Source organism: Megalobrama amblycephala, linkage group LG20 (assembly GCF_018812025.1).
Source record: "Megalobrama amblycephala isolate DHTTF-2021 linkage group LG20, ASM1881202v1, whole genome shotgun sequence".
Taxonomy (NCBI): domain Eukaryota; kingdom Metazoa; phylum Chordata; class Actinopteri; order Cypriniformes; family Xenocyprididae; genus Megalobrama; species Megalobrama amblycephala.
In genome coordinates this window covers 9,141,988-9,286,166 of record NC_063063.1, presented here as the reverse complement: position 1 = coordinate 9,286,166, position 144,179 = coordinate 9,141,988, and the positions used below count along the sequence as shown (strand labels likewise).

At 37.1% G+C, this 144,179-nt stretch overlaps 5 protein-coding genes across 9 annotated transcripts in view; 2 read left to right on the top strand and 3 right to left on the bottom strand.

The window, feature by feature from the left end:
• Nucleotides 1-29,123: 29,123 nt before the first annotated feature.
• top2a (DNA topoisomerase II alpha) lies at nucleotides 29,124-58,794 on the bottom strand. Its single transcript, XM_048170375.1, has 35 exons — nucleotides 58,554-58,794; nucleotides 56,842-56,988; nucleotides 56,437-56,527; nucleotides 53,445-53,508; nucleotides 53,221-53,366; nucleotides 53,041-53,138; nucleotides 50,764-50,976; nucleotides 50,487-50,660; nucleotides 49,441-49,542; nucleotides 49,221-49,358; nucleotides 47,698-47,836; nucleotides 47,461-47,618; nucleotides 46,462-46,587; nucleotides 46,270-46,380; nucleotides 46,068-46,173; nucleotides 44,457-44,566; nucleotides 44,233-44,325; nucleotides 44,017-44,131; nucleotides 42,436-42,557; nucleotides 41,922-42,070; nucleotides 41,455-41,686; nucleotides 41,197-41,331; nucleotides 36,561-36,757; nucleotides 36,268-36,467; nucleotides 35,657-35,748; nucleotides 35,419-35,565; nucleotides 35,239-35,322; nucleotides 34,847-35,032; nucleotides 33,573-33,699; nucleotides 32,928-33,071; nucleotides 30,922-31,087; nucleotides 30,743-30,810; nucleotides 30,510-30,626; nucleotides 30,129-30,373; nucleotides 29,124-29,323 (listed from the first exon to the last, which is right to left on the bottom strand). Exons 1-35 carry the CDS (start codon nucleotides 58,578-58,580, stop codon nucleotides 29,186-29,188), a joined length of 4,707 nt encoding a protein of 1,568 aa, XP_048026332.1. The 5' UTR covers nucleotides 58,581-58,794; the 3' UTR covers nucleotides 29,124-29,185.
• A 369-nt stretch (nucleotides 58,795-59,163) lies between these two features.
• samd14 (sterile alpha motif domain containing 14) lies at nucleotides 59,164-79,833 on the top strand. Of its 4 annotated transcripts, none has more exons than XM_048170372.1 (11): nucleotides 59,164-59,531; nucleotides 59,650-59,693; nucleotides 60,013-60,115; nucleotides 62,695-62,744; nucleotides 67,248-67,405; nucleotides 69,365-69,722; nucleotides 72,685-72,772; nucleotides 73,176-73,244; nucleotides 73,366-73,501; nucleotides 73,864-73,977; nucleotides 79,247-79,833. In XM_048170372.1, the coding sequence occupies exons 4-11, from the start codon at nucleotides 62,702-62,704 to the stop codon at nucleotides 79,406-79,408; spliced, it is 1,128 nt and encodes a 375-aa protein (XP_048026329.1). In that variant the 5' UTR covers nucleotides 59,164-59,531; nucleotides 59,650-59,693; nucleotides 60,013-60,115; nucleotides 62,695-62,701; the 3' UTR covers nucleotides 79,409-79,833. The 4 variants fall into 4 exon arrangements, with proteins under 4 accessions (XP_048026329.1, XP_048026331.1, XP_048026330.1 ...); XM_048170374.1 differs by lacking the exons at nucleotides 59,164-59,531; nucleotides 59,650-59,693 and adding exons at nucleotides 59,716-59,892; nucleotides 60,197-60,232; XM_048170373.1 differs by lacking the exons at nucleotides 59,164-59,531; nucleotides 59,650-59,693 and adding an exon at nucleotides 60,197-60,232 and having other exon boundaries at nucleotides 59,716-60,115.
• Nucleotides 79,834-82,590: 2,757 nt separating this feature from the next.
• Nucleotides 82,591-107,927, top strand: med24 (mediator complex subunit 24). Its single transcript, XM_048170637.1, has 26 exons — nucleotides 82,591-82,751; nucleotides 82,962-83,108; nucleotides 84,945-85,027; nucleotides 85,283-85,321; nucleotides 85,411-85,484; nucleotides 85,579-85,802; nucleotides 87,641-87,752; nucleotides 88,995-89,145; nucleotides 89,232-89,345; nucleotides 91,350-91,403; nucleotides 91,569-91,651; nucleotides 91,994-92,080; nucleotides 92,212-92,323; nucleotides 95,002-95,144; nucleotides 95,290-95,327; nucleotides 95,995-96,077; nucleotides 96,262-96,440; nucleotides 96,778-96,877; nucleotides 97,044-97,219; nucleotides 100,910-101,174; nucleotides 101,270-101,451; nucleotides 102,626-102,719; nucleotides 103,619-103,718; nucleotides 104,567-104,647; nucleotides 104,816-104,964; nucleotides 107,355-107,927. The coding sequence occupies exons 1-26, from the start codon at nucleotides 82,619-82,621 to the stop codon at nucleotides 107,469-107,471; spliced, it is 3,120 nt and encodes a 1,039-aa protein (XP_048026594.1). The 5' UTR covers nucleotides 82,591-82,618; the 3' UTR covers nucleotides 107,472-107,927.
• Nucleotides 107,928-120,372: 12,445 nt separating this feature from the next.
• csf3a (colony stimulating factor 3 (granulocyte) a) lies at nucleotides 120,373-125,042 on the bottom strand. 2 transcript variants are annotated; one of them, XM_048171094.1, is made up of 5 exons: nucleotides 124,924-125,042; nucleotides 124,479-124,636; nucleotides 123,847-123,948; nucleotides 122,898-123,044; nucleotides 120,373-122,448 (listed from the first exon to the last, which is right to left on the bottom strand). In XM_048171094.1, exons 1-5 carry the CDS (start codon nucleotides 125,003-125,005, stop codon nucleotides 122,206-122,208), a joined length of 732 nt encoding a protein of 243 aa, XP_048027051.1. In that variant the 5' UTR covers nucleotides 125,006-125,042; the 3' UTR covers nucleotides 120,373-122,205. The 2 variants fall into 2 exon arrangements, with proteins under 2 accessions (XP_048027051.1, XP_048027052.1); XM_048171095.1 differs by having other exon boundaries at nucleotides 124,479-124,633; nucleotides 124,924-125,029.
• A 12,267-nt stretch (nucleotides 125,043-137,309) lies between these two features.
• lrrc3ca (leucine rich repeat containing 3Ca) overlaps nucleotides 137,310-144,179 on the bottom strand; it is a 13,254-nt gene continuing 6,384 nt past the window's right edge. The window contains exon 2 of the mRNA XM_048171469.1: nucleotides 137,310-140,386. Within this exon, the coding sequence (XP_048027426.1) occupies nucleotides 139,490-140,290 (801 nt within the window). The 5' untranslated portion in view covers nucleotides 140,291-140,386 and the 3' untranslated portion in view covers nucleotides 137,310-139,489. The remainder of the gene's footprint in view (nucleotides 140,387-144,179) is intronic.

Below are 144,179 nucleotides of genomic sequence, written 5' to 3'. Positions count from 1 at the left end.
CTGGAACTTCAAACAGGACCAGCTTCTATGGTCAGATGAAATTTAAAAAAAAAAAAGAGATGTTTGGCAGCAAACCCACCAGATGGGTTTGGTGCACACAGGGATAAAAAGTACCCCAAGCCCACGGTTAAATATACTGCTGGATCTTTAATGTTGTGGGCCTATTTTTCTGCTGGAGATCCTGGACATCTTGTTTATAGACATGGCATCATGGATTCTTTCAAATACCAACAGATAAAAAAAATCAAAACCTGACTGCTTCTGCTAGAAATCCAATAATGGGCTGTGGTTGGATCGTCCATCAGGACAATGATCCAAAACAAACATCAAAACCAACACAAAAATGTGTCACTGAGCACAAAATGAAGCTTCTGCCATGGTCTTCCCAGTCCCCTGACCTGAACCCTATAGAAAATGAGTGGAGTGAACTGAAGAGAAGAAGCACCAACATGGAGCTGGGAATCTGAAGGATCTGAAGAGAATCTGCATGAAGGAATGGTCTCTGATCTCTTGTCAGGTGTTCTCCAAACTCATCATTATAGGTGAAGACTCAGAGCTGTTATCTTGGCAAAAGGAGGTTGCAAAAAGTATTGAATAAAAAGGTGCCAATAATTGTGGCCAACGTGTTTTGGAGAAAAACATTTATTTCATAATGTGATTTTCTTCCCCCACTTTCAATTCATTTCCTTCAATGAAAGGTTAGATTTTCGCTAATTTTATGAATTAAAAATAAAAAGGATAAACATTGCAGATTTTTTTTTACAGTCATCTTTGATCAAGGGTGCCAATAATTCTGACCACCACTGTACATGTATATTAAATGAAAGTATATTATACTATATTATATAGTACTTTTAAAATGGAAATATGGAGTGGAGGGCTGAGTGAGAACACTGTTGAGAATTTTTTTCAAAAATTCAAGGCAATAATATCTCGAGAGGCTTGAATTTCTGCAAAACGTCCAAAGTGTGTGTGTGTGTGTGTGTGTGAGAGAGAGAGAGAGAGAGAGAAACAAGGGAGAAAAGGGCAGAAATAATGTTAAAATATAAGGGGAAAACTAATAAATGTAGACAAGAGGACAGTTGGCAAACTATGAACAGTTGATGTTGAAACTTTTCTAAATACCCCACTGATCAGTCTCTCAGTTATACTGTAAATAATCAGGCCAGTCAGTGGGACATGGGGTCGGTATTTTAATGCTTTTGAGAGAAGTCTCATATGCTCACAAAAGCTAAATGTTTTTTAAATATATTTTAAAATGTAGTTTATTCCTGTAATGTCAAAGATGAATTTCAGCAGCCATTACTCAAGTATTCAGTGTCACATTATCTTTCAGAAATCATTCTAATATGATGAGTTGGCCCTCAAGAAACATTTCTTTGTCAATGTTGAAAACAGTTGTACTGCTACCTATTTGGTTACACTATTTCAGTGGTCCACTTTAGACATTCTACTAACTCAGGGGTGTCTAAAGTGGGTCCTGGAAGGCCACTGTCCTGCAAAGTTTAACTCCAACCCCAATTAAACACAACTAACTCTCATTTAGAGTGTTAGTATACTGTTAGGTTAGGGCTAGGTTTTAGGTTTTGATTAGTAGAATAAGTTGGTAATGTACTTTCAAAGTTACTTATCGTCAGTAGAATGTCTTAGTTAATTGACATGTAGTTTCAAAGTTACTTCGAAATAAAATTACCATAAATAAAGTGTTACCTAATATTTTTATGGAAAACAATTATGTGATTTAGAACAGTGTTAATTTGAAATAGAAATCTTTTGTAACTGTTACGGATCCCTTGTTTCCCTGGACTCCATATCCCAAGATCCTCCTGTTCTCCTCACCTGCACTCACTTCCCTTGTCAGTTCCTCATCATCACGGATCACCTGCACCTGACTCTATTGTCAGCACTCCTATATATTGCACTCACTCCCTGCACTCCTGGTCCGTTCTCTGTTGTGTTAACGTGTATGTTTGGTGTTCCTGCCTTGGTTTATTCTAGTAAAAGTATATGTATTGTGGAAATCCGTATCTGCCTCGTCTCTCTACACCAGTACCGTAACAGAAGAACGGACCAAAGAACGACCGGATTTCCACAGAAAAAAAAAAAAAAAAAAAAAGAAAAAAAATGGAGACTTTCACCGGCTCCCTGGATTCAGCTCCTCCAACGCCTCTCACCCTGACAGCCAGCGAACGCCTTATCGGGCTCCTGCAGGTAGGTCGTTCGCTGGAGAGGTATGTGGAGGAGTTCGTAGAGCTCGCTTATGTGTCTGACTGGCCTGAAGCAGTTTTGATCTCCCTGTTTCTGGATGGACTAGATGATGACACCATCCGTTTTAGTGAACCCGATTATCGTTTCTCCTTAAGCGAAACCATAAATTCCATTTTATGGTTAAATGATTCCAAATTTATCGTGGATTGGGTTCAGGATGGGTGTCTGTCTCTAGTCCATCCAGAGACACGGTTGGCCGGGCCAGTCAGTCAACCTCCGGCTTCCTCCGCATACCTTTCCAGCGAACTCCCTGCCTGCCCCATGCTGGACCCACAGCCTCTACTGGCCCGGAGGAGGAGGAAGAAAGCGGCTCCAGTATCTCCAGAGCCCGCTCCAGTATCTCCAGAGCCCGCTCCAGATCTCCAGAGCCCGCTCCAGTGTCTCCAGAGCCCGCTCCAGTTCTCCAGAGCCCGCTCCAGTGTCTCCAGAGCCCGCTCCAGTGTCTCCAGAGCCCGCTCCAGTATCTCCAGAGCCCGCTCCAGTGTCTCCAGAGCCCGCTCCAGTTGTCTCCAGAGCCCGCTCTCAGTGTCTCCAGAGCCCGCTCCAGTGTCTCCAGAGCCCGCTCCAGTGTCTCCAGAGCCCGCTCCACTATCTCCAGAGCCCGCTCCAGTGTCTCCAGAGCCCGCTCCAGTCTCCAGAGCCCGCCCCTTCTCCAGAGCCCGCTCCAGTCTCTCCAGAGCCCGCTCCAGTCTCTCCAGAGCCCGCTCCAGTCTCTCCAGAGCCCGCTCCAGTCTCTCCAGAGGTCCAGTCCAAGCTCCAGCTCTCTCCAGAGCCCGCTCCAGTCTCCTCCAGAGCCCGCTCCAGTCCCCACAGAGCCAACTCCAGTGCCTGTGGGGATTTTAATTGTATTTGAGGGGATGAACGAGCCCTCTGCTCCAGCCGCCGCCGCCTACGAGCCTGCCGCTCTACGAGCCAGCCGCCGCCTACGAGCCTGCCGCTCCAGCCGCCGCCGCCTACGAGCCTGCCGCTCCAGCCGCCGCCGCCTACGAGCCTGCCGCTCCAGCCGCCGCCGCCTACGAGCCTGCCGCTCCAGCCGCCGCCGCCTACGAGCCTGCCGCTCCAGCCGCCGCCGCCTACGAGCCTGCCGCTCCACTAGCCGCCGCCGCCGAGCCTGCCGCTCCAGCCGCCGCCGCCGAACCAGCCCCTATTATGAACTTTGTGGTTGAAACTACATACAGCCCTAAGACTGTTTACCCTCCCTGCCTCCCTCTCCCACCTCCATCCATTTGTGTTTACACTGAACCTCCACCTCAAGCCCCCTCGCCCAGATCTCCACCTCGGACCTCTGGGCGATTACCTACACCCCGGCTCCAACCTCCCTCTGCTCCACCGTTGTCCAGCAGTCCACCAGTGTCACCAGTCTCCATCCTGCCCCCGTTCACACCTTGTTCCTTCGTCGGCCTGCCCTCACTTCTGGACTGCACTCCTCCGTCTTGGCTCCGTCACTCCGTCCCTCAGCTCCAGTTGGCCTCCTCACTCTCCCCAGTGTTCACTTTGTTGTATGTCGTCTGTCTTACACTGCGGCCTTCTGGAGCCCCGGCTGCGCTTCGGTCGGCGGAGCCGCTGGTTCCGCCATCTCCCGCCGGTCCTTCTGCGCCGCCTGGGCACTACGGCATGAAGCCTTCGGTCCCTGACCCGCTATGGCGGCCCGCTGCACCTGACCCGCCATGTCTGCCCGCTGCACCTGACCCGCCATGTCTGCCCGCTACATGTCTGCCCGCTGCACCTGACCCGCCATGGCTGCCCGCTGCACCGGACCTGCCATGGCTGCCCACGGTTCCTGACCCGCCATGGCTGCCCACGGTTCCTTCCTGATCCGCCATGGCTGCCCACGGCTCCTGACCCGCCATGGCTGCCCACGGCTCCTGATGGTGTTTGAGCCTGCCCTGGAGACCTCCACTCCAGTCTACTCCTCCCCTTGCTCCGGTTTGAGGTCTCCAGGGCGCCCGCCCCCCTCCCGGTTGTTACATTTACGGCGCGAGGACGCGCCTACCGGGAGGGGGAGGTACTGTTACGGATCCCTTGTTTCCCTGGACTCCATATCCCAAGATCCTCCTGTTCTCCTCACCTGCACTCACTTCCCTTGTCAGTTCCTCATCATCACGGATCACCTGCACCTGGACTCTATTGTCAGCACTCCTATATATTGCACTCACTCCCTGCACTCCTGGTCCGTTCTCTGTTGTGTTAACGTGTATGTTTGGTGTTCCTGCCTTGGTTTATTCTAGTAAAAGTATATGTATTGTGGAAATCCGTATCTGCCTCGTCTCTCTACACCAGTACCGTAACAGTAACAATATGAAAGTCTTTACTGTCCATTTTGATTAATTTAATGCATCCTTGCTGAATAAAAGACAAAATGGTAACACTTTATTTTACAGTGTCCTTGTTACAAGTTACATGTATAATTACTATAGTAATAACTATAAATTATGCATAATTACATGCAATTAACCCACCTAAACCAATCCCTAAATATAAAAAATAAAGTATACTTGAATGCAATAAAAAATACTTAAATACAAGCAAGTACATTTGTAGTACATTCTTATTTTTTGTACTAAATAAAATTGTAAAAGTTATACACTATAAATACACTAATTAAAATTAGTACTTCAGTGCACTTGAAATACCTAATACCAAAAGGGTGCTTTGAAATAAGTTCAACCTTAGTACTTTTATATAGTAAACCTAAATTTAAATTAAATGGATTTTATTAAAAATATATTACTAATGTACTAGTTATAAGTAAATTTTTCTAACTGTGGTACTTAAGTACACTTAATATAAAAGCAGTAATTAGCACTAACACTTAAATTGATTTTAAGTGTAGTCAGATAAAATAAACCAAATATACAGAAGTGTTTTATAAGTGCATTACTTAAAAGTGTGCTATAAATGCTTTACATAAAATTTTAGTGGATTTTCATGAAAAATACAGTAATGTATTAATTACAAGCAAAAAAAACATTAAAGGGTTAGTTCACCCAAAAATGAAAATTCTGTCATTTATTTCTCACCCTCATGTTGTTCCACACCCGTCAGACCTTCGTTCATCTTTGGAACACAAATTAAGATATTTTTGATAAAATCCAATGGCTCAGTGAGGCTGGCATTGCCAGCAAAATAACACTTTCAATGCCCAGAAAGCTACTAAAGACATTTAAAACAGTTCATGTGACTACAGTCGTTCAGTCTTAATGTTATGAAGTGACAATATCTAGTGATGGGCGATTTCAAAACACTGCTTCATGAAGCTTCAAAGCTTTTGTTTCGAATCAGTGATTCAGAGCGTGTATCAAATCTGCCAAAGTCACGCCCCCCAATGGTGAACCATTGAAATTTCTAAACACTTATGATGTAACGAAGTCTTGTTTACTGAGATTGCATGACTTTGGCAGTTTGACACACGCTCCGAACCACTGATTCGAAACAAAAGATTCGTAAAGCATATCTGAAGCAGACTGATATTGTCTTGGTCTGGAGCGAGGTTTACGCGAGGTAATGTTAAGTGGAAATAAGTGGGGCAGCCAGAAATCTGCACCAATTGCTCTCTATGAGAGCACGCTGCAGTTCCATTTTTCACCACAGATTTACATTGGAAATTTGTGGGGTGCTGTCAGGGGCGTAGTTTGTGGGGGGGGATGGGGGGAGGTAACCCCCCCAATATTCAAATCCATCAGTTACAACCCCCCCAATACAATACAACCATACCAACATTCAAACCCCCCAAAGTTGAAACCAAATCTACACCCTTGGGTGCTGTAGAGCGAGGGCTCTGAGACCAGCTGCCCCGCTTATATCATGATTCATGCCTGCCGAATCCATGCGCTTCATTTATCCTGCTCACTTTACGACTTAAAATAGTCTAGAAAATCAGAAAAATATTTGTTGCAGAATGCTGAACATATTTATAATTTATTATTAATTCAGTGTATATAGAGGTTTATGTTTGGATGAATATTTTGGTGAGGCTCTGCCCCACCTGCCCATACAGACGAGCCGCAGCTGCATAGGCCTACATTTTGCAGAGTAAGAAAATGCACATACACTGTCTGTACTCTCCTCTCTGAAGACCCCTAAAGGTCCACTGATCTACTTTCCCCTACCTGCCTGGACATGAATACTCTATCTCTCTGTCTCTGGAGGGCTGTCTGGCTTTCTAGGATGTTCTGTCAGACACTAATAGACTCTTTTCTTCCTTTGTCTGAGCTTAACCAGAGCTTTAACATTGATGCTGCTTTCCAGTGGCTACAAAAGCAAATCTGAAATGATGGTTGATGTCACTTATAAAAATCGGTAACACTCAGTCCACCTGTCAGTCAAATCCATGACACAGGCTACAGACATAAACTAGATAAAAAAGTTTGTCGAGACAAACTTTAAGTTGGCTTAAGTTGGCCGGTCCAGAAAGTTTGAAGTAGTTTTAAAAGTTTTCAGTTTGAAAGTTTTCAGTTTGAAAGTTTAAGTTTTAGTTTAGTAGTTTTGATAGATAGATAGATAGATAGATAGATAGATAGATAGATAGATAGATAGATAGATAGATAGATAGATAGATAGATAGATAGATAGATAGATAGATAGATAGATAGATAGATAGATAGATAGAGTGAGTCAGGGTACTTAAGGTGGTTGCTAGGATTTTACTATGCGGTTGCTAAGGTACTTAGGATGGTTGCTAGGCCTGTTGCTATGTGGTTGCTAGTGTACACAGGGTGGTTGCTAAGGTGTTGCTATATCGTTGCTAGGGTACTCGGAGTGGTTGCTAGGGTGTTGCTATACGGTTGCTAGGGTACACGGAGTGGTTGATAAGGTGTTGCTATGCGGTTGCTATGGTAATCAGGGTGGTTGCTAAGCAGTTGCTATGGTAACCTGGGTGGTTGCTAAGGTGTTGCTAGGCAGTTGCTAGGGTGTTCTGGGTGGTTGCTAGGCGGTTGCTATGGTAACCTGGGTGGTTGCTATGATGTTGCTAGGTGGTTGGTAGTTGTCACAGAGTTATTAGCAAGTTCTTAGCCCACTTTAGCACTTAGCTAATCACTATTAGCATGTAGCTATTCACTGCTAGCATGTGTAGCATGTTGGAAGTCCAGATTGCTAGCATGAGTCAAAAGAGCCAACCGCCATGTCTCTACGATGTTCTGATGCAGAGATATAGATCTTGCAAAACAGTTGCTAGGGTACTCTGTTTGGTTGCTAGTGAGTGGCTTGGCAGCTACCAATGATGATACTCCAAAGGCTGCTTGACAATATAAACCAACCCCCATGTCTGTACGATGTTCTGATGCAGAGATATAGATCTTGCAGAACGGTTGCTAGGGTACTCTATTTGGTTGCTAGGGAGTGGCTTGGCAGCTACCAATGATGATACTCCAAAGGCTGCTTGACAGTATGAATGATATAAACCAACCCCCATGCCTCTATGATATTCAGATTTGAAGATATCCCTCTATGCTTTCGGTTGCTAGGGTATTTCTAGATAGATAGATAGATAGGTAGATTAGTTTGAATGAGTTTCAATGGATTAGAAATAGTACATAGAATGGCACTTGAGTCTAATTGAGTTTTTGAGTCTAATGGGCTTCCATAGTTTAATTTTTAATTTTGACAGTTGGAATTTGAAAGTCTTGGCTCATTTGAACATTCCGTCAATGAAAGTCAATGGGATTTTTTCGAGCTTTAATAGTCATTTTTAGGAAAAGCGTAAGTCAGATCAGTTAGAAGAGATATAGCAATTCAAGTCAGAACAGTTTGAAGGTCTGACCTGAGTTTGGAGTTTGTAGAGTTAAAGATCTAGGAGGAATTAGAGGCTAAAATTTTAGTCTCAGAAAAAAATAGCATAACAGTAAGTTGGCTTTTTCAAGCCAACTTAATGATGCCATTACTTCAATCATATACTTACCTGGAGAATAAGGAAAGGCCTAGGACTTATTTAGAGACCATAATATCATAAAGACTTGAAGGTAGGCTGTTTTGACTTGGTCCAGTAAGCCAACACCTAGTTACCACTCAGAACAACTAGCAACCACTAGAAATGCCTCAAAATATTTTGTTGTCTCTGATGCATGTACTGAAGTTTATTTATATCATCTCTCTGGTACCTAAGGGCAAGATTAAATAATGTCTTTCCCTCATTCACCTGATTTATTTATTTATTTTGTCTTCCCTCTCTCTTTCCTCCATGTCACATCACATTTGGTGGTGCTCTCAGGGAAAAGGGCAGCGTGGCTGCAGATGAGTCAAAGCTCCAGGCTGACAGGCAGACCTGCGGTAAAGGTTACCTAGGGAGGGGGGCTTGTGGCTGGGCCATCACACAGCGCTCAGCAGTCGTCCCCCTGAGAACCTGCCGTCAGTCCTGCATTCATCACAAACTCACCTGCTTATGCACCAAGAAACTCGTCTTGGAATAGCTAGGGGCACAGAAACATACTTTAATACATAGGAAAATCATGCACACACATATGTTGCTATGAACCTTTCTGCTGTTTATATTTTCATAGAACACCAATGGAGGTTTTATGAAGAATCTTCTTAATGCAGTACATCATACGATTTGTGTGAGAAACAGATGTAAATTTAAGCCACTATTCATTGACATTCTTCCCCTTCACTGCAGCTTTAAAATGTTATTCTCAAATGTTATTAGAACTGGTGCACTGAGTTTGGTTTTTATACAAACAAGAACCAATGGGATTTTGCCATCCAAAACCAAATTCATTGCTGAATCTCAATGCAGAAAAAAAAGAAAAAAAGAGCAGCAGAGAAGATTATCAGAGGATAACAGATAAAATTTGTATCTTCTCCTCAAAGCTATCACATGGAAAACTCTGAAGACTTCAAATATAATGCATAAGATGTATTGACTACATTTATGGTGCTTTTATGATACTTTTATGAAATATTACTGAACTTAATGTTGCTTGGCAGACAAAGTCACCATGAATTATTGCTGTAAACACCAAAAAGGTATACTCCATATTTGAAGCGTCAAAGTTTCAATTGCATAGACTGTCTATGGAGGGACAGAAAGCTCTCAGATTTCGTCAAAAAGATCTTCATTTGGGTTCTGAAGATTAACGAAAGTCTTACAGGTTTGGAATGACATGATGGTAAGTGCTTAATAACAGAATATTCATTTTTGGGTGAACTATCCCTTGATAGTGAAACCTGAATATCATATTGAGATGTCTGACTTTTGTTTGGTGATTTTGGTATCTTGGCATATCTAAGCACAGTTTGAAATCTCTTCTGAAACTTTAGAGGAGACGTGAGATTTTTGTGAACTTTTTCTCATGAATAACATCTTAGAAACAGGTGATGTAAGCAAAATTCAATTAAAAATAATAAGAGACCTCCTTTTTCTTTCGCATGGGAAACACACACACATACACTATATTGCCAAAAGTATTGGGACACCCCTCCAAATCATTGAATTCAGGTGTTTCAATCACTTCCATGGCCACAGGTGTATAAAATCAAGTACCTAGGCATGCAGACTACTACTACAAACATTTGTGAAAGAATGGGTCGCTCTCAGGAGCTCAGTGAATTCAAGCGTGGTACCGTGATAGGTTGCTACCTGTGCAATAAGTCCATTCGTAAAATTTCCTCACTACTAAATATTCCACGGTCAACTGTTAGTGGTATCATAAAGTGGAAGCAATTGGGAACAACAGCAACTCAGCCATGAAGTGGTAGGCCACGTAAAATTGTTATGGTGTGGGGTTGTTTTTCAGGGGTTGGGCTTGGCCCCTTAGTTCCAGTGGAAGGAACTCTTAATGCTTCAGCATACAAAGACATTTTGGACAATATCATACTCCCAACTTTGGGGGAACAGTTTGGGGATTGCCCCTTCCTGTTCCAACATGACTGCGCATCAGTGCACAAAGCAAGGTCCATAAAGACATGGATGAGCGAGTTTGGTGTGGATTCATCATTTTATAGTATCTTATTACTTTGGTCTTGAGCTTGACTTCATCTTCTAAAACCATTCTAGATAGATAGATAGAAAGATAGATAGATGCTGTTCGTACAGCAGTCTTTGGCTTGTCACATTGAGTTAGAGTTGCATTCTAATAACACAATGCAAAAGACAGGACAGAACACACACTCTTTCTCCCAAACAAGAGATAGACGGATGGTAATCAGGCTCGATTAAACGGATAAACACACTGACCCCAAAAGAGGAAGGAAATGACCCAGAAAGAGGATGTTTGAGGTCCATGTCAGAGAATTTCTCCAATCATAGAGCAGAATATTTCTGTTGTCACCAAAACTTCTCCCACCGTAACTACGTCAGTTTACCCTGTTTACATCACACGAAGCCATTCCCAGGCCTGTTGGCGGCACGAGAGGGTCACAGAGTCCATGTGCCTGCTGGAGACGTACTGTATTCTCTAAAAGCCTCTGTACATGAAACATGATGTCCTCGGGGAGTCAGAGGAAGATTACTGCGGGAGGATGAAACAGGGAAAGCATGGTGGGAAAACTAGAGAAAGACAATACTCCTCTCCAGTTCCTTTCATATCAACAACTCTCATAAGCTTCCAGTACTGACTTGGGCTTCTGTACATTCTAAAAAAGATAGTTATTATTTATTTAGGCAGCTGGCATCTAGCTATAAACATGAAGATAATTTAAGTAACTTTAACTATGTTTTCTGTATAAAGAGCTGTCCGCATCCAGACAAATATTTGGTTCTGTGCAATAAAAATTGAATTTGAATGACCAGCTTTAATGTCTATTAAGTCAATGAGACAGAATTTTTTATGGAGTGGAGTTCTAATCTCTTTTCCATCACACTGCAAAGAAAACTGGCCAACCAGATTTGCACTTTTGGTCACATGTGTAGGGGAATTACAGCTAGACCCCATAATGAGACCAATAAGCTCAATGAAGACCAGGAGATGAAGTTCAATCAGTCGACAGAGTTTACTAAAGACAAAGTTCTCCACACTTCCAAAGAGTGTAGAAAATGAATAAGAGAATCCAGCCTCAAAATCACTTAGGATGAAGTAACATTAGTAGTCATATGGATAATCAGTTGACATCATTTCTACAGGTTTGGATATGTTAACATTACAGATAATTTTAGCTGCATCCAAAAATGGTATTCTGTTCTTTACACAAATTAAGTCATTTAAAGACATTATCTTGGACACACGTTGATCTATATACGTAAGAACCTTTGGTAAGTGTCACAGGTGAGTCATAAATTCCAGAAGGACTATTCTCATCTGGGATGCTGTTAAACTCTCCTGGAGACTATTCCCTTGGCATGGTCACATGCCTCTAAAAATTATAAACAACCCTTGCAAGCACAATTAGATAAAACATTGGCAATATATTTTCCCTTCAAGGCTGAGTTTTGTAAGGACTTCACTGGAACAGAACATGAAAACTACATCCACAGAGCAATGATACAACTTCTACATGACTCACTGTCATAGTTTAATATATAATAATCTCAGACGTCACACCCACAGACCGTTGGCTGAACGTCTGATGCATATGGCACACTTAACTGGAAATGCTTCAGGATTTTCAAAGTCGTCATCTGGTTGGTTGAATTCTACAGGATGTTCGGGAGACGTGTGTATTGTGTTCTTTAACAGTCAAACAAATGAAGAAGAACGCCGTCGTGTTTACAACTGTGAGAATGAGCACTTACCAGGATCAACTAAATGCTGGATTTTCAAACGTATGTGAAGTTTGTGGCTCCATTGGTGCAGTAAGCTTGCACAACGTCCTTGAATGAATAATTATTAAATTATGTCGGTCTGTTATTGTAGGCATGACCTAAACATGACGCGAAACAAAACGAATTGTGATTGGTTGCATTACGTACATGTCAGTCAAACGTCCTTTTGGGCGGTCCTTGGCCAATGAAACCTGCAATAGAGTCCAGACCTTCTGTCGTCAGTCAGACTAAATATATAGTGACCAATGGTAATATAAATCCTAAAAATAATTACACATGATAAGTATGCATATGAGTTAGTGGATACATTATTGACCTTCATGACCTTACACACCATTGTCTTACATGTCTTACATGAGAAGAGCAGAAATAAGTTCAAACTGACAATTCTCTTTCTACAAAAGATTAATTTGGTTGTATGAGCAAAACACTGTTACTCCATTCCTGACATGGGTCAGACTCTCAGATACCAAATACAGACATTGCCTGTAACATAAATACCAGAACAGAAACACTGGTGTTAAGAAAACTATGATTACCAATTCATTATATAATACAAGAAGAGGGGTAGTAAATCCACCCCCTTCACATGCCTAGAGCCGCTGCTGTTACATAAAACTACAGCTGTGTTCCGATTGACAAGATCCCAAAACGGGGTACAGTATCTGTTAAAGTTCAATTTACTTGACAAAACGCATTCATTTGAAATGTGGACGACACTTGAAACACACATATATAGTGTGTTTGAAACACGTAAATACCGTTTCACTTTCTATATTTTCTGTGACAAGCAAAATTGAATGTTACATAGAACTTTGTGTCCTGGAGTAGTCTCACATAGCCAGACCTTCAGACTGAAGGCAGAAGGTCTGGACTCCGTGGGAGCTTTCATTGGCCAAGGACCAGAGGTAGACAAACTCCATTACTTGAGTGAAAGTATAGATACTACTGGTCAAATATTACTCCGTTAAAAGTGAAAGTTGTAAAGATAGATTTTACTTAAGTAAAAGTACAGAAGTATTGCTTTTAAAAGTACTTAAAGGTGCCATCTAACATTTTTTTACAAGATGTAATATAAGTCTAAGGTGTCCCCTGAATGTGTCTGTGAAGTTTCAGCTCAGAATACCCCATAGTTTTTTTTTATTAATTTTTTTAACTGCCTATTTTGGGGCATAATTAGAAATGCGCCGATTCAGGCTGCGTCCCCTTTAATTTGCTCGCGCTCTCCGCCCCCTCCCGAGCACGCGACTCTATCATTGCATAAACAAAGTTTATGCTTTGACCGTTCTCTGTAGATCCAGCCTTCTCGCAAGCCACGACTGGTCGATTATGTATAATGCACGCTATTGGTAAAATAATTTTTTAATCATTAGGCTACCTTCCGCAAATATGAAACCAAAACCAAAATTACATTTTATGCAACTTAGAAATCCTGGACAGGACGTGTCCTGGGAAAATGGCACAAATGGTCATCCTAGCTAATATAACCCTCAAAATGGATCTTTACAAAGTGTTCGTCATGCATGCTGCATGCATATGTTGGATTATGTGAGTATTACATTCATTTGGATGTTTACATTTGATTCTGAATGAGTTTGAGGCTATGCTCCGTGGTTAACGGCTAATGCTACACTGTTGGAGAGATTTATAAAGAATGAAGTTGTGTTTATGCATTATACAGACTGCAAGTGTTTAATAATGAAAATAGCGATGGCTCTCTTGTCTCCGTGAATACAGTAATAAACGATGGTAACTTTAACCACATTTAATAGTACATTAGCAACATGCTAACGAAACATTTAGAAAGACAGTTTACAAATATCACTAAAAATATCATGTTATCATACATCATGTCAGTTATTATTGCTCCATCTGCCATTTTTCGCTATTGTCCTTGCTTGCTTACCTAATCTTATGATTCAGCTGTGCACAAATCCAGACGTTAATACTGGCTGCCCTTGTGTAATGCCTTGAACATGAGCTGGCATATGCAAATATTGGGGGCGTACATATTAATGAGCCTGACTGTTACGTAACAGTTGGTGTTATGTTGAGATTCGCCTGGTCTTTTAAACAAATGAGATTTATATAAGAAGGAGGAAACAATGGAGTTTGAGACTCACTGTATGTCATTTCCATGTACTGAACTCTTGTTATTTAACTATGCCAAGGTAAATTCAATTTTTAATTCTAGGGCACCTTTAAGAATCAAGAGTGAAACCCTACCAGAAAAAAAATTAATGCTCAAGTAAAGATACTCAAAAAGTGTACTTAAGTACAGTTCTCAAGTAAATGTATTGTACTTCGTTACTGTCCACTGCCAAGGACTGCCCAAGAAGACGTCTGACCAACATGTAAAGCAACCACTCACCACTTATTTTTGTTCAGCGTGCTGTCCTGTTGAAATCAACAAATCAAATGATGACTTCCCATTTTTTGTGCCTTATGCATCAGACATTTAGCCGGTGGTCTATGGGCATGACTTCTGAGAATGAGAATAGTCCTGGTGTATTTCTGCTTTTCTATAGGCACCACCTACAGCCAGATATTGAATTTGCATTTCAAAATGGTCATCTGCCATTTTTACATGCACTGGTCTAGCAGAAAAATTATGTGAAAATTAGACTGAAAATTGATTGTGTGAATGGGTCTTTAGTCTTATAAGCCCAAAGTTTGACTAATTGACATTATTCTGATATTCAACCCTAAAAAGGGCAAGGCCATAAAGAGACACCAGAAAATGTATTTATTGCTATTTTCCATCTTCTTAAAGGTTCTCTAAGTGATCCTGAGCAGAGTAACTTCCTGTTGACGTTCGAAGTGTTGTCAAACAAAACAGAGGCTAGCTAGACCCTCCCATCCGTGCTTCCTGAAACAGTCATGAACGCGCATTTAAAATCATTCTTGTCGGTTATTGGCTGGAGCGTGTTTATTATGATTCGTGGTCCAGGCTGCACCAGTTTGTTTTTATTGCCATTTTTGGAGCTTATGGCGACTACAGAGACCGCATTTTTTTACAGTGTGTTCAGGGGACAGGCAGCTAGCGGATAGTGAGGAGATGTTTGCTGTATGTGACAAAAAATGTTTTGGCCTAAAAAGGCGTGACATTGCTTAGAGCAGTGTTTCTCAACCCTGGTCCTGAAGGACCCCCAACACTGCAGGTTTTGTCTTTCTCCCTAATTAAACACACCTGATTCAACTCATCAGCTCATTAGAAAAAACTCCACTACCTGAAATGAGTGTGTCAGACAGAGGAGACTTTCAAAATGTGCAGTGTTGGGGGTCCTCCAGGACCAGGGTTGAGAAACACTGGCTTAGAGGACCTTTAAGACACAAATAATACAATTCCATGATTTTTTTTTAAAAACATGACGTTTATTTTTGATAAATGCTTGTATCACCCATGTCACGTTGCCCGTTTAGGGGTATAAATCCATTGAAAACAGAATGAATGGTTGGCAATGCATGTTACAACATTTTAGCCACATTTTTAAAACCATTTATTCTCTCATAACTTAAACTAAACATTCTTTGTAAAATTCTGTTGAACAATAAGTAGAATGCCTATTTATTGAATATATTGTATAATGCTGTATAATATTTAATACGCAGATTTCTAGAGCCTATAAATATACAATATGACCTAAACTTTGCTGAAAAACCTGTTGTACACAATCTACTTCATGTCTTCTGTCCTCTGATTGATAATTCATACTTCTTTTTTTTTTTATTAAGTAAAGTCTTTTTTGCTCAGAAATCCTTAATTATTTTTATAAAGTAAATGTAAGATAATCATTTACTCTACTGAAGCAATTCAGGTTTACTTGATTATTCATACACCATTTTTTAATGTTAAAAGTTAAAAATTCTTTTGACATTTTTTTCATGTTAATGTAAATGTCAAATATGACACCAGACTTTTGGGGAAAACACACACACACACACACACACACACACACACACACACACACACACACACACACACACACACACACACACACACACACACACACACACACACACACGGGGACTTTTATGGCATATATATGCAATTCATTGCAAATCAATAATAATTGGGAGATGGACAAATAAGTGTTCCCCAAAAGTCTGTTGTGTCATATTTCACATTTACATTGACATGAAAAAAATGTCAAAAGAATTTTTAATATTTAACTAATATTTTAAATATTTTTAAATATTTAAATAATGTATGAATAATCAAATATTTTATAAAAAAAAAAAAAATCTTCACCAAAGAATTGTAAGCAATGGATCAAATCACTTTTTAATAAGTTATTGGAGCGGAAAAAATCAAAGAATGAAAATACAATACAAATGATTGATTTCTAATCATTAATATAAAAAAATGCATAAAACAAAAACAAAAAAATATTGGTAGAAACTTTTTCACTTTATTCCAATTTATTTTAAAATACAATAATGTCATTTGTAATGCATCATGGTGGGAGTCACTGCTGAGCTATTTTGTTATGATTCCTATTTCCATGGAAACAGTAACATTGCTGACTGGAACAAAATTCTTACATCTTTAAAACATTCAATGTAGTAAACATCACAATCTTTGGCAAAACCAGCAACTACTTTTTTTTTTGCATATTGTAGCAGCCCTGTGCCTTGCAAACAGACCATTATCAAACAAATATAGGCTCTATATTAGTTCTGTCAATATTAATATTAATCAGCAATTTGAGTAAATGAAAACAAATATTAATCAGTTAATCTCATGTTTTTTTTGTTTTTGTTTTTTTGGACTTAATGTACATTTCAATTTGCTGAAATCTGCCTCTCTTTCTATACCCACATATGTATGCAAAGAAGGGGAGTACCGGCACCTATATTTCCCACTGCTCCTCTCTGTTCCTTTTCTCCATGCAGAGAATTACTCGTTGAGTGAGTTGACCTAAATACAGGCACAGCTCCACACCGCACACAAGCCTGCCGGGCTTCAGAGAGGGAGAGAGGAAAACACTGAGAGTAAAGCAGAATAAAGTTTGAGACGTTAATCTTTTTTCCCTCTTTGGGCAGGAGAACAGTTACGTAAAAGCCATCTATAATTCCCTTCATGCGGATCAAAGGAATACAAGAACCCAATCTGCATACATGCGGCTACACACCCGCAGGCACAGACACACGTGTGTGTGTGTGTGTGTGTGTGTGTGTGTGTGTGTGTGTGTGTGTGTGTGTGTGTGTGTGTGTGTGTGTGAGTGTGTGTGAAAGGAGAGTTTCTTCTTTTCTTTAAGCAATCTATAAACCCACAGGCCTAATAAACAATAAACTGGTCGATACAAAAAACGTATGATACTAATCCACTACAGGGCTTAACCCCAAGATATCAATGTTCTGAACTTTTTAACCCGGGTTAGAGAAGCGTTTTACACTTGTAATTTGGAAGGGGGTGATCATTGCTTTTTACCAGCCACATCCAGTGCAGACCAGACAGAATCACTGATTATAATGGGTTCTGTTTGCTTTTGTTGCGCCACTCACATCTGCTGTAGACACATTGTTATGGTAGTTGTGACTTTTTAAGTAGATTCATCATCTGCTCTATGTTTACCTGGCACTGGCAGTGCTTTCACAAACTTGTCCATGCTTAGTGCATAACCATGCATCATTCATTTATATTTTTACACGGCTCCCTGCAATACTTAATTCTGATTCTTCAGTCAGGCCATCTAGCGGTCTGTTGTCCATTCGAGTAGATTTGGGCCCTGGACTTGGGCCGTCTCACATGGAACCCTAGGCCCTCGCGATCTTCCCCCGAGTCCATATTTTCGTGACATAATGCCGCTTTGACTAAAGAGTATAGAAGCCAAGAGGCAAAACTCTGATGCTTTTTTGGTAACAGCCACTAGGTTGCGCTTCGTTAGCACAGCCGCCATTCTGGGGTGAAAATGCCAACTGGACAACAGCATAGATACACAGAAACAGACAGAATGACAATGAAAGAGTAGTCAAAGTGAAATAAAAGAACGCAACGTTCGGCAATCCAATGCAAAAACTATCAGTGTGACAGTACAAATCTTGCCTTTCATCGTTTTCCCAAAGACCCTGACAGGTAATTATTCACAAAAGTGTAGAAAATCGGCGAATCTCAGAAGCGCAATAGAATATTTCTCAAATTAAGTCATCAGTAAATTTTATGACACCTACAGTAAAGGTTGTATTGTCTTATGTATGTTTTATGTTATCAGTTGTGCATTCCAACCATTAAATACACATTTGAGTACATTTCCATTTTATGCAACTTTACAAATTTACTATTACTCTTTATGATAGCAACCTGATTCGTAACAAAGCACTGTTCGCCAGAGGAGAACTGGCCCCCTGACTAAGCCTGGTTTCTCCCAAGGTTATTTTCTCCATTTTAACACCTATTTGCCACTTGTTTGCCACCTGATGTCACCTGTTGGAGTTTGGGTTCCTTGCCGCTGTCGCCTTTGGCTTGCTTAGTTGGGGACACTTGACATTTGACTTGACATTTGGTATTCAACAGTATTCTTGACATTTATTCAACAGTGCTTTGATCTGCCTTCATTGACACTATTCTTTAAGAGCTGCTGTGCAGCAAAAATGATGTACCAGTTATCAATGTAAAGCTGCTTTGACACAATCTGCATTGTAAAAAGCGCTATATAAATAAAGGTGACTTGACTTGACTATTCAGATTTGTATCTACATATTCAGACTAGGTCTGAAATATATATTGTACATTTTTAATCCCCTGGATCACGATACAAACTACTCACTTTTGGACACAGTGGCTTTTTTTTATTTATTTTTTTTTATACATAATCTTGCTTTATATTTAAATATTATATTGTATTATATTGTTATATTGAAATATAACAATACTGCAAAAACAGTTTACTGTCAAGCTGTTATAATCCTGGTATATATTTATTGTCCAACTAGGCCTATAATTTTTCTGATGCATGCATGTATTAATTCAGTGTTTATAATGCTAATACTTGAACTTCAAAGAATTTCAACCCAAACTGACATGGTTTATATCTAGAGATCAAAGGTTTTCGTGAGAAAAAAAAAAAAGGTGGAAGACTCAAACACAAAGTCTGTAAATAAACCTTTAAAATTATTTAGTCTAGTCTAGTGATTGTATTTTACTCTGTGTTGTCATCATACAGGTTTTCAGCTAATTTCAGCTTTAATGTACTTTTTTTTTTTTTAATAAAGCAGCTGATATTGCCATAGCGACAGCAAGAAGCTAGTGGACTGCCGAGTTGCTTTCACCCCAAAATGGTGGAAACGTAGGGCTGCTGCTGGTATTGCAATAGAACGTTCAATTGATTCACTTCTTGTCAGTACAAGTTCTTTGATTTGACTGTCGAGTAGAAGTCTGCTGTGGAGCTTGCGGGCTGGGTGTATTGCACATCGAGAGCACATATTGACAGCAAAGGATGCGTTTGCGAGCACACTTCTGAAAGCTACAATGACAAATGGGACACCCTATACAGATTTAAATGACATGCACGCGACGGCCATTTTAAGTCCACAAGAGCACATGAAGTGTGTTATTTGGGACAGGGGCTTGGATGTCCAAAATAGCTGCCCGAAGGCCTTTGCTCATATCACATGTTTGTACAGTCACAGAAACCCCACGTTTTGTAAAACAGCCAAGGAGATTTATGTGGTGACCTTCTTTTTTGCTGATGCAAAAGTGCGAGACAAGCCGCTATTTAAACCAGCTGCGCTCTGTATTTATCCAGTGGTTGTTGAAACAGTTTAAAGTGGTTTAAAATGAAAACTGCAATTGTCTTTTCTTCTCTATTGTGATATGTATCAGAGTAAAATGGCTTTTTGAATGAGAAAAAAAATGCAGGACGGGACTTGATTTTGTCTACTGGGAATTAATTGGATTGATCTCATGTGAGCGACGGGTTGCTGGAAGAGAGGGATTATTGTCCAGCCCTTCAACCGAGGGGGACCCAAATACCAAATCCACCACAACACCCCCGACCAAAAAAAGAGTTTTCATTTGAGGAGGATTCACTTCACCAACCAGGCACCCGCCATCCGGGAACACAATTTCAACCGAGGAAGGCCCAAAGCAACAACCTGCACTGGGGCCCTAGCTACAGCTCTGGATGGGTGGGACATGTCCCCACCACTTTTTAAAACATCTCAAGGCCAGAACACACCAAGCCGACGCCGACGAACTAGTTGCGATGAAAGCAGACTGCGGGGTTGGCTCATGTCGGCAGCGTCTGTGTCCAAAGTTGCCCTGCCACACCAAACCGACGCTAAACAGCCAACGGCCAAGCAGCACATCAGTTCTGCGCCTGCGTGAGATGAAATGCCTTTCCGAAACAGCAGGCGGCAGTAGCTGAACAGCCAATCAGAATGATCAGATGGCCTGACGGACCGACGAGGTCCAACGCCGATTCAACATGTCGAATCGGCTGAAACAAAGCCGATGAGGACCAACTTCAGCCGACGGTGCGGAACACACCGAGGAAACTTAGTTGGCCGATGGAAAAAAACTGCCCGACGGCCGTCCGTCGGCTTGGTGTGTTCCTGCCTTCATGGCACGGATGTATCTAATACAAAGGAGGCATCTCCAGTTTATTAGTTAGTTTGTGTTAATTAAGAGGCTATCTGGCATTGGAATGTGTTGTTTTTGAAATAATGCTGAGTGTTTGTTGCCACTGTTATCAGTGGTGGAAGGCAACAATGCTCTCTAGGGGCTCGTTCACACACTTCAGAGTGTTCACACAGATGAGCATTTCAATCTATGGCTTTAATGCTGTTCTGGTAAAATCACAAAACAAAACAAGCGTGTCCCTGCTCTTGATATACAATCACTGATTAACATCTTTGGTTTTAATGAGGAAAAAAAAAAAGTATATATATATATATATATATATATATATATATACACACACACACACACACACACACACACACACACACACAGTGGGTACGGAAAGTATTCAGACCCCCTTAAATTTTTCACTCTTTGTTATATTGCAGCCATTTGCTAAAATCATTTAAGTTCATTTTTTTCCTCATTAATGTACACACAGCACCCCATATTGACAGAAAAACACAGAATTGTTGACATTTTTGCAGATTTATTAAAAAAGAAAAACTGAAATATCACATGGTCCTAAGTATTCAGACCCTTTGGTCAGTATTTAGTAGAAGCACCCTTTTGATCTAATAGAGACATAAGTCTTTTTGGGAAAGATGCAACAAGTTTTTCACACCTGGATTTGGGGATCCTCTGCCATTCCTTCTTGCAGATCCTCTCCAGTTCTGTCAGGTTGGATGGTAAACGTTGGTGGACAGCCATTTTTATGTCTCTTCAGAGATGCTCAATTGGGTTTAAGTCAGGGCTCTGGCTGGGCCATTCAAGAACAGTCACAGAGTTGTTGTGAAGCCACTCCTTCGTTATTTTAGCTGTGTGCTTAGGGTCATTGTCTTTTTGGAAGGTAAACCTTCGGCCCAGTCTGAGGTCCTGAGCATTCTGGAGAACGTTTTCATCCAGGATATCCCTGTACTTGGCCGCACTCATCTTTCCCTCGATTGCAACCAGTCATCCTGTCCCTGCAGCTGAAAAACACCCCCACAGCATGATGCTGCCACCACCATGCTTCACTGCTGGGACTGTATTGGACAGGTGATGAGCAGTGCCTGGTTTTCTCCACACATACCGCTTAGAATTAAGGCCAAAAAGTTCTATCTTGGTCTCATCAGACCAGAGAATCTTATTTCTCACCATCTTGGCAAACTCCATGCGGGCTTTCATGTGTCTTGCACCGAGGAGAGGCTTCCGTCGGGCCACTCTGCCATAAAACCCCGACTGGTGGAGGGCTGCAGTGATGGTTGACTTTCTACAACTTTCTCCCATTTCCCGACTGCATCTCTGGAGCTCAGCAACAGTGATCTTTGGGTTCTTCTTTACCTCTCTCACCAAAGCTCTTCTCCCCCAATACCTCAGTTTGGCCGGACGGACAGCTCTAGGAAGGGTTCTGGTCGTCCCAAACGTCTTCCATTTAAGGATTATGGAGGCCAATGTGCTCTTAGGAACCTTAAGTGCAGCAGAATTTTTTTTGTAACCTTGGCCAGATCTGTGCCTTGCCACAATCCTGTCTCTGAGCTCTTCAGGCAGTTCCTTTGACCTCATGATTCTCATTTGCTCTGACATGCACTGTGAGCTGTAAGGTCTTATATAGACAGGTGTGTGGCTTTCCTAATCAAGTCCAATCAGTATAATCAAACACAGCTGGACTCAAATGAAGGTGTAAAACCATCTCAAGGATGATCAGAAGAAATGGACAGCACCTGAGTTAAATATATGAGTGTCACAGCAAAGGGTCTGAATACTTAGGACCATGTGGTATTTCAGTTTTTCTTTTTTAATAAATCTGCAAAAATGTCAACAATTCTGTGTTTTTCTTTCAATATGGGGTGCTGTGTGTACATTAATGAGGAAAAAAATGAACTTAAATGATTTTAGCAAATGGCTGTAATATAACAAAGAGTGAAAAATTTAAGGGGGTCTGAATACTTTCCGTACCCACTGTATATATATGTGTGTGTATATATATTAAAAACATACATAAAACATATATACATACATACATACATACATGAGGGCAGATTAGAACACTGAACCTCTTGCATGCTTAGCAAAGATTCTCCTACCAGACCATACAAACATTGAACGCAGGTTGACATTTATTCACTGACGTAATGATGAAACTATCACATCAAACACATTAAAAGTTCTGTCAATAAATTAAACTCTATTGTAACTGATATTATAATGTTATTTTTTGGCAATTTGTTATTGTACATTTCTGTACAATAACAACCCCCACCCCCCTGTCCCACCCACTTTTTAAACAAAGTTACACCAATGACTGAAAGAACATTTGTTCTTAAAGGGATAGTTCACCCAAAAATGAAAATTCTGTCATTATTTATTCAACTTTAAGTTGTTCTAAACCTGTATGAATTTCTTTCTTCTGCTGAACACAAAAGAAGATATTTTGAAGAATATGGGTAACCAAACAGTTGATTTATTCAAAGTTCTGTGAACATTCGGCTGGGTTACTCTATGCAAATTGTGTGTTAGAAGCTCATTGCTATACTAACACTTGTTTTGTTAATAAAAATAAATGTTATTTTAGGCCTATTTGTGTATTGGTGTGTTCAAGTCCTCCAGGAAAGTTATCATTTACAAGTTGGGAAGTCGTGTATACAACGTCAAATGCGTTTAAGTCACTTTTGTCAGAGCAAGATGGCGTTGTAACTTCCCTTAATTAACTATGCAAAAATATAGCAAGGATTTTAAACTCTACTTCTAGAAAATGAAGAACAAAGAATGTGCATCAGGTGCTTTTTGCTTTATTTTTAATTAATTTAAAAGGCACAATAAACTTTGTTAATATTATATTGTTATTACAATGCTAGTATATTTTGTGCAGGCAATTAGCTTATTTTGTTTCAAAAAAAAAAAAAAAGCTTGATAATGACACTGCTAAAAAAATGTTTTGTGGTATTCAGCCACGTTTCTCACTGACACGCCCCCAACTCGTAAACTTGGGGCTTAAAGAAAATCTCAAGCTTCCCACTCATATTTATGTCTTTGTGGTGGCGTTCATGTGCATTCAACATGTAAATATGATCTGAATGATCTAATGATGAATTGAACACACCATATGTGTGGTCAGAGGGTTTCATCAGCATACTGTGGCACAGGTCCCCCATTTAAAGTGTCCAGTAGAGTCATTCAAAATCTGCACAATAAAGGTCTTTTTCCATCACTGACAAATGATAAAACTCATTAGCAAGTTTTCGACAATAGCACTTCATCCTGAGGTGCAAATGAATCTAACTAAATTCAGACCTTTTTTTTTTTTAATTTTGCAAACCTGTTTTATCAGTTAGATCAAAAGAGTATATACATTAGCAAATCTGGCATCGCTATGATGCTTTATGCTGAACGCCACGTGAACAAACAAAACTGGTCTCATTGCATTCGCTTGTCAGAGAAAGTGTTAACGGCAGTACGAACTGATGGCAATATCTATGAACTTTTAAGGTAATTAGCTAAGCTAGCTAATTCTTTTTTATTGTTTGTGTTTTATTTGATTTAAATATCTAAATTTTTGTAAGAATAAGAAAAAGAAAAAACTTTTAGATATCAATCTACGTATGCAATGAACATCGGTTATGCTCATCTTTGCTCGCACCTTTGAAGGTATCTTGCGTAAAATGGCTCTATATTTAAAGAAGCACATACAAAAGACCTGAACCGGAAGTGATGTAACCTGTTTGTTGCGCATAACCCCCATAGACCTTTTCACAGCAGCGCCATCTTTGAATTTTAACGAGAATGACAGCAAGGTTGTGAGGGGATGGACATACATCCAGGGCCTAAAACTAACTTTTTGCCACACCTTGCAATGGCCTGTGACTTAAGAAAATTTACCAGCCATAAATATTTTTTACTGGCCATGATTTTTTTTTTTTTTTTTTTTTTGCAAAAACAGGCAGTTATGACACCAACATTTTAGATACCAGTGAAAATTCACAATTCTCTATTCCAATTTCAATACCACAGCTAAACTACTACCCTAATATAAATGTAAAACATTATTAAAGACAAGTAAAGTAAGTAATAGCACAAAAATACAACAGAACAAAGATACAAATGAAATAAACTGTACTTTTCAGGTACGTTTTTCAGGTAGGTCTAATAGTAATCAAATGTTAAACAATCACTGCATCTTCACTGTATAAATTAAACATTAATCCTCATTAAAGGTGCTCTAAGCGGTCCTGGGCGGAGTAACTTCCTGTTGACGTTCAAAGTGTTGTCAAACAAAACAGAGGCTAGCTAGACCCTCCCTCCTCCTCCTCCTCCCCCTCCCCTCCGTGCTTCCCGAAACAGTCACGCGCATTTAAAATCGTTCTTGTCGGTTATTGGCTGGAGTATGTTTATTATGATTCGTGGTCCAGGCTGCACCAGTTTGTTTTTATTGCCGTTTTTGGAGCTTGTGGCGACTAGAGACCACGTTTTTTTTACAGTGTGTTCAGGGGACAGGCAGCTGGCGGATAGTGAAGAGATGTTTGCTGTATGTGACAAAAAATGTTTTGGCCTAAAAATGCATGACATCGCTTAGAGCACCTTTAAATAAAAAAAAAAAAGTTATTCAGACAAGAGCAGTGAGTGATTTTCTATTTGTCTTTTGTTGTTTGATTAACATTAACAACAGACAGCAGCAGGATTATTAGGCTGTGTAAAGTATATTAATTATTAATGTGTATTAATATAGTGTACACTGATACTGTACACATGCATTTTCTTTCTCAACTATTTACATTAAGACATAGCTGACTATGTTTACTAGGATACTTTGTGTGAATTCGCTTTGGATGTTTGCGCACAGAAAACTTCACAACAGCATGCTATAAACTAATTGAGTTCCCTTTTGCGTCTTGCGCTTTAATATTTAAATGGAGTGCCTTGTTGGCAAACACTATTTACACTAGCTCCGCCCACCAATGTCTGGTAGTTTTAAAAAAAGACACAGGATTCAATGTCTTTAGTGGCGCAGAAGTATCAAGTAAGGCTCACAGACCTGGCTTTTAACGCGGTCGACACGGGTTTGAATCCGCCTTTTTCTTAGCTCGCATTTATTTTCAATAAAAATTAAAATAATGTTCTAAAAGTGGAAATAAACTGCAAACGAGTGTTTAATAATATTAAAAGTGTTTATTGGGTAGGGTTAGGGGAAGGTGTAGGGAGGGTTTTTTTTCTCCCAATAAGGCAGCATCCATTTAATAATTTTAATAATCATTTACACTATGATATTTTTGCATCCTGTTAATGTACAAAAATACTGAGGTGCAAATAGTATCTGCCATTATAAAGTACAGACAGCATCTAATTGCTATTTAATTTTATTGTGTAATAAAATAATTAAATAATTATAAATAATAATAATAAAATAATTTTATTTTATTTTATAAGTGTAAAACAGCATATCGCTAAGAAAATGCTGCTATTGTCCCTTAGTGTAAATAGAATATATTGCAATTTTTACTTAGTGTAAATAGCTGCTGCCATATTTAAATGTGCAAGGTTTAAACTTTCGTGACAATGCAGCACTGACCCGAGCCAAACTGTTTAGAGCGTCCTTCACCTTTATTCAAGTTCATGTTCTCACAACATTACATTTGAATTTATAAAAATGTTACCGTCTAACTGGTGATTCACACCATTTCATACTTGCTAAATCCTGTTTTTACTTGCATTTGGCACTTGGCGAGTGTTAATTAAGGCCCAGTGGGTTGTACTGTTATTTAATGTTTTGGGATTCCAAGAAATTTCAGTAGACAAACAAACTCCAGAAAACATGAGCTATGGAAAATTATAGGCTATGTGATCTAGGAACTTTATACAGCGGGTGCCATTGAAAACACGCACTTTCATACCTGTCATGGCACTGCTCTGAATAAAGTCTATTGTTGAAATATTATCTATGCTGTAATATCAGACAAGGATTTATCAGTAATATTTCACTGGGACACAGAAGTATTTCATTGGGGCAGTTGAAAAAGTCGTTTTATTTACTTTTTTACTAAATACAAAACTAAATATAAAAGAAACGACTCTTTAATATAAAAAAAAATGTAATTTTTTTTTACAAGATCAAAAACACTAGCCTAATTGAGAAATTTCTGGAATGTCTGATAAGAGTGTATTTTTAAATTTTACTTTTAGGGTTAAATTCGCATTGTTGAACAAAGTTACGCAATTGTCTCAGTAGCAGAGAAGAGCAAAAGACAAAAGGTAGAAAGACAGAGTTGTGAGAAAATGAAACAATTCTACCATCTCCTGTCTGCAGAGAGGTATTGCAAATGAACATCTTTGTCTTGTAACAAGAGCATATGTAATGGTAATGTCCTGCTTATTACAGTTTAAAATATTGGATTGTTGAGGGTGACTGTTGGATATTAGAGAGGACTGTAGCTAAAATCAACTGCTATGGAAAATTTGACAACTGTCAGTAATTTAGGTCATTGTACAAAAATATTAGACTGTAGAATAGCACAACTGACCAGTCACAGAACAAAAATTATTAACATGTAATTGATCATGTTTGGGTACTTGTAAAAACTGTTTAAAATATATGTTATCTTAGGTTCTGTAGACTTTAAATTTAGTAAATATGATATAGCGTATATATATCAGAACAATTATACTGTTAATTTTATGTGTACACACACACACATATATATGTGTACATATACAATAATATACCTCAACAGCATGAAAGTTTCATGTCATGCATTTTAGTCAACATGAAATCAAAATGGACCATTTTCTTAGTTATTGAAATATTCCAATATTTATTATAAATGATTTGAGCACATTTATGTGCCCTCAATAATCCTTTAACTTCCCCCTCCCTCTAGCAGCATCATTTCTTCTCTGATGACGTCTTCTGGTATGAGGGCGGGACAACCTGTCAATCACGAGATCCATCCAATTCCAGATGGACAAAATCAAGTCCCGCCCTACATGTTTTTTTGTTCAAGAAGCCATTTCTCTTGGATATACGTCACAATAGGGAAGAAAAGTCCATCACAACATTCATTTCATGCAGACTTTAACATCACGTTTTTAACAGTACAAATTATAACAAGGCATCTTCCATTTATTGCCAGTTCAGGAGTCAAATCCAACAATTTAAATAAATTCAGTTCTTCAGTACATAAACTCACTGTTGTTTTTAATGACTTCAGATTAGAGTGGTGATCAGAATGAGAACATGTAGTTTGGTACTATGGATGCCACAGTGTACGCTATTAAAAAAATAATAAAATAAATAAATAAAAATGTGTACACCAGGGGTGCCCAATCATGTTCCTGGAGATCTACCTTCCTGCAAATTCCAACCCTAATCAAACACACCTGAACCCGCTAATTAAGAACTTCAGTAACACCAAAGAATATAGGCTACACTAACAAGCAGCAACACTTAATAGAAAGTTCCACTGAAACAGGATTCTATGGTCCAGTTAGTATTTTCAGCACATAATGGCAGCCGCACTGCTGGAGCGCCATCTAGTGGCTGTTACCCAAAAAGTATCAAAGTGTTACCTCTTGGGTTCTATACTCTTTGGTAACACTTGATAATTACAGACAGGTGCGTTGGAGCAGGGATGGAACTGAAGTCTGCAGGAAGGCAGATCTCCAGAAATGGGATTGGGCACCTGTGATGTATGATGCATTGCATCCAACAAACAGTTGGATACTTTTCCAAAGTAATAACTTGTGTTACTTATTTGAAAAAGTAACTTATTTTATTGTAAATTTAAAAGTAATGTGTTACTTTACTAGGTAAGAGAAAAAAAACCTTCAACCTTTAGCCAAAAAAAGCATAACAGCTAAAGCTAATGCTCCGCCCCCCGCGGTACGCAGGGAACGAGACCAGAGGCTGTTTTTTTGAATGGAAGTCAATGGACGAGAGGCTTCACTATGCTGATTAAACAGCTTTTGTGGGGAAATAGCTAAACATTTAATTAATCCACAGCCTGTTTGCCAATCTTCTGAATGTTTTACACTAAACAATACTTTCGTTGGGAACTATATGTAGATTTTAGCTTGATAAAAATGTATTTTTTTTAAGAGAAGGCAGACTAGGGAATGTTGCGACTGACGTCACTGCCATCACACGATAGGCTGAGAGGTGCCACAAGTGATTAAGTTAGCCGTTACGCTTTCTCCAATGGTAAGAGATACAGACCCTCTTATCTCCCCATTATATATACAATCTCTGCTAATAGTAATAATGACTAACTGCAGAGTCAATATCAGTCTAAATAAACAGTCAAACCTCACTGGAAAAATTTATTACAAGCTTTGAAAAGACAAGAACATATAAAATATTTACAAGACAAGACAACATGTAAATAAGCAACAATGAACAAGGTGAGAAACTAAGAACACAGGTCAAATACACGTGGCTAGTTAGTCTGTTGGTCTCTTTAAAAAAAGAGCCAATATAAAATAGGCTTTTTGCATTACAGTTAAAACTAACTTATTTTAAAGGTTTATTTTCTTTAAAATTTTTTTTTTTTTTTAACAAAAAAAAAAAAAAAACAAAAAAAATCTAACAGCTCTTTGAATATAATGAATACAGGCTTATTTCAGAAGATTTAATAGTCATCAGACTCTGAATCAAGAGCATAGGTCACAGGTTTGGTGGTGCGTGCAGCGCGGCTCCTGGGAGCTGCAGATGTCACTACCTTCTCTTCTAGCTGAAAGCTATCGTCATCATCCCAGCTCTTCGCTTTCTGAAATGGGAAATGAAATCATGATTAAACTCGCTAGCTTTCAAATAAATTCTTAACTAGAAAATACTTTAAGTACTTTATTACCAGTTTATTTGCACTGTTTTTGCATGCTACATGCAATTGTTTAAATTTGCCAAATTTAAATCAGAATATTTGTTTTCGCTGTGGTTAAGAATTATATATAGCAGATATTAGCAGACTACTTAAAATACATATTGATTTCAGCTGTCACTATAACACCATCTACACTGGATGCGACCATTGCAAATCTATTTATTCCTTGTGTCAGAAGTAACACGAGCACTTCGAGTACATCAGAAATGGAACTGGCCATCAGTAAACCGTCGTGGGATTTGTCGGGTCGTGTTGCATCCAGTGTAGACAGCATCACTGATTTTAATGGGTTCTATTTGCTTTTGTCACATCTGGTATAGACACGGTTTAACTAACAATATGTCAAAGTAAGATAAGATATTTAAAACGTTAAGTCAAGCAAGTGTTCATCTTGAAATATTACCAACAAAATAAAGTTTACTCTTACATTTACTTTACAAAAATCAGTAAAACTTTCACAGCAAAAGAGAGATATGTGAGCCACAACCTGAAATGGGGATGTTTTTAGAATACTAAAGTGCCTTTTACTAGCTAAAAATATAAAAACCAACCAACCCAGATGACAAGGCATGTAGTACCAGTTATTATATTGATCATTAAGAGGCCTTAGAAATTTGCTTATCAAATATAATACAGCTGGCTTTATCAAGTTAAAATGCAAATTTTGCTCAATAGTAAAGTGCTAAACTACCTTTCCAGCAGTGCTTTTGCCCTTAAGGCGAGCCATGAGATTGCCACTATCAGAATCCGAGCCATCTGATTGGTCACTGCTCAGAGCGGTCTTCCTCTTCTTGGCTGGTTTCTTCTCAACTACAGCAGGGGCTGCGCTTTCCGAGTCGGTGGAAGATAGTTTGACAGCAGTAAGCTTCTTGGTGGCTTTGGGTTTTTTAGGACTTTTCTTGGAGAGCACATCAAGGATTGAGGGCTGTTTTGTGTCTACAATGATGAAACCATTAATGTTAAGAAAATTGTAATACTGAATATCAGTATAGATAAAGTACATGCCATTTTATTACTGAGACCATGTATTTAACTTCTATCATTCTCCGAGAAGGTTACAGCATTCTAGTACCTGTTGCTTTTTTCTTCGAAGCAGCACTTGTCTTTTTTGCGGCAGGTTTCTTGGCGGCTCCTTCAGCTGATTTCTTCACAGGTTTAGGAGCTGGCTCTTGGCTGGTCTCAGAAAGAGCTAATTTAACAAGCACAGCGAACAAATAAATCAGCTGCCAGGTGATGTTACAGATACAATAAATGACAAAGCTAAAGAAGTGATCTGTGATGGGCAGAGAGTTGTGCAGTACTTACTGCTGGATTTGCTGCTGGTTTCTGGTTTCTCTGTCTTCGGTTTGCTGGTTTTCGCTGGTGCTTTTTTCCTGAAAAAATAATGGAGAGTTTTGGAAGTAGTAATAGAAAACAGTCAAGATATTGTGAGACAAAAAAAAAAAAAAAAAAAAAAAAAAAAAAGCAAGTCATGTCAGTCTTACACAACAGGTGCGGGAGGAGGGGAGTCCATGTCACTGTCAGGTGCACCACTGGGTTCAGGGTTGAAAGACTCATCATCAACAACAGCACGCTTCTGTTTACTGCTCTTCGTCCAGTCATCAAATTCATCCTCACTGCTTGACAGACTGTACTTCTTTTCAGCTGCAGCTGCAATGACATGCAAGACTTATTAGCTTTGAGTTCTCAAACTCATTTTTAATATTTTCTGAATTACTTAATTTAATTTATTTTATTTTTAAATTTATTTAGCTAACAGATATCCCACATCTTTTGACATTTCTATGATTTGCATACTGGATGCGCTTCATTACTGGATAACTTCTATAACCTTATGAGAGAAAGGTGCAATTTCTATATTTCGGTTAAACTTGTATATAAATAATAAACACAAAGCTAGTAATATTTACTAGAGTTGTCAAAAGTATTTTAAAAATGTGACGCTTTGAGAGCTGTTGAGAGGATTCGTAAACACCTGATTGGCCGCTCATTGGATGCGTCTGTTATTGGCTACAACGATCAATGCAAGGCAGCATTTGAAAGCTTTTAAATGCTCCCGTGTGTATCTGTGTAAGTGCTTGGTGAAAATTTCAGTACCGACTATTACCGAAGCCGGTACTTTTGACAACTAATATTTACTATGGCCTAAATCTACCCATCACAAACGTGTGCAAAACACTAGATTAAGTGTATATTTACGCCACAACGATGTACTAAAAACAAAAGTTTTCCCTTTCCCCCCCCTGTATAAATGACAACGTTGTCAAAGCCATTCACACGGATCGGTGAAAACATGCCAATGTCACTTTGTAAAGAAACACTACAGGCCTATAGACTGAACACAATACGCATGCGCATAGCATCACAGTTCACACAAACTCAAGTTTTTGTAGTTTACACAGAGATAACAGTATAGTTAATTAAAAAACAACACTGGTCATGTAAATTACTGGCCAAAATGTGTAAATGAGTCATGTAAACAGACCCTTAGATAAAAACATGTTTTGGCCATTTATAAACCTTTTTCACTGGTAAGAACCAGTAAAATGTCCCTACTAGTCGTATCATAATGAACTTGAAAGAAAAAATTCTTTAAAAGTTCAGTGGCCTAAATGGAGTGAAAATATGCAATTTTTGCAGTTGTGATATTTATATGGAAAAAAGCAACAATTCTGATTCTATATAGTCATTCTATATCTCCCAATATGTCTAATGCTTAGTTTTAGGATTAAAGATGTGAAGTTTACCATCACAACCTGTACGAGACACTTTAGAATTATACTATAAAGGGCCTTTAAAGGATTAGTTCAATTTACCAGAGGAGGAATAAGGGTCTTATCTAGCGAAACGATCAGTCATTTTTGAAAAAACAAAACAAAAACAAAACAACTACTGTTCTTCAAAAAAAAGCTAACGCTTTATGTCCTACGCCTTCCCTATTCTACTTATGGAAAAAACTGAACCGTCATTCCCCAAGTTGAATAGGGAAGACGTAGGACATACAACGTAAGCTTTTTGAAGAATACGGAAAGCAGAAGCACGTGCAAGCCGATCGTGTGTTTATAAAGCATATACTGTTGTATTTTTTTCAAAAATGACTGATCGTTTCGCTAGAAAAGACCCTTATTCCTCATCTGGTATCGTTTAAAGCCCGTTGAAGCTGCACTGAAACTGTAATTTTGACCTTCAACCATTTGGAGGCCATTGAAGTCCACTATATGGAGAATAATCCTGGAATGTTTATCAAAAACATTAATTTCTTTTCGACTGAAGAAAGAAAGACATGAACATCTTGGATGACATGGGGGTGAGTAAATTATCAGGAAAATTTTATTTGAAAGTGGACTAATCCTTTAACAAGTTAAAAAAAAAAAAAAAAAAAAAAAAAAGTTGAACATTTTGTACCATTACAATATAAGGCATATGACATCCTTCAATATGCAAATTTCTATATCATATCTATAATGTGTGTGTGTAAAAAGACCCTCACCCCTGCGTTCTCTCTTTTGCCTTGGAGCCACATCCTCAGGTATGAACTCTATTTCAGACTCTGATTCTTCCTCCTCAGAAGACCAGGGGTTCTTCTTCTGGACCGGTTTAAAGGCGAGGGTGGTCTGCTTGCCTGACTTTGCGTCTGACACAGAATCAAGATGAAACCTTAGGATCAGAATTTTATGGCACTACACACATACACCTGGTAAGTCCCTATGAATTTGTATGATCTGCTTACACTGCACTGAGGATTAGATTTAGGGGTGGACCTTTATGCTTCAAGTCTTCCTAATAATGATACAGTTTAATTACCCGATTTGCACCCATATGCCATATAGTGTTTGCCAAATAAATATGAAAATCTGGGCTTCTGTTTGATGTTGCAGATGCTTATACTGTCTGTGCTACGAGTTTAAAAAAAAAAAAAAAAAAAAAAAAAAAAAAAAAAAAGGCAGAAAGAGTGGCAAAGACAGACATCCAATGTCACTGCACACAAAGGTGAGTGGAAGCTCATGTGTTGCATACTGTTAGTTGAGTTTAACCAGTCTGTCACAGGACAGATCATAGCACTAGGGGCAAGAAAAGCAGCAGTCCACAGACAATTTCCTCCAGTTTCATACAGTACATGTCTGTGTGCTCTTACTTTTTTCTTTGGCTGGCTCCTTCTTGATCTTCTTAGTGACTCTAGCAGTCAGTCCAGTCTCAGAGCCATCCGCTGCTGTGTCTGCCTCCTCATCAAACTCCATTTTCATCACCACACCAGCCTCTTTCTATAAATGCACAGTATTCTGAGTATTCTCTCAGGATCAGCTAAACTTATAAAAGGTCTGGTTATGAGAAACCACTGACACTGTAAAACAATCCTAGACAAATGAGCATATTAGAATGATTTCTGAAGGATCGTGTGACACTGAAGACCTGAATAATGGCTGCTGAATGTTAGGGGGGGGGGGTCAACGCTGCACAGGCCACAGGAATTCACGAAGTCACCAAAGAAGTGTGTTTTTGGTTGTCAGGGCAAGACAACCCTGTTCAGCTTCCAAAAGAACCCAGCGTTAAGGGAACAGTGGATGGAGACTATTTCCTGGGGCAGCAACGGAGTTGTGCAAGTGTCTTTGTTCCCTGCATTTCGGCAATGTTTTTTTTATAAACAAGACCTAGGTTTTGCAGATCGTCTAAAGCTGATAAACCAGCGATAAAAGTTTGCGGTCATGAGTTGGAACCGCAGGCGGGGAGTAAAACTGCTTCAAATCAATGTCTGTGTTTTGTTGGCTATCGATGCGTAAGTGCACATGAAGTAAACAACATGAATTTATAGTTAATTAAGTGATCATGCGATGTATGTGTTTAAATACATTTGTTTAGCTGACCACTATAGGTGTCTGTTTGTTTATTGTAAACCACTCAAAACAATACACAGAGTGGGAAAATATGCTTAAATTAATTATTTCAGTAAACCTAAGGGCTGTTCACACAGAACGCACTTCTCCATTCCAATGCGTTACTTTTCCATTGCTTTTCTATGTAAACACACTAGTCTGACATGCAAAACCATCCCACTTGCATCCTTTGCAGTGTCTCGCGCATGATGTGGCTTTCTAAAAACCCACATAACGCCCCTCCAGGCGCTCGGCTGTTTTCGGAAAGACTCGGTACAGTGTATGTATATTTTATAAATATGATAAAACTAAAGACTTTTCGGCAATATGAAAGATGCAATACTCTGCCAATATGAGACTTACAGAAACTGTGTGTGATGCCCCCCATTTTAAGCCATCACAGGAATACATTTCTCTATTTTTATACATGTAAATAATTTAATTGTAATATTAGAATATTACTGGATTGTTGATACTGTATTTGTGATAGTGACCATTCAGATATGTATTCTAACAAAAGCCATTTAGTATGACATACCTTCGCAGTTTTGCCTCGCTCCTTCTTAACGGCCTGGACCTTCATAGTGCTGGTGATACGGGGGATGACACGGCGGCCCTGCGGGGTGGGCATCGTCTCGTTCTTCACCTTAACCACTTTTGATTTGCCCACTTTGCCTTTCACCTGAGGCATCACAGTCTGTGCCTCCTCCTTCTGTTCTACACGCTATATACAAAAAACACAGATAACCACTGATGACTGCAGAAATCACTAATAAATAGGATATACATTGAAATACTCATTTTGAAAACATGAATGCCTGATTTTCATGAAAAGACTTAAATTTGTCTTTTCTACACACAAAGCAGAAGCATCAGTTTAAATAAAAGAGCCATCAAATGCAAAAAACAAATTGATATCATCTCATTTACCTCCAGCTCCTCAGTAAAAGCTGCCAAATCTTCTTTCCACAGATCAGAGGGTGCCTTCATCTTGAGCGTGTTCAACTCGGTCATCTGCAGAACAAAAGTGTGAAAACCTTTTTAAGCTCCACTGCTATACCAAGTCACTAACTAAATCGCTGTGTTTCCATTCACCACAGACTCAGTCACCTTAGCATCTCTTTGTCTGCACAGCTCATCTTTCTTTTCTTTGGTCAGGAACCACATGGGCATGCTAAGAAGATAGTTATAATCAGGGCCAGACGTCTCCTCCTCTTTCTCCTCCTCATCCTCCCCCCCAGCGTCCTCCTCAGCATCCTACCAAACACAATGAAAATGATACTGATGCAGGTAACCAAGGAAGAAAACAAAAGCATTTCACTTGATATGAGGCCGTTGTGGGGTGTACCTTCTCCTGAGCCTGTTTCCATGCCTTAACAGGGTCGGAGTCATAGCCCATCTGCTGAAGCATGCGGATCAGCTCCTTCTTGGGTTTATTTTCTAAAAATAAGATGAGAAGCGTTATATCAAAGACTTAAAGGCCCATTCTAAAAATAAAAAGACATTAGTTTTAAATATGCTAGTTAAATGAGATCAAGTTACCTTGGAATCTCCGTTTACTTCAATTACATCCAGTGATTCACAATTAGTATCAATTCTTATGCGATTTTGGACATTTAATTGGGCAAACTCATTTCTCTATTTTTTACATTAAGATCTCACAATGAGTATTCATGTTCTCATGCACACTGCATTTAAAGTCATTCAGCCTTACTACTTCTGTACTTTTGTACTAAAAGGCTTTTGTGTTGATGAATAGGTTTATATTGCACTTTCAACATGTTTTCAGTTCAGTGTATAGAACGAAGCAAAAATGGGCTTAGCACCAAAACATTACTAATTGCTGCATCTATGATTCTGGTAACACACAGCACTGATCCGAGTGTAGTGAGAATGCTCTAGTCTGTTAATATTTTTTGCGAAAGCAATGAGAAAAAGCAAAAACGAAGCACATCTCACCAATGACCAGAGTGCCCTGGATCTTCTCCAGAATGAATCGAGCCTGGTTGGAGAGTCTGGCACTTTCAGCTCCCAGCATTCCTAGCAGCCAGTCTTTCCTGAGGACATAATACTTCATTCTGAGCTCAAAGAAATCCTTCAAGATGTCCTGAACGGACTCATACTTCTTCAGACTGCCCACATGATCAAACAACACCTGCATGAGGATGAGATGGACAGATGATTATAGTAGGATTAGGTGAAAAACAAATGCATATTGCGAGGTGTAAAATGTGGTGTGCGTTGTTCACCATGAGTTACAGGTGAGCAGGTTCTGTAGCTTGAAGACTTTGTGTAGTCCAGCTGCCTCCGCCTCTCTCAGGCGCTCTTCTGTCATCTTAATGACAAAACGCACTGTGGTGTCCGTATGATACTCCTTATAGTCTGTGATCAGAGGAGGAACCTTCTCCGAGCCGTTCAGCATCACCTCCAACACATTTTCCTTATAGGCCTGAGAGATGTTGTGTTATTAATAATTTATTATAAAGAAAAAGTTGTCAATTTTAGTTGCTGAACTGACTGGAATCATTTTCTGCTCAATATTCTGTATCACCCAGCTTTACATCACATTTGAGAGGTTAAACGCAATGCTAATTTGTTTTATAAACTGAATGAAACATGAATTTGCAGTGGCTGACACTGCTAAGAGCTTAAAGGGATAGTTTATTAATTTTTGCCCTTTGTCATTTATATTCCTCAGGTTGTTCCAAACCCATAAGACTCATTCATCTTCGAAACACAAATCAATATATTTTAATGAAACCTGGGAAATTAATGTCCTTCCACTGAAAGACCATTTGTGTTTTGAAGATGAATGAAATGGGGATTTTCAAATATTCGATTAGTAGATTTAATTATAGAATATATTGAATAGGTTGTGCGATTATAGTCTTAAAAATATTCCCCATGTTTTCGGTGCTGATGCGGTGGTGACACGTTCATGTAACCAGAGGGTGGCGTGCGCTGCCAATAATGCACCTAAAAGATGTCAATTAACTCCCAGACATCCTCACACGCACACTAGACTTGCGTGGCATACAGCAGAGACATTAAAAGTGCTGTTATTCAGGCTGTTAACAATGTGTTGTAACATGTTTAGGCAGCCTAAATCATTATGGCTTAAGGTAGGCTTGCTGCGATAGTCGGTATCAACAATTGTCCACCACAGCACCACCCCCCACCGTCGTTTTGATTTTTTTTTTTATAGTAATAAAAATAATTTTGTTCAGTTAGAGAACAGACACTACAATTAAAAACTAAACGTATCTGCTCAATTCAGCGTGAGGTGTGAGAGGAGCAAGAGTTGCAGCACAGATCAGCAGCAAAAGTCAGATTTCACCTCACTTCGCCCATTCCGCCTCACTCTTGACTGACAAGACGACGACGGAAGATTTGGTTTCAAAGCGAAATGTAAAAGCATCCATTTGTCATTGTACTGCTTTGTTGTTGTGTTTTTCATTAAGAATAACAATGAACCCACCATTCAAACAATCGCAGCTCCTGAATTGGCACTAATTTGAAAGTGAAAATAAAATGCTCACAGCCGTATGGGCATTTATAATAGTGCAGAGCGAGCATTTTCAGTTAACTCATATGGAAGCTCAACTTCTATATATTGAAAACACTCGTTCTGCACTGTTATGAATGAGGTGAAAAAAGACTGAATATGTGAATGGTCTCTCTCCATTTATATATGTAACCTACATGCGTGTATGCTTGCGGGGGAGGGGTGCGATTTTCAAATTATAAATTGAATAATTCCCAGCGATCATCGAATATTATTTTTGCTTGAAATGCCCATTCCTACAATGAAAGTCTTGTTTTGTGGAAAGACACGAAAGTGAGTAAATGACGATTTTCGCTAATACTTTTACAGTGTCCTTTTTACATGTAGTTACGGTTGTAATAACTATAAATTTTGCATAATTACATGCAACTAACCCTAAACCAAACACTAATCCTAGCCCTAAAGTAAGTAATAGCTATTCTTGCTATAAATAACGTTGTTGCCCAAAGTTTAGATAGCATTGAAATTTACCAATTATAGACAGGGTTCCTACACATTTTCCATTTCAAAATTCCATACTTTTCCATACTCAAATTTCCAGACCTCCTTCCAAACGATTTCTGCCATTGGTGAGCCTCGGTCTCCTTTTCTATGTTTTTTGGCGCACCAAAAATATTCTCGCCGCTTTATAATATTAATATTGAACCACTGTACTCACATGAACTGTTTAATGGATCTTGAGAGAGGAAATGTCACTGCTTCATGTTTGTAGTCCGGGTCCTACAGTCTTTTAGTGATTTTTAAATTAGTGTTTGATTGTTGAAATAAAGTTTTGTATTTAGTATTCATGTCTAGGCCCTTCTCTTCTTAAAAACCACGTACCTGTGTGACTTTTGTTGGGGATAAAATCTACAAGTACTAATATATTCCGTTTAACAAGTTGGCATGACTTAGTTTGTTTCCCTTTCCGACCATACCACTCGCTACATAGGCGTAAATATTTAATTTGTCTATTAATTCGATACATTTCTTTTATAGAGATCCTTCTGTGATTTATCCATCTGCTCTGTGTTTGCTCTGTTCTCAACATTGGTTGTTTGCATCAAAGTATTTTTATAGAGTAGCCTAAGAGTATGAGTAGCACAAGCGAAGTATGACAGTTTCCGTAATATTTTATTTAATTCCTAACTGTATAAACATATTTGCAAAGTGAAGAGAGGTGAAAAAGGTGATGTGTAGAAAGTAGATATTGTAGGGGGGTCTGGGGGCATCCTCCCCCAGGAGAAGATTTTTGTGATTTTAACATGTAAAAAAAGCATTCTGGTGCACTCTGGAAAGAACATAAATGGAAAAAACAACATTTGCTTCAAGTAAAAAATAAAATAAAATAAAAATAAAACATTTTGGCACCGGGGCTGAGCATTGAAAAATTTCACAATTGAATGCGATTTTGATTCAGAAGCTTGCGATTTGATTTTGATTTGATTACCTTGATTTGATTCAGTATTGATTAATTTGGGCCTATCAGGTACAGTACATGGAAAATTTCCTCAAAGAAAAAAATCTCTTAACTAATGCTGTAAACTATACAGGGAACCACAGCTGGTACATCATTATAATATTAGGTTAAATTGATTGTAAGTTACTTACATTTAGGCTAACTTACACACAAGGAAGTTTTTATAATAACGTTATAATAAAAGTGACAATTATTTTTCTACTCTTTTTTTTTTTTTTTTTTTTAATGTAGGCCTAAACATTTAAATGGTGGCTGTCATAAAACAGATTTATGTATTCAATATCGAAGCACATGTTGAGTACAAATACAATGAATATGTAATAGCCTATAGAGCATATATTTAGCAAAATGCTCCTCTCAAAGTTCATGTTTTGTAGCTGAATGATGAGTCTTTGGACATTGAAAGGCTTTTCTGAGGTAGGCTAAATGTGACATTTTTACAAGCTGTTTTATTGACGCCTTTTTGCGGTTGAAACGCTCATTGATCGATTGCATGTGACATGACAGATTTTGGTAAGTTGTACTGTATCTTTCAACATACCTTCAGATGTTCAATCATTTTGTGTTGTAACTAGTAAAGCCGAAGAGATGGCTGGTTCACGAGCGCTACAGCGATCTATCACGCCACAGAGCGCCAAGAAAGATCGTGACTCACTCCAGTCTATGGGAAAGTAGCCCATTTGCAATTCTTATGAGAATCTTGTGTCACACTCACTCACCCCGAAAAAAAAAAGAACTCTTCGGATCTAAACGATTCACATAAATGATGTATTTTGATTCAAAACTAACAAATTTCGCCACAAAGTGACTAATTTGCAGGTACAAAAAAAATTAGAAAACTGAATAGAGGCAATAGTCTGGAAACACAAATATTTTTCCATACTCTGATTTCTTTTTTCCATACTTTTCCAGACCTGGAAAATACTCAAATCAAATTCCATACTTTTCCAAACCGCGTAGGAACCCTGTATAGAAAACATCTGTCAGAACTGCGTGAGAATGGAACTGAAATACTTTCCATGTCTTGTGCATTGTGCAGATTAAACCCTGCGGCTCGTAATGACACATTGATGTCCTAAGACACGAAATGATCAGTTTGTGAAACAGTATTTATATCATTTTTTTTACCTTTAAAACACCACTATGTCCAACTGCGTTCAGCATCCGGTTAGTGAGGTCAAAATCGCATTCTGATGATGGAACTGATGTCTCGCGATTTGCTTCAATGAGTGCGAGACATCACTTCCATTGTCAGAGCGTGTTCAGACCTCACTAACCGAATGTGGAGGGCAGTTGGACATAGTGGTGTTTTAGAGGTTAAAAAAAAAAATGATATAAATACTGTTTGGTTTCTCGCACAAACCGATCGCTTCGTGTCTTAGGACATCAATGTGACATCATGAGCCGCAGGATTTAATTTAGATTTGTCGTCTTTTTTTTTTGTTTTTTTTTTCCCTCTTATAGATGGAGTTCCCATGCCATGCATTATTTGGCTGACAGACGGCAACAGTTGGAGTTAAAAATCATTTGTCACCTACATCTTGGATGCGTTGGGGGTAAGCAGATAGACATCAAATTCAAATTTTTGGGTGAACTATCCCTTTAAAACATGAAAATTATACACTTCCATGACAACGCAACTCTGCACCATTATGTGAGTGTAACAGTGACATGATAACCCAAAGTTTATCAGTTGTCAAATTTTTACCAGTGTGTCAACCTGAATATTGCCCACCCCTACTTGTCACATAACAAATGAGGGTAAACAACATTTGAGTCCTGTGAGGAAGCATGTATAAGATTTGATATAGCTTTAATGCATACAGCCAGTCCTAAAGCAAGTACAAGAACAGACTTCACATACCTGTGTCCAGGTTTTGATTGGCAGCTCAGTAATCTCAATGGTGGTGGAGTCAATGATGGCCACCTCTCCATTATTAACATACTGATTCTTTGCCAGTTCATCAATGGTGCCCTTGAACCCCTTATAGCTGGGCAGCTATACGTAATAGGAGTAGGCATAAGAGGAGTGTAATGTTAATCAGTGCTGATTTGGAACACAATATGGATTATTAAAATCACTATACATTTATGGTAGTAAGACGTTAATTTTTATTTTTACCATGGGAAGTGGCTCTTCTCCATTGAGCAGGCGGTGAATATTGTTGATGATCTCTCGCAGATCATAATTGGGGATGCGGCTGGCCCATCCTGTGCCAATGCCCTCACCTCCATTAGCCAGCACCAGAGGGATGATAGGAATGTACCACTCTGGCTCCACTCGCAAATTGTCATCGTAGTTATACTTCAACAGGTTATCATCCACAGAAGGAAACAGTAGACGAGCAAGCGGACTGAGAAAAGATATTTACTTTACTAGTAATGCAATTAATGTGTTAGCATTATTACAAATAAATCATATTCAATGGCAATTGTGACAAAATGTACAGATTAAATTGGACGTGCTTAAAAAAAAAAATAAAGCCGCCATATATTGCATAACTGTTTTAGTGCAGCGTAACATAGCAGCTCCCCATGTAGTCAGTTGACAGCAAGACAGCTCACTGGGTTCACAGGCTGTGTGTGTACCTGAGCATGGTAAAGATGTATCTGGGGCTGGCAGAGTCTTTGCCTCCATGCAGACGTGTGCCAAACTGACCCAGAGGCTGAAGCAGGTTCAAATTATTACTGCCCACAAAGTTCTGGGCAAGACCCACAATGGTCATCATCAGAGAGACCTGAGGAAGAGAAAACCATTTAAATAAGAGGGAGAAAAAAAAAAAGTTAGCATGGCCTCAAGTTATTGGAGTATGGGCCTATTGGAGTATTGTATTGACAAATTCTGTGGACTGTTGGATCATTTGAAAAAATTACCATAACTGGCTTAACATCATGGCATCAGTTTGACAGAACATTTTGCTATGTTTCAATAATCTAACATGATCATGTATTTTTCAAGTCTTAGCACAATTCTTCTGAATGCGTTATCAGATTTATTATGGTTGCAAAGTCTTACTCAAAACCAAACGCAACGCAAAAAGTCTTCATCTTCATATTCAGATTGCACAATGAATCAAGCGAGTGGAACAAAATAAGTCCTCACCTCTCCATGGTGGTATGCTGACATCTCAGCTACTGATCCAGCCAACTGGGCCACTTTCACCTCTCTCTTATCATTCCTCTTAAAACAGCAGAAAATCACTTTCCTCTGACCTGGTTTCAACCCTGAAACACACACACACGCACACACAAATTACTTCTCTGCTTGCCTGTTCAAAAGTTACTATATTCTCTCAAACCTATAGAAAAATAAATTCTTGTCCTGCATCTTAGAGTTGGTCACAAGATCTACATGACATGCCTCACAAAGCAAAGTTAGTTTATCGAGAAAAAAAAAAGATTTGAAAAAAAATGAAAAAGAACTTCACTGTGAGTGTATCGAGGCCTTTACAAAAATAAGTAGACAGAAGGGAGTCATATTACAAGAAGATTAAGTTATAACATTCTGATTAAAATGGTCAAAAAAAACATTCTCACAACAAGACCAGTAACAGATTAAGAAAATAAATGGGTAAAATTTTGCTTTCATGCTGACTTTAAAAGAGTGAGATACCATTGACAAATCTATCTTATAAAGGCTGCATAATTGTATTAGGGCTACGGTAGTATCGCAATACTAAATCTTTAAAATACTGGTGATGCCACTATTTTTTTTTTTTTAACTGTAGTACCGTCAATAAGGTAGTACCTTTAATTTTGTTGTAACTGCAGCAGTTACACTATTTAAAAAGTTAATTTGGATACTTATGGTTGCAAAAACATTTGCAAAAGTCTTTTTGAGTGCCGTTGCCTTGTGTCCATGTGTAGTAAATGCGGTGTAGAATTCATGGCTTAATTTGGTCCATTTTGTAGATTTGAATATGAATACTGCACAGTATCACAATACTATTACGTATTATGATACTTCAGCTTGTATAGTATCCTATTATGCTTTTTATGATATCGTGAAAACCCTCAATTGTACTGCCTAACCTTTGGAATAGCCTTTACAACTACATAGAAATAAAGCAACAGTAAATACAGGGATGCAAACAGGTAAGGGGGAAAAAGGTGAGAACGCTGCATGGAGCGGGGTGGGAGCATGCTGTGCACAGAATTTTTTGCTTTACATGCTCATTTGTAGTTACTTTAAGGGATTTTTCTTCATTTATTTATTATGTCCAATTTTTTTTTTTTTAACCACAAAAAAAATTGGTAACTTTATTTTAGGGTCTTTTAACTAGTTGCTTATTAGCATGCATATTACTAGAATATTGGCTGTTTATTAGTAATTATTAAGCACATATTAATGCCTTATTCTGCGTGACCTTATTCTACATTCTTAATCCTACCCCATACCCAAGCTTAACTAACTATTAATAAGCAGTAAATTAGGAGTTTTTTTTTAAGAGAAAAGGATATTTAAGACAATATTGGCTGATTAGACAGCAATACTGTTTGCCACATCTCAGACCCCTCAAATACATAATATATTAATATAAAACACCTTCTCATTGGATCTATGCAAATGCAATTTTGATCTCAAAAAGGCAAGTTCTCTCTGAAAGGTGAGGAGTTTGCATCTATGTGAATATTGAAATGACTGCGATGCATATGTAATGTTGGAAAATGTAGAGTTTCTCACCATCCACTAAGCAAGGAAGTGATCTCTCATTGTCAGAGTTGGAAAACTGCACAAGCTCTTTATTAATGAAGTCATGGTAGGTGAGGGACGTAGTTGCCTGTCCGTACAGATACTCCTGTGAAAAGCAGAAACAAGATGATGCTTCCTGGTGGAACACAAACCTTATCTCTATTTCTAAAAAGCAAATCTCTAGATTGATTTTCAGGGTGGTGGCACCTCAGGCAGGTTGTGTTCTCTGCGTTGACGTCTATTGATCATGAAGCTTGTCAGCCACTCCTTCCTCTCCTCTACCATCTTCTTACTAAAGGCCTGCAAATAAAGCAACAAACATCTTCAGTAAGCTTAATTTTGAAGCCCTTTTTATGAGGTCACTGTGACACTGCAGTTTTTTGTAAATTCAGTCAAAAAATACAATGTACTACAACGGAAAAATAGTTTACCAGGGTGATAGCCTCATCATCGGCTGGCCCGGAGTACTTAAAGGGGATTCGATGTCTCGTCATATCCGAAAAATACTCTTTGGCCTCCTTAGATGTGCTGGTACCCAAACCTGGAGAAAGGCATATGGAAAACTACATGTGAGATATTTACAAACAACCACGTACACATGCACATTTTAGAACCACTTTAAAATGTTATTGTAAACACTAGGATTGGGCGATATGACCAAAATCTTATTTCACGATATGAGTAATTGTTTTACGATAACATATTAAGATCATTTCTTATTTTTAGTCATTAAAAATAAGAACAAAGCAAACTACAAAAAAAACAGGACAAATACAATAGAATAAAGAAATGAATTGAATTATTTTTCAGGTACAATAGATTTAACATGCAAGAAATACTACATAAATTGAATAATCAAATTTAAAACAAATACTGCAGTCTTTACTGTATAAAGTAAATAGGGTTGGGCATTGAGAACCGGTACTAAATTTCCAAGAACCAAGACGTGCACTTCGATTCCACTTAACGATTCCTGTATTCGAATTTTAATGCGATTTTAAACCATTTAAGTGCAATACAACATGAAAGAACTCGTGCACTGTTTTGCGTGCTATGCAGTCGCGCACATCTCAAGTGCAGTTGACTTCTCTTTTGAGTTTCCTTGTGCTTGAACGGAATATGCACAAAATTACAACAACAAATCCTCATGAACACAGTCGGATTTGTCTTATGTGAACGTAAACAGATGTGAAAGAAAATGCATGTGTAACAGTATTTAAGCTGTGTGTTCGATCTTAAAGTGACCACAGCTTAATAAACATAACTGTTTACTTTAACCATTTAATGTTTGAAATTTATATCAGTCTAGTTTTTGCTGTGGTATTTTTGTTCATTTCCTCTTGTAGGCCTAAGCGTTCTGTAGGCTGCTGATTGTTCTTCATGTTATTCAGCTGCAACAGATTATTTTCAAAAAGACAAATAAGCATTTGATTTCTAAATGTTTGACTTCATTTTTTTTTTTTTTTTTTTTTTTTCCTTAGAATCAAAACTAGGAATCGATAAAATTCAAACAACATCCAACCCTGGAAGTACATAAATTGATTTTTTTAAGTTTTTTAAAGCACATTCAGTTTTTTACCTTCTCATTCACGCATGTTTCTTCATCACTAAAGCAGTGGTTCTCAACTAGGGGGCCGTGACCCACTAGGGAGCCCCAGCTGACTCCTATGAAGGTCTTAAGATAACTTCAAATATTTGAAAAAAAAAAAAAAAAAAAATGTTTAGGTGAGGGGTGGCCTTCAAATATTTTTTCTTTAACCATGGGGTCTTGGAGTGAAAAAGGTTAAGAACCACTGCTCAAGTGTCAATAACTAAGTAGTGCTGTGCTAAGGACATATTTGCGAACCACAAATAAACGATATAGCAAAATCTCTAACGACAGGCACTTTATATTGCCGCCACAATATGTTATCATACTACCCAGGCCTAGTAAACACCCAGTGTACAGGTGACCCAGTCTGTGACCCCTTCACTTGTACAGAGACTGAGTAAAAACATTGCTTACGTTTGCCAGTGGACTACCACAGGTGTTTGAGACAAACCTTTGTAGTATTTGATCTTCCAGGATTTGATGTTACTTTGTTTCTCCTTCCACTCCGTGAACTCTGGAATACTGTAGAAAGAAAGCTCCTGCTTCTTATTGGATGCCTAAAAAACAAACAAAAACAACACCGATAGTCAACAAGATGTTTCCACAACAAACATTTTTAGGCACTATTGATGACAAGAGCAGTTGGCATCTACTTTGATGATAGGGGTGATGAACTCTTCAAGGAAGCTGTGGCGCAGCAGTGACGGCCAGTTATGATGGATGAAGTTGATGAGAAGACCTTTAATGTGAGATCCGTCTTGATCCTGCAGAAATCACCCAACATTACACACAAAAACAACAACTGTACCATATCCTGTAACGGACACACTGTAGTTGAGTCTGACCTGATCTGTCATGATCATGAGCCTGCCGTAGCGCAGGCTTTTGAGTGATTCAGGGTCACTGTAGTTCTTCTTGTACTGCAGACCCAGGATTTTTATGATGTTGTTGATCTCAGCATTCTCCATGATCTACAAAAAAAGAAAAGTCTCAAATGATATAGAATGTAAAACTATTGTTCCTACACTTTATCTGAAAAATAAATGATTCTAAACCCATTTTTGTTTCTTGTGTGAAGAACAGGAGAATGTCTTTGTGTGTACAAAGTAAGTAAATGGGGATTTGAGACAGTTGTGGTCACCATTCACTTTCATTATATGGAAAAGAGAAACTTAAAATGGCAAATTGCACATTTCTCAATTAACATGCTATTTAATTAGCCATTAAGCTAACATACATTACACAAGTACTCACATTTCAGACATTGCTCATATCATATATATTATATAAAAGTGGATAACTACTTTGCAGACACAGTCAACTGGGTTGAGTGTTCACAGACCAGCTTTGACCATTTTAATATGGCAGATGGCTTATATATATCAGCCCATAGGATATCTAGGTAACACTTTACCTTACAGTGTCATTGTTACACGTTACATGTAGTTACTTTAGTAATAACTATAAATGAATCATAATTACATGCAATTAACCCTACACCAAACACTCATCCTAACCCTAAAGCAAGAACATGTTTATTATTAGACAGTACTTAAATGGATAATTCCACTTTAACATGGACAACTTAAAGTGTAATAGTGGTATCTATGGATACTAATAATCAATACAAATTCCCTTAGATTTACATGACAACTGTGAATCTTCACATTAGCTTTGTAGCCAAGAAAATCTAAATGAAAGGAAACACGACAAAGCTAATAGACAACCATTTATATATAAAAAAAAAAAAAAAAAAAAAAAAAACACACAACACTTTTCTTTTGTGGAGTCTGTAATTGAAATGACCCAAGTGGTAAATAAAAGCCTTAGGTTTTTTTATTGACCTGTTTGTGTGACGCCTCTCGCACGTTGAGGATTTTACCACGCAGAGGAAAGACACCATAGCGATCACGTCCCACCACACCAAGACCCGACACAGCCAGAGTTTTGGCTGAGTCTCCTTCAGTCAGGATCAGAGTGCAGCTAGTGGAATTCTTCCCACCTGAAACAAACAAACCATCCTGAAAACATCCAGGCAGAACAATCCTAAGATCATAAGAGCACAACAAACCTCTTGTTACCTGCATCGTTGGCATCATCCAGCTTGGGTACTCCTTTAATCTTAGTGTGTTTAACAGCAGAGCATTTCTTATTGAGCTGAGCCTGGGCTTTAAACTTCACCCAGTTCATAATGCTCTCCACAATTCCACAGCCATTAGCCTAGAGACAAGACACAGAGGTCAATTAACTCAGGAGTTTCACAGCCAGGGTTCATAGACATTTTCGCATTTTTTTACATTTACACATTTCCATGACTTTCTTGACCTAATATTCCAATTAAAGTCTACATATACACGTAAAAGAATAAATATCCATATCATTTATCATAGCATATATTAACTAAAATGAATGACTATTAATGCTTTTTGTTTGCCTGTTATTTGGCTTGAGCCCCTGCCCCTATAATTGCTAATAGTAAAGTGCCCTTTCGGTCATATTGCAGTGCCTCATGGAATGCGATTTCAACCGAGGGTGCATTTCCCATACAACAATGTAACTTGCTGCTTCACTACCATAGTACGATGCATCGTTGAACAAAATCAACTAGCTAGTCATGACTGTTTCCCGAAAACCGCATTGTCGCAAACCTGTCCTTCAGCCATGTTTGTGAATGATGTCAAGCAGGTGGTGGAGTAATAACTTCTTTAAATGAATCCATTTAAGATCAACTTAATGCTATATTTGTTTTATAATTTACGGACATGGCATCTGATGACTAATTCTCAGTTATTTTGCTTTATTTCCAGATTCAATCATAGGCTTGTTCTTACTAGAGCACGCGCTCTTTAAAAAACGGTGCTTAAAATCTCGACACTAAAATATATAAACGACGATTTTGAAATAAATTATATATATATATTTATTTTCATTCATTCATTCAAAAATCGCAATTATGGTAAGGGGAGTTACATTTCAGACACAAGCTTGAGGTGTTTGGCCAATCACAACGCACTGTGTCAGCTGGCGAGTCAGAGTGCACTGAGCTTTTCGGAAGGAGGGGCTTTGTAGAAATCAGTGCGTTTCAGGAAAACTGGGACTAGAGAAGTTGCAATAATGTACAGTATGTCAAAAGTAATGTGTTTTTGGAACATTAAAGCATGTTAGCCTATTCTATTACTCCCAATAAGCACAATAAACTTAAAATAGCATGAGACCCATTTCAGGGAGCTCACACAAATAGGCATGGAAATGTTTAAAAGCTGCCACCTATTTGTGGGGACCGAATTGAGATGGTAACTCGGTACTACAGAAAGGCTGGTATGGTTACATTTTTAAAACTTCAGAATGGACTTGGTATCAAAGTATTTGAACTTTTGACAACACTATTACCTGCAAACCAGTTTAACCTTTAACTGTATGTGCTGCCAGTATATATACACCATGCATACTAAAATTCGACTGTTGTTTCCTATTGATCATGGCAGCAATAATTGTCAAATGCTGGAGAGGAGCATTACATGAAGCACTATTACTACTATTATCCTATGATTTCATTCAGTATGGCTCGATTCAAAATGAATGATTAAAGTGTCACATTTCTTACCTGTTTAATGAACTTGTCACTTAGAGAGCAGGTCGAACCGAAACTCTTCTGCTGTAAGGTCATGTTCTCTTTGGTCTGAGAGTCAAAGCTGGGGTTCTCAATCAGACAGTTCACAAACAACCACATGTGATTCTTCACCTGCACACACAGAGTTTAACCAGGTCAACCAGAGAGCCATAATCTTTGAGTTTTATCAGGTTTGCTCATAATCTGGATGTACCTGGAAAGGTTTGACAGCCACTCCAGCCTTGTTCTTCTTTTTCACCACTTCAATCAGTTTGGACACAATCTGGTCTGCAACATAGTCGGTGTGTCTGCCACCCTGAAACAAAAAAACACTGTATTGAAAGGACCTCCCTCTGACAGATTAGGAAGGATGGGGGGAAAAAAAGCATTGATCTCTTTCCTCTGTGCTGTTATGGTTGTATTTGTGCCGTGGACTCTGCTAGGGCTGCCCCCTAATAGTTGACGAGAAGGGGCTTAGTAGAGCAAATTTTAATTGGTCAGTAAAAAAAATTAATATTTTAATTTAAATGAATGGCTGTTAATGCATCCGTTCAGACAGACACAAACAGTCACATACCATCAACGTGATTCACTTTAAATCTATTTTATTGCCATCGCAGCGCAAAGAACTAGCTTTTGGTAATGTGCACAGGGCCACTGCTGTTAAATAACTTTGTAGCACTCACAAACAGACCATCTTGCTTGGTGGATATGGAACGTTGAATGACAGTCTTTTTAGAGCTGCTTCACAGCTGAAATTGAATGATAACTGAATTTTTCAACATTAAAATAATGCTATTTTAGTGTTTATTACTCTGAAGCTGCTTTGAAACAGTCTGTATTGTATAAAGCACTATATTAAATGTGACTTGATTTCAGTCTTGTCACATAGGCATATCAGATTCCGTAAGAGTTAAACGAAACTGACGGGGTTTGTTCTTATGTCAAGCAAGTACAGTTGAGCATCCAATTACCATATTTGTTGTGCATTAATGTTCAAATGAGAATAAATCCCTCAATTAAATCTGTCAATCAATCATGCCTCTTCAGTAGACTTGGATTAAATGGCTAGATTTTCATAGATTATTATTACTACTATTACTACATTTATGAATTTGAAGCATCTAAGCTTTGGGTAAACAAACTTAATGGAGGGACAAAAATGAGGTTTCACTGCAAATATTGTCAAAATCAAGCAGTTTAGCAAAATCAAAAGTTATGCCAACCACAATGCCATGTTGTAAACCTGAACACATTTACCTTAGTCGTGGCGATGCCGTTAACAAAGCTGACTTGCTGGAACCCTTTATCACTAAGGGTAAGACACACCTCCCAGCGTTCATTTACACTCTCATGGACTATCGTCAGGGGAGAACCAATCTCATCCACCTTATCCTTCAGATACAGGTCCACGTAACTACGGAAACCATTCACCTGAAAAATAAAGAAACTTAAAGTTGGATGGAAAAATACAGTGATATAAACAAACAACTGAAAAATTAATGGGGTCAAGAGCAAAACCCAATCATCTACTCACTGGCAGTTTCTTGCCGTTGAGAAAGACACGGACGCCCTTAGTGGATCCAGCGATGTCATATGCTCGTCGAGTTAGCAGTGCGACAGTGTCTTTATCTAAAGCCTGCATCTTAAACTTTGCCAGGTCCGGCTGGAATGTGATGCAGGTGTAGTCATCACCATCGAAGGGTTTGATCTTAGACTCGCCTGCTCGGCCCATGTTATCAAACCATGTCTTTGGGGAAAAGATTAAAACTTTTACCACTTTTATTTCAAGATAAGGCACATCACATTCTGATCAATGGTTGACACTATTAAGTCACATTTGGCTGTATTATAGCTAAAGTATGACAATCACTGATCTCCAAATAACACTTGATTGCCAGCAGGCAGTGAAGCCATTTAAGTGTTCGAGCTGCCGTACTGATATCCCCATAACCAGAGGGTGTCAACTACTAAATGCAGATACCTTGACCTGAAATAACCTGGTTAGAAACGTTTATTGAGATTAGTTTTAAGGATATAGGTATAGAAATTGTTACTGTGAACATCTAATGTTTATGGTTATTTTATGCAGGACATAAAATATAGAAACAGGGTTTTTCCTGGGTCAAAAATGGTCTTCAGCGGTGGTGGACAAACACGGACATTCACACACCCAGTACAAAATATCCTTCCCATGTGAACATGGGATCCAAGTACTGACAATAAATCCAAAATACATGCAAAGAAACAGTTTTTAATATTAACTTATCCTATTTATTCATGAACTAAAATATAAATCACTGTCAGCACTAGGGATGTAACGATGCATCCTGAACCGGTTGAAAATCGATTAAAACGTGACGATTCAAGTCGGTTGAGATGACAAATGAATCACGATACATTTGGGGGCGGGGGTTAATATGAATGTATAGCTGAGGGGAACTGACTGTGTTTAGAAAAGTTTTGATGGCATTTTCTTTTCATCTTCCTTCCGTACAATGCATTTTAAAGTAGTTTTTATAAGCGTGCAGCACTGCTTTGTTTGCAGCGGTAACCATGGAAGCGCTGCATTGCCGCTGTTCCATAAGAAACCACTGTTTTTTGTTTTTTTTTCCCCTAAGGCACGTTTATAAAAGCTACTTGAATGCCCTAATTGAACTAAGGCTTAATTCTGACTTAATCTAAGCCCTGTCTGTGAAACCGGGTCTTTTTGTTATGTAATATGACAGTCCCAATCATAGTCATTATTAGTTGTGCATTGCTGTTTGAGCTGCATGTGCTGAAGCTGATCACCTACACGCTTTACTACGGAGTTAATTCTTAACCAACCTATATGAGACAAATCAAATATAGATAGGCCTACACAAAATAAACAATGTTAACACTTACATTTGCACAAAACAAAAGGCTGCGAAAGCACACGCAAACTTTTAGTCACGATGAAGGTGTAACTTGAGCTTTAAAATGGTACCAAACATAACTCCAGTGCGCTCGCTTAATTTTTACTCATGTCTGCTTTACATGTTTCGCGGTTGAGCAGCATGCTCCTGCATGAACCTGCTTAAGTGACGCTCAATACGTTTTATCGATTAAATATATAATTGACAATCTATCGTCAATTAACATCCCTATTTCACCCGTTTACCAGATATGTCTGAATGGCTACAAAGCTCAAAATTCTGCAAAAACACGTAAATAGAAACCTTTCATGCTCTTCACTGACCACTTTCAAACACTCACAGGGGCATTTTAAAGCAGCCAGCTATCAGCGGATACAGGTATTGCAGAACGTTAGGTATAGTTTTATTAGATTATCAAATAAATCTTTGGCAGCACAAAGATTCAATGTGGCAGCTACCAAAATATTTTCAATGCAGGAAAAACCCTGTTCAGATATAAAATCCTGACTCGTTAGGAAATGTTCACTATTGCAATCAGATGATTTCCTATTTGTTCAAAAGGATGTGTGGGAATCCCAATATGGCAGCATGGGGGTGTCATGTTATAAGCAAATCAGTTGTTTGTTATAGATCAATGATCATAATACAAATAAGCATACCATACCTCGTATTGTTTTGGATTAATAATTCAAATATTCAAAACAATACTGTATACTTGTATTATTAATAAATAGATATAATATTCAATCATCATAAAATGATATATATATATATATATATATATATATATATATATATATATATATATATATATATATATATATATATATATATATATATATAAAAAACATAGGTTATAAAAAAAACATTTGTGAGAATTCAACATGCTTTGAGTAGTCAGGTATCAGGCTTACCTGTTTGAAACACTGTTTAGACTCTCGGCAGGCGGTCTCTACAGTAAACTTAATGCTGAAGATGTTACATAACTTCGCACCATATCCATTACGGCCACCTGATGACAATACAAATGATTACACATCTCCATTAAGTCTAGAGCTTTCAAATGAATCCAATCACTTCCAGTGCAACCTCACCTGTGACCTTCTTCTCGTCATCATCATAGTTACTGGAGGTCAAGAGCTGGCCGAAGATCAGGGCAGGAACATACACCTTTTCCACTTTGTGCTCGACAACAGGAATACCCTTCCCGTTGTTCCACACACTGATGGTGTTATTCTCTCTGCACACACGGACACAAATCACTTAGCCATCCTCTCGATCTACACCACTGAACAACCAGAGTATGAGCAGTACTTACGGGTCAATGTTGACCTTGATGCAGTTCATAGCCTTGTCCCTCTGTTTGTTATCAGCAGCATTCACTATGAAACAAAGAATATTACACTCAAGAAGTAGTCATCTGAGCATGTCTTCTTTATAAGGCTAATACTGAGTCAACGTTCAAACATGCTCGCTTTTACAATATTTGATTTACTTGAATAAAAACCTCAATTAAATCTCTTTATTATATAAAGTGAGTGTGTCTCTTCGGAAGACTTGAAGTGCTTGATTCATATGGATTAATGTTAACATGTTTTTATGATTGTTAAAGTTTTGTTTGCATTGACTTTCAATGGAGAGACAGATATCAGTCAGGTTCCAATAAAAACGTTCATGTTTGTGTAACAAAAGTCTTACGAGTTTGAAATGACATGAGGGCAAGAAAATGACAATTCTAATTTTTGGATGAACTATCCCTTTAACAATTTAAAACTCAAATTTCTTAAACTTAATTCAAAAGGGAAGCCTATGTACTACAAGAAGAAGAAAAAAAAAAAAGAAAGTATACTAAAAATGCTGTCAGAGTCTTGCATGTAATTTGTGTTGTGTGTATTTTGTTCCTATATAATATATAAAAAGAAAATATGTACTTGAGTAGGGCTTGGTATCGTTTGAATTTTAGAGATTACGATTCTGCTTATCGATTCCTAGTTTTGATGCCAATATAGGCAAGATAGATATTGACAAGGGGAAATTTTAATTTTATAACAAGTATCTGATTCCTGACCTTAAGTATCCAATTCCAGAATTGGAATAGATTTTCGATTCCCAACCCTACACTTGTTGGATGTATAACAGTATTTCTGTGCCAAAAATACTCTTCAGATTGCTCACAAACTTCATACATTTTTTTTTTCTGAGTATGGGTAGTATTACATAATAAAGGGCAGAATTCCTTGTATGGGCACTTCTCCCGGAAGAGCGCGTGCACACATTGACCAGAGCGAGAGAGCAAGAACAAGCCCATCAACATGCTTCGTTCGGCTTTATGGAAGTTGTCGGCAGCCCTTCACAGGACAGATTTGTCACTTTGTTTTTAGACCACAAAATCAACAATGTCACGAAAGAAGTGTGTTTTTGGTTGTGAGGGAAAGTTAACCTTGCTTCCCAAAGAACCCAGTGTTAAGTGGAGCTGAGAGATTTGTGCTCACGCATTACATCAATGCACTCTTGATATTTGTTATTAAAATAATAGCCATAGAAACTGATAGTTGCAATTAATTTTTTATTGGTTAAAATGAATGGAGAATATCTCGTGTTTTTCCATGGCTGCTCGATCCCTCAGGATCGGCGCTTATGGTTTTATAAACAAGGCCCAGTTCTACGCTGGATTTACAGATCGTTTGAAACTGAAAGATGGAGCGGTCACAGCAGTAATGATCCCGGTTAGTGTTGTCAAAAGTACCGACTTCGGTACCTATCAGTACTGAAATTTTAAAAACGTGACGCTGTTGAGCGGATTCATAAACATCTCTGATTGGCCATTGTGTTGGTGCGCTCATCGGATATGCCTGTGATTGGCTACAATGATCAACGCGTGGGAGCATTTGAAAGCACACGGAAGTGTTTGAATTTGAAAGCGTTTTGAAAGTGGGAGCGCGAGCGATTGAAAGCAGGCGTCTAACAGTGGACCGATCCGCGATAGACGCCTGCTTTCAAACGCTCCCGTGTGTATCTGTGTAAGCGCTTAGTGAAGAGATTAATTGATGACTATTTACAACGTTTTTACAGCGTTGATCATTGAAGCTTATCACAGACATATCCGATGAGCCGTGAAAACAACGGCCAATCAGAGATGTTTACGAATCCACTCAACAGCGCTCAAAGCGTCACGTTTTTAAAATTTCAGTACCGACTAGGTACCGAAGTCGGTACTTTTGACAACACTAATCCCGGTCATGAGTCGGAACCGCAGGTGGTGAGTAAAACTGCTTCAAATGTCTGTTTTGTTTGCAATAGGCGCCTAAGTGCATATAATGTAAACAACAGGAACGTAGTGAATTCATAAATTCATTAATTATCATTCACTATATGCTATATTCATTATAGTGATTTAAAAGTTAACCATGGATAATGCGATGGTGTATTGTGTGCGTTTAAATACATTTGTTTAGCTGACCATTGATAGCTTGCAAACGATCGCTACACAAAAGCTGCACATGCTTGTCACTCTTTAGCTCCGCTCACACAGCATGCCTCCAGGTGCTCGGCTGTTTTCGGAAAGACTCGGTACAGCGTATGTATCCTTTATAAATATGATAAAACTAAAGACGTTTCGGAGATATGAAGGATTCACTACTACTCTATAGGTACTAGGGCTGGACGATTATGGCCTAAAATCAAAACCTTAATTAATTAAACATGTTACCTCGATTATGATTAATGAACGATTATTTTGTTTCTGTTGATATAATAATACACATCCGATCATCTAATCGCTTGAATATCCAAACCGTAAAACATACAACTGACACAACTCCGCCGTTTCTGTGTGTTGACTCGGCATTCACCTCCGTGTTGCTTCCATGCCATTGACTGGACGGGGCGGAGTCACGTGGCTACACACGCGGTAGTATGTTTTTAATGGGTAAGTATTAACCGGATTAAAAAAAAAAAAAAAAAACAGACATGGGAATTTCAGTTTTGATTACTTTTTCGAATAACCGTCCAGCCCTAATAGGTACTCAAGATTAACACGAGATTGACAGAAACTGTGTGTGATACACACACCCCCCCCCCCCCCCCCTTTAAGCAAAGGTCATTATATTCAAAGATAGTTTCATCTTGTCTTTAATCTTAGCACATGCCTAATACAATAAAAACTCAATTGTATAATAAAAGCTATTAATCATAACAATGACCTCTAGAATACTCGATTAATCGTTCTTATAATGGTAAGACTAGTACATTAGTAAAAACGGTTAGCTGCAGACTACTTGACATTCACTATACCAAAAGACAAAACTCACCCAGAATCTCATCAAAGATCTTGTAGAGTCCTGGAACATATGTGATGTCTCTGCAGTTCATCCCTGCATCCTCATCAAACACCCACATTTGCTAAACACAAAAGAGAAAGTGAAGAAATGTTGGGTCAATGACTTAAACTTAAAATAAAATTGAATGAAATGTGTTGAAAGTCTGATTTAGGAAATATGAGCTGGTCTTCACAGATTAAGCAGATTCAGTGTTTTAATTTGATTAATATACACATGACATTTACAGTACAGATTAGCAAGACTTCTTGCTTAAGTAAAGTGAGAGACCACAATATTAATGAAACATCATGGGGCAGTATGCGCTATTCATAAACAATGGGTGAAGGTGGTCCTGATAAACATTATGACCTCTCAGCACAAATGGATGGTCCCTACCTGAGTGACAGGCTCCACAGAGCCAATGTAGGTGTCTGGCCGGAGCAGGATATGCTCCAGCTGGGTCTTCTTCTGATAGATCCGCTCCACAGACAGCCGCTTCTCATCTTTCTTGGGCTTACTGAGTGCCTTATTCTCAAACAAACTCTAAAAGACACACAAAAAGTTACAGCAATTATGATGCATGGTAAGATTGATAGAAGGAAGTTGTATTAGAATATATGTACGAGATATAGAGGATGTGGGGCAAAAGACAATAGGTTACATCACAGCAAACGGTCCAGTAATTTTTTGCGTTACATTATGTTGCAGGTTCATTTGACCCATTTTGATTTTTGACTTGACGGAAATACTTGAGTGGATGGTATTCTTGAAATTTTGTGACCTTCTCATTTACGGTCATGAAAACGCCTGCAAAGTGTCGAAACTGTGGAACGTGTATACAAAATTTCTATTACGATTATGAGCATAATACATTTCATTGTTAAAGGCAGTTGCACAGAGTTGAAATAAAACATTTTTTATGTATTTTATGCCAGTTTCTCAACTACCCTGACTGGGTATTTACATGTATGCATTTGGCAGATGCTTTTCTTAGAAGAAATTTACATTGCAGGTGTAAATTATCATCAGTTCATTCAAGTTCAGTAATGGGAATTGAACCCATGATCTTCAGGAAGGCACACAGAAGAAATGCTTTTCCACACTTTTTTTTTTTAAGTTCAAAAAGGGGTATAATATTATTTATAAAATTCAACTTATGAACACAGTTAAGTACAATCCTAAAAAAAAAAAAAAAAAAAAAAAAAAAAAAAGTTTAAAATGTTAAAAGACATTATTATTATTATTTTTTTTAATAGTGTGATTTTTGGTGAATTGCATTTAATCCAATTAGTGTCAATACTCCATTAAAAATCATACCAAAATACCAAATTCTGAACATAATACAAAGGTTAAGGAATGAGGGACTTATTCCAGAAAGTATTTTGAACAAAAAAATGGATAGAGTACAGTGTCATCAATTTTGTGGACCATTTACTAGTCAAAGGAGAATGACTGTAAAGTTTAAGATGCACCTCAAACATCTTCAAAAAGTTTCTGGCCAGCATTAAGGAGTAACTTACACGGTTTAGCCTCAAAGCTAACAGGCATGGGAGACCACCAGCCACAGAAAAAAGGGGGGAGGGTAGTGAAGGGATATTTTAGTTTTCTTTTTACCTTTTCGGTGACTAGGATAGCCAGTTTACAGTTTACTGTAACAACAGTAATGTAGCGGAAACTGTAATTACTATGGCAACGTTCTTGTAAGGGTCTAACGTTACTCATCAGGCATCCATTTGAATGAATTCGACTCATCAAACGAGTCAGTATAAAACGCAATGCAGAAACGTACCATAAAATACAGAACAACGCAATGTGCAACCCAAGGAAAAACAAAACGCTCGCTAATGTAGTGAAAAAAAAAAAACATAACAGCTAAACTCTAGCAAAGCACGACCCATATGATGACAGTCGTCGAACGCTATACTGGAGTAAAAAAAAAAAAAACTTTGATGAGTAACGTTACTTGAACAAAACCACCATATCAAACTGTATCGTGCAGATTTACAGGCCGCTCATCGATAATTTCAAGTATTCTTTCATCTTATTTTTCTTTATTAAAATACATATGAATGTCATAGACATCATAACATAAGGATAAATTAATTTACCTTCAGGGGTCCTTCTGTTCCTGCCATTTTCACTGTTCACCTCTAGAACGAAACTGTACGAATTCAACCGTAATCTATACAGACTTGTCTTCTACTGCTGTCAAATCACTAGCCCTGCTCAATTACAGATGATTCCTCAAAGTATCTAGATTAAAGTTGTGGCTGAGCGCCTGAACTAACCCACTACCACACGCGCGACTATAACAACGAACCTCACTAACTGCTTTTCAAATTTCAAATCACATATATCTCCTCCTCCCGCCAAAGTCACTGGCCAATCACTGTCCGGTAGAGTTGGGTTTTTGCATCCTTAACCAATGGCGTTGCAGTTTTCTAAACAGGGACCGGCCTCCTTTCACAGGTCCAATCAGAGTCCAATAACAAAAGAGATTTTTGTTCCGGACTTCCGGTCTCTTTCACGGTCAAAATAGACATCATAATTATAATGTCAAACGATCAAAACGTTGACGTTTTTGTCAACGCGTAGAAAAATACTTGCATTGTTGTCTCTGTATAATTTGAATGGCATAAAATATATTGAGAAATATATTCGAACGTTTAGTCTATGATATTATAATAATTACTAAAGAACAATAATATTCAAAGTATATTATAGTCTTTTCTTATCTATTGTGATGCATGTATATTCAAATTATACGGCTTTTAGAACAAGAAAAACATTTAGGGCGGGACGTTGTACATCGGGAATTGATTGGCTCGTTGGGTTGTTGATCTCATATGATTGACAGGTTGTCCCGCCCTCGCACCAGTAAACACGTCTTCGGAGAAGAGAATGATGTTGCAAGGAGGGAGGGGAAATTATATTTTTATTTATAAGTTAATTTGAATTATTAACGATTACTAGGGCACATGAATTAAATATTATTATGTGTCAGATTATGAATCATTTATAATAAATGCTGCAATATTCCATAAAATATTTTCGCAAATATGCTTACACACTGTTGTCATATATCTGTGAGTGTAAAAAAAACGCGATTTAAATGTATTGTAAAAATACGTTTTATTATTAATAATATGCATATGAAAACCACACTTTATATGTTTTTGAAGTTGTGTGATTGCATTTTTAAAGATGATAATCCACATATAGGAAGATTTACCATACAAACCCTACACGTAAGTACCTTTTATTTAAATGTATTTGTAAGTGAAATGGAAGCAGACTCACACAGATAGATTTCCTCTGTGACGGGGTATAAAAGCTGATTGGTTGTTGGAGTGGTAATAACATTGATTCATGATGCACATGTGCCTCTACCTCCCTCCCCTCTCTCTCCCTCTTTCTCAGCCTCCTTCATTTCATCACTGTCCTTGGGTGTGTATAGCAGTGTCTGACATTCTGTTGCTGAGGGCTCTCTCCCTCTGTGTGTGTGTGTGTGTGGGTGTGTGTACATGCAGAGTAGCCCAATGACGTTGTAAATTTGTGCTCATCCAGGAACAGAAGTCCTCCAGCAGCATCCTGTGAGCAGAGCAGAGGAGCAGTATGACAGCCCATCCCAGCAGCTGAGCTTTGCTGTGGGATACGCAACTACATAGAGGTGAGTCTGTTTATCCATCTTTCTCTTCCATCCTGTCCCCCTTCCATCCATGTGTCATAATGAAATATTCATGATTTGCAGCCTCTGTTTGTCCTGATTGTCATCTGTATAGCAGAGGTGAGCTATATTCATGCTTTCTATGAAGACTGTACTTCTTTCACACGTTTGTATTAATCAGGCTTTTTACTGCATAGAAGGATGTACATCACTACGTAGCTAAGGAAATGTTGATGAGCATGTACCTTTTTTATTTTTTTAGCCCTGCAGTGAAAGTAAGCTTTTATTTGCTGATATGTGCACACAGGTCAGATTCGTCCCCTCCCATCTCCATATCGATTTGTTTGCTATTGCCATTCCCTGCCTGTCAGCTACTTAGCAGCCCTACCCCCCCTAATTCTTATAGATGGGATAATGTGTGTGCGGGGGCAGTTTTATGGCCATTAGCGTTATATCTCCATCACAGTGAGATGACTTGTGAAAGTGAGGCCCTTATAGTGATACAGACAATCAGCCTACACTGATTTCATAACAAGAACCAAAAGTTAGATGTTTGCGATCAAACTGTAGTGCTGTCTTGTTTATTTGTATTTAGTAACTGTTTAGCTCTAGAAGAAGCTAAGTTAATGGATCAGGTGTTTGAACTTAACCACAGGGGAGATGAACCTTTCAACCACCTCCCCTAATCACAATCCTTCTCTACTCGCTTTTCCATTACGATAAAAATATGTAAAATCCTACGGTAAATACCGGTTACCGTACTCTATACGGTTAAAAATGCTAATAGATCAGGGGGGGAAACAATCTATTGGTCATTTCATATAATTTTACAGTAAACCACTGCAGTTAAATATAGTTTTTGGAAGTGAAAAAGAATGTCAACTTATAATTTACAGTGAAAAACTGTCAATTGGCACAGAATTCTATGTGTGACAGCTCACAATGGTTTTTCATTGATATAACGGTTTGTTCTTAGTTTATTCATGTACATTAGGGTTTTATGTTACATCTTATGTTGTCAAATTAATGTTTATTGCTTTATTTTAGTGTGTATTTGTGTGTATGACACTGTGCACTCTATATATTTTAGTATTTACTTCAACTTGTGTAAAGTATTTGATGAATTTGATGAACGTAATTAATCAAGTGGCTTTCTCTTTGCCATCTGCTTTTTAAGGTGGTTGTCAATATAAGTAAAACATATCTAAGTAATTTGTTATATTAACTGAATATATTTTTAACTGTGGATTTAAGTTGCAAACAAGATAGACAAACAGACAGACAGATAGATAGATAGATAGATAGATAGATAGATAGATAGATAGACAGATAGATAGACAGATAGATAGATGTTATGAATGTTTATGGTAGGGGCACTGACCGTTCTGAAGGTGCTGGGCAGCAGATGGCACAGCGGCCTGTTGCCTGGACACTGTGCATGTGGCAGCCAAATCTAACCTGGCCAACTGGTCAGTGCTGTATATGTGTGTATTTGTGTGTGCCCCTACTAAGAGACTTTGTTCTTATGTGAATTTAACAATTTATATGTAAATTTAAATTTAAATTTATAAGAAAAAAAAGTCACAGGTTTGGATCAACATGATTTTTTGGATCAACAACTCTTTTAAACAGCACAGGGAAGCTTGTCTTCCTCTAAAATTCAATCAAAATAAATATGAAATTTAAAGGGTTAGTTCACCCAAAAATGAAAATTCTGTCATTTATTACTCACCCTCATGCCGTTCCACACCTGTAAGACCTTCGTTAATCTTCAGAACACAAATTAAGATATTTTAGTTGAAATCCGATGGCTCTGTGAGGCCTCCATAGGGAGTCATGGCCGATTTCAAAACAATGCTTCAGGAAGCTTCGGAGCATAAATTAATCAGTGTATCGAATCAGCTGTTCGAAGTGCCAAAGATTCGATATCATGAATCATGATTCGATACACTGATTCATTTGTGCTCCGAATCTTCCTGAAGCAGTGTTTTGAAATCAGCCATCACTAAATAAGTTGTTATTTTGTTTTCTTTTTTTGGCGCACCAACAATATTCATGTCTCTTTATAATATTAATATTGAACCACTGTACTCACATGAACTGATTTAAATATGTTTTTAGTACATTAATGGATCTTGAGAGAGGAAGTGTCATTGCTCCCTATGCAAGCCTCACGGAGTCATCGGATTTCAACTAAAATATCTTAATTTGTGTTCCAAAGATTACCGAAGGTTTTACGGGTGTGGAACGGCATGAGCGTGAGTAATAAATTAGATAATTTTCATTTTTGGGTGAACTAACCCTTTAAAACATAGCTGTAAATGTTCAGAAATGGTAACATTCATAATGTTGGTAATTTCCATATTGTGTCTTCATATAGTTCTGAGCTTGGTCAATTATTTTCAATTAATGTCATTGCTTAGTGGTAGTTTAAGAAGCAGAAAAAAAAAATCTTAGTACTTTGCAATTGATAAATGGTATCTGTGCTTCCCCACGTGGAAGTACCGGCCGCCACCGCTCTACATGTGGTCAGGATAGAAATGTTCTCTTGTCAGTTAAATTTGAAAGTTTCACTTTTTCAGATTGAAGATGTCCTCCACTCCGCTGGCCGAGGCAGAAGAGGATGTGTTTGGTGAGTGACCTCTCCTGTCTGCCAAACCCTTCCCCCCTCCATTAATGTCCAGATCTTCATTTCCACACTCCCAATACACTGAGCGCATTACAGGAGAGAGCAGCTACAGTCTGGCCTCTAAAAGCACCAGGGGCTACGATTCTCTCTGTGGATGTGCATTGGTTTGTTTTAGGGTTGTAAATATTTTATTAAACATTTTTTGTGAATTTTTAGATGCCATTTATCATGGTTGAGGAATTAATGGTAGATGTAATGGGCACATTCAAGAGGCTGGCTTCGTAGGATTTTAGTACAGGCTTTGAAGGTGCAGCCTTGCTGAGTCAGTGTCTACGTCACCGCAGGAATTAGTGCTGAGATCTGAAAACTAGTTTGGAGAATAGAATGGAGTAGAACCGTGTGGCAGGGTGGTTCCTAAAAATACGAAATATTGCATGCATGCCCCCACTCCCCCAGACCCAATATGCAGCCTACTACATAGAGTGCATTAGTGCTGGCCACTTTTTCAGCATCATAGGTTCCGGAGGGTTTTTTTTTTTCCCATTCATTTTTCACATAGGGATTTGTTAAAGTGTTATCAGCCATGATGAACCAAGCCAACCAGATACAAAGTGAATCACAACATTACAAAATTCAATTTGAAGCAAAAAAAAGTATTTATAAATCGGACAAAAAGATAAAGTTCCAAGACTGTGTACTTAACAGCTTTAGTGAGGGAAAGAAATACAATCCTGTTAATCCGATATATACACAAAAGAAAATATTTTAAAGAATGTTGGGATTCAAACAGTTGACGGTAGCCATTTACTTGTGTAGTAGGAAAAAAATACTATGAAAGTCAATGGCTACCGTCAACTGTCTGGTTACCAGCATTCTTTAAAATATCTTATTTTGTGTACAATAGAAGAAAGAAACTCATACATGTTTGAAACAACATGAGGGTGAGTAAATGATGACAGAATGTCCATTTTTGGGTGAACTATCCCTTTAATTTTCTTATAATACACATTGCACATCGCCTCATTTTTCAGAGGCTGCATCCAAAATCGCATACTTCCCTACTGTATAGTAGGCGAAAAATAGTAGGTGACAAAAGAAGTATGTCTGAATTCACAGTACTCATAAAAGGGTAGGCAGAAAGTACCCTGATGACCTACTGCTTCCAGCAAGTTTCTGAAGTGTGCACACAATGGACACTTTACTGTCCCATGAGGCCACGGAAGAGGATTTGTGAATGGCAGTCAAGCAACGCAACTAACGCTGTATGTCACATGACAATGACAACATAGCAGATGTAGTACGTCCAAATTACATTCATACTACACACATTCATACTATTTAGAACATGCTTTTTTAGTACTCGTTAAATGGTCAGTTCACCAAAAAATGAAAATAATGTCATTTATTACTCACCTTCATGCCGTTCCACACCCGTAAGACCTTTGTTAATCTTCGGAACGCAAATTAAGATATTTTTTTAAATCCGATGGCAAAACACTGCTTCAGGAAGCTTCGGAGCGTTATGAATCAGCGTATCAAATCATGATTCGGATCGCTTGTCAAACCGCCAAACTGCTGAAATCACGTGACTTTGGCGCTCTGAACCGCTGATTCGACACGCTGATTCATTATGCTCCGAAGCTTCCTGAAGCAGTGTTTTGGAATCGGCCATCACTATATAAGTCGTTACTTTGTTTTTTGTTTTTTTGGAGCACCAAAAATATTCTCGTCGCTTTATAATATTAATATTGAACCACTGTACTCACATGAACTGATTTAAATATGTTTTTAGTCCTTTTATGGATCTTGAGAGAGGAAATGTCATTGCTGGCTATGACGGCCTCACTGAGCCATCGGATTTCATCAAAAATATCTTAATTTGCGTCCTGAAGATTAACAAAGGTCTTACAGGTGTGGAACGGCATGAGCGTGAGTAATAAATGACAGAATTTTCATTTTTGGGTGAACTAACCCTTTTAAAGGTGATAGAGAGGATTTTTTCGTCGACTGAGAATCCAAAGACTGTTACTGAGTTTTTGAAATGAGCGCATGCGTAAGATCAACCCCCCTCCTTCACAGCTCATTTCAAAGGAACGCCTCCCAAAGGCGCAGCCACGCTCGTCTCTCACAAGGAACGTCATGGCAGTGATTGACAAGCCAGAGAGCCAATCCGCGCACGTCTCTCACAAGGAACGTCACGGCAGTGATTGACAAGCCAGAGGGCCAATCGTTTACGCGATGATCGTATCGTATGATGACGATTGGCTGATGTTTTTAAGGCCCTACCTCGTGCACAGATGATGTATATTAATATTATTACTTTCAGTGCACCTAATAAATAGTCTTTTATCAGTTAGTAAAGACAGTTTCAAGTAATATTGCAAAAATGTATAAAACAAAACATCCTCTTTAGCACCCTTAAGTAATAACTTACTCAAAATAAGTACCAACTCAAGAGAGTATGCCATTTCGGACACCAACCAATGTCTGAAAACGGTTAGTTTAAACATTCAGTCTCTCTAAAGCCCTCCTTTCCACTAGCCTACTCTGCTCTGATTGGTAAGATGTCTCAATCTGTTGTGATCAGCTACAACTACAGTGTTTGAGGGTGGGTCAAATATCAGGGTAAAAAAATAATGAAGCATATGTTTTTCACTACTTAAAGAGGGTCTGGGGTCATATTGGCCCTTTCCCAAACGGATGACCTCGCCGCCTTCTTCCATCCACACTTTTGTAACGTAATGCCGCATTGACTGTCAGGTAGAGGTCTGCACTGGAGCTCGGCCTGGGAAAAGTGCACACTGAGTGCACATATTGGCCGCAAAGAGGGTGTTTCCGATCATTCTTCTGAAATGGGACACTGTACATCAGGGGTTCTCAACTCTAGCCCTCGAGGTCCACTTTCCTGTAGTTTTGCTCTAACCCTAATAAAACAGAGTGAAACAAGTTAATCAAGGTCTTCAGGATTACTAGAATGCTACAGGCAGATGAGTTTGATCAAGGTTGGAGTTAAACTCTGCAGGAAAGTGTAGTAGTGGAGATTACCTTATTTACAGTAGTGCAGTACCTTATTTACCCCTAAACGGAGCATATGAGTGTCTTAAAGGTACGTATTATTACCAAGTGTGCTGCACAAGTCCTGAAAAGTGAAGCCAAAGCATTTTGATCGCCCCCTGGTGGCTGGCAGCAGTATAGGTCTTAAAGCCCGCCCTCTCCATGTAATCAAATCAGACTCGAGGCAAACTAAAAATCCTATTACACTTCAAATCATTTCTTCCCAAAGATCGTTTCTGTCATTTTAGGTAGTTATCACACAGACAAATGTTCAAGTGTTTGTTTTTCCAGTAAGTATGGTTTTAGTTAGTTGTCATGATTGTAACATTCCTAACATCATGATTGACAGCTGTGCGATTGAGTCTACAGGTGCGGGAGTGTGGGCGGGACCTTAATATTGTGGCTCCACCTCTGAATCACTACTGTGCAGATTCGGGCTTTGAACAATGTCAAAAATTACTGGGATATTTTGGCTTAATTTTTCTAAAGTGGAAGGAAGCGGAGATGCGCTGTCCATCTTTTCCTTTTTTCTTTTTTTTTCACTCTATGATTATTACCTAAGTGTACAGTACCTAAATAGTGTACATTAGTACCTTTTGAAAGTGTACCACCCCAGTGACAGTTTTTCTACAGCAACGCTTTTGTACCATTTTTTTCATGCAATGCTGTATATCCCACAATGCAATGCTCTTCATTCGACCTTGATTTTATTTCCAAGATGCTAACTGGATGCAACTCGCCACTCATAATAAAAAATTCATTGTGATGAGGTCATGTCACAAACATAGTGATGTCATGTGACAACAATTTTTTTTTTTATTATTATTATTTTGCACAAAATTTGTTAAACAATAGTTCTTTAATAGTATGCAGTAAACAATGTAAAGAAGTAAAATAAATCCTTGGTAAACAAAAACTGCCGAATTTAACCACAGTATAGTCATTTTATTTATTTATGAATATAATTATGTGAAGCTGTGCAGTTTGGTTTTAACTAACATGTTCATTTTCTAAACACAAAATACTCAAATATGAATATGTAATCTGTAGCTCTAAGTTTCTGTTTTGCACAAGTATACACACTGCCCAGTGTCATTCTTTCACTTTTGTGTATTTGTCAGTGTGTGTTTGTGTACTTCCTGTTTCATTGACCCTCACACACCCCCAGGGCGCACATGAGGAATGACCGGCCATCATTCATATAAGTAATCTAGGCCGTTGACAGCTTAATAGAGCTTCAGGCCTGCTTTACGGTGTCACTGCATTTTATGGATTGTAACGAGAACGCTAATATGTGCACGAGTGTGTGTTAAGACCAACGCAGCAGTCTTTTATCATGATTTTCATTTGCAATGTTAGTTTGTGTGTCTTTGTTGACATATTTGCCTCCAAATACTCAATATCAAAAAACTAATTACATATGTTTACTGTATGTGTTTTATACCACATCAGATCTGACGGAGGTGGTTCCTGAGACAGAACGACTTGACAGCAGCCTACAAAAAGCCAAAGCACAACTGTCAATCAAAACCAGGAGGCATCGGCCATCCCGAACCCGCCTGAGAGATAGTGTGAGCTCGATAGATGGGGATGACAGCATTGATAGAATGGTGTGTATACGCTGTAGATTTCATGCATCTGACTGGAGGAGTAGTTCACCCAAAAATGACAACTCTGTTATGTGTCATGTTATTTACTCACACTCATGTCATTCCAAACTTGTTCACTGTTATAAGGGCCATCATTATACAACTGTTTCTCACTTAATGCCCCATCCACCTTATTTTGCAACTGGAAGTAAGCTCTTTTCTGTGAATGTGCAAGTGCAAGAAACATTTCTTCTTTTTATTATTATTATTATTATTATTATTATTATTATTCTCTCAAAGCTATTAAAAAAACATTCTTCCAGTAACATTAATAGAATGTTCGTTCAAAGTTATCTGGCCTTTAAAGGAATAGTTCACCCAAAAAAATAAAAATTCTGTCATTATTTACTCCCCCTAAAGTTGTTCCAAACCTGTCTACATTTCTTCGTTCTGCTGTACACAAAGGGAGATATTTGGAAGAATGTTTGTAACCATGCAGATCTCGCCCCTGTTGACTACTATAGTAGGAAAAAAATACTATGGTAGTCAATGTGGGGCGAGATCTGCTTGGTTACAAACGTTCTTTGGAACAACTTGAAGGTGTGTAAATGATGACAACATTTTCATTTTTGGGTGAACTATCCCTTTAATATTGTTATCAAAACGTTAGCAGAAAAACATTATTTATACATTGTTCATGTAAGGTTTTATTCTGAAATGTTTTGGTTGATATTCGTTTTTTATTTTTTTATTTTTTTATTTATTTTTTTATAAATATTACTACTTGTATCACCACATTCAAAATTAATGTTTCCATGTTTGAAAAAAGATAAAATGGAATGTTTCCTTAACATTTGCAGGGAAAAAAATCACTTCAGAGAACATTCAGAAATGGCATTTTCATAACTTAAAGGGTTAGTTCACCCAAAAATGAAAATTCTGTCATTTATTACTTACCCTCATGCCGTTCAACACCCGTAAGACCTTCATTAATCTTCAGAACACAAATTAAGATATTTTAGTTGAAATCCGATAGCTCCGTGAGGCCTCTATAGGGAGCAATGACACTTCCTCTCTCAATATCCATTAATGTACTAAAAACATATTTAAATTGGTTCATGTGAGTACAGTGGTTCAATATTAATGTTATAAAGTGACAAGAATATTTTTGGAGCACCAAAAAAACAAAATAACGACTTATTTAGTGATGGCCGATTTCAAAACACTGCTTCATGAAGCATCGGAGCATAAATGAATCAGTGTGTCGAATCATGATTCAGATCGTGTGTCAAACTGCCAATGGCTGAAATCACGGGACTTTGGCGCTCCGAAAAGCAGATTCGACACACTGATTCATCTGTGCTCCGATGCTTCCTGAAGCATTGTTTTGAAATCGGCCATCGCTAAATAAGTCGTTATTTATTTATTTTTTGACGCTTGAAAAATATTCTCGTCGCTTTATAATATTAATATTGAACCACTGTACTCACATGAACCGATTTAAATATGTTTTTAGTACCTTTATGGATCTCGAGAGAGGAAGTGTCCATTGCTCCCTATGGAGGCCTCACGGAGCCATCGGATTTCAACTAAAATATCTTAATTTGTGTTCTGAAGATTAACGAAGGTCTTACGAGTGTGGAACGGCATGAGGGTAAGTAATAAATGACAAATAAATAAATTTCAATTTTGGGTGAACTAACCCTTTAATATGAACATTAGCCAAATGTTCTCAAAACATATTTTTGTTAGCCGAGTCCTCGCTGAATAAAAGTATTCATTTCTTTCAAAATTTCTTTATAAATTAAAAAAAAAATAAATCTTACTGACCCCAGACCTCTGAATTATTGTGAACCCTCACATCAAGCCAGATTTGAGGTCATTGACACTAATCATCACGGTTCAGTCTTGTATCATAACTGAACGTGATACGCCAGTTCATAAATATTGTGTATGTTTTTGTGTGTGTCTACGGTTTAGAGTTATGGCGGCTCCATGCAGACCTCCTCTTCTCCTCTCCAACCTTCCTTTCGTTGCTCCTCCCCCTCCTCTGACCTGCTTCTCTCCTCTCCTTCCTCACGGAGAGACCAATCCTTCACCTTTGACCCCTACACTGTGGTTGGAGAAAAGGAGGTACAAGATGAAAGACGGAGCTACAGACACCTCCTGAACACCTCCTCTCAGGAGGCTTTGCCCTTCACCCGTTCTAAATCCCCCTGCAGACCCTGCGTCCATTCAGAGACATCTTCCCCTGCCCATCTTTGCCAGACGGACCACCTAAAGTCACGCGAGAGCAGCCAACCCCTCCTACACTATGGAGATTTCTCACAGAGTGAAGGTTTGAACTGTATAAGTACATCTTATCTCACCGCCCACTTTATTAGGTACACCTGTTCAACTGCTCGTTAACGCAAATATCTAATCAGCCAATCACGTCAGCAACTCAATTCATTTAGGTGTGTAGACAGGGGCTGCATCCAAAAACTTAAAGGGATAGTTCACCCAAATGAAATGAAAATTTGATGTTTATCTGCTTACCCCCAGCGCATCCAAGGTGTAGGTGACTTTGTTTCTTCAGTAGAACACAAATGATGATTTTTAACTCCAACCGTTGCCGTCTGTCACTCAAATAATGCTAGTGGATGGGAACTTCTACTATAAGAGTAAATAAAACTTGCATAGACAAGTCCAAATTAAACCCTGCGGCTCGTGACGACACATTGATGTCCTAAGACACGAAACGATCGGTTTGTGCGAGAAACCGAACAGTATTTATATCATTTTTTAACTCTAATACACCACTATGTCCAACTGCATTCATCACTCGATTCGTTTGGTCTGATCGCGCTCTGACAGTGGCAGTGATGTCTCGCGCATATACTTCAATGAGAGCGAGACATCACTTCCGCTGTCAGAGCGCGAGTTTTATTTACTCTTATAGTAGAAGTTCCCATCCACTAGCATTATTTGACTGACAGACGGCAACGGTTGGAGTTAAAAATCATCATTTGTGTTCTACTGAAGGAACAAAGTCACCTACATCTTGGATGCGCTGGGGGTAAGCAGATAAACATCAAATTTTCATTTTTGGGTGAACTATCCCTTTAAAAATGCTGCCTTTGGAGGCTGCATTCCAAGGTAGGCAAGGCATGTCCGAATCCAATGTTAGCTTCACTTCCTGTCCCCTGAGATACCTTCATCTGATCGATGTATACTTCACTGCCTTTGATATCCCACAATCCTGTGCTTTCCATTCTTTGATAGTTGATCTAAAAAAATCTGCCAACAAATCTGCAACAATTGAATAATGCAATCATGTTATATGGACCAAAATCTCTTAGGAATGTTTCCATCACCTTGTTGAATCTATGCCATGAAGAGTTAAAGGATTAGTTCACTTTCAAATGAAAATTACCCCAAGCTTTACTCACCCTCATCCTAGGTATATATGACTTTCTTCTTTCTGATGAACACAATCGGATAAATATTAATAAATATCCTGACGCATCCAAGCATTATAATGGCAGTGAGCGGGACCAACGAGTAAGAAACTGAAGAAAATGTCTCCATCCACATCCATCCTTCATAAACATATTCCACGCGGCTCCACACGGGGAGGCGAAGTGATGCATTTTTGTAAAAAAAAAAAAACCCATCCATATTTAACAAGTTATGAAGTAAAATATCTCGCTTCGGCAAGACCACCTTCCGTATTCAAATTACGAAAAAAATAAACTGGCGTCGCATCAAGTTTTTTTTCCGTAAGTTGAATAGGGAAGGTGTAGGACGTAGTGTAAGCTTTTGAACTGCGAGAGTTTTACACTTTTTCCGTAAGCAGAATACGGAAGACGGTCTGGCGGAAGCTAGATATTTTACTTCATAACATGTTAAATATGGATTTTTTTTTATTTTTTTTTACACAAACGCATCGCTTCGCTTCAGAAGGACTTTATTAACCCCCCGGAGCCATGTGGAGTATGTTTATGATGGATGGATGAGGATGGAGAAACTTTCTTCAGCTCATACTCATGACCCCTGTTCACTGCCATTATAAAGCTTGGACAATAAATGTGAATTCTAATCCTGAATTTATTTTCATTCTAAAAGTGATTCTGACTCTCACTCTGGTTCTTACCTGGATTACTGTAGATTCTAATTTTGACTCTCCTTCTATTCTGAATCAGATATGGACAAATTATGATTCTGAATTGGATTCTTATCCTGGGCCCAGTTTTTCAGAAATAATTTGCTTGGATATCGGATTTTTCTCTTGACAAATCCTCAATAGGATTTTTCCATTGGCTTTTGGTTTATTGCAGAAAATAAGCTTTGTGACCAACAAAAGTTTATGATTCTTACAGGTTTTGTTTATCATAATCTTCACAAATGACTACAACTTTTATGAATTTTAAAGCCTAAATACAATCGCCAGAAGTAAAATGTAGGCTATAAAAAAAAAAAAAAAAAAAACTACACCAGTGACAACTCTTTTCAGGCAATTATGGCATGTTATATCACTCATTCCTCTTTTCTCAAGGGCTCCAGTACTGATGAGGACTTTGATTCTTCAGTGGTTTACTGAAAGTTAATCTTGAAAATGGGTTGTTCAAAAGAAAAAAAGTTTGGGATATCATTGATCTAAAAAAATCAGGATTATCCTTCCTGATCCCAACAGAAGGGAGGATTCAGGGTGGATTTCAGGAAAAAAATATGATAAAATTATAAATTGGTCAAATAATGGAATATTTGCATCGTGTAGTATATGTTTACTCAGATTTATTTACATTTTGAATTTTTTTAACTGTTACAGTAAAAAAAAAAAAAAGTAGGTAGAGTAAACTCCATCATATAATCCCCCAAATAACTGTCAATATTAAACAAAAATATTATTTCTGTATATTAAATATGATCAGACAATTATCAGTGATTAACCAGTCAAAAGTACAGTAGTTTCTAACTATTCAAATAAAAATGTTGTTTTTTATATACAGTAGCTAGTAGCCACTGTTATATGTATTTCCATTTAGAACACTTGTAATCCGGATTTGGTAATCTGGAAAAGTTTGTATATGTTTTAGGGTGATCCAATCCGATCTTGATTTAAAGAAGAAAAAAAATAGTAGTCACAGCACTTGCATATTGTTGCCCTATTGTTGGTTTGATATCTTCTATTATTCTCCTCATTTGTAAGTCGCTTTGGATAAAAGTGTCTGCTAAATGATTTAAGATTAAGATTTCTGACCAACTGGGTCCAGATTCTGATCTGAATTCTGATGCTCAATTTGATGATCTGTTTTCAGATGACAGTCATGACACAGGCCCCGACGAACCAGATAGTCCAACAGTGCTGCTGGACAAGAAAACCAGGAGACGTTTTCTTGATCTGGGGTTAGTGTCCTACTGATCCTAAATAACTGTATTTAGGTTGATTCAGTTAAATAATATTTTTGACTTGAATAAAACCAGTTAATATAGATGTGAATAATTTAGGTTACAATTTTATGTACAGTATACAATCTAACCATAGTTTTTATCGTATCAAGAGTTTGTTTGCTACATTCGTAAAAAATACTGGCAGAGGTTAAACATTTTTAATGTTAAACATGCAGACACAACTATAATTAGGCAATTTGTTGCTTTACTTCCTGATGACTGTAAACACTGTGCCTTTGTAAATGAAAATATGAAAATATTTGTCATGCTCTCTGTCAACCACTAACATTATAAAGATGCCATAATGGTGGCCAGAGTTGGGCTCTAAAGGTTATCTGCTTGTTTTTCTGCGGGACAGGGTCACTTTACGTCGCACATATGGAAAGGTCAGGAAAGACAGATCCAACAGACTATCAGCAGGAAATCGGTATGTGTGTGAGTCTGTCCTGTGTTTACTCAGCTACTGTCAGTCATCTGAGCACCAATATGTTTCCTTTCGAACCTGTATAGATGCAAATGTGTGAGATATTGTGTGTGTTTGTATGCAGGGATTCAGAGAAAACAGAGAACCGTTCCTCACGTTCCTCTGGTCCACCGTTTGTGCCTTTCTCCTGGTTTAGTGAAAGATTAAGAGGCTCTGGCTCCCCCAAGAACATTCAGTCCCAATCCAAACCTTTCACCCAGGTAACCTAAAATTAACTAGATTCCACATTTATGATGAACAATAAAGTGCTGCAGTGATGACATAATTTTGTTGGCCAATCCAGAAGTCAGCATCATCCTGGTTCCCTTGACAAAACCTCAATAGAATTTTTCCATTGGCTTTTGGTTTATTGCAGAAAATAAGCTTTGTGACCAACAAAAGTTTATGATTCTTACAGGTTTTGTTTATCATAATCTTCACAAATAACCACAACTTTTATGAATTTTAAAGCCTAAATACAATCGCCAGAAGTAAAATGTAGGCTATAAAAAAAAACGACACCAGTGACAACTCTTTTCAGGCAATTATGGCATGTTATATCACTCATTCCTCTTTTCTCAAGGGCTCCAGTACTGATGAGGACTTTGATTCTTCAGTGGGTTTACTGGAAGACTGCAGACCCTGCAAAACTGAGTCATCACAACCATATCAGACCCTCCCTGAGCATTCAGATGGGGTGAGATAACTACAAATCACCCACTCACATGTCTAAATTTGGTCAGTCCAACTGGTTTGTGCCTTTAATAGAATAGTTCATTCAGATATAACAGTACAAAATTGAAATATTTATCTTTTTTTTTTATGTTTTTGAATGAAGACACCTATGCTCATTAAAGGATTAGTTCACTTTCAAATGAAAATTACTCCAAGCTTTACTCACCCTCAAGCCAACCTAGGTGTATATGACTTTCTTCTTTCTGATGAACACATTCGGAGATATTTTAATAAATATCCTAACGCATTCGAGCTTTATAATGGCAGTGAACAGGGGTCATGAGTATGAGCTGAAGAAAGTGTCTCCATCCACGTCCATCCATCATAAACGTGTACTCCACACGGCTCTAGGGGTTAATAAAGGCCTTCTGAAGCGAAGTGATGCGTTTGTGTAAGAAAAATATCCATATTTAACAAGTTATGAAGTATAATATCTAGCTTCCGCCAGACCACCTCCCGTATTCAAGTTATGAAGAAAGTGTAAACTCGTGACCCCTCTTCACTGCCATTATAAAGCTTGAATACGTCAGGATATTTATTAAAATATCTCAGATTGTGTTCATTCGGAAAGAAGAAAGTCATATACGCCTAGGATGGCTTGAGGGTGAGTAAAGCTTCATTTGAAAGTGAACTAATCCTTTAAGGCTGCAATTATTTGACATAAAACATTATTACAATTTAAAAGAGCTGTTTTCTATTTGAATATATTTTAAAATGTAATCGTGAAACAGTGCAGATGAGGCAAATGCAAGGAAGAGGTGATGTGGATATAATACCATCCGTATAACTTTATTAACAAAAAACAAGAAGGTAATCCAACAAGAAAACAGGCCACAGGAGAAAAACAACACAACAGCTTCACACTGAAGCAAAAACAATACTGGACAATAAGTAAAACTAAACTGAGGGCTTAAATACACAGGAGAACACAAACTGAACAAGAAACAGGTGCACAAAGCAATCAGTAACCATAGCAACTAATGAGGAAATGAACACAGGGAACTGAAATGAATAGATGCATCCAAATTCAGAGGCTGCATCCTCTGAAGAACTTCAAAGGCCATTCCTTTGAAGGCCACAAAGGTCGGACTGAGCTGTTGTTAAATGGGACGGTCTAGCCTACAGAGGACTGTTCTTGTCGCCTAGCTACACTGACAGCTGCCGTTGACGAGCAGCAGTAACATTTTATTGGACTTTTTATATTCAACTGCCTAAAAACAAAACAGGGCTCCAAATCTGTCTAAATATGTTCACCTTGGTGCAATAAAGAGCATAAACTATATAAAAGCATCTTGGTAAGATATAAAGTCAACATTTGTAGAGGGTATGCACGTGACGTCACCGTCAGCTGTCGTGACTGCGGTTACACCCACTGAGTGGCAAAAAGACTGAGTGGCAGCATTTGTTTTCAGCGTGAATGCCCTGAAGAACACACAAAACTCCTTCAAAACGGGAAAGAGCTTTGCGATTGACAGTACAACTAAATTTGACAAGAAAGTCTGAGGTATATTTTAACATACTGTTGAAAGCTATAGAAAAGAGAAGCAAATGGTTCGCTGCGATTCGCAGAAACAACTGGACTCCAGGCAGGGAAACGTGAATTTGCAGTTATCATTTTAACAATATGCTGAATTTTGGGGTAGAATCATACCCTATATGTTGTATTGTTATATATTGTATTGACAACTCATCAATTAAATATTCACCATTTTATATTCTGCATAATTGGGTGTTTTTAAATAAACATTAATGAAACTATAAGTTTTAGGATGGTATATATATATATGATATATATATATATAACATTGATATAAGTGACCACCCGAATTTAGACCTACCTATATTGAATTTCTATGAAGCGTTCACAGCCAAATTTGCTTTATGTATTTAAGTGGTGTTGAAATCAGGCACATAAATGTCTGGAAACACAATTCCTGGCTGCATGTCAATATCCATGGATTACTGGATCTTTGGTAAGTTGTAACAGGAACACTATCGAGCCCAACCTTCAGTTTAATCGTTTGTTTACTTGTGTTTTACTCGTATTTTCACAGTTTCTTCTATTAAATCCAGTCATGCAGCAGGCTTTTTTGCCACTCGGTCCAGCTGAGGGGGCGTGTTCTGGCAGAAAAGTGACGTCAATGCATATGTCACAATCACCAGTGAGAGTGCCCGTCATTGCCATCAGAGGGCACTCCAACCCAGACTACTATTATTGTCAAAGACTCCATTACCCATAACCCACTGCCTGGTCTATCAGCCATGATTGTTCACAACTGTCTGTCATTAACCTCATTAGCCCCGTCTATGTAAACCTGTTTCACCATGTGTTTCACTGCGAGGTTTTGTTTCTGTCACAACTGCTTTGAGATACGAATGGTTGGAGATCCAAATGCAGCTTTATTTAAGGAACAATCCAGAACCATAATCCAAAATAACTGTCAAAAGGTCAAAACACTGGCAGGCAGTCCAAACATGGCAGGAAACACAGGCAGAAGGGTAATCCAGGGAACAAAAATCCAAAAACCAAGACACATGAAACCAGGAGAATGCTCAGAGATACAGTGAGACACATGGTGAAACAGGCTTACATAGACAGGGCTAATGAGGTTAATGACAGACAGCTGTGAACAATCATGGCTGATAGACCAGGTAAATTTTACATTTTTGATAATACAATACACAAAGCACACAAACCCATCTTCTTTAATCTAATTTTGACTGTTAAAGTTTTTTTTTATTTGACACAATTAAAAATTTTACTACACCTGCTCAAAAGCATTTTTTTAATTCATGATTATTCTTGCATTGCATAATGTGTGCTTATACAAACCACAAGTAAATCACATTCATATATTTAATATGGACAAAATTTTTTGTTTGCAATTTCAAGAAGGCTATATTTACATACAACTAACCTGACAGTTGAGTCGTTCATACAGGTTTTGTAATGAAAACTAGTCTACAATTAAGAAACCCTTAGAAAATAGTAAACATTGAGTTTACATGTGATTCATTTAAAATACTTAATTTATTATTCCAATATCCAAATATGATACTAAATCCCACAGAAAAAAAGGTTTCTATTTGTAGCGTGCTGTCTTTGAATTATAAACAAGACAAACATTCGCTGAATAAAAGGTTAGCCAATACAAACATATTTATAGAAAACAGTTGACAATGAATAGAAAGGACCAATAAGAGCAAACGAATCGAGTATTCAAGAATATCAAGAAGTTAGTCATATAACGAGGGGTTGTGTTAACTAAAGCGTCCGTCATTTACCGAATCTTAAAAACACGGGTGGATAGTTAAAAATCTTTTCTGACAAAAATAACACAAGCAAGAACAAATTTTAAACCAAACACGGCAATTTTCATTTTACCTCTCTGTGCGCGCACGCGTTTGTGTTTATGAGAGAGGGCTCGCGCAGCACTGAGACAACGGTCATGTTAAATGCATAAGTAACTAATGTGCTAGTTTTCATACAAAATAAGTAGGCTATGTAACATAATTAGTTACTTTAGTTAGTATTAACATAATAACGCAACACATGTAGGCTATATATGTTTCTCAACACTGAGAATAAATAAATAAATGCCTGTTTCTCCAGACTCGCGCTTGCAAGTCAGTCACACATCACAACATTTTCATAATCAGCGATTTCAATTTTATTTAGATTTGTTGTTCAGCATTACTTGTACATTTTATACTCGTTTACCTTAAGGTGTCAGAAGTACCATGACTGCTGTATTGTCCTCGCTTGAGAATTCAGTCACAGACGGCGGGAGTGGAAGGAGGGATCGAGCGGGATTTTGTATTGCTGTCGATTTGCAGTCTCTTTTTATTGATAGGCTGTACGCATTTGTCAATCATCCCCTCTTGCTATTTAGGGAAATGAACCCAGCGCTCAGATTGGTCGAACTCTTTTGCTGGATTTGAGTACTAGGCGTGCACAGAGGAGTCACCGGGTTTTTGCGTAGTATAGAATGACAAATCGTACCAGCGTACTTTGAGGTCAAAATGCGTACCTGGTACGCAAAATGCGTACATGTTGGCAGGTCTGCAAAAGATTTTTTGAGTAAAAGGATCCATCCATTCTATCTTTCATTACCCGAAATGAAGGATGCATTTCAAGGCCGCATTTGAAGGAGCCTTCGAATTTGGACAGCCTTTGTCACGCCTCGGTGATGCAGTCGGCCTTCGAATGATGCAGCCTCTGAATTGGGACGCATGTGACAAACGTGTTGAAAAGGCTGAATTTTCAGCATCTTTATTCCAGGCTTCAGTGTCACATGATCCTTCAGAAATCATTCTAATATACTGATTTGGTGCACACTAAACATTTTTATCATTATCAATGTTGAAAACAGTGCTGATTAATTTTTGTTGAAACCGTGATACACTTCCATTCAAAAGTTTGGGGATAGATTTTTTTTTTCTTTTCCAAAAAAGAATAAATTAATACTTTTATCCATGCAGCAAAGACACATTAAACTGATCAAAAGTGACAGTAAAGAGAATGATAATTTTGCAAAATATTTCTGTTTCAAATAAATGCTATTTAAATGGCTGCTGGAAATTTAGCTCTGCCATCACAGGAATAAATTACATTTTAAAATATATTAAAAACAAAAACTTACAAAAATTGTAATAATATTTCACAATATTACTGTTTTTACTGTATTTTTGATCACATAAATGCAGCCTTGCTGAGCAAAGAGACTTTTTTCAAAAATGTTTTAAAAAATCATAATTATTCCAAACTTTTGTATGGTAGTGTATAAAAATGACACCTAAGAGTGCAGCTATTTAATGCTGAATGCAAAAAGCGACAGAGAGGTTGCAGAACTGCTTGCAAGAACATTTTAGTATATACAGGTAGAACAGTAATATAGATTTTTTGTTTCAGTCTTCTCTAATGCAAAGAGAAACATTTGGAGATCGATGGCACTGGCACACTGCTATACAGCATACAACCGTCTTTCACTATGAAGGACAATCATATTATATTGAAGTGAAACAGATTCACACTAGCTTAATCATATTAAAGGTGGTTTGTGCTGCATATTCAATTTGTGCTCGGTAAATAAACTGCTGTGCTGTTTGAATATGCTAAATTAAAGCATTTGGTACATTTGCCTGTTGTTTTGCTTGAGTCATTCTTCAAACATTACACCTGTAACCAATGTTGCATAACATTAATTGTATAGTTTGCTCCTTTTTTTCAGAATGACTGTGACAACAGTCGAGGCACAGATTTCAGTTTTAAAAAGAAGATGCTTTCTGCTGCTGGTAAAGATAGGACGGAGCGACAGAACAACGTTAATGGAAAACGGGACAGCGGGAAAAATGGACACAGTGAAGATGGACAAAAATTACTGAACACTTGATGGCATTTCTGAAAGACTGAATACAATTATGCTGCAGGTGCCATTATCAATGTCAAACGTTGCTTTGGCTTTCACAATGTATTACTGATATAGTAATAAAGACAACTTGCAAAATTGTTCATTAGACATTTGATTGAAAAAGTGATTCTGGAACATCAGTGCAAGATGTCTAAAGCAGGTGAAGTGTGTCATTTTCATTAATCATCATTAATTTAACTCCTTATGGCTCACAGAAATTGTTGTTTAATGTACATTGTTGTACATTTGTAACTTGTTGTACAATAATAAGACATTCCTAACATATTTGTGGACATGAAATCCTCCACAAAAGACCAATTTATGCATCATTTGGAAATAAAAAATAGTTAGTTCAAGAAGCGCTTCAAGCGCAGACTCACACTTGACAAAATAAATGATAAATATGCCACCTGTATCATTAGATCTGTCATTACAGAGAAATATTTGAGTTCAAGGGTGTTCTGGGATCATGCAAGTTGTGATGGTGACATGGGGTGCTGTGGAACTGTCTTGTAGATAAAAATCAATGTCATTAATGTAATTTTGCATTTTTGGGCAAAAGAGCAAGAGGAACTAGACTACCACCCAACGGGCCTCAACTTCTAAATCTACTGTTTAATACAACAAGATCTGAGTAGTCCAAAGCCCAAATGAACGAATTGTATGAGCTGGTCCTTTTTAGTGATTCAGAAACATTTAACGCGCCCAATGTATCCCAAAAATAATCCGACAGCATTCTCATGTACCTCTTGGCACCTCTGATATCGAGACCTGCTTTAACAAGACCTGATAGCAATGTTTTCAATAATACTTTAACAAACCATTCTTCTGACTCTGAGACGATTCGGTTGAATCGGTTCACAAATCGCACTGAATGACGCATGTCATTGTGAATTTGAATGACCGGATTACAGCAATTACAGTTTTTCTTAATCAATTTGACACATTTCTCTCAAACTCATTGCTTTGAAAACAATTAATACAGTGATCTGAACACTTTGTCCTAACAGAGTCAGTTTTCATTAATTTCATATGCATAATCTTCTCAAAACATTATGTACAAAATTCTCAAATGTGTTCACAGCAGTTCACACAGCCAACCACAATGTAATATATCAGGGGGGGAAAAAAACATTTGCAGCTCTTTGTATTGATTTTTAAAAAATCACAAACATTTTTGTACCATTTTTCCAAATACAACAAACAAAAATCTGTAATTTGTCATATTCTCAATTGCACATGGAATGATTTCAGTTGGCCCCAAACTGGTATCTGCTGGTTTAATAATACACAGATCCCAAGAAATGCAATTTTTCCAATTGTTTACACAGCTATCACACTTGCATTAACTATAATATTTTCAAAAGTAACAAAGAGGTGTAAGACTGGAAGGTGGTGGAGACTCAGAGAGATGAGGAATGGGTGTAATGAGAGAAAGAGGAAGTGTGGAACAGGCAGAAAGAGATGAGGGGAGAAGAGGAGAGGAGAGCATTTAAAGGTATAGTTCACCCAAATATGAAAATTAGGGAAAAAATACTATGGAAGTCAATGGGGAACTTCTTTTGTGTTCAGCAAAAGAAAACAATTCATACAGGTTTGGAACAACTTTTGGGTGAGTAAATGATTACAGAATTTTCATTTTTGGGTGACATCCCTTTAAGAAAAGGAGAGGGCATATGAAGAGTAAAATGGGGGAAAGGAGAGGGAGAAGAGATGTGTAAAGTGGAGGGCATTGGTGTAGTGAAAAGAATAAGAGAAGAAATTGTAATAAGGAAGGGAACAGTAGGATGGAAGAGGAGTGAAGAAGAGACTTACAGACTTTCAAATGAAATGGGAGTGACCCTTTAATGACAATGTAATAAATCATGGCCTCTTTTTGAGAGAAGCTAGAAACAGATCCAAAGTGTTACAATGACGTTCCACTTTGATATTTAGGAGCATTGCACTATATATTATGATTGCTGGTAGAGTACATGTGTAGTTCTGAGACAGTCTTAGAGTGGCAAGTTCTGTAAATGTCCAAACATTTTTCAGAATTGAAGTTAAATGGAATAAGAGTATGTCACACAATGCCACCAACCGCAATGAAAGAGGCATGTGGAGATGTTGAGGCTGAATATTAGGTGTAAATTAGAGGCATGATCTACTGTATAAAGTTCAGTCATTGCAGTATTTATTGTGTTGTGTATGTATTTTTGGGTGGTAGGGGAAAAATCTATAGAATAAACATGTATTTTCATTAGTGTTTTGTGTCTATAGCTGAATACATTATAAAATCAAAAGAAAACACACCTGTAGTTTTAATTATAGCATTTACTTTTAATAAATGCATAATAAGAAAAAAAAAATACAACACATTATTATGCAGTAAAGTTGAACTGTTTGGCTAAGTTAAGAGTATTTAGTTGGCTGTGTTCATTTTGAGAGCAGTGACCTGTGTTTGGAGAAATGTGTCAAATCGACTGAGAAAAACTCTAAGAACTCAGGGATTCAATGAGAACAAGTCAATATTTCAGTATTATTTCAATATTTCGATTGAAGTAGCCAAAAGTAATTATTGTGTGCTTTTACTCGGATAAGAATGTAAAACGAGCACTTTTACTTTACTAGAGTAAGAACGAAAAATTATGGTCTTATTACAGAAAATGTTTTTTGGCGGATTTATTACCATTTTTATAACCAGCTTTACTACAAATAACATGGTTAAACTATAGTTGGTGTTGTAAAACTATGGTTAATTTGTGGTTACCATGGTTTAACTACATTAACCATTGTTTCTTTTGCTTTATTTGTTGTAAAACCATTTAATTTCATGGAATCTTTGGAATTCAGATGACCCAGAATCGGAACAAGCAGAATTGATAAATTCTCATATTGTGTTTTTAATTAAAAAAGTGATGCAGACTAGAGTTATGATATATTTCAAACGATATCGACGTATTATGGTACGCATGATGCCATGATGGTCATTTCATGTTCGCATGGGACTGAATGGTTACAATATCCACATATCATGTATTTACATGAAAGAAAACCATAACCATGGTATCATATCATTACATTAAATTACTTTTGATATTACTTATTGTTACGGTGAAACTGAAACATTTCCAGCGTTCCTCCTCCAAAATCAAAAGTTAAACACAATCTTCCGACCAATAAGAGGACGCGATATCACACCATCAAATCGGAATGAGCTATACTGCAGCAAACCGTCATTCTCGGCCAATCAGAGGACGTGATCTTACAGACCAATATGGCAGCGTTGGGGTGTTGAGAATTGGAAATGAACAAAAACCTGAATCATTTACTGGAATATTTTATGGTAAGCAGGATTTTGAATAGAAAAAAAAAATCAAAATGTGTATTTTAGCCTATTTGTGCATTTGATTTATGCACCTTATTCGAGAATGTGTGTTATTCTTTTGTGAGACGTCATGAGTAGAGCTGATGTCTGGCTTTCCTCTGCCATACACTGGGATTTGACTTTTAAACTCATTTATATGGTTGATTAATTGATGTTTTTGATCTATAGTTTATAAAACAGGCAGAATGAAGGTGGTGAATCTGAAGCAGGCTATCCTGCAGGCATGGAAGGAGCGCTGGAGTGATTATCAATGGGCCATTAACATCAAGAAGAACTGTCCTAAAGGAGCCACATGGGACTACCTCAATCTAGCAGGTCATATCTAAATATAGCACGTCATAATAAGTAGAGAAATTACTGTATCACACTATACACAACCCTGTTTTATCAATTCATTTTGCCCACTGTCGATGAGGATACGTGTCAAGTCACCTTTATTTATAAAACGCTGTATATAATACAGATTGTTTCAAAGCAGTGATAAACAGAAAAATAATGATTTAGTGATGCAATTAAATTCTGCTGTATAGCAGCTCTAAAAAGACAACAGTAAACAGTCATTATTCAGTTGACATCAGTGTTAAAGGGTTAGTTCACCCAAAAATGAAAATAATGTCATTTATTACTCACCCTCACAACCGTAAGACCTTCGTTCATCTTCGGAACACAAATTAAGATATTTTTGTTGAAATCCAATGGCTCAGTGAGGCCTCCATAGCCAGCAATGACATTTCCTCTCTCAAGAACCATAAAGGTACTAAAAACATATTTAAATCAGTTCATGTGAGTACAGTGGTTCAATATTATATTATAAAGCGACGAGAATATTTTTGGTGCGCCAAAAAAACAAAATAACGACTTATTTAGTAATGGCCGATTTCAAAACACTGCTTCAGGAAGCTTCGAGTGTTATGATTCTTCTGTGTCGAATCATGATTCGGATCTCGTGTCAAACCGCCAAACTGCTGAAATCACGTGACTTTGGCGCTCCGAACCGCTGATTCGACACGCTGATTCATTATGCTCCGATGTTTCCTGAAGCAGTGTTTTGAAATCGGCCATCACTATATAAGTCGTTATTTTATTTTTTTTGGCGCACCAAAAAATATTCTCGTCGTTTTATAATATTAATATTGAACCACTGTACTCACATGAACTAATTTAAATACGTTTTTAGTACATTAATGGATCTTGAGATAGGAAATGTCATTGCTGGCTATGCAGGCCTCACTGAGCCATCGGATTTCAACAAAAATATCTTAATTTGCGTTCCGAAGATTAACAAAGGTCTTACGGGTGTGGAACGGCATGAGGGTGAGTAATAAACAACATTATTTTCATTTTTGGGTGAACTAACCCTTTAATTCATTTCGGTTCAATAACTGTGTAAAGTTCCTCAATTATGAAATTAGTTCAGTTCAGCTATAAAGCAGCTCTGCAGAAAACAGTGATGTCATCATCCAGCTTAGTTCTCATCCAGTAGTGTCAGTGCAGTCAAATCAGTAATATTGCTGAATATTAAGTGTCCCCAACTAAGCAAGCAACAGTGGCAAGGAACCCAAACTCCAATCAGGTGACAGAATGGAGAAAAAAAAAACCTTGGGAGAAACTGGGCTCAGTCGGGGGGCCAGTTCTTCTCTGGCCAACAAACAAACACAGTGTGATTTATGATTCAGGATACATAATCTCTAATGCTTTCCAAGGCGGCCTTTATTTGATTAATTTTTTTCAGTTTTATTTTATGTTCTGTTTTCAGCAGCCATTACTCCAGTCTTGAGTTTCACATGATCCTTCAGAAATTATTTAAATGCTAGGCTGTATGATTTAATGCTTAACTATATAACACTTTATAATGAATATAAATAGAGAGAGAGAGAGAGAGAGAGAAACCCATGAACTTCCTTGGGCTGAGTAACATCCAATATAATTACATGGTTCTATAGGGAAAAAACAACAACTTTTAATTATAATTTTTATATATATAATTGGATATGAACATTATGGTTAGCTGCATTTTATTACTTGCTTTTAACATTTCAGAACAGAGCCTGTAACCCTCCAGTTAGCAGTCACTGTGTTAGATAACACTCTGTGATGCAGGTAACCTGTCATATAGATGTCAAGGTTTGATTATTGTTTCTCCTGATACAGAAGCTCTTCTGGAGCAGGCTATGATTGGCCCATCACCTAACCCTCTCATCTTGTCCTACCTGAAGTATGCTATCAGTTCACAGGTAAAATATACTGCTTGATTTATCATATCCTATTATTTGCCACATTTCTCAGAGAATAAATGAATCATGACTGTCTGCTAATAGCTAATTTCTACAACAACAATAACAGGAACTGTAAACTTTACTGTTGTGTGATGCTGCATTTACACCATTAGGTGTCGGTATAAGTTCAAGATGACTGCCATAGGCCCAGCACAGCATGCATAAAACTATACCGAGTGCTTCTTGTCATGATATTCTCTCTCCCACCTCTAGATGGTGTCATATTCTAGTGTGCTGACAGCAATCAGCAAGGTTGGTGTTTATTTTATTTTAAACAAATTATTTTTTAGTCTTTTTTTAACTACATATAAATAACCAAATTTTCATTTGTCCATCCACAGTTTGATGACTTTTCACGGGAGCTATGTATTAAATCATTGCTTGAGATTATGGACATGTTCTCCAACAGACTCAGGTAGCCATCCATCCGTCCATTGAACAGTCAGTGAGATGCAGTTTTTCTAGGACAGAAGTAATCTGTTTTTCTCTCTTGTGTTTCATCTCTGCAGCTGCCATGGAAAGGCAGAGGAGTGTATAGGGCTGTGCCGCGCCATGCTGTGTACTGTGGTTTGGCTCCTGCAGGGCTGTGCGTGGTACTGTGAGAGAATGCGGGAGTCCAGCACTCTGCCTGCAGTAGAAAACAGTCTGAGAGCCTGCCTGGAGCGCATGACCAATCTGTTACACAGCACCAAGAACAGAGCCCTGGTGCACATCGCACGCCTGGAGGAACAAGGTGTGTGTGTATTCACTAAGAATTATTAATGATAATTATCTCTTTTTGATATACTTACAAAGAATGTTGCTTTTATAAAATTAAGCAACAATGTAAGTGTTAATGCATTCTGTTTGGTGCACAATGAACATCTATCTTTTTTTGTAACAATAATTTTTATTTGTCAAACATTCTGAGGGCAATAAAGTTTAGACCATAATAAGGTTTTTTCATTACAACCAAATGAAGAAATAATAATAATACAGTAATAGCTGACAAATCTATCTTTTTGATTATTTTTAAAGAATCATTCAATATAATATAACAGTTCAGGCTGTGGCAGGGGTTCCCAAACTTTTTTTGTTAGCCGAACCCCTTTGACGTAAAATATTTACTTGAATCACCCCCTGAGATTTATATTTATTCATAAAGATTTATAAAGTAAATATTTCAATAATTTAATGACACATTCACATTTTTACGGTTCTCTGATGTCAGTTAATGGTCACATGACATGCGCTTAAATAGATAATTAATATAAATCGGTAATAGAAATATCTTTTTTTAGTAGAAGTGTTTTGTTTTTACTTTGTAGCTGGACTTTAAAGTGGACACAAACTTCTTTTTAATTGCAATAGTGTCTCAGTCCACATTACATTCACACTAGTGTTTTAGGAACTCAGTCAAATTGAATAATAATAATAATTGTAACTAGATAAAGTTAGTCAAGACACCATGTATAAAAAAATACTGATTTATTAACTGGGAATTTCATATTCAAAATATATAATTTCTTTTTTTTTTTTTTTTTTTTTTTTTTGGTATTGTTTCTTTGTCTCACTTTCATCCATTTTTTGCGGGCACCCTTGCCTACTCTGTCGCTTGTAACATGATGAGGCCATGTGACATTGCAGCAATGTTTATTGCATAATGCACAGAAATCAGTTAGTAGTCATCTAGTATTCCATTCCCAATGCAACCATTTTCTGTGGCCTGAATCAGCTTATTAATCAGTGTGACTCAGTGTGATTCATTTTTACAAATAATTTCTTTTAAACTCTGCCTTTCAGAGAATCAAATTACAAATTTGTTTGCATCGCCAATGTTAATGTTTATTGAATGACTGTTTAAAGGGATAGTTCACACTAAAATGAAAATTTGATGTTTATCTGCTTACCCCCAGGGCATCCAAGATGTAGGTGACTTTGTTTCTTCAGTAGAACACAAATGATGATTTTCAACTTCAACCGCTGCGGTCTGTCAGCCGTATAATGTGTGTCAATGGTAACATGGTAATTTATAAGAGTCAAAAAACATGCATAGACAATCCAAATTAAACCCTGCGGCTCATGACGGCACATTGATGTCCTAAGACACGAAATAATCGATTTGTGTGAGAAACTGAACAGTATTTATATCATTTTTTACCTCTAATACACCACTATGTCCAACTGCGTTCAGTACTCGGTTAGTGAGGTCTGATGACAACTGAAGTGATGTCTCGCGCATATACTTCAATGAGTGCGAGACATCACTTCCATTGTCAGAGCGTGATCAGACCGCACTAAGCGAGTGCTGAACGCAGTTGGACATAGTGGTGTATTAGAGGTAAAAAATGATATAAATACTGTTCAATACTGCCGACTGACAGACGGCAAAAGTTGGAGTTAAAATTCATCATTTGTGTTCTACTGAAGAAACAAAGTCACCTATATCTTGGATGCCCTGGGGGTAAGCAGATAAACATCAAATTTTCATTTTTGGGTGAACTATCCCTTTAATGTCTATAAATTATTAAATCATGATGATCATTATATTGAATGCAATTTAATATTCCATGTCCTCTCTTGTCTCATAAGCATCCTGGACCAATGTAGAGCAGGCTTTGCTCAAGCTGTCTGAAAATCTCAATGCTGTGACCAATCAAACGCTGAAGGAAAATCTTGAGGAGTGTGTTTCATTGGTCAAGAGGTGAGAATCCAAAAAGACCTCAGACTCACTGTTTGGAGTGCAGCAATGATAGAGCTGAACAATAAACTGATGCATTTGCCAAGATGTTGCTGGCAATTATAAAACTAGGTAACATTGTGATTTTTGCAGTATTTTAATGCAATTTGTCCATTTAGTTATTAGGCTAGTTTTACAATAACAAGGAGACATGGCCCCTCTTTATATTAGGTGTCTTTAACTATTTTGCACCTATGTCAAAAAAGTTAATTGTTTATGATCATGATATATTGCAAAACACTTTTGCTGCTATAGAGGTGGGATAAGGTTAGGGACAGAATGCATGGTATATGGTTAGGTTTAAGGGTGGGGTAAGGGTAGGATCAATAAAAGTATAGATGGTATTACATTTTTATGATGTACATTTATTTTAGAAAATACCTATGTATGTAAACATGTAAATGTTTGTACATAGTAGAATTTAAGAAGCATTTATCCAGAAGCATTAGCTTTATAGTCCCCCTGTAGTCAATAATTGTATCCCTTAAAACTAATCTTTGATCACCAAAATTACATATTTAAACTTTAGCTGGAAAAAATAGCTTGAATGTAACTCTACACCTTTGCTTTTAGTATCTGCGGATCCATGAATATGCAAATTAGTTTCCGCCTCCACTCAATCACACAAGCTCAGAATACCTGATCAACTCTGTCAACTTTACTGTAGTAAACGCTGCACAATGGCAAGTGGAAATACTGGTTTAATTCAACCATATATGTTTGAACCAGAAAGTGATTCAGAAGAGGGAATTATACAAGGTTCAAATTCAGAATGGTAATGCATATATTGCTAAATGTCCCCGATTTTTCATATCAACAGAAAAATATACTGGGATAACCTGGCTTCTCTTGAGACCCCCCTGCTTTGCAGCATAGTTTATGATATGCTAAAACCTGCCCCCGCATTGACGGGATTGGTTGCAATGTATTTGTGACAGAGAGAACAAGGGTGATTTCAAACTGCATTTTTGAGACTGTCTTTGGTAAATTTTGGAGAAAATATTTAGCAATTGTGTTGACTGATGAATTTGCACATGGTTTGTCTTAAAGCATATTAAAAACACCATATAGACATATAAACAACATTAAAAACTTGATTTTCACCACAGGGGGTCTTTAAAACTTAAGTTGGTATTTTGATTAATTTTCATGATTCAGTTTAAACTGTTTTTATTTTTTTTAAATGATTCATTTGTGTTTTTGTAGTATTCCTCAGATGTTGTGTCTTCAATGTGATCCACCGGTCCACACCTCATTTCCTTCAGTCCATGCCTTCATCATGCTGGAGGGAACCATGAATCTCACCGGAGAGACGCAGCCGTTAGTTGAGCAGCTCATGATGATCAAGAGGATGCAGGTGGCTTCAGACAGCAGTGTTCGTACTTGAGATGAAGTGGTGTATGAGTGGGTTTTCTGATGTGTTTTTGTGGTCCTTCTCTGTAGCGTATCCCAGCTCCACTGTTTGTACTGGAGATCTGGAAAGCCTGTTTCACTGGACTCATTGAGTCTCCAGAGGGGAACGAGGAGCTCAAATGGACGGCATTCACCTTCCTAAAGGTGTGGTTGAGTAAACAATCACTGGTCTCTCTTGAACTTTCAATTGTAATATTGGCTATGTCAAAAGAGGCCACTTAAAGGGTTAGTTCACCCCAAAATGAAAATAATGTAATTTATTACGCACCCTCATGTCGTTCTACACCTTTAAGACATCGTTCATCTTCGGAACACAAATTAAGATTTTTTGGATTAAATCCGATGGCTCAGTGAGGCCTGCATAGCCAGCAATGGTACTTCCTCTCTCAAAATCCATAAAGGTACTAAAATCATATTTAAAACAGTTCATGTGAGTTCACTGGTTCTACCTTAATATTATAAAGCGACAAGAATACTTTTTGTGCCCCAAAAAACACAATAACGACTTTTTAACAATGTCTAGCGATGTCCGATTTCAAAACACTGCTTCGGAGCATTATGAATCTTTTGAGTCGAATCAGTGATTCGGATCGCTTATCAAACCGCCAAAGTGCTGAAATCACGTGACTTTGGTTCCCCGAACCACTGATTCGATTCGTAAAGCTCCAAAGCTTCATGAAGCAGTGTTTTGAAATCGACCATCACTAGATATTGTTAATTTTTTTTTTTTTTTTTTTTGCGCACAAAAAATATTCTTGTCCCTTTATAATATTAAGGTAGAACCACTGTACTTTATGGATCTTGAGAGAGGAAGTACCATTGCTGTCTATGCAGGCCTTGCTGAGCCATCGGATTTATCTTAATCAGAAATATCTTAATTTGCTTTCTGAAGATGAACGAAGGTCTTAGGGGTGGAGAATGACATGAGGGTGAGTAAAAAATTATATTATTTTCATTTTTGGGTGAACTAACCCTTTAAAGAGAGAGATCATCCAAAAATTAAAATTCTGTCAGTTACTCACCCACATATCGTTTCAAACCTTTTTGCTTACCAGCCACTGTGGTTAGTGCTTTTCCAAAGTTACTAGCCACTCAGCATTTTCACTGGCCACAATTTTTAATCAATACCATGGGGAAAAACTATAGAGCTAGAAATGAAAATATGATTTGAATTTGAATTGTGTAAATTTCAATTATAGACAAATGTTATTTAACAGAACTGAATATTAAGTGCCATTTTATATCGTTTTGAATGAGATATATATATATATATATATATATATATATATATATATATATATATATATATATATATATATATATATATATATATATATATATATATATTTTTTTTTTTTTTTTTTTTTTTTCAAGCAGCAAATTTTTTTGTTCTGAATTCTTCGGCTGCACATATCTTATCATATCTATCATATCATATCATCTTATCATATCATATCTTCTTAAAAATGCAGTTTCAAGTTTTCAACATGTTAAGAGCAAATTTGAAACACCAAATTCAATTTTCTAAAATTTAAAATGCAGAAATTCAGATCGTACTGAAATTAGGTCAGAGATCCAACTTCCGGGTTCCATGGGGAAGAGTAGAGTTTCTCAGAAATGTTGAACTTTGCATTTTGGCCAATTACAGAAAAGCAATAATTCTCAGCAGGCGAGACATTTTGGGGGTCTCTGCTAGGCCTGTTTGTTTTAGTATGGAAGTGATTAACATGCGTAACAGTCAGACATAACTCTATAATTACAATATTTCTGCTTAACTCTGTTATCAGAATCAAATTTAAGTTGGATGTTAGGTTATTTCAAACACTTGCAGGCAGAGCTCAAGAACGTCACAAATGATCATGTGTAACATAGCAGGCAAGATTTGTTGTCATTGTTTGGAAAAAGCAGCATCAACTTCTCATTTCGTGTTTCACTGAAAATATAAGTCATATGGGTTTGAGAAAATATGAGGGTGAGGGTTCATTTTTTGGTCAGCAATCCCTTCATTGGAAGAACAAAGTCACATAACATCCTTATCAATTTGTTTCAGAATTCATAGATAATTATTCTCTGTACAGTTTGGAGTTCACATTGAGTCAAGCTGTTGTTTATGGAGTAAAATCCAGCTTTTTCACATTACATTTCCAGATTCCCCAGGTTTTACTAAGGCTGAAGAAGTATCCACAAGGAGAGAAGACACAGGTACGATTATTTAACTGTTTACCTCACCTGTTCATGTAGGATTTTATCTATTTCCAGTTCTATCTATTTCCAGTGACCTCTCATATGTCTGCCATCAAAAAATGTCAGTCCACATCATCCAAAATGTTAATCACTCCATCTGACCTGTCTGTGTGTGTTTGTCAGGATTTTACAGAGGATGTGAATGTGGCATTTGAAAATCTTCTGAATCTCACACCACTGCTCGATAAAGCTGACCAGAGATGCAAGTATGTCACCACTACCAATACTTTTGTTAGTTAAGTGCTGAACCACAGGAAGCTGGAATAATAATTTGTATAGATGGAAACTGTTGCTTTTATTCAAAATGACTGGCAGTACATTCAAGGTATTTATCAAAACTACGGTATAGATAAACTGATTGAGCCTGACGCTTACATAAATATATACACATAATATATATACCATAATCATGTACAACGGTGAGTATATTGTGCTTCAAGAATACCACTTAATCTCCACAATTGTTTTTGACCTCACAGCAGTGTTTTTGTTAAGTTATAAGAATGTTGTTCACTGTTGGGTGTGTGTGTGTGTGTGTGTGTGTGTAGCTGTGACTGCTTGAGTCTGTTACTGCAGGAGTGTAATAAACTGGGCCTGCTGTCTGAGGCGAACACTGCCAATCTTACTGAAAAACGGTATGATCAGAAGGTTTTGTTCTTATTTTTATTTTATCATTAAAATGAGACAACATGCACATTGTTGATCTATGTTCCTTGTTGATTTCTCTCTCTGCTCTCTCTGTTTTTTTGTTTTTTTTTATCTTCAGGAGTGAGGACAGAGAACATGCGCCCAGACTGAGGACAACAGAGAGCGCCGCTATTCAGCCCAACCCAGGCCTCATCCTGAGAGCTGAACCAACAGTCACCAACATCCTCAAGGTCCACAGCTGGTTTAATATAATTTTATATAGAATGTAACGAGTGTAATGGATTATCAGAAAGAAAAATGTAGGGGACTTCGTTCTGTTCATCATTAGGGCCTGAGCACCGATGGTGTGTTGTAATTGCTCAGTCAATCATTCTTGTTCTCCGAAATGAATCGCATTTTTGAGGGCCTAAACATGCTCAAAAACTCATGAAACTTTGCACACGCAACAGAAGTGGTGAAAATTTTTGTCTGATATGGGGTTCAGAATTAGGTGTGGCAAAATGGCTCGATAGCGCTACCTATACAATTTCAATTAAGCACCCTTCGCGCTGTGTTTCACATACAGGTATGAAATTTGGTAGACGGATGTAACAGCCCAATACCTACAAAAAAGTCACTGGGTGCAAAATCTGAAAACCCAACAGGAAGTGAGATATTTTGAATTTTCTCTGCAAATTTTTTGCAGTTTTTGCCATTTCCAGACATTGTACTTTAACAAAGTCCTCCTAGAGAATTTATCAGATAAACATCATATTTGGTCAGTCTAATCTAAAGGCCTATGCGACGATAAATTGTGAAGATCTTGATTTTTGTTAAAGGCCGTGTCCGAGGCGGCCTAACAAAATTTGATGTTTTACAATGTCCGATCTGCTCCAAACGTCACATGTTTGATAATAGTTCTGGCCTAAAGACATTTACATGGCAATATTCAGTTACAGTCATAACGCCACCTGTTGGCAGCAGGAAGTGTGGCACATCAAAATGACTTTGCCATATTTCTCCTGTATTTACTTGCTTACATGCATGTCACCCACTACTCACTGTTTTCCTAAGGCCACTGGGTGGCGGTGGCCCCCGGTGCGAGGGCCCTTTCATTGCTGCTTGCAGCTTCAACTTTTTGGTTTTTGAGATGTGGGCATGGCACTCAAAAGTCCAGACAGATGAACACAAGATTGCAGAGGTGGGGTTTAAGCAAAGTAAATTAAATGATTGGAGAAGTCTTGTCATTTTCACCGGAAGATCCAGTTATGGCATTTTGATCAATTTCGAAGTCAAAAAAATTTAAAAAAGTGAAACGCATACATGGATGAATCGTTCACAAAACAATCTGTAACATGCATTTAGAGAATAGGGTGAATTTCCATTTCAAGATTTTCTTTAGCAACATTTATTTTCATGACAGGTTGCCTCCAAATTTACAGTACTTTAAACTTTTGGTCATTATCATAATGCAGTGGTTATCAAACTTTTTTTGGTCACGCCCCCCTTTTAAACCTTTAAAGAAAATCTGCCCTCCCATACCAAATAATCTGTTGAAAAATGTTGTTGAATCATTGAAAAATATAACAGTGAGAGAGAATAATAGCGCCAAACATAACTTTTAATTCAAATAAGCAAAAAAAATGAAATAATTCTGTGATGCGTTGGATGAACAATATCAGTGGCTGCAGTGAGCTCTTTTGACAGTGCCTCATGTGCTCAGCTTCTTGTACGTCTTCTCGCCATAACACTGCAGCAGAATGGTGTGTTCACAAAAGCAACTTGTGATGCCGTCTACTGAAGAGGTGCTTTTCTGTGGTAATGAACTTCTATGTCAGACTTGTTCAAACGGTGACAAATCAGTGGTCTGAAGAAGTACCTGTGCCCCACACTTTGAGAACCACTGTCATAATACAAAATTATATGTATTTATTTATTTATTTATTTATTTATATTTACAGTGGTGTGAAAAAGTGCTTGCCGACTTCCTGATTTTTTTTATTTTTTGCATGTTTGTCACACTTTAATGTTTCAGATCATTAAACAAATTTAAATATGAATCAAAGATAACACAAGTAAACACAACATGCAGTTTTTAAATTAAGGTTTTTATTATGAAGGGAAAACAAAATCCAAACCATGGCCCTGTGTGGAAAAAGTGCTTGCCCCCTAAACCTAATAACTGGTTGGGCCACCCTTAGCAGCAACAACTGCAATCAAGCGTTTGTGATAACTTGCAATGAGTCTGTTACAGCGCTGTGGAGGAATTTTGGCCTACTTGTCTTTGCAGAATTGTTGTAATTCAGCCACATTGGAGGGTTTTCGAGCATGAACCGCCTTTTTAAGGTCATGCCACAGCATCTCAATTGGATTGAGGTCAGGACTTTGACTAGGCCACTCCAAAGTCTTCATTTTGTTTTTCTTCAGCCATTCATAGGTGGACTTGCTGGTATGTTTTGGATCATTGTCCTGCTGCAGAACCCAAGTTCACTTCAGCTTGAGGTCACGAACAGATGGCCGGACATTGTCCTTAATATAATATATAATTTATTCTAAACCACTTATTTACTGTATACATCAAAATAAAATTTGTTGTAATGGAGGAATGAGAATTTGGAGGTAAATGTGTGTAATTGTTATAAAAATATAATGTCAAAATAAAAAAGTAATGGTCCTTTAAATAGCCGTCATTTTCATTATGTAAAATATATATTTTCTGTTGGAGTGAAATATGCTTCTCTAAGGTTATTAAATAATATTAACAGATCCAACTTTTTATTTTAATAATGTAAAAGTAAATTTTGAAATTGAGATTAATTTAGATTAATAAATGCTTTTGAATATTTCATTGTTAATAATATTATCATGGAACCTTATTGTAAAGTGTTACTGTTAGCTGACAGATTTTCTTCTATTTCTGATTGTCTAGACAGTGGACGCAGATCATTCTAAGTCTCCTGAGGGGCTACTGGGAGTTTTGGGTCACATGCTGTCAGGGAAGAGTCTTGATTTGCTACTTGCCGCTGCCGCAGCGACTGGAAAGCTCAAGTCTTTCGCTCGCAAATTCATCAAGTAAGACAATATGACAGAAACGTGATACATTGCATCACGACCACCTTATATATTTACCCAAATAAATACATGAACAAAGTGTCTAGGAGAGAGATATATATATATATATATATATATATATATAATGTTTGCTGTTTTCTTCCAGGCTGAATGAGTTTCCAAAACACATCAGTGGAGAAGGATGTAAGTCATGCTCTATTTTGCTATAATTACATGCAGCCTGTTAATCCGCTATTTTTCAGATGGGCATTAGGCTATGTTTTTGCTAGATAAAATTTCAGCACACTTTTAATTCTCATCTTCATGTAGAAATTATAATGGAAAGTGAAGGACACTCTTTGGTGTCCTCAAGTATTACTACGGTAATACAGGCCACATTTGTAGTGTGAACTAGGGCTGGGCGATATATAGCATGAGATTGTCACACGCATTTTGTCAGTAAAGCCGGTTCCCTGATTACCGCTAAATCGCCATCACCTGCTTTCAAATGGAGCGGCATTTAATAGACAGAGCCGTAGTTCACTGTCAAGCTACGCAATATCGCGTTCACTATCGCAGATGAATCGCCTTCGATAGTGAACGCGATATTGCGTAGCTTGACAGTGAACTACGGCTCTGTCTATTAAATGCCGCTCCATTTGAAAGCAGGTGATGGCGATTTAGCGGTAATCAGGGAACCGGCTTTACTGACGAAATGCGCGTGACAATCGCATGCGATATATCACCCAGCCCTAGTCTGAACCTTGAGTATTTTTAGCTTTAGTGTGTGAAAATGTGTGAATATTTATTCACTTGTCAAATCTGAGATCAAATTCACTTTTTACATAATGCCTGTGAATGTTCTTTCTAGCGAAGTCTGCGTCAGTGCGAGCTCTGCTTTTCGACATTTCCTTCCTCATGCTGTGTCATGTCGTGCAGACCTATGGGTCAGAGGTCAGTCTCCACACACACAAAATTATTATACAGATCAAGTGTTTGAGCAGATGGGATACAATCTGGTAAAGTTGCATAACATTATTACATGATTCATAACCCTGTCCTGCAATCACAAATCGTTTCTTCTTTTTCAGACATTCTCATATCTGAGTCATTGACATCATCTTCCTTGTCTGTCCAGGTGATTCTTTCGGACCCCAGCCCGTCGAGTGAGACGCCCTTTTTTGAGACATGGTTGCAGACTTGCATGCCAGAGGAAGGGAAGACCCTGAATCCAGACCACCCCTGCTTCAGACCCGAATCTGGGAAGGTGGAGAGTCTGGTGGCCCTGCTCAATTCTTCCTCTGAGATGAAGCTTGTGTAAGTGCTTCTTCACATCAGCTACATCAACCAATCACTCTTGTCACATTAGTATCTTCATAAAACATTGATTTTATATAGCGTCCACTACAAGAGGTTTTAAAACGATCAAGTTTAATTTATTTCTGTGAATCAATTCAAACAGTTTGTGAATTTCTTCAACAATTTATTTGGGTCATCACCAAATAAATTTGTATTTATTTGTATTTCATCATAAATTAATTTAGTTTAGTTGTTTCAATAAATGATCCTTGGTTGTGGTTGTTTGGTTTTGTGCTGCTTTTTTCTGTCTTAAGAATCTATTAGTAAAACATGTTCTCTCTCTCTCTCTCTGCAGTCAGATGAAATGGCATGAAATATGTCTCAGTACTCCAGCAGCTATACTGGAGGTTCTTAATGCCTGGGAGAATGGAGTTTTATCAGTAGAAGCTGTTCAGGTGAGAAACCAGGCATCCTGGTGTCCTAACCAGGCCGACTGTTTCTAAAATCAATTCGAGTAATGACGATTTGAAAAGATTTTTTTTTTCTGAGTTGTGCTATATTGTCAGAAAGTAGTTTCATCTTTATTACTGTAACTGAAGAAGTCCCTTTCTGTGAGTGCAGAAGATCACAGATAACATCAAAGGGAAGGTGTGCAGTATGGCCATCTGTGCAGTGGCGTGGCTGGTGGCTCATGTCCGGATGCTGGGATTGGATGAGAGAGAAAAACCTCAGACTATGATTCGTCAGCTCATGACTCCTATGTCAGGAGAAAACACTTTGCAGTTCTACCATGAGCGGTAGGGATCTCTACACTCATCAGACTACATAACCATATTAAAGCTGCAGTAGGGAGTTTTTAGAAAATGTTGACTTAGCCTGAAAATTTGAACAAGCACAACTCACAGGTCACTCCCCCTTGCTCTATGCTACGCTACAGCCCTCCCTCCACAGCTCCTCCCCCATCACAACGGAGCCTGCCGTGAACGCGCAGGCTAGTAAGCAAGCAGGGCCACCGATGACGGCGGATAAACAGTTATGGCACATTCACTGGTACGGACGAAACATCAACAATATGATTTACATTGACTATGGCCTGCCCATACTTTGACTACAAACTTGGTCCTCAAAACATTATGTATTTTGCAATACATGTAATGTAACTATATGACATTGCACTATTTCTATAAGTAATAAATAGCTAGTAAGATAATATAACGGTAACTAATGTTACAGTATGCAAGTAATTATTCTATCGATATGTAATGCTAAATAAGGTTTGCTAGTACATTATTTCAGTAACATGACAAGCCAGTGAATTAGCAGGTTTCAATAGTTGCTTTGCACAGTGCATGACATTTTATCTGTATGTTATGCGGCTAGAGTGTTGACACTGAGTCAATGGGCTCCGACGAGGAATTCACACCCACAGCGACTTCCGAGGAGTCAACGGGCGGGGAGAAGAGGAAGTTGTGGTGTGTGCGGAGCATCAGGCAGGGGACGGGCAGGCCTGTTTTGAAATGATCTTAGTTGTGTAGTTCTTAAAAAATGAAACAAATTAAGAAGGGATACTTACTTGTCAAGCAGAAATGTGGCTAAGTCTCCATCGGTTTTTAATCCTTTCAGGACACGTAGCTCCCTCCACCTCGGAAAAGCCGCTCCAAAATTTACCCTCGTTTTATTTCGGGCTCTATCTAATTCTTTATTTTTGAATTTTTTATCATCGTCATCTGTCTTTTTCCGTTTACCCGTCTTTATTTTATGAGCAGGTGCCACTCGAGGAATTGGCAGTTTGGATTGTTTGTCCGCCATATGCAAAGCTGCGGCACACCGGTAATCTTGAATTTGAACGCCTGTATGCGCTGGCGCTGTGCATGAGAGGGGTGTGATCAGCGCGCACGTGAGCTTGATTGACACTGTTAAGACACTCCTCCTGGCTCTGATTGGTTGTTTCTTACCGGGAGCGCAGTATTCGGTTGTTAAGTCTGACGTCACGCGGCAGCGCTTCCGGGTCCTAACGCTTTATGACACTTACACGTTTTGTCTATCAAGATAATCTTTACAAGTTAACACAACATTTATAGAATTTGAAGCCTAAATAAAGTCGTCAGATATAAAAGGCTAACAGTAGGCTATAAATGGACTACAGCACACCATGGTCGCGGATCAACGTCGTCACCACCAAGCTTCCTCAAACTGTATTTAAAAAACAACTTTATTTAAAAACATGCTCGCTGATTATGATATGTGCTGTTATGAATACTTTTCCACTTTTTCATGAGAAATGCTGTCCAAATGTCCCGTTTTTAATGATGACGTCTAAAGTCCCCGCCAAAGGAAGTAGTCCCTTTTAGCAATTTGTTAGCGACCGCCGATTTTAAGACACAGTAAAAGTTAAAAAATCACAAGTGGGTTATAACTGGTGTGTTTTATGTCATAGATCAAAACGTGAAAGTATTTAGAGGCTTTGTTAACCACAGACCTTATTTCAGGCGATTTAGCAAAAACCCATTCAAAAAACCCATAGACTTTACGCCGTTGGAACCGGAAGTCCTAAAATGCTAACTCGCTTCCGGGTTTTGCCTACAAAAATGCGTCATCCCTGGGGCACTCTATTTCTGCAAATGGCAATAGGACCACTGGGAGGAGCCAGAGGAGCTTGATTTTTTTTTTTTCACACATTATCTGTCTCATATTCTACTGTCAGGACATAATGACAGGTTTAACAAATATGTAAAAAATACATTTTTACAAAAGTTACCTATTGCAGCTTTAAATCTTATGAAATAAACTGCACACATACCAGTGTAACAAATTCAGAGGGAGTCATGAATTGTGAATTACTTATTAGTGATGTCCATTGTGTGAATTGTCATTCTTTTGTCTAACTTTTGAACGTGAACAAAGTCCTTTTTTAAGGATTTATCTATGATTTTGTTTTGAATAAGGGGTAAAATGTTCTAAAGTTTCTTTATGGTTGATTAAGACTAGTTCGTTTATTCACTTTATTCTACAGGTCGTGAGATCCAAAAAATGTTTATATACACTCACGTGAAAAAGAAAGGAAACCCTTTAGAATTTTATGGTTTTACGTATCAGAGCATAATAAAAATCATCTGGTCATTAGCAGGTCTTAAAATTAGGTAAATACAACCTCAGATGAACAACAACAAATGAAATATTACATCGTGTCATTATTTATTTAACAAAAATAAAGCCAAAATGGAAAAGCCATGGGCAACAAACTAAGTACACTCTACGATTCAGTTGCTTGTAGAGCCGCTTTTGGCAGCAATAAGTTGAAAGAATCGTTTTCTTTTGGCCCACTCTTTACAATGTTGCTTCATTTCATTGAGGTTTGTGGGCATTTGTTAATGCACAGCTCTCTGAAGGTCACGCCACCACAGCATTTCAATCGATTGAGGTCTGGCCATTGTAACTTTTCTTTTTCACTCATTCTGTTGTAGATTTGCTGGTGTTCTTGGGACCATTGGGTCTCATTCACTAATAATTGTGTGGATTATTTCATATTTGTACGCACAGGAGAACTTCTCCCGAAAAATCTCCGCTTAATTCACAACACGTGCGTATGCACTTGAATTTGTTCGTGTTCGTGAATTTGGAGTATTCTAAATGAGCATCTGCGTCTCCACACTATCTCCAAATAAGGGCTTTCCGCACAGCCTTTCATCACTCTTGCCAAACGTGTCGCTGTTTGCAGACGCGCTTTTGACCAATCCTCGAGCAACTCCAAGTGTGCCATTCTCATTTCCAAATTGTTTGGAAATGGCCATATAACCTTTACTAGATTGATGGCAGCAACAATTGCTTCTCTAAGATCATTGCTGATGTCTCTCCTTTTTGGCATTGTGTTAACACACACCTGACTGCTCCAGACCAGCAAACTGCCAAAACGTCTGCTTTGTAGAGCCGGTCACACTTGCTGATGATCAATTAATCAAAGACATTTGATTAGCAGAGCCTGATTGTTACTTAACCTCTTAATTCCTATGGAAGCAGTAAGTATGTGCATAGTTTGTCACCCATAGTTTTGTTAAATAAATAATGACATGGTGTAATATGTCATGTGTTGTTATTCATCAATTTTAAAACCTGCCAAGGACCAGATAATTTTTTGTCCTTTCTGATACATAAAACTCTAAAATTCAATAGGGTGTCCGTTCTTTTTTACATGACTGTGTGTGTGTGTGTGTGTGTACAGTATACTGTAAGTATGTGTGTGTGAGAGAGACGTGGTCTAATTTAGCTTTTTTTATGTTATTTGAACGTCGCAATGAACATTTGTGGGTAAATGTGTTTATAAGCAAAACGTTTGAAATGTATGAAATTTTTAAAAATTTTCAAGATTACAGGAAATTGTGTTTGATTAGGGTTGGAACTAAACTCTGCAGATCTTGGTCCTCCAGGAACAGAGTTGAATGGCCCTAAAAGACTGGTATTTGTCTCCCTGTCTCTTACACCTTCTCCAGTGTGGTGATCATGAGCTCTATCTTGGAGCACATGTGTGCTGATGTATTTCAGCAGACAGGACTGTCACTGCGCCCAGCAGTCGAGGGTCAGGAGATTATTCCCTACCGTAACCTTCTCCCAGCACGCCAGCCCATCCGTCAGGCTCTGCAGACCCAGTTCAGGGAGGTTCTGGAGAAGGGCTGGGTGGACTCCCATGCATTCCATCTCTTTGAGAACCTACTACATATGGGAGGGGTGTTCTGGTTTACTAACAACCTGGTTAAGGTAAGTGTGTTTGGCATTGCACTATTAAAGATTATGATAAATTAATTGTACCTGTAATCAGACTTGGAAAATTTTTGCTTGTGTCTATGTTGTAGGAGCTCCTGAAGGAGACCCGTAAAGAGTGGGCATCTCGTGTGGTGGAGTTGCTGTACAGTATTTTCTGCTTGGACACACAACAGATCACCCTCACCCTGCTGGGACACATTCTGCCACGTCTCCTCACTGACCCTGCCCATTGGCACAGCCTCGTAGATCCGCCCGGAAGAGCCCTTGCAAAGTATGACATGAATTTTTTAAATAGAATTTTGTGTTAAAAGCATGGTGAATAAAAACACACTACACCCTTTAGGCACACTTAATCACATCACCACTCCTACTTGCCACATTAAGATACAGTATTAATATCATAATTATTTTCATGCTGAACGCACAAATATAACTGGTGGAATAATCAAAAGAAACACTCAGAACACCCTAGCACAGTAGTGCCTCAGCTAACTTCCACAGGATTAAAATTATTTAAATTAACATATTATTGTAAATACAAATTATGTAAATATTATTATTAATATCCTCTATAACAACTGTATTCTTTCGCAGTTCAGTTCACACAATTATTGATGCCAACAAGAAACTGCCCATTATAATGTACTTGTGTCAGTTTTTTGAAAGACAGGTGGAGCCCTCACCAAATAACTCGGTAACACTTTATTTTACAGTGACGTAGTTACGCGTTACTACATGTACTTACTATAGTAGTAACAGTAAATTATGCATAATTACAAATAACTAACCCTAAACCTAACCCTAACTCTATAGTAAGTACATTTAGTTAATAAATAGTACTCAGTAATTATTTAAGTAATTACAATGTAACTACGGCACTGTAAAATAAAGTGTAACCAATGACTCTTTACTTCCTTTTGTGTAATACATTTTTATTCATTTATTTGCAGGTCAGAATTTTTTCGTAGAAAGGATTAATTTATGAATGAACAGTGAATTTATATATGAATGGCCTCTGAAGTTCTTTACTCTTCCTCTTTTTACTTGCTTCCTTTCATCTGCTTCCTCTTTTATCAGACTGAGATTCAAAACGGACATCCGTTCTGATGGATATGCAGTTGTCAGGCTTTTCCCTTGGTTTCCCTTGGTTTTTTTTTTTTTAATTTAGTTACAGTAAGTTAAATGAACATTTAGATGAGATCAAACACCCTTACTAGACGTAAACCTTCTTTCATCTTACAGAATTTGTGTGGACGAACACCTGCTTTAACTCAGAGGAGAGATACTACATTTTAAATGTCTATTCTGTCAAACTTTTCAAAGTATACTAGCATTGAGATGTTAACTTCAAAACTAACAGACAGGAACTAAAAGCCACAAAACTCCAATTTTTGTTTTCACAAGGTCTTTATGAAAAACCGATGATGTGTGTGTGTGTGTTATAGATTGTCAGTGTGGTGTGCTCTCAGTTCTTACTCGTCTCATCATAAGGGTCAAGCATCAGCACGGCAGCGCAAGAGACAACGTGAGGATATAGAGGTCGGTCACAGAGGTTTCTCACACAGCCTAAGTTAAAGTGCCACTATTATGCTATTTTAAAGGTTCCTAATTTCGTTTTGGAGGTCACTGCAATAGGCTTACATGTATTCAAGTTCAAAAAAATGCTTTAATTTCCTCATAATATACATTGCAGCATCACCTCTTTTCTCACAGTGTCTGAAATGGTTCAATAAAGGATTCAGTCACTATAAACCCCTCCTTACCAATAGCTTTCTTTGCTCTGATTGGTCAGATGCCTCAGTCTGTTGCTTATAGCGTGTGTCAATAAGGAAATGCCTTCTGAATTCCTGCTCCAGACGCTTCATCAGCACTTGATACACAGTGATGCGAACAGTAACGATTTCACCATCAATTCGAGTCCTCATCCTCATCCTTGGGAAGTGGATGCAAAGTGGATTTGCTTTTACAGCACAGAAAACAACGTCTTCTCGACATGTCGACAACACATACCAAACTCTTCCATGCCTCGGCTACAGCTACAGTGTTTGGTCAAAGGCCGGTAAAAATAGATGTTGTTCACGTGCAGCCAATGGAGACCATAGGCTGGCATTATGTACATTTGTTACAAACCTAGGTAGGTTTGTGCAGGAAGCAAGACTGGAAATACTGATGTTTCAGGCAGTTCAGAATCGTTCTTTCTTTTGGGAGACAAATAATAACTCCATTTATTGTGCACTTTGACATTTGGAAACTTTGCAGACCTTTTACTTTCACAAACAGTTATATTACACACTACATGAAAGGTAATGTCTGAAAAACCATAATGGGGCACTTTAACTGAACTCAGTAATGCTGTGTATGCTTACACACATATGTCTTACATCTTTCACACATACTTCTTAAACTAAATAGTAAGTCTTACTCATTCTTCTCTGTAGGACTACAGCAGCCTGTTTCCATTGGACGACACACAGCCATCTAAACTGATGCGTCTGCTTAGCTCCAATGAGGACGAGACGGTCATGCTGTCCAGTCCAGGTCATTTCCTGCCAGCCTCACCTACCGCAAGCTGCACAAAAACAGCAACTGCGTTAAACTTACGTAAACTTCAGTTCTGAACCCGAACGTCCTTCTGGGATTAATATGTCATGTTTATCTATTAGTCAATCTAGAAACTTGCTCTTTTAGTGTAGTGTTAACCAAACCGGCTTATGCTGCAATAATTGTAACATCTCAATTTCACAGAAAAATCCCCCAAAAAAAGCAACATAGCTTGTGATAGCTTTGGGCTTCCTGTGGCAGTATCACTCAGTATGCCCATGACACAATGGATGAAAATTATTTTAGCAAAAATCATTTTCCGAAGACATTTCCTCCATTTAGATTAAGATTCTTTGCTGAATTCATAAAAATTACTTAATTGCCTTTTAAGCTTGCTTCTCTAAAAATATAGATTTTTTTTCCTCCTTGTTCTGGCTCTGGACAATGATTGAAACTTTGAATTGGTAGCACTTCTCATATGATTGACTTTTTAGGGTGAATCGCTTGTTTTATTCCTCATTTGGAAGTAACTTTGGATAAAAACATTTACTAAATGGATAGATGGAGGAAAAAAAAGAGAAATATCAAGAAAACTGTTTTGTTATAAGAAGTTTCTGCCGTGACTGCTTTGTCACTTTCACTAAAAAAAAAAAAAGAGGAGGAAGAGCTGGAAATGAAAGTGTTGGTTTTATTTACGCAGAGAACCGAGAAAGAGAAGTATAGTGAAATCCGCTTTGATAGCCACTGTGACACATTACAAAATTCCTTTTTTACAGTTTTTATGTATGTTACAACATTAAGGTCAATGAAAAGTGACACAAAGTCAACTGATTTTGTCTTTCTAGGTGACCGATCCATGAGCAGTTCACTGTCTGCCTCTCAACTTCACACCGTCAATATGAGAGACCCTCTCAATAGAGTGCTAGGTTTGTGTTGTATCTCTGCCGAACATCTAGTCCCACTAGATAGATTAAATGACATGTTATCATCTTTGCACCGTAGTACCATCACTGCACAACCTCTTACAAGCCGTGCTTACAAGCAGATTCTTGTCTCTCGCTCTTTTTTTTTTTCTTTTTTTTTTTCCTTTCTAGCAAATCTGTTCCTGTTGATTTCCTCTCTGTTGGGGTCTAAGACAGCAGGCCCTCACACACAGTTTGTTCAGAGCTTTATCGAGGAGTGTGTGGAGTGTTCAGAGCAGGGCAGCCGGGGCAGTATCCTGCAATTTATGCCCTTTACCATGGTGAGAGAATCATCTAGTATACATGCACAACACACACACACTGACAAACATGCAGCATTCAGGTAAAGCTGCACAATTAATCGAATTTAAATCGTGATTTAAATGTGATGGTTGGCCTACTGGTTATTTATCATGATTTTTTTATTTGATATTCCTGATATCTTGCATTGTTTTGCTCACCAGAAGTCAAGAGTTTAAATCCCCCAATCAGAGCTTTTCTGTGGCTACATTTTCTGTCCCCGTATTTTACTTAACATGGCAACCATGCGCACATGCTCTCTCTGCACTGCAAAAAGCGCTGATGATCTGAAAATGCTGACAAACCTGTTTTGTTGTTTAGTGATCTGCTTTGTGATATTCTCTGCGCTGTCTCTGTGCTACAATACAAAATCTTGTTGTTTTAATAGGAAAACATTAACAATTTGGAATATCTAGGATTGATGTTAGCTTTTGAGAGAAGCTTCTTAAGGTTTGTAACTAATACATATAATAATTCAGGAAACTAGATGAGATGAAATGAACCCTGCAAATGAGTTGGCGTTCTCTTGATTTGTTCTTATATGAATGTGCAAAAATTCAGATGAAAAGTAAAAAGAAATAACATTTTATTTTGAAGTGTCCTTGTTACATATTACATATACTTACTATGGCCTTAACAGTAAATTGTGCATATTTACATGCAATTAACCTTAAAGGGTTAATTCACCCAAAAATCTAAATTCTGTCATTAATTACTCACCCTCATGTTGTTCCACACCTGTAAAACCTTTGTTCCTCTTCAGAACACAAATTAAGATATTTTTGATAAAATCCAATGGCTCAGTGAGGCCTGCATTGCCAGCAGGACAATTAACACTTTCAGATGCCCAGAAAGCTAATAAAGACGTATTTAAAACAGTTCATGTGACTACAGTGGTTCAGCCTTAATGTTATGAAGTGCGCCAAAAAAACAAAATAACTTTATTCAACAATATCTAGTGATGGGCAATTTCAAAACACTTGTTTTCGAATCAGTGGTTCGGAGCGTGTATCAAACTGCCAAAGTCACGATGAACCATTGAAATTTCGAAACACTTATGACGTAACGAAGCCTCGTTAATTGAAATCACGTGACTTTGGCAGTTTGATACGCACTCCGAACCACTGATTCAAAACAAAAGATTCGTAAAGCTTTGAAGCTTTATGAAGCAGGGTTTTGAAATTGCCCATCGCAAGATATTGTTGAATAAAGTCATTATTTTGTTTTTTTGGCGCACAAAAAGTATTCTCGTTGCTTCATAACATTAAGGTTGAACCACTGTAGTCACATGAACTGTTTTAAATATGTCTTTAGTAGCTTTCTGAGCACTGAAAGTGTTAAATATCTTGCTGGCAATAGAGGCCTCACTGAGCTGTTGGATTTTATGAAAAATATCTTAATTTGTGTTCCAAAGATGAACGAAGGTCTTACGGGGATGTGAGTAATTAATGACAGAATTTTCATTTTTTGGTAAACTTTACACCAAACCCTATACAAGTACATAATGTTAATTAGTATTACCAAAGACTGTAGAATAACACAAGACGCGTCACTCGTATTGTTTTGAATGGGAGAAAGTGCAACGCGCAATATGGCAGAATAAGTCCCGCCTTCTAAATAAGAGCCAATCGGCGATTGGCAAAGTCATCGCGTCACTGCAGCGGCCGTTAGAAGCTCCGGATCCTATAGAAACAGTCAGAAGCACGCCTCCAAAGCGAGGCACAAGAGACGCGCATTTAGGGCTGCGCATTAGCTTGATCCAGCCTGAAAAATACAGGTTTTTTTTGTTTGTTTTTTTTGGGGGGTTTTTTTGTCATGATTTGAGCGTTTAGAAACAAAATTTATGAGATAGTTGTTGGCAGATTTCATGGTGATTTCAAATATGCAATTTAATCGAAAGCTTGGCAAACAGCTTTGGAGAATTTGATGTTTCCCCATTCAAAGAGATAGGAGCTGCACTTGAATGTCCGAGAGGCGTTTCAAAGATGGCTGAAATGACTCGTCTTAAAGGGACTTTGGTATTACTCAGTAGCTAAATGTATAATTGCACCTTAAAATAAAATGTGACCAAAGAAATGTATCAAATGAGAAGTTGTGATCAATAATTGAAATTGGTTACACTTTATTTAAAGGTGTCCTTGTTTTAGTGTAATTATACATTTAAGTACTGAGGAGCAACCTACTTATCAACCTACTTACTATAGGGTGGGGTTTGGTTTATAGTTGCATGTAGTTATGCATAATTTACTGTTATTTCTACAGTAAGTATATGTAAACATTTTGAGTGTTACCACAAAATCATTTAACCATTATCGTTTAGCCCTAAATTTTAGTATGGAAAACAATTTACTTTTTGAATTTGTCTTCACAGATTTCAGAACTGGTTAAGCTTCAGGCACTGGCAAAACCCAAAACTGTGCTGTCCATCACAGACTTGAGCCTTCCACTGGGCCGGAGAATGGCAGCTAAAGCCATCGCTACTCTATAGAGGACATTCACTCCAGCACGCCTCTAAGAATATATGGTTTTGGTAGGTGTGCGACAGTGAGGAAACTGCTCTGACCTCTCTTGCCAAAAGAGAATGTCATTTCTCATCATCTACATAGGCTTCCAGTAAACACTGATGCTGTGATGTTGCATTCACGTCTGTTGTCTAGAGGACAGCTCAGTGTTAGTTCTGATTTGACACATGTGGGCACACCTGTGAACTGAGAGCAACTGACTGCTGACTGTTCACATTCATTTGACATTTATTTCCATCACTCAGAAGTCAAAACAGAAAGTTGCATTGTGGGATAACGTTTGATTTTATATCTGTTATAAAATGTAATGCATTTTTTTTGTGTGTTTTTGTAAACAGTGTCTGTGATTTGGATTTTCTGCAAAATATAAGAACCCCAACATTGTATATTTTTACTAAAATTCTAATAAAATGGTAAAAATGTTCAAGTTTTTTTTTCTCTCTCTTTGACATATCTTTTGTTTAAATTTGGCTTTATATGATGCAGGATATGCACCATATATCAAACATGAGCAAAAGTGTTTGTTCAGCAGCAGGTTCTAGTTATTAGATTTCCACTGAACAGTCAGAATTATCTTATATGGTTTCACACCAAGACATATCGGTCTTTGGATGATTTGTACCATTAGATATTATCTGTGCTCACTGGAACAAATAATGGGGGATGGGGGTGTATTTTAGCATTAGTTGGCCACCTTTACTCAATCTGCCCGAGTCATTAGTATTTTTCTCACCCACTCACACACACACACACACACACAAATTGGTTTTAAACCAGTTATTTATATCTTTTGCTGTGGTGTGTCAGTAGGAAATATCAGTTTACATTTCCAAACATTTCTTTTGCCATTAATTGTAAAACAGTGATATTTTTGGAGTCTGACAACAGCCGGTATGTTCCACATGGAGATCTGATCTCACCATCATCAAGTTCATCTGGGATTACATGAAAAAACAGAAAAAAACTGAGACAGACTAAATCCAGAAGAATAGGAGCATACCGGCTGTTGTCAGAATCTCACTGGATTATTATAATTAATGGCAAGCTTTTTTTGAGTGCATACAACCTCTCATACCTTAAAATATTCGCAAAGATTTCAGACTATGCCAACATTTGCGAAGACTAGATGATGCTAAATTTGGTGAGAAGGCCTGGCTCGCAGTCTCCACTCTAATTCATCCCAAAGGTGTTCTATCGAGTTGAGGTCAGGACTCTGTGCAGGCCAGTCAAGTTCCTCCACACCAAACTCGCTCATCCGTCATCCATGTCTTTATGGACCTTGCTTTGTGCACTGGTGCGCAGTCATGTTGGAACAGGAAGGGATCCCCAAACTGTTCCCACAAAGTTGGGAGCATGAAATTGTCCAAAATGTCTTGGTATGCTGAAGCATTAAGAGTTAATTTCACTGGAACTAAGGGGCCAAGACCAACCCCTGAAAAACAACCCTACACCATGTTCCCCCCTCCACCAAACTTTACACTTGGCACAATGCAGTCAGAGCCATTCTCCTGGCAACCGCCAAACCCAGACTCGTCCATCAGATTTCCAGACAGAGAAGCATGATTCGTCACTCCAGATGACACATCTCCGCTGCTCTAGAGTCTAGAGGCGGCGTGCTTTACACCACTGCATCCAACGCTTTGCATTGCACTTGGTGATTTAAGGCTTGGATGCAGCTACTCAGCCATGGAAACCCATTCCATGAAGCTCTCTACACACTGTTCTTGAACTAATCTGAAGGTCACACGAAGTTTGGAGGTCTGTAGCTATTGACTCTGCAGAAAGTTGGTGACTTCTGCGCACTGTGCACCTCAGCATGCACTGACTCCGCTCTGTGATTTTACGTGGCCTACCACTTTGTGGCTGAGTTGCTGTTCTTCCCAATTGCTTCCACTTTGTTATGATACCACTAACAGTTGACCGTGGAATATTTAGTAGTGAGGAAATTTCACGAATGGACTTATTGCACAGGTGGCAACCTATCACGGTCCAATGCTTGAATTCACTGAGCTCCTGAGAGCGACCCATTCTTTTACAAATGTTTGTAGAAGCAGTCTGCATGCCTAGGTGCTTGATTTTATACACCTGTGGCCATGGAAGTGATTGGAACACCTGAATTCAATGATTTGGAGGGGTGTCCCAATTCTTTTTTGCAATATAGTGTATATTGTAAAAAGTGCTATACATAACTTGAATTAAAAATATTCAATTGAATTGTTTAAATCTCAGAATTAGTGTGTGTATGTACATACAGTCATGTGAAAAAGAAAGGACATCCTATTGAATTCTATGGTTTTACATATCAGGACATAATAAAAATCATCTGGTCCTTGGCAGGTTTTAAAATTAGGTAAATACAACCGCAGATGAACAACAACACATGACATATAACAACGTGTCATTCTTTATTTATCAAAAACTTGGCCAAAAATGGAAAAGCCATGGGTGACAAATTAAGTTCACCCTTATGGCTTCCATAGGAATTAAGAAGGTAAGAAGCAGTCAGGCATTGTTGATGAAATGCCTTTGATCATCAGCAAGCATGACCAGCTCTATAAAAGCAGACGTTTTAGCAGTTTGCTGGTCTGGAGCAGTCAGGTGTGTGTTGACACTATACCAAGGAGGAAATACATCAGCAATGATCTTAGAGAAGCAATTGTTGCTGCCATCAGTCTAGGAAAGGTTATATGGCCTTTCCAAACAATTTGAAGTCTGTTATTCAACAGTAAGGAAGATTATTCACAAGTGGAAAACATTCAAAACAGTTGCCAATTTTCCAGGAGTGGACATCCCAGGAAATTCACCCTAAGGTCAGATTACAATGTTCAGAGAAATCGCGAAACACCCAAGAACTACACCTCAGACTCTACAGGCCTCCGTTAACATGTTAAGTGTTAAAGTTCATGAAAGTAAAATTATAAAAAGACAGGACAAGTATGGCATGTTTGAAAGGGTTGCCAGGAGAAAAATAATATGACGGAACATCTTAGGTTTGCAAAGTTTCATCTGAACAAACCACAAGACTTCTGGAACAATGTCCTTTAGACAGACCAGACCTAAGTGGAGACGTATGGCCATAACGCACCACCACTTTTGGTGAAAACCAAACACAGCATGTGAGCACAAACATCTCATGCCAACTGTCCATCACGCTGATGGAAGGTTGATGATCTGGGCTTGTTTTGGAGCCACAAGACTTGGGCACCTTGCAGACATTGAGTCGACCATGAACTCCTCTTGAGTCAAATGTGAAGCCATCTGTCTAACAGCTAAAGCTTGGCTAAAAAAATTGGGCCATGCAACAGGACAATGATACCAAGAACACCAGCAAATCTACAACAGAATGGCTGAAAAAGAAAAGAATTAAGGTGTTGCAATTTCCTAGTCAAAGTCCAGACCTCAACCTGACTGAAATTCTGTGGCAGGGTCTTAAGAGAGCTTGTGCATAAACAAACGCCCACAAACCTTTAAAAAAAATAAATAAATAAAAATGAAGCAACGTTGTAAAGAAGAGTGGGCAAAATTCCTCCAGAATGATGTCAGAAACTGATGAAGTCATCATTTTCTGTATGATTTGAAGTTATTGATGCCAAAAGTGGCACTACAAGCAACTGAATCATGCGGTGTCCTTAGTTTGACACCCATGGCTTCTCCATGTTGGCTTTATTTTTGTTAAGTAAATAATGACAGTGTAATGTGTCATGAGTTGTTGTTCATCTGAGGTAAGGTTGTATAATTTTAAGACCTGATAAAGACCAGGGGCCTCGTTCATAAAATGTTGCGCAGAAACCATACTAAATTTGACCTTCCGATCATTTCTCAGATGTGCATACGTGTGATTCATAGAATGAACGTACACACAGAAAATGAGCGTACGCCTCTCTTTCAGATGTGAAATCTATAAATCGCAAATGATCTTGAACTTGCGCACAGCTGAATGGTTTCAGTTCACCTAATTAATGACATTTACATATAAAAGATCACCAGTCATCATCCAAATCCTTTAATTTAGAATGGCGAGCTGCAAGAATAGCTTAGATTTCCAAAAACCTGCAGTAATCTGACAAGAACAAGTGTGTACGTCTGCTCAGACCCTGATGTGGCGCTAAGCACTTTTCCAGTTCAAAGACCGTTTTTTATAAATATGAGCGTTGGTGTGGATTCAAGTATACGCACACTCTAAGATCAAATCTGTGCATACACACGTTTATAAACGAGGCCCCAGATGACTTTTTAGTTATGTCCTGATACTTAAATCCATAGAATTCAAAAGGGTGTCCTTTCTTTTTCACGTGACTCTATATGTATGGCTTTTAGCAGAACTTTCAAACATATCTCGGTAACACTTTAGAATACTGATCCTTCATTAATGAATAACTACACAGGAACAAATGAGTAATGCATTATTAACACTCTAGTAACTACTATTAACTAACAAGTAACTCTGATGAATGAATTAGTAAGTAATAGTGCTCAGCTGAAGGTGGTAGTTCACTATTAACTAATCAGTAACTACTGTTTTTTTCATACCTCCCAGAGAACTACTAAGAACTACTATATACAGGTTCGTAATTAATGTGAATAATGAATAATGTATAATTAATTCTATAGTAAAGGCTTTGGTAAACCCTAGTAATGAGTGAAGTATTACCAAATACCTAAAAGAATTACTAATTATTTGGATCGTATTTAAAGTGAAAAACATGATACTCTCTAGTAATATGAGTCACGTAAACTTTTGAGGTTTTTGTAAAGTATTGATAGTAATAACTCAAGTTACTATATACTCTAAAGTAACTACACTTTTTTGGACAGTATTCTAAAGTAAGATCATATAACCCACAGTAATCTCAAGTGTTACTACATCCTTCTAAAGGAATACTAATTATTTGGATCAGTATTCTAAAGTGAAGATCATGGTAACCCACTAGTAATTACTTAAGTGTTACCAAATATATTATAAGGAATTACTGTACAAAAACATACAAAAACATCAAAAGTTTACAATGACTTCAGTAGTTACTAGAGAGTTATGTTTTTCCTTTGATACTGATCCAAAAATCGTAATTCTTTATTAAGTATTTAGTAATACTTCAGTCATTCAGTGGTTTACCAAGCCTTTACTTTAGAATTAATTATACATTATGCATCATTCATGTTAATTATGAACCTGTATATAGTAGTTCTAGTAGTTTCTTAGAGGTATGAAAAAACGTGTTACTGATTAGTTAATAGTGAACTACCACCTACAATGAGCACTATTACTTACTAATTCATTATCAGGTTACTTGTTAGTTAATAGTAGTTACTAGAGTGTTAATAAGATTATTCATTTGTTCTGTGTAGTTATTCATTAATGAAGGATCAGTATTCTAAATGTTACCCATATCTCTTCACCTGTATGCTAATGCTAACATTATTGAATTAGAGGCCATTTACACCAGACACATTTTAACAATATAAATAGGCTACTACTGTATCATATTTGATACACAATTTTCTAAGGCTATTAAATTATCAACATGATCAAAAGTTTGTTGAAACTTTTTTTTTTTAGCAAGTAAAAGGTATTTTAGTATAATTCCAAAATGTCCACCTTCAGGTCTTTTTTTTTTCTGTGAAAATCTTTACTCGTTTTTAAAAAGTAAACATATTAATAACTTTTATATTATTAGTAATATTTAGAGAAGAACATTTACTGCACTGAAGCTACTTAGGTGTACTTTTTTGTTTTTTTTTACATTAGGCATCAAATATGATGCATCAGACTTTTGAGGAATGTTTTTTTCTCGATCACATTGTATGATACACACAATGAAAACTAAAGCTTTGATTATAAAACTAAGCATTAAAAATCATCTTACTGAGAAGAAAACTGACATAATTGCATTTTTTGCAGCTAGCAATTGTTATTAGCTAATTGTTATTGGATCTAACTGATTACATTACAAGTATGGAATTTCACTTTTTTCCAAAATGCCAAAAGTCTTGGGACACCTGCCTACGTGCGCAGAACTTTAATGACATCCCATTCTTTTTTTTTTTCTGCTTAACTGAAACCAATGTTAATAACCAAATAATGCATTACTTATAGCGTTTTGCCATATGGACAACTCATTTCTGTAAACAGAATACTTCCTCACTGGAACAAATTTTCTGTAACTTTTGGAACACCTGATTATTAGGGGTGTGGCAAATAGTGTAAATTCAGCAATTGTGCCAAATTATATATTTTTGCTCAGTTTGAGTCTCTAATGTATTTTTTTCCAAAGGGATTTCACCCAAAAACTGTAATCAATCACATTTGAAGTTCTTTCTTCTGCTACAAAGTAAGATATTTTGTAGAATGTTTGACCAAACAGGTGGGCCCCAGTACTTCCTTTTTGGAAGCAGGAAGTTTTTTTTTACATTATGCATCAAATATGATGCATCAGACTTTTGAGGAATGTTTTTTTCAAACACACCAAAAAATCCCTTAACTGTCACCGTCCCACAGGTGGGACGTTTGCCATTACATATTTAAAACAGTAATATTCTATACTAAACCTAAACTAATCTTGACAAACTATATATCATTTGAAAGCTTAGAATCTCTAGTTTACATATTTGGTGACTGATTTTCAAAATAAATTACAGAGGAGCAGTAATTTATCAATTTGCAACAAGCATATTTTCATACTCATAAGGCATGTTCAGACCTTTATTTTGAAATAGCGATGAACATGAAAAATCATTAAAGATTGGTTGAAACATGTTTGTTTTCATGCCAAGAGTTCAAAAGATAACATCCAGTCAATTTTTTGAGAAAAAAAAGTCTGAAAATGTTTTTAATAGAAAAAAAAAATACATTTATGATTGTGGCGGCGATCTATAACCCACATACATGTTGTTTTTATGTTTATTAGAGGCTGAATTCATATCAAATTCTGGCAAACTTCACCATACTACTTCTATATAGGATGTCTACTTCATAAATTGTATGAAAATAATGGAAATATATGGTTCAGATCACTCAAACCATATATGGAAATGGAGGCGCCTTTATATGGTCAGTAATGGAGCTTGGTTGTCATCTAGTGAAAAAATGTGGTACTGCGCCCAAACAAAATCTTACTGAAAGCTCATTTTTTGAGATATCAACCTGAAATTTGGAACACAACTTGTTCAGATTTTTGGCTTTGATTTCCTTGCAGCTTTAGAGTAAAACTTGTTTTGTAAAATATATATTTTATATAAAATATAAAATATTATATTTTTACATTTTACATTTTCATAAACTTAAACTTCTATAACTTTTTTTCTGTTTCACTTACATAAGTTATTTCACATCTACGATAATCCGCCAAATTTCATCTTTAAAACAAGACCAGCCTTATGTCTATACTCCAAAGTATTCTTGAATTACAACCATTTAAGTTTGGATAGTGCATTTTCTTGTCTAAAAAAGTGGGGGTGACAGTTAAAGGGTTAAAACAAAAAATTATTACTGTATTTAAGAGACACTCAGAGACACTCTTGAGGTTTGTGAAATAATTATGGTTGATGAATATCATGGCCTGGCTATTTTCTTAAAAATACATTTGAATGTTATGCTATTTCAATTCAGTGGTTTAAAGAGGAGAACTTTATCTATACTTCTGATTTATTTATCTCTTATTAGGTTGCAGTTCTGGTGTTCAGTATTTTAGAATTTACATTTAGTTCACAAAGTCTGTCAGTTTTGTTTATTTATAGTCAGAACACAAAATGTGACCCTGGACCACAAAACCAGTCATAAGTCGCACGACTCGCATGGGTATATTTGTTGCAATAGCCAACAATACATTGTATGGGTCAAAATTTCTTTTATGCCAAAAATGTTCCATGAAGATATTTTGTAAATTTCCTACCGTTAATATATCAAAAATTTATTTTTGTAAGTAATATGCATTGCGATTTTCTTAATATTTTGATGTTTTTGTACCCTCAGATTCCATATTTTTAAATAGTTGTATCTCGACCAAATATTGTCCTGTCCTAACAACCATACATCAATGGAAAGCTTATTTATTCAACTTTCAGTCGATGTATAAATCTCAATTTCATAAAAATTGACCCTATGACATGGTTCCAGGGTCCCAAATGTTGAACATCTTTGGGTTGTTTTCACTTGGTGTTAATAATTTTTCATTTGAGAACAGTGGTGTGTGATATAACTGCTAATGGATCCTAAATAATAACCTATTAATTAAGAGAAATCATAGCTGTAGTAGGCATGATGTGGATAAAGTGAGTTAACTCAATTTGTTGTGAGTCAGCAAAAAATTCGACTGAAACCACACTTGTATGTCTGGGAAATAACAGTGTGTGATCAAATGGAAAACAATACCACTCAAAAAACCAAAGAACTGGATAAAAATAGAACTGTTACACCATATCCTGTGTTTCATTAACGCCATTGTGCATGTCAAGGAATGCCCACTGCGTCAGAAAAGCATCTGTCAGAGGGTCGCCCTTTTTTTTTCTTTTTTTCTGAGAAATGTAAAATCAGTCTTTCTATTTATTTGACTGAATTCTTCAAGTAAACTTAATTTAGACTTCTAAAATAACTGTTATTTTTGCTTTTATGGTAATAGTACTGGCAGTGGAAATGGCTGAGATTTTCTAAGACCCTAGTTGAGGAGCTGCTTATAGAAAAAAAATTGAATTATTTAATATTTTCCAGTTTTATTTATTTTAGTACAATGTCAACATAAAATGCCAGTTATTTAATTCATGTTGTCTTTATAATATCACCCCTATTATTTTTGTCAGTATAGGCTTTATAGGACTATAAGGAGATCATCATATTTGGCGGTCCCTGATTTGAAAACTTATTTCAACTGAATGATATGCCATCTTTTAACGAAGAAGACCAATTATGCATATTCAAAAAAGCTTTTGATGTAAATTTCTTCCTGGAAATCTATCCAAATTTCACCAACAAGCTTTAGTAGCATGGAAAATTAGTTTCCATTAAAAATTTTATATATAATGCTTCTCTGCGCTTATGAAAAATAAGTGTGCTTAAATGTATTAAATATGCACTTATAGTATACTTAAAATCTTTAAGGTGTATTAAAAAAACTGTGCTTGCAGGTAATATATAATATTAATGAAGTAAAAGGCCATTTAAGTGTACTTATTAAGTGTACACTTTCATATATTTCTTAAAACACTATACACTTTTAAAGAGCGAACTCTGTAATAATGTAAAATTTAAAAAAATTGCTTTAAAGACTTTTGTCATGCTTTAAAGAAATACAATGACTTTGATGTGTTGACTTTATTATAATTTTAACTGTAGTGTGTTATTCAATAATGCATTTAAATGTATTAACTGCAACTTGATCAATACAATGTGTAATTACAAAGATATTTAAATACATGATATACATGATTTAATAGAAATCACATTAAGTTATACTTTTAGTTTACCATAAAGTCTTGTCAGTACATTTTCACAATATTTAAACAATAGTTTATAACCATATATTATTTCCATAACCATTATAAATATTGTATATAAATATGTATCAGTAAATATTGCATTACTCTCTAAAAAACATAGTTACTTTTTTATGGAAAGTAATTGGTTATGTTACTTTTGTGTTACTTTTTCTCACTTGTGCTGGGCTTGCTTGTTTGGTTTTTTAAAGGGTTAGTTCACCCAAAAATTAAATTTCTGAAATTTACGCTATTTTCGTTGCAGAGCTTCAGTGTTTACGTCCGAATGGCGGCTCAGTATTGGCTGGCCCTGGTCATGTGAGCAGCACAACGCATACGTGAGTCCGCGTTCAGACATAAACACTGAAGTACTGCAACGAAAATAGTGTAGCAGTACTGACAAAAGGTGCAGTGTCGTTGCTGCCTATGTGTGGATCAGATATACTCTCGTATTTCATCAAAAATATCTTAATTTGTGTTCCGAAGACAAATGAAGGTCTGACGAAGGTACGACATGAGGGTGAGTACTTAATGACAGAAATTTCATTTTTTGGTGAACTACCCCTTTAATAAAAAAAATGTTAAAAAAGGCAAATTTAAAGGCATGAATTGATTGGAATCAATATGAATTGGATCATAGAAAGTCAGCAGCAAAGACATTGGTTAATAAAGTGAGATTAAATACATAAAGTATATTTGTATTATTTAACATATTTAATTATTGTAGGTTTGCATAATTTTCTGAGTTTGTGTTTTACTGTTTTTATTCATTTTGTGGAATACTGAATCTGTTTTTGTGCAAGTAACATAAGTAAATGCCTGCTCAAAATTAGTCCAGAAATGACTATCATGTTTACACAGCGCACACAACACCTCTGCATTTAGTCCTGATTTCCCTCAACATGGGGTCAAGAGAGATGTAAATAAATAAATGTGAAATAAAACTTACGTTACTTATTTGAAAAAGTAACATTTTGTTCTAAATGTAAAAGTAATGCATTACTTGTTACTTGGCAAAATTAATCTGATTACATAACTTGCATTATTTATAATGCATTACCCCCAGCTCTGTCTGAAATAAGCACTCTTAAAAGTACAAACCCAATTCCAAAAAAGTTGGGACACTGTACAAATTGTGAATAAAAAAGGAATGCAATAATTTACAAATCTCATAAACTTATATTTTATTCACAATAGAATATAGATAACATATCAAATGTTGAAAGTGAGACATTTTGAAATGTCATGCCAAATATTGGCTCATTTTGGATTTCATGAGAGCTACACATTCCAAAAAAGTTGGGACAGGTAGCAATAAGAAGCCGGAAAAGTTAAATGTACATATAAGGAACAGCTGGAGGACCAATTTGCAACTTATTAGGTCAATTGGCAACATGATTGGGTATAAAAAGAGCCTCTCAGAGTGGCAGTGTCTCTCAGAAGTCAAGATGGGCAGAGGATCACCAATTCCCCCAATGCTGCGGCGAAAAATAGTGGAGCAATATCAGAAAGTAGTTTCTCAGAGAAAAATTGCAAGGAGTTTGAAGTTATCATCATCTACAGTGCATAATATCATCCAAAGCTTCAGAGAATTTGGAACAGTCTCTGTGCGTAAGGGTCAAGGCCGGAAAACCATACTGGATGCCCATGATCTTCGGGCCCTTAGACGGCACTGCATCACATACAGGAATGCTACTGTAATGGAAATCACAGCATGGGCTCAGGAATACTTCCAGAAAACATTGTCGGTGAACACAATCCACCGTGCCATTCGCTGTTGCCGGCTAAAACTCTAAAACTCAAAAAAGAAGCCATATCTAAACATGATCCAGAAGCGCAGGCGTTTTCTCTGGGCCAAGGCTTATTTAAAATGAACTGTGGCAAAGTGGAAAACTGTTCTGTGGTCAGACGAATCAAAATTTGAAGTTCTTTTTGGAAAACTGGGACGCCATATCATCCGGACTAAAGAGGACAAGGACAACCCAAGTTGTTATCAGCGCTTAGTTCAGAAGCCTGCATCTCTGATGGTATGGGGTTGCATGAGTGCATGTGGCATGGGCAGCTTACACATCTGGAAAGGCACCATCAATGCTGAAAGGTATATCCAAGTTCTAGAACAACATATGCTCCCATCCAGACGCCGTCTCTTTCAGGGAAGACCTTGCATTTTCCAACATGACAATGCCAGACCACATACTGCATCAATTACAACATCATGGCTGCGTAGAAGAAGTACTGAAATGGCCAGCCTGCAGTCCAGATCTTTCACCCATAGAAAACATTTGCCGCATCATAAAGAGGAAGATGCGACAAAGAAGACCTAAGACAGTTGAGCAACTAGAAGCCTGTATTAGACAAGAATGGGACAACATTCCTATTCCTAAACTTGAGCAACTTGTCTCCTCAGTCACCAGACATTTGCAGACTGTTATAAAAAGAAGAGGGGATGCCACACAGTGGTAAACATGGCCTTGTCCCAACTTTTTTGAGATGTGTTGATGCCATGAAATTTAAAATCAACTTATTTTTTCCCTTAAAATTATACATTTTCTCAGTTTAAACATTTGATATGTCATCTATGTTGTATTCTGAATAAAATATTGAAATTTGAAACTTCCACATCATTGCAGTCTGTTTTTATTCACAATTTGTACAGTGTCCCAACTTTTTTGGAATCGGGTTTGTATGTTAAAGTATTTTTCACAAGGGTGGAACAATTGCCATATCACCTTCATGATTAAAATATTTTTTTACACAAAAGGTTTGAATAAGATACACCCTTTTTCATGGATCTATTGAATGAAAGTGGAAATATGTCTGATTTTGTGAATTTATAGAAGAATTTCCGCTAGTTGTAAATGTTTTGATCCATTCATGAAAAGTCACCTCACTTTTGGTAACAGAAGGAAACTGTTAACTGTAGAGGTATTCTTTTGCTGAAGCCATCAGTTTGAATTATTTTTAAGGGTTTTTTTTTCACACACACACACACACACACACAAATGCATTCGCACACAGGAACTTTTTGTCAGTGCTGCCCCGTAACTGTAAAAAAAAAAAAAAAAAAAAAACCTACTGGAAAACTACTGAAAAGCATCATGACATTTGTAGTTCTATACACAAGAGCATTTTAAGGACAAACATTTAAAAATATTTTATAAAAAATATAATATGGTTACCATATAAGCAAAAAACTCTGGACTGTTTAATTATTGAAAAATAATGCACACCTGACGTGTTGCATCGTGGCCACATTACCACCTTGGTGTGCATTATTTGTCTATAACTGAAAGGGTTGTTGTCGTTATGTATTAATTAGTTGTCTTCTGGCTAAAGATGACACAATTAAATCTCAATTACAGAAAAATACAGGGAGAAAAAATGAGCAAATGACAAATAACAAACTTTTCAATATATAAATTTGCTTTATTTTGATAAAATGTGAGACATCTTCAAATAGTCCAAACATATCAATTACAAATAAATATGTCTGTGCTTTACTTAAATAAATAAATAATATTATAGAATATATATTATAATATTATAAAAAGCTTTCCTGTAGCTCAGTGGTTAGAGCGTGGCACTAGCAATGCCAAGGTCATGGGTTTGATCCCAGGGATTGCACATACTCTGATACAAATGTATAGTATAATGCAATGTAAGTCGCTTTGGATAAAAGCATCTGCCAAATGTAATATAATTTAATCATACATTACATAATGTGAAATTCCAGTTGCTTTTTTGGGTAAGAAAAACAAAAACATCATAATATCACATGCAATGAGTAATAAAAGCAGTAGGTAGTTCTCACAGAGATCAGGAGATCAGTCCAATGACCATGATCTCATTTAGCAACGGATGAGACATGGTCATGTGCACAATAAATAACTTTTAAATAGTATAACAAGTTTTTCAAATTCAGTTAAATTATTGTATTCTGAGGCAGACTGTGAACAATACAGCAGTTTAAATGAGCTCCTAAATTGTTAAATTAATAAATAATAAATAAGATGTGAAGTGAAGTGAAATACAAAATAAATAATGCAACTAATAAATACATTAAATACTAACTGTCAGAAACTGTCAGAAAACTGATACCCTTCAGTGCCACCATGGCTAAATGGTCACTATGTCTCTTTGTCTAAAGCAAAGATGCTGTAAAAACACAGCCAATTAGGGGACGTTTACACGACAACATTTTCAACTAAAAACTGAAAAACTCGTATATGTTTTGGCCGTTCATTTACACGACAACAGGGACTTAAAAAAATGAAAACTTTAGAGAGCACAATACTGTTAGTTTTTGAAAACAACAGTTTTTGAAAACAATACTGTTATTGTCTTTGTGTAAAACGGTGTTTTACATGTTCAGTCTATAGGGACATGTGTTTTTTTTTTTTTTACAAAGTGACATCGCCAGCTACTGGCCTGGCATACATAACATTGTGTTTTTAGTCATTTATGCAGATCCGTGTGAACAGGGATCCCTTTGACGACGTTGTCGTCTGTATGCAAATCTTTTTACTGAAGGAAAAACTTTTCTGTTTTTAGTAGTCATTGTTGTCGTGAAACGTACCCTTATAACATGTCAAACATTTTTTGTTTTGTTTTTGCTCGTCACTTTACCAAGTTTCATCTGTTCAGTGTAAAGCCCAAAAGTAAACTTCAGTTTTTACAAATACACTACTTTACGGTGATGTACATACGCAGCCCAACTTTCATAACTATGCATATTCTACTCTATAGAATGCAACAGTCAGATTCATTTTCTCCAAAGAGAAATTGATTTTTAACCTATAAAACTTTAAAAACAGACATACTGTGAGTATATGCTTTTGTTGAAGCCTCTGTTCACATTATGCCATCTTATTTTTAAAATAATCTTGTTTGACAGCTGAGTTTGTGGTGAAAAACTACATTACCCATTATACTGTACAGAAAATTTCACCAATTGCTGTGAGCAAAATGCCTACTCCCAAGAAATGACAAAATCAAGTTTCGCTATACTGTCAAAATACTTGAATAAAAAAAATCCCTTTGGGAAAAATGGGAAAAAAAAAAAAAAAAAGAATCCAACGGACTACAAGGCTGCAGTTTTGATCAGTTTTAACTTCTGGATGAAAAGAGCACTGACACAGGACAAAGACGAAACTTTCCAGAGATGAAATGCCCTTAACGTCACTAAGCATCCATGTTAAAACTGAAGTTCACTTTGGGCTTAATAGTCTAGATCACTCATACGCCTGCTGCATTTACCCAGAGCTGCATAGTGGTAGTAGTGTTCTCTGAAATGGAGGCCATACTACGCATACTGAGGATACTGCGTAGGACATCATAACTGAAGTCCTGTAGCTGTTGCAGTGTGAGGTGGGCTGCCACACTAGTTACGTATTCATTTGTCAGATGTTTAGCCACACCAGTCTGTGACTGCTTGCCTGATTCCTGCTGTGAGTGGTCAAATTCCGCTTGATTCTGCAACTGTGAAAATAAAACATGCAGTATATTATTAGACAGTTTAGTTAAACTGCATTTGGAAAGAATACCAAAAGTCGCACCTTCCCAACACACTTGATCACGAGTAAGACCTTTATAGGTTTTTTCTTATTACAATGGGCTTCATTTCTTCATTTCTAGAACATTTTCTGCCATCTTGTACGAATTATTACAACTTTTCATTAAATCAGGTTGACTTTCCCTATTTAAATTGCTTTAGATTAAACACACTTTTTGATTACTATCCTAAGAGAGGCACTGCAATATGATTCCAGACATGACTTAAATTTAGCAGTGCCAGAAAGTGAGTTTCTAAATCAAGCCATGACTAACACTCATGCAATTCAAGAACTGAGACTACAAGACTGTAGTTCAAAGCAATCACGTAAATGTACATGTTAACAGAAGAACATTCACCAAGTCAAATTCCATACCTCTTTGATTTGAAACAGAAGGTCTTCGATTTCAGCTTTAAGATTTATCACCTGGTCAGTCTGGTCCAGCATGGATGAATTGCTGATCTCTTCCAAGAGATTCAGATGTAGTTGCAGTCCCTTCACTATGTGAGCAAGGCAGGTTTCCTGTGACAATAACAGAGATCTCACAATTTATTTGCTGAACTTCCTGTTATATCTTTAAATTGTGTTCCTCTGTAAATCTGCCATCATAAAGTCGACAAAGTAGACTAATAATTCTTCTCCAACTATTATAATACAACTACAATTTTTTTTTTTGAAAGTATGAAATAATATTTTCTTGTAAAGTGTACTTCAATAACCTTTACAATTTTACTGTGTAGATTTTTCATTAGTCTGATTGCTTAGAAAAGAAATAGCATATTCCTGTATAGAGATGTTCTAGAAGCTGAATACCTTATTTAGAAAAGCACAGATAATGGCTTCAAAACAAAATAATGAATTCTACTGAATTATTGGGAAAATATTCAACAGGCACAGCCACTCTTCATGTTTGCTGTATAACAGCTGAGTGAGGGAATAGCGCGATATTACACATAGAAAATCACTATGCATTAATGAGTATGTGAATGAGTGTAAACTATCGCAAACCAAACAGTCAAATCAAATAGTCACGCTGCCGTCTCTCATAAATCAGAGCTTTTTATTAGTAATATCAACTATACTACATCATACACATTTTCTACTATTTCATATGTCTATTTAAATGTTTTAAATACTTTATGAAGGAAAATTTTAGATTATTTTAGTTATATAGAAGGCATATTTGTTAAATGAAAAGTATAAAGGGAACAGAATTACATTTCAAATGGTGCCTCAAATGTGTTTTTACAGTACAGTACACGATGATGAAGAGCAACAGACATGCTTGACTTGCAGTTAATCTAAAAAACTGAATGAAACTCACCAGACTGAAGCTACTTGAGATGTTCTGGAGAACTGGGGCAGAGGGTATCATTTTTTCCTTTAAGTTCAGCAGCAGCTCCCTGCTGTCGCCCAAAGTGAAACTCTGAGAGAAAAGACAAGCAGTTGACGTGTTAAAACAGGACAGGTCAAAATTTCTTGTTCTTGCGTCAATACACAACGATTCATTACTCTAATTCCTCACTGACATGTCAGAGCAAAGTAAATTTGCATACAGTGGCCCCAAAACGTATTTGGACACACTATGGTTGTCAGACAATGTGGAACACAGTCCACAGTTAATGTGAACTACACTGATGGTTACACTACTAGAATACTCTGCTGGGAAAATAATTTCAGTTTAAAAAAAAAAAAAAACTTTACACAAGTTAAAAATCATTTCAAAGTAAAGTTATTCTGAGAAAGGTTTTTAGAATCATTTGTTTGGTGAGATTCCATACTTGGATCTAATGCGAATAACATTCCTAAATGTGACCCAAGTGTCCAAACGCCTCCAAAAATATTTTGAGTTATAGAATCAATCAGTGAAAACCCCATATTGATTGACTACTCTTCGTACTTTTGGAGACATTGCCCCTCAGTGTCAGGTTACAGCCGTGAAACATAAATGCTTACCGGGCTTTTTATCCAGGCTGTGTGCACTGTAGGAATATCTTTAAGAATTTTGCTGATTAAGCTGTGAGCCTGTGCAATAGTATCCTTGTCCATAATGTCCAGTTTGTGAGAGACAGGGGCAGATCCCACGATTCCCACTAAGGTGACTAGCAGAGCTACTGCAGGAGAGAGCAAGAGACACAATTAGAAGAGCAAAACTGTGTGACGTAGATCTCACATGGCTCAAGCACTCACATGGACATCATGATTTCACATAAATGCACCTGATTCTAACTGACTGGTACTGTGGTTGACTAACTTATACTTATTTCCCAACACTTTGTCATTTATGTTTATAAACCTATATTAAAGTGGTATAAATAGTATAGCATATGCAAACATTAATGAATATAGTATATTAAACAGAATCATTATTTCATATATTTAAAAAATAAAAAAAGCTTACCTTGGAAGTTCATTATAAGAACAGCAATGAAAAAGAAAATGTGCAAAGTCACCAGACTCCAACAGTAACAAAGCCCCATCATGTTCAGAATTTATATATCCTGTAGGGGAAATTCCTCTTTTTTTTAAGACTGACGTAAACTGACAAAACCAACTCTGTTTAAGGTTATTGATGATTATGCATTTGTACATCACTTATGTAATATTTGAGAGACTTCAGACCTTCAGTAGTTCATGTGTATTCATATATGGGTATAAAAATATTGGTAACACTTTACAATAAGGTTCATTAGTTAACAACATTAGTTAATATGAACTAATAATGAACTTAAACAGCATTTATTCATCTTTGTTAATGTGAATTTCAACATTTACTAATACATTATTACAATTTTGTTAACATTAGTTAATGCACTGTGAATTAACATGAATAAACAATGAGCAACTTAACTAATATTAACAAAGATTAGTAAATACAGTAACAAATGTGTTGCTCATGATTAGTTCATGTTAGTTAATACATTAACTAATGTTTAAGTAATGGACCTTATTATAAAGTGTTACCAAAACCTTATAAAAAAGTTCCAAGACATTTCTTACTAAATAAATGAACATTAAACTGGCATGTTATTACTGATAGTTCTTTACAATGTATGTAGCTAAATGCTGATGAATTTGTTTTATTTTACAGACACTTTTCAAATTCACTGGAATGCTGTTAAAAAACAAAACATCATGAACAGAGAACAATACAAAATGTGAGATATTGAAAGCATGATTTGAATAAAATAAATGAAACTTATTTTTAAGATTATTCAGATGTTTTGTCTGTATGTAAGATATCATTTAATATTTTTTTCTTTTGATTTTTCAGGGACATCTTACCAGGTTTCATGAAATTTTTATACAGACTTTCAGATGATGATTATGATGATGCATCAGTCAGTGTGTTATGGAAGAAAAAAATAGAAACAGCTATTGTACATGACACAGCACAAAATGTTTTACCTTTTGACTTCAAAAGAATAGATAAATATATTAATTAATTCATAAATTACTCCACAAATCTACGCCTCCACAAATGCCTCAATAACAAATATTCACAAAAGCCTTTGATATTCAATATAATATGTCACAAATCACTACTTTTCAGAGAACAAAATTAGATAAATTAGAAACAGGTTTTACTGACTAAATGTCACAAATGATAATACTCAAATGAAATTACAAAGTTAATAAGAGCATAGTTACTCATTTAATGTTAATATAAGATTTTTGCGCCATCTATGGTCAAGAGAAAATCTTATGTTATGTTATATTATGATGTAATGGGTGTATTCATACACTTTTTCAAAGTCGGTGTGACCCAAAAAGCCTGTTGATGTCATTATTGCACTCTTTCCCATGGATTTCACAACAGACAGTATTTTTTGGACCGCTGAATTATCTTTCACTCCCAAGCAGATAAAAATAGAAATAGTGATGAGACGGATACACTCAAATATATCAATATTGCTTTATGAGGTCATTTACTATAGATGAATTCACTCCTGAAATTCCATGTTGCACTAACCTCAACTTCTGTACATTGCTATGGGTATTATGAGTTAAGCAATTCTTTCCTAGAGCACAATGAATCAGAAAAGTGTCTGCTAAATAAGTAAATGCAAATGTAAATGAAGCAAAATTTAATCTGTCAATTATTATTTCAAATAATAGTCTTCAAGATTACATTAAGTAGATCTCCTCGGAGATTATTGCTGAACTACTTGTTAGAATGCTGTCAGTCCAGAGGTGAGATAGATAGATAGATAGATAGATAGATAGATAGATAGATAGATAGATAGATAGATAGATAGATAGATAGATAGATAGATCACTCATTATTTCCTATGATGACACTGAAACACATGGTAGAAATGTGTCATGTGATTGATGTGTAATCTAGCACAGGCAGTTTCCTTCAGAGGAAGCAGAGGGGAAGAGAGTGTCAAAGTAAAATGGGGAAAGGGGAAGAAATGTTTCTATGGAAACAAGCAGTATCATGTGTAAAAGCAAAATAAATGTGACTTCACCATCATATCATGTTCATTCATAGTATGAAGTTTCTAATTTTATCAGAAAAAAGATTTGTCTGTTTTCATTGTGAGAGTGGGAGATAACCAGAAACACAGAGAGCTCCACATACAGAGAAAGGGGAAGAATTGGTGTTGCTAAATTCAGTGTGTTCCCACAAAAACCTCCATTAGCACGAACTAGCTCAGAATAGACATACAGAACAGTTACTCATAATTGAAAGTGCTGCTATACAATCATGGTGGTACTGCATTCAGATTGCATTTGTTAGCAGTTGTGGAAAGCTAATGGTAAGAGGGTCAGACTTGTAACTGGTCGTGGGTTCGAGTCTCAGTACCAGGAAATGAAGGTGGGGGGAGTTCTGTCTTCCACTCTCATTACTCACATCTGAGGTGCCCTTGAGTAAGGCACCTAACCCACGGTGACGCAGCAAAAATGACTGCCCACTGCTCTGTGTGTGTGTTCAATACTCACTGCTGTGTGTTTGCACTTGGATGGGTGAAATGCAGGGCACAAATTCCAAGTATGGGATGCCACATGTCACTTTCACTTTCAAATGTATCCTTCTTCAGGGATTTTTAAAAAACCTTTTCTTAATTTTGTCTCAAAACTACTTCAGAAATCCAGCAATGAATTTTATCCCAAATCATGTTGTTGCATATGATTTATAATGAAGGATAATTTTTAAAATCTGTCTATCATAAAGAGGAGGACTGTTCAAAAAGGGAACATTTAGAAGTGAATCAATCTAAATATAAAGTAATCATCACTGGTGGAAAGAAACTGGGTCATTTCCGTTCCATGAGCTTAATGTATTTGACCATTCACCTCTATGACAACAATCCTTCTAATGCTTCATGATCTTTCCTTTTTTCATTTGGAGACTGGTTGCCCACTGAAGCTAAGTTGAGCCTGGTCATACCTGGATGGGAGACCTCTTGGGAAAGTTAGGTTGCTGTTGGAAGAGGTATTAGTGAGGCCAGCAGGGGGTGCTCACTCTGTGGGTCCTAAATCCCCAGTATATTGATAGGCACACTATACTGGAACAAGCACTGTGCTTCGAATGAGATGTTAAACTGAGGTCCTGACTCTCTGTGGTCATTAAAAAATCCAATGGCACTTCTCGTTAAAGAGTAGGGGTGTAACTCTGGTGTCCTGGCCAAATTCCCTCCATTGGCACTTATCAATCATTGTCTCCGAATGTAACACTCTTTCCTCTCCACCTATAGCTGGTGTGTTGGGAGTGCACTGGGACCATTGTACTATGGCTATTGTTGCATTATTCAGGTGGATGTTGCACACTGGTGGTGGTTGAGGAGAGACCCCTGATATGACTGTAAAGCGCTTTGGATGTACAATACATAGTAAAGCACTATAAAAATGCCTCATTCATTCATTGGCTTTAAATTTCAAACAAACAAACAAAAAAATAACTATGTTAAAATATACTGAACAAAATAAAATATACTGAAACAAAATTGTCATTCAATTAATGAAATAAAAATGGTCAATGTTTTAGAGTTTTTTTGCTAAAGCAATTTTTTCAAAACACTAAAGCCGGGGACACACTTAACGATTGTAAGGCAGATTATGAATGTAATTTGATACTTATGACTGATCATGCCCAAACGCGCCGAGTCAGAGCCAGTTGCGTTCAGTCAGTGTTTGTTTAACACCGGCTTCAATCAAAGGAAACAGTCTTTGTTTGTTGAGCTCAGGCTTAGAATGTTTTAGCTAGTCGTTAAGTGTGTCCCAGGCTTAAGTTGTAGAAAAACATCAGATCTTTGCAAAACGAAACACTTCATTCAAAACTTCATAATTATTTAATAAAACCCAATTTTGACACTGCATTGGTTCATACATTAAAAGGTTAGTTCACCCACCTATCATTTATTACTCACCCTCATGTCGTTCCACACCCGTAAGACCTTCGTTCATCTTCGGAACACAAATTAAGATATTTTTGATGAAATCCGAACGCTCAGTGAGGCCTCCATTACCAGCAAGATAATTTACACTTCTAGATGCCCAGAAAGCTACTAAAGACATATTTAAATCAGTTCATGTGACTACAGTGGTTCAAACTTAATGTTCTGAAGCGACAAGAATACTTTTTGTGTGCCAAAAAACAAAATAACAACTTTATTCAACAATATCTAGTGATTTCAAAACACTGCTTTATGAAGTTTTACGAATCTTTTGTTTTGAATCAGTTGTTCGGAGCGTGTATCAAACTGCCAAAGTCTCGTGATTTCAGCAAACGAGGCTTCGTTACGTCATAAGTTTTTTTAAATTTCAGTGGTTCACCACTGGGGGGCGTGACTTTGGCAGTTTGATACACGCTCCGAATCACTGATTTGAAACAAAGCTTCGAAGCTTCATGAAGCAGTGTTTTGAAATCGTCCATCACTATAGAAATCGTTGAATAAAGTCGTCATTTTGTTTTTTTGGTGCACAAAAAGTATTCTCGTAATTTATAACATTAAGGTTGAACTACTGTAGTCACATGAACTGTTTTAAATATGTCTTTAGTAGCTTTCTGGGCATCTGAAGCTGTTAATTAACTTGCTGTCAATGGAGGCCTCACTGAGCCATCGGATTTTATCAATAATATCTTAATTTGTGTTCCGAAGATGAACGAAAGTCTTACGGGTGTAGAACGACATGAGGGTGAGTAATTAATGACAGAATTTTCATTTTTGGGTGAACTAACCCTTTACAAACTAGAAGTAAACACTTCTGCTTTTCTAATGATATAGTCTGTTTTTTTCCCCCAGAGATATTGTTAAAGTTAAGTACATGAATATATTGACCAAACATAACACACAAGACCAGTACTGCACATAAAATCACACAATACATCCATGCATTTCCATGCATTTTGCTCTGAAAATCAGAACATATTCTAAATAGAATAGGACATAAACAACAAATCTGGATATTAAATCTAGTTATTGAGTAGCTAGTGATATACCAGATTCAACTTTGTTCATCACATTTTCAAAACTTTACTCAAATCCAAGAATTGCACACACAAAATGCAAAATGCCTCACATTTCTTACAAAATGAAGCACTGCATTCAAAATATTACAAACATCTCAAAAGCAAACATTTGTATTACGTTGCAAACACCTTTGCCATAATATTCTATTTTTGGATATATCATATTATACACACAGTTATTCATAATCTAAAGCTCTAAAGCTCCTGTCCATTTCTGTACAAGATTGAAAGTAATTGGCAAGAGATGTTGAAAAATTCACTGTAAACACGAAAGCAAGATAGACACCAAACTATAATTTTTTTTTACTGTAAACATTTGTGGTTGTGAATGCAGTATTACACAGTACGAAAGAAAAGAAACATCAACCATGCAGTTGGACAGGAAATCAAGATACTTCCTGTTAGATTTCTGTGTGTTTCATAGAGAATTGTGTGTTGTGTTTTGCAAAAATTCTCAAAGAATTGAAGGCAGAGAATTAGTGTGTAGTTTTGCAAATTTGGTGTGTGGTTCTGGTGTTTGAGTGTCAGGTTTCAGAAATTGTGTGACAAGTAAGGATTTTGTGTGTAAGCAGTTAAAAAAAAAAAATGTAATAGTGCTTTACTCATTTGTTCCTGTGCAGTTATACATTAATGACAGAACAGTATTCTAAAGTGTTACAGAGAAAAGTTTTTTTTTTTTTTTTTTTTTTACCTGTGCTCTTGTTGAAATGTCCCGATTACTGTAGCAACAGTATATCTGAAAAATGTTGTCCTCTTCTTGTTTGTCCATGTCCTCCTCCAGATCTACCTCTTTCTCTTCCTCTCCCTACCCCTCTTCCTCAATAGGCTCCCCCTCTATAGTTGTGCAGATCTGGGCTGAGGTTTTACTCCTTGGTTTCACAAACTGTGTTATTTTTAATTTTAGTGTCTAAGCATTTGTAAATCATAAAAAAAAAAAAAAAAAAAAAAAAAATGTAAGTCATATCCGCAAGGTTCTGAGTTCTTTGCTGGCTGCACAAAGTGTTGGAATTACATAATGTCATAAAAGTCGTTTGTGACCATTCAATAACTGTATACATTCTCCTTACCTGTAGAGGGCAATGTTGTTCAAAGAATCCCAGAGACAGAATGGAGCAAAACAGAGTGTGTGTGTGAGAGAGAGTTAGATAGTAAATATGAAATACCCTAAAGTATCATGTAAATGCTGGTACACGAATACGGATATATGTAGAAATATTAAAAATGGTTATATCATTTGATACCATGCATGATACTGCACTGTACATGTTTGTAATGTCCACATATCAGGCCTCATGAAACACAAGCAGAACAAATTCATTCATTCATAAAAAATTATTTACAAATTATTCACACAAACAATTGTCCATTATTGAAGTGTGCACACACACACAGACACACTCTCTTTGACTCTCCGCCTCCCAAAGTGCAAGGTGAGCTAGTCTGAAATGTAAATGAACCTGAGGCAACAGGTGTGTGTTTGGTACAGGACTGTAACATTACCTGTTAACATTACCCCCCACCCCACCCCCCACACACACCTGTTGGACCTCTTAATTTACTGTTCTATTGAGCTGTCTGGGACAAACATTTATTGGCTTCAACTACATACAGCACAAGTTTGTCAATGATGAGTTGTGTGTAAATATATACTGTTTTGTTTCCATATGTTGTCTGATTCTGTTTCCATTTTTTGTTACATATCTGAGTGAGAGTGAGATCTGAGCAAGTGAAAGTCTAACCATCTACTGTATATTTCAAAAGTACTGATCCTTTATGGAGAAACTGATGGCTTCCTTAAAGAATATTTCTATTTTATTTATTATCATTATGTTCCTGTATGGCTTTCTTTCTTATTAGGAAAACAACATAAGAATGTTCACACAGCTCTTTTCAAAACAATGGGGCTGCTGAAGAAAAAAACCCCATAATTATTACGATTTATGTACCAAGTCTTCTGAAGTCAGGCAATAGCTTTGTGCTGCAGCACTTTAATCTCATTCACTTGCACATATTCAAAATTGCTGCCTCAAGACATGTTGTGCTAGATTTGATTCACTAACACCAACCACCATTGTTTCTTGCTGATCTGACAACACTGATCGAATCATTTCATAAACATTTACCATTGTCCCATAATTCAAAGAATAAGACTTTTTATTTGTCAAAGCAACCTTCAAATTGATGAGGTTATGAAATTCAGTTTTCATATGTTCACACTTTCTTAAAAAGTGTTTGAAATGTCTGCTGATTGTTTCATTCACCGAAGGCGCTGTTACCAAGATTTCCGAAATTGAAATCTTGATTGCTGCACACATGCTCATCATTTTTCATAGTTGTGTATTTATAGTCTCATTCACTCTCTGCACATTTTTGTCAAGTCTTGAATGTAATTGCCACTGCAGTTTTCTATAATCATAGTCCTGTCTTTCATGGTTCATCTGACTCCTGTCTGGTTATCTTGCATATGCTTTTAGATTGTGTGATCTGCATTTGTTTACCCTTCATCATGTCTGACTGCATATTTTGACCCTTTGAAAATTGTTTTGGGATTCATTACTTAGATTTGTTAGCTATCAGCGTTGCTCATTAAAATCTCAGCACATGGATCTGAACACAGCATCTCTGTTAGATCTGCTAGATAAATACACAGAAGACCACCACACAAGGGCCACCATACAATATCTAAGCAATTTTCTTTCTTTCTCGAAAAGTTCAAGGATATCAATGATATAAATGGGGTTCAATATTTTTCAGGTACAAGGAACTAAAATGCCTTGTAAATTGCTTATATTACAGGGTTTGAATATGACTATGAATATCCTTAGGATATAAAAATGTTATAATTCACATGTATTCTATGGCTGCTATGTCAACAGATTACTAAAGGAAAATAATTAGTAATAACTAATAATTGGTGGGTATATGTAACTCATTCCATTTGTCATCTGTTCTATGGACATGAATGATGCATCATAATGAAAAACTTTAGAATATCAGAATAAACACTTACAGGTCTGCACTTTTTCAAAATATCTACATTTACAACTCCACGCTGTGACCATTCCAACCAGAAGGTCTCCAAATACCTGTTCATGCGGTGTGTATCATATGGAGATGATAGCAAATGTGTTAGTGGTTGTATTATAGAATGGTAAAGGGTAAATTAGAACCACTGCTAAATGTTCAAAAAATTGTAAGCATGTGTGATGTTTGTAAGTTTGTCTATTTGTAAGTTTAAAGGTGCCCTAGAATCAAAAATTGAATTTACCTTGGCATAGTTGAATAACAAGAGTTTAGTACATGGAAAAGACATACATTGAGTTTCAAACTCCATTGCTTCCTCCTTCTTATGTAAATCTCATTTGTTTAAAAGACCTCCGAAGTACGAATCTCAACATAACACCAACTGTTACGCAACAGTCGGGATCATTAATATGTATGACCCCAATATTTGCATATGCCAGCCCATGTTCAAGGCATTACACAAGCCAGTATTAACGTCTGGAGCTACACAGATGAATCATCAGACTAGGTAAGCAAGCAAGAACAATAGCGAAAAATGGCAGATGGAGCAATAATAACTGACATGATCCATGATATCATGATATTTTTAGTGATATTTGTAAATTGTCTTTCTAAATGTTTCATTAGCATGTTGCTAATGTACTGTTAAATGTGGTTAAAGTTACCATCGTTTATTACTGTATTCATGGAGACAAGAGAGCCGTCACTATTTTCAATTTTAAACACTTGTAGTCTGTATAATGCATAAACACATCTTCATTCTATATAAATCTCTCCAACAGTGTGTAATGTTAGCTTTAGCCACGGAGCACTATCAAACTCGTTCAGAATCAAATGTAAACATCCAAATAAATAATGTACTCAAATGATCCAAAGTATGCATGCAGCATGCATGACGAACATTTTGTAAAGATCCATTTGAGGGTTATATTAGCTGTGTGAACTTTGTGAACTGTGTGAACTTTTTTATAGTCGAGAGCTCGGGGGGGGTGAGGGCAGGGAGCGCGAGATTTAAAGGGGCCGCAGCCTGAATCGGTGCATAGTTAATGATGCCCCAAAATAGGCAGTTAAAAAAATTAATTAAAAAAAATCTATGGGGTATTTTGAGCTGAAACTTCAGAGACACATTCAGGGGACACCTTAGACTTATATTACATCTTGTGAAAGAACGTTCTAGGGCACCTTTAACAGTACTATCAGAATTTAAAGGGTTAGTTCACCCCAAAATAAAAATTCTGTCATTAATTACTCACCATCATGTCGTTACACACCCATAAGACCTTCGTTCATCTTCGGAAGACAAATGAAGATCTTTTTGATAACAGAATGCTTTCAGATTTCCTTCCATTGACTGCCTTTGCAACTATCACTTTGACACTTCAAAAACTTCATAAAGAGATCGGAAAACGAATCCATATGAATCGAGTGGTTTAGTCCAAATTTTCTGAAGAGAATCAATCTCTTGTTATGATGAAAAAATATTGCATGTAAACATTGATCAGTGAATATGACCAGAAGCTCAACCTAACTTGAATAACGCACAAGATCAAACCTCTTCCGGAAGCTCAAACGTGCTGACGTAACCAATGAGGTTCATTCTCATGTGTTACGCAGCACGTTTGAGCTTCTGGAAGAGGTTTGATCTTGTGCATTATTCAAGTTAGGTTGAGCTTCTGGTTATATTCGCTGATCAATGTTTCTTCATTTGTGTTCCGAAGATGAATGAAAGTGGAACGGGTGTGGAACGACATGAGGGTGAGTACTTAATGACAGAATTTTCATTTTGGGGTGAACTAACCCTTTAAGAGTGCCATAAATCTAATATTCATTTCATTTTCATGATTTAGAGGTTAATCTCTATAGAGTTAAACTACTAGTTATATTATGTTATAGTAAAAATTAATAACTAAATAGTATTGTCAAATTAAATTTAAAATTGAGAATAATATAAAAATTTAAACTAATTTTAAATTCAACACTATAATAACAATGGGTTTATCTGCAGAAATTGTTACATTTTTTCACAATACCTCACATTACAGTTCAGTTCAATGGGTTGCAGACAGCAGTTCATATTGACATTAAGATCTCCTATTATCTTCATTTTTTAACCAACATCTAACAGCTCTAATTGAGGCACAAATGCTTAGGTCTCTCATTCTTCTGCCAGTTTATTATATGGGACTCTACTCTAATAATAATACTATTTCAGGCTCTGTAACTAGACTAGGTCATGTTTTTCTTCTCCCGTATTCGAATTTCCAGTCCCCATGGGAATGCCTTTTCAGAACATCCATAGCTGCTAGGAAGATTCCTGAAGGTTCCCTGGGCAACAGTCCAGGACAGGAAAATCTGCCTCACAGCAACCAAGGAAGGAAACCACATCTAGAAGGAGGGTCGTCACCTCTGAGGCCTCTGGTCTTCACACTTGATTGGCATGTCAGAATATTGCATGCATTATAAATAACATTAATTGCACCTTGAAAATGGTGTTTGGGGAGTAAATTAGTGTCTGCCAAGGCTCTTCTGATGGGACCTGCAAATTTAGGCAGATGCCAATTGATCTTCTCTCTAGTAACCAAATGTCAAAATTTTTAATGCCAAATGTTTAACATTAAAGAATCATGCATAGATGGGGCATAGCTTGCTTTCATCACCTCCTTTTGTATTTCATATTTCCGTTTAACCTATAACCTTGTTGTTGCTAATTCTAAGCTCTCCCAGAACAGCCTTGACTAAAACATGCCAATGGCCAGCTTCACATTCACTCACATTCACTCACATACATAAAGGCCTGCAGCTGTGAAGAAAGATGTGAAAGTTTAATTGGCACTCCTGAGCCCTTTTTTGTTTAAAAGACACTGACTGTGTTCACATAGGATGCACAGTATAGATACTGTATGCAGCAATAGTTTGAATATGCTATTTCAAACACTTTATCCAGTAGTGCTTTAAGAGGTATTTTGCAAGTGATTAAAGGTCCAATGTGTAAAATTTGGGAGGATCTATTGACAGAAATGCAATATAATATACATAACTATGTTTTCAGTGGTGCATAAAGACCTTACATAATGAACTGTTATGTTTTTATTACCTTAGAATGAGCCATTCCTATCTACATACACCGCGGATCTCCCCTCCGTGTCAAGTCGCCAGTCGGCATGTTTCTACAGCAGCCCTAAATGGACAAACACTCTACAGAGCACGTTATAGTCACTATGTTGTTCTTCTTCTAAATCGATCGTGTTTTTAGAGGCAGCTTGCATTGTCACTAAGTTGAATACGCACAAAGTAGTAGTAGTAGTAGTAGTAGTCATCTGGTATTTTAGAAGCAGAGACCGTTCTTTGTTGGATTTAAGAAGAAACCTCATTGCTTCACACAGGCTACTCTCTGTTGTCTCAGACGACATCTTTGTCTTGTGTCGGCCAGACGGCCACCGTAGCTTCTCTGAAAGGGAGGGGTGCGAGGGGTGTGCACCATTAGTTGCAGTTCTCAACCTCACCGCTAGATGCTGCTTAAATTGACACATTGCACCTTTAAAGGAATATTCAGGGTTCAATAAATGTTAAGCCCATGCAACAGTATTAATGGCACAATATTGATTACCGCCACAATAATAATAAAGTCAAGTTTTATTAAAGTACTTACATTAAAGGGATAGTTCACCCAAAAATGAAAATTATGTTATCATTTACTCAAACCTGTATGAATTTCTTTGTTCTGCTGAACACAAAGGAAGATATATTGACGAATGTTTGAAATCAAACAGTTTTGGGGCACCATTGACTTCCATAGTATGGGGGTGGGGGGGTGGGGGCGGGGAATACCATGGAAGTCAGTGGTGCTATTTAGTTACCCACATTCATCAAAATGCAGAACAAAGAAATTCATACAGGTTTGGAACAACATAAGGGTGTTTGAATTATTTGAGCTGTAAATTTGTTCTTGTCATTTTACTGTTGTTTAAGAGTTTTAGGAATTGTTAAGGCAACAAAGTTGTAAAATTGGATGTAAATCACACAGAAATGGTTAGTAAGCATTTTTTTTTCACTGAAATCATGTTTTTATTACTACTATTGAAACAGTAAATATTTTCATATTTATGGAATGGCTCTATTTACTTCCAATGTAAGTGTCCATTATGCCACAAGTGCTGTCGATTGAGCTCAACTTGTATAAAACTTGGAATTTTCCTTGAATATTTGCTAAATGTATTGTAATATCGCAAATTATAGTTATGCTGTAGCATAGACATTCTGAGACTACCATCACAAATATCGGTAGATTATATTTTTCATGGGTAATTTTGTACTGGGGCGACTTTTACAGCTTCCTGCACTGATGCAGGCCATTATGTTTTTATGTGAATGCATGTTTGTGAAGATAGCCAGGAATGTGTTTTGACACAACTCTATGTTGGATCAATAGCCATTGTCTAATTTATTGTGGTTGTTATTTCTTTGTATTTATTTTTTATTTATTTATTTTTTTTTTTGGTGAAGCTGAAAGTACACAATCCATATTTAAAGTAAAAAATAAAGCAGTATTATAAATAAAGTTTACCTCTCAGAGTTTACCATCATTTTCAGCATGACATTTCTTGAATTATGTTAGGATCAATGGATTGAATGCACTCTGCTATCAAAAAAACAATGCCATGTTGGCACTACAGATAACACTTTCAAGCAAACAGGAAAAATCAAATATCTTTTCTGACACATAATGCATCTTTTTCTGTTGCTTGCTTTGAAACAAAATATCCAACATATGCATGACCAGAAAATCATTTATTTCACTAACACTTTACAATAAGGTTGTATATAGTAAGCAGTTAGCTAACATAATAGCTGAAAACATGATGAAAAAAATGAACAGTGCTTGTAGAGCATGTATTAATCTTGATTAATTTTACATACACTAATAGATGTTTAACTTTACATAAAGAAAATTTAAAATATTGATCACTGTTTATTCTTGATAAATAATGCATTAACTAATATTAATGTATAGAACCTTATTGTAAAGTGTAACATTTCTTTGTTTCTTTTCTTTCTTTCTTCATATAAACCTAGTGCTTATGGACTAATTTACAACCACATCCAGACCTGAGATGACTACTGTTATAACCTAGTGAGCTGCCTTGTTATCTACTGTCTACATATAGCCAGATGCCAGCACAATTACAGCTTTCTTGTCAGTAGCACGTATGATACCTAAAATGTTTCGGTAGGCAGCTCATTAGGTTTGGGACTTTTCTGAGGAATTTCATGACATACCCCTCACTGTCTTTAGTAAAGGATTAATAAAATGCTATTTTCTTAATTTATGGATATGACTTATAAAGCTTTGAAGACATTGAATCATGCAGGCAGAACATTCAGGTGGATTTTAACTCATGGTTTATCTTGGCAGACATTCTGAATTAGTCTTGCTGGCACTCCACATAAGAAACTGAACAATCACACAGTATTGGTTGTGACATACCAAGAATCCACTCTAACAGTGCAAACACACTATGTGGTTGTCAACATTGTCTCATTATCTTTAAACATGAAAGTTTTGAAACATTTTAAATCAGAAAAGAAAAAAAAAAAAAATGCCACAGGGTGTTTTCCCTTGAAACAACTATAACAGTGATTTATCTTACACTGACTGATCATGAAAATAACAAGCCAACCTGTTTATTTCTTTTAAGTCACGTCATTAACGCTGCAGGATTCTTAAAGAAAATAGCTTTTCTGTGCTTCCCTAAAAACCTAACCACTGAGTATCAAAGCAATCTACAGTGCTTTTTACTTTTGCACAGTTTGTATACTATGTTTACTGAGACACCTGAAAAATCGTTGATGCATGCAAGAATGTGTTGCTCTGTAAAATTTTGATGTTGCCTGCAGGGACAACAACAGTACTTTTTGTAAATACCCAGTAGGATGAGTGCTTTACGCTCCGTGTGTTGCATGTCAAATGGAGATCTGACTGAAAAAACAACCACTGAAAAAAAAGAAGAAAAAAAAAACAGACAAACGCCTCCTTTAAAAGCGTGCAGAGTAGAAAAACCTCTTAGTCAAGATGAGCCTCAAGCCCGGCCATTTCTGAATCAATTATTCATCGGAATTGGATTAGATGGCCTCTGTGATTTCCCTACTTCTGTCTCTAGTCATCTCTGTCCATCTGTGTGTCTGTGGATGGTTTCTGTCTAAGCATGATATGTTTCACATTTCCCTATTGTGGACATTGCACTCCACTGGCCATGAAGCATCCTATGTCAAAAGTTCTTTCTGATTCTTTGGGAGGGTACAGATCAATCCTGAGTGGTAACTTGTGGTGTCAAGGGGTCTTTGTTTTTCCAAGGATTTAATCAATTTTAAACTTTGGAGACATGTAGCCCATTTCCCAGTGTGCCCATTGCCTTTTGGCAGCCTGAGAAGCTTCCTCCACATGTCATGAGCACTTGGCCTGGTGCTATACCACAGTGCTGATGGTGGAAGACTCCTCAGACTTGCCCTGCCTGCTGGGCAGAGACTTGAGATACTCCAGGTGGCGCCTGGCATCTTCCTGATTGTGTCTCACATAGTAGACCAGGTAGGAGATGACCATGGTGAACCATCCAAACATGGTCACCAACATGGCCACGTCCGTGGTCTTTTTGAGCACCACACACAGGTCCAGGTCTTTGGCCAGCAGGAAAGGCACACCTTGGGCTCCAGAGTCTGAGGGTTCAGACGTCTGACAGATAATGCCAGTCAAAGACACGGGCTCTAGGTCCAGGCGTGGAAGGGCTGTCTGCAGCCTGCAGTCACAGTGCCAGGGGTTTCCTGTGAGATTTGATCTTGCTCTAACACCTTCAAAGGCATCTGGGTCCAGCATTGTGAGCTGGTTGGACGAGAGATCCAGAAACTGTAGTGAGGCTGCCAAGCCTCTAAAGGCTCCAGGTTCAAGCAAAGCCAGTTCATTATGGGAAAGATCTAGTTCAGCTAGCAGTGGAAGATCATGAAAAGCATTGGCAGGGATGCTGGTCAGGAGGTTGTAGTCCAGGTAGAGACGTCGTGTGTCATTGGGAATGTCCTGAGGGATCTCAGTAAGATGCAGGTTGCTGCAGCGCATGGTCTTGCCACCAAATGAGCCCTCGCTGTCTGAACAGTAACAACGTTTGGAGCAGGAAGTTGCAGCGTGGTGGAAACACAGTGTCATCAGCACCAAGCTGTGAAACAGCAACCACATGACCACAGAGTGCCGAAGTAGCCAACCTGAGGGTAGCAGCATTGTGGGACGGCGAGCATAATCCCTTTAGAGTACAACCTGTGCTGAGAGCATCCAGGAGGCTGTATCCAACATCAAAATCTCCAACAGCTTGCAAGCCTAGAAGATTGAAGAATACCATAACCAGTTAATAGAGAATATATTTTTCTTTAATGTTTCAGACTTCTTGGAATGTCAGTGTACTTCATGTGTGCAATGTTTTTGAAGTATGAGAATGTTAAGATGTTTACTGATTAAAACATTTGGTGGAAAATGATTCATCTAACTGAAACAAATGACCCCTAAACCATTTCAGAGCAAATGCATAAATATTGAGATATATTTCAAACATTGTCAAAAGAATGAATAATGCAGATATCTTTTTTTTTCAGCATTACCCAGTTCTATTTAATACTTTTTAACCCTCTGGCTCTCTTCGTTTAGGAGTCAGACTTGCCTTCTTTACAGTCAAAAGTGACCGAAGCCTTGAAATGTAACTTTTTTGTTTTTTTTAGGAAAACCAATGTAATATATTTTAGTTCAATAATATTTTTTTGATTATTATATAAAATATTTTGAGGGTATTTTATGATACTATGCAATATTTATACAACTTTTATTAGCTATTTTTCCCTAATGAAAATAATACACAATTGTTTTCTAATATATTTTTTAATTATTTTTCAATTAAAGCAGTATTCCATGTTAAAATAGAGACAAGGCATTTAAAATCCTTTGTTTCCATCTGGTGGGGGTAAAAAAAAAGAAAAACCTATGTAATGCCATGGTGTAACCACTAGATTCCTATATAGTTCTAAGTGGCTTATAAATTCTCTAGTGGTTTTTAGACACAAATACTTATTTTTTTTAAGTTTTGGATTTGGATTTATACTTAGACATTCTCAAAGACTACTTTTTGTCAAGGTTTAGATTTTTTGGTTTGAAATGTTGATTTGAAGTATCGGTTTTTGCATTAATTTTACTACAGTCAAACCTGAACAAAGAGGAGAACATTTTGTTACACATAATATCAAAATTCAATAAAATGTCTATTTTGCACTCTTGGCATTTAGGAGTGTCACCCCTTCATTGCTGTGCACTTTTTTTCTGCACAGTGGCTGATTTGTAGTTTGCACCAACAAAAGATTCTTCCTAAGAATTTCCTATGTCAGTCATTTTTGACCACAAAGAAGGTAAGTGTGACTATTTTTTTTTTTTTACCCTTTAACATGTCTGAATCATGTACTTGATTTTTTTTTTGTGTGTGTTCATATTGCTAATGCGACAAAAGTCACCAAGTGTCATCTCATTCCAATGAAGCTACAATTTTTAAAATATAAATAAAAATAAAATATAAAATATTTGGTCAAAAATGACCAAAGAGCAATGAAGCAATGCCTCACCAGTCTCTTATGATTTAAGGATTTGTACATAGCATACGTTGCCCCTAATTAACACAATGAATTACATCTCTTATAGCCTACCTTTTAGTATGAGTAGTATACACAGGCACACATACACAGAACCATATATGCAAGGATCACAAACCCATACAGCCCAGAGGTAATAAGTAGATTAAAAAGCAGATTTATGCCTTTACCTTTCAATTTTAATTTACTTGTGGTAAATGGTTTGCTCATTGCTCAAAGCAATGGGTTTTTGCTACTATTATTTACCCACCGGCTTTATAACCTTTTTTCTACACACGCTAAGCAATGCTCACACAATTAAAAAACCTTCAAAGAAAATCCACTCATGTTGATAAGGTGAAAAGTGGAACTTCCTCAAAAGTGTTGGTTGATTGAATCCCTGCTATGCTGGCCTGATTCACAGCTCTGCCAGAGGCATTAATGTAATCCAGGACTGACAAAAGATGACAAGGCATATGAACAAGATGTTTCAGGTCTAGAAACTTCAAATAGAACAGTAGAACAGTTACATAAAAGTTATAATACTGTTGTCAGATGGCTTTTCTTTATTTTTTAAAAATCTAACATGAATCGCAAAGCTGAGTTACCGAGAAATTTGCCTTTTACATTTTTTTGACCCTATATCCTTGGGTTCCATCTGCTCTTAGCCACATCTGTGAAATGGTGTTCTACTTACATGGATATTCTAATGCCCTGTGAGAAATTGTCTTTTGAATGTGCAATTTGTGTTTCACTTCTCACATTTTCTCTATCTACGTGTCTCATTCATAATTGTTCCCTCACACATGGATTGCGGGGCTGCCCTTTGCTCACATAAAGGATATGAAGTGACCAAATGTAAATACCTTTTATAAGTTAACCCTATATATAAGTTATAAACCTAACCTTATATATTATATATAATTAACTAGACAGAGAGGCCCATCTAAATAAAGAGTTTTAGAGAGGCAGACAATTGTCTTTTCCTTCTCTGGCATTGTGACAAGACAACTTATTTAGCTTGTCCCAGAGTCTGATGGACATCATACAGTGCACATTGTGATTAAAAAAGCAATGAGCTGTGAGAGTGGACTGCCATGGTTTCAGATTTGGTGCATTTTTCATTCATCTGAAGTTTTCAAGGGGATCACCTAAGAAATATTAATGAAATTTCTATATATATATATATATATATATATATATATATATATATATATATATATATATATATATATATATATATATATATATATATATATATATATATATATTATATACATTATATAAATTTCTTATATATATATAAAAGCTTGTTTGCTGGTATTAAGTTATCTACAAGCCTTGTCATAGGGAGTTTGAGAACTTGTCAGCTTGGCTAGACTGGGAGATCAGCTAGCCCAGACAGTTGCATAAACATAGCCATTATGTTAAAGGGTTATTTCACCCAAAAATGAAAATTCTGGCATTAATTACCTCTAATTAATAGACCTTAGTTTATCTTCGGAACACAAATTCAGATATTATTGATAAAATCTGATGGCTCAATGAGGCCTCTATTGAAAGCAAGATAATTAACACTTTCAAATTCCCAGAAAGGTTCTAAAGACATATTTAAAACAGCTCACGTGACTACAGTGGTTCAACCTTAATGTTATGAAGTGATGAGAATACTTTTTGTGTGCAAAAAACACAACTTTATTCAACAATATCTAGTGATTTCAAAACACTGCTTCATGAAGCTTCAAAGCTTTAAGAATCTTTTGTTTCGAATCAGTTTTACTGAAATTTAATTTACTGAAAAAATTTAATTTACTGAAATCAGATTTACTGAAATCACATGACATTGGCAGTTTGATACATGCTCTGAACCACTGATTCAAAACAAACGATTTGTAAAGCTTCGAAGCTTCATGAAGCAGTGTTTTGAAATCACCCATCACTAGATATTGTTGAATAAAGTGAATATTGATAAAAAAAAAAAAAAAAATTGTTGTTGTTGCACAAAAAGTATTCTCGTCACTTCACAACATTAAGGTTGAACCACTGTAGTTACATGAACTGTTTTAAATATGTCTTTAGAACCTTTCTGGGTATTTGAAAGTGTTAATTATCTTGCTGTCAATGGAGGCCTCACTGAGCCAAAATATCAAAAATATCTTAATTTGTGTTCCAAAGATGAACAAAGGTCTTACGGGTGTGGAACGACATGAGGGTGAGTAATTAACGACTCTTAATGACTAATGACTTTTAATTTTTAGGCGAACGAACCCTAATATGACAAACTAGCAGTTAGTCAAGTGGCAATCAGTCAAACTTGGCAATCAGTCAAACTTTTTGGTATCAAATTAGATTAATCTATGTTTTTATGTAACTGACTTGAACATGTTATGAACAGTCTTGAAGAAAGAAAAGATGAATAACTAAAACGAGGCCACAGAAAACCAGCTTTGCCCTGCTTGATGCTGTTAGCTGTTACATTCAACCTTTATCCATAACCCTGCCAT

Coding starts and splice junctions, on each gene's coding strand:
- top2a (XM_048170375.1), bottom strand. CDS start 58,580: ATGGCAGGAACAGAAGGACCCCTGAAG. Junction 44,132..44,232: donor GAGAACACAACCTGCCTGAG/GTGCCACCACCC, acceptor TGCTTTTCACAG/GAGTATCTGTACGGACAGGC. Junction 33,072..33,572: donor GGAGCCAGCCAAAGAAAAAA/GTAAGAGCACAC, acceptor ATTCTGTGTCAG/ACGCAAAGTCAGGCAAGCAG.
- samd14 (XM_048170372.1), top strand. CDS start 62,702: ATGTCCTCCACTCCGCTGGCCGAGGCAGAAGAGGATGTGTTTG. Junction 62,745..67,247: donor GGCAGAAGAGGATGTGTTTG/GTGAGTGACCTC, acceptor ATACCACATCAG/ATCTGACGGAGGTGGTTCCT. Junction 72,773..73,175: donor AGACGTTTTCTTGATCTGGG/GTTAGTGTCCTA, acceptor TCTGCGGGACAG/GGTCACTTTACGTCGCACAT.
- med24 (XM_048170637.1), top strand. CDS start 82,619: ATGAGCTATACTGCAGCAAACCGTCATTCTCGGCCAATCAGAGGACGT. Junction 92,081..92,211: donor GCCAATCTTACTGAAAAACG/GTATGATCAGAA, acceptor TTTTATCTTCAG/GAGTGAGGACAGAGAACATG. Junction 102,720..103,618: donor GACAACGTGAGGATATAGAG/GTCGGTCACAGA, acceptor TCTTCTCTGTAG/GACTACAGCAGCCTGTTTCC.
- csf3a (XM_048171094.1), bottom strand. CDS start 125,005: ATGATGGGGCTTTGTTACTGTTGGAGTCTGGTGACTTTGCACATTTTC. Junction 124,637..124,923: donor TCTTATAATGAACTTCCAAG/GTAAGCTTTTTT, acceptor TCTCTCCTGCAG/TAGCTCTGCTAGTCACCTTA. Junction 123,045..123,846: donor TCTCAAGTAGCTTCAGTCTG/GTGAGTTTCATT, acceptor TTATTGTCACAG/GAAACCTGCCTTGCTCACAT.